Genomic DNA, 126630 nt, shown 5'->3' with positions numbered 1-126630 from the left:
ACCCTTTTGGCTCGGATTTCTGTTTGCCTCTTTTCCGATGCGCCCACTCGGTTGGGCGGTTTTCTTGCTTAGAGTGGCCCTGTGTGGACTTGAGTGGCATTACACACGGAATGCAAGCAGAGAACCAGAGACATTTGATTACTATTATTGTTATGAATAACTGACACCGCACTTTTAAAGGCACTTTTATATCGTAGCTTCATCCTGTCTCCCCTTGACAACCCTGTGAGGTAGGCTGTCAAGTATTCCACTTTTCAGGTGGGACAATGAAACAGAAGGGGGTGCCTTTGCCTAGGAGGAGAATGCTTTTAGTACAGTTTTATTCTATCACTTGGGTTAATAATATATATGAGCATAGCCGGGGCTTTTTTTCTGGGAAAAGAGGTGGTGGAACTCAGTGGTGGAACTCAGGACTGCACAATGACGTCACTTTGGGTCAGCTGGAACAAGGGGGGAGTTTTTTAAAGTTTAAATTGCCCTTGGCGAAAATGGTCACATGGCCGGTGGCCCCGCCCCCTGATCTTCAGACAGAGGGGAGTTGAGATCGCCCTCTGCGCCAGGTGGCGCGGAGGGCAATCTAAACTCCCCTCTGTCTGGAGATCAGGGGGCGGGGCCACCGGCCATGTGACCATTTTCAAGAGGTGCCGGAACTCCCTTCCACCATGTTCCCGCTGAAAAAAAGCTCTGAGCATAGCCAGCGCTGCACTGGACTAAGATCAAACCTTCCTGAGCCCTGAAGCTTGCGGGACGGCCTTGGGCCAGTCCTTCTGTGTATGCTTTGTGCACCTCACAAGGTTGTTGTGAAGACAGCCTTTCAAGTGTTCCAGGTGCTTTACTGGTCTTGTTGTAAAGCCTACAACTCCTGCCGCACCACAGAAGGGCTTTCAACAAAATTGGTTTAGGTGGGTAGCCATGTTGGTCTACCGTAGATCGACAAGATTTGAGTCCAATGACACCTTAAGAGACCAACCAGATTTTCAGGGTGTGAGCTTTCGAGAGTTACAGCTCCCTTCTTCAGACACCTAAAAGAGCAAAACTGGTCATTCCTATAGGGGTACGATATATCTGGTTCAAATTTTGAAGGAGTCCGTTCACACATGCAATTCATTAACTGGGGGTGGGGAGGTGGGTTTGCAAATATCCAGGGATGATCATGTATGTGTGAACCAGAGTTGGGTCAGGAGTTGGCAGATGGGGTTGCCAACCTCCAGGTGGTGCCTGGAGATTGCTTGGAATTACAACTGATCTCCAGTGATCAGTTCCCCTGGAGGAAATGGCAGCTGTGGAGGGGTCTGTTAGGGAGTTGCCCCTTTGTCTCTGAGTGTGAATTCGCCCAGCCTGACACAGTTTATGCTGCTAGAGACACACAAAGTAAAAGGTGTTTTTATTCTAGGAAATTCAAGAGGATTAACACACACACACACACACACACAAACTGGTGTTACCCGGTCAAGCTTTGCAAGCATCTACATAAAATAACAAATCCTTACTAAAAACTGAGTAGGGCTGAGAAGAGACACTTGAATGAGCTAACTAATAGTCCCCCAGCTGGGCCTGCCCAACAGAGCCCAAGGCAGGGTTAGCTGGTCTTGCAGGGTCCAAATCAAAATAATAGTCCAGCAGCGTCCATAGGAGGAAGAGCCACCTCCGTGGCTGGAAGCAGTCACACCTGAAGGCAAATCCAGCCAATCAAGGCAATACACCACTTAACAATTACTACCCTGAGAAACTTGTGAGAGGAGATAAGACGTGCTAACACACAAGTTCTGCCAAATTCACACAGGCGCAGGCAGTTTGCCTGCTGAAACCCCTCTCAGGCCTGTAGAGCTGACTCTACTCACAAGACAGCTCTTAAAGCTGACTCATGACAATATATTTTGGCCATTTCCACACGTCTTACCTTCTGCCAGAACATCGCGGAAGACAGCATCTTCCCGCGCGAATTTGCACCTGGAAGACACGATTTCGTGCAAAAATCCCGGATGGCAGCGTCTTCCTGGCGTGATTTCGCACGTGAAGACGCTGTCTTCCGCGATGTTCCGGCAGAAGGTAAGATGTGTGGAAACGGCCTTTCTCCGGCTTAAGTTCCTTTCCTGACAGGGTCTCTATGGCATTACACCCCACTGAGGTCCCTCCCTTTCCCAAACTCCACCCTCCTTCGGCTCCACCCTCAAAGCTCCATGAATTTCCCAAATGGGAGTTGGCAAGCTGTACAGTGCCCAGAAGGATTCTGAGTGAATGGGGAACAGGGCATTACGACTGCAGGCACCAAAGGGGTTCTGGGACACCCTTGCTTTGGGAACGGACCCCTGAAATCTGAAAGCCAAGCCAATTGGTATGAAAGTCTTTGGCCTCCCTTCCCTCAAAGTGCCTGCTAGGAAGCTGGGTCTCTGCGGGGGGGGGGGGGGGTGATGGGAGGTGGCTTCTTTCTTCTTTCCCTGCCAGTGGCTGCTGGTGCCCCAGGTGGCCAGCAGCTGCTCATCCGGAGACAAGAAGAGACCACAGTTAACACCGAGGCAGACGCCAGCAACAGGTAAGTGCCATTCTTCTCCACTCGTTCTTGCCATCCCGTTGAGCCCTGGGCTGTCCCAGTTTAGGAGGACTAGGGAAGGTGATCCACTCTGGATAGGGTAGCAAGAGGGTTGTCAGTTGTGGCTGTGAGTTGAATTTCATATCATCAGATTATTTGAAGACCATAAGGATTACCTTGCCAGAACAGACCCATCTCCCCCATGCTTCCTTTTTCCTGCAGGGGCCAGCCAGTTTGGGAAGTTTGCAAACTGGTTATGAAGGTCTTTGCCAGTTGTTATCTCATGCACCTGGTGTTATGAGGTAGATTGCCTCAAATGGGGGAGGTTCCATCTAGCCATTGCTAGACCTCGTTGAAAAGCTTGATATGGTTTCACCTGGAGAATTTCCATGTGTGTGTGTGTGTGTGTGTGTAAGAAACAGGAGGACAGGTCGACAACTGCTTTAATTTGACAGATATTAGTCACTGTTATTCTCTCCTTAGTAATTGCCCATCAGGAGGGAAGGTGGCATAGTATAGCGTGGATCTCATCAGATCTTGGAACCTGCAGGGCCAGCACTTGCCTGGGACCACTGAGGAAGACTCTGCAGAGGAAGGCACTGGCAAACCACCTCTGCGTCTCACTTGCCCTGAAAACCCCTCGTTGGAGTCGCCATAAGTCAGTTTGGACTTGATGGCACATACATAATCTAATCATCCATTCCTTTTAAATTCTGAAATATGGCTAAGGTCTTCATCTTTTACTGAAGGTCACTCTTAGGCTCATTTCACAGATAAGGAACCAAGATGGTGACTTGGCTGAGGTTTAAGGTTACTACAGATGCCCTACTTGAAAACTCTTTGATTTTGGGTATATATTGAATTGGCACCTCAGTGCTGCTGAAGGCTCAGTCAGACTGACAAAATATTCACCACTCAGCCGTGAGCTTCACCGAGTTGGGACAGCCATTCACTTTCAGCCGAACCTATCACAAGATCCAGAGGAGTGAGCCGTGTTAGCCTGTAGTTACAAAATAGTAAAGAGCCCAGTAGTACCTTTAAGACTAACCAACTTTATTATAGCATAAGCTTTCGAGAATCACAGCTCTCTTCATCAGATGACTCTTTACTACCTTACAAGGTAGTAAAGAGTCCAGTAGCACCTTTAAGGCTAACCGTTTGATGAAAGCTTATGGTACAATGCCTTACAAGGTTTCTGTGTAATGAAAACCTGGAGAGGGGAAAGCCGGCCCGTTTTCCTTGGAGAAAAGGTGGGATAAAAAGGTGATAGTCTTAATTAGGAAGCTGATCTTACCAGCTCGTTAAATGTGTGTCTTGGGAATGAGCTATTATGGGGCTACCTGCTCCACCCCCTGCAAAAAGCAATCACAGTAACTAACTGCTCTCATTTGCTATTTACCAAGTTAGAGCTGAGATCAGGGTCCCTTCGCCCCTTAGCAGCAGCTGGCAGTGCAGCGAACGCCGTGGGCACAGCTGGGAAGGGCTGGTACTTTGGAGATCTGGTGCCTCCATTGGGAGAAGTGGGGGCAGGGGCAACAAATTATCAGTGGGAAAACTCTGCAAAGCTTCTTTTGCCAGTGTGAGCTGGTGTGGTGTGATGGGTAGAGAGCATCAAACGGTGGGCAAGACCCGAGTTCAAATGCCAGCTCAGCCAGGAAGCTCAATGGGGAAGCCAATTGTACCTTCTCTCAGCTCAATTGACCTTGCAGCATAGTAGCGAGGAAGAACGGGGGAGAATCATGCATACTACCTTGATGTGTAGATACTCATTCAAAAATGCTTTCTGCGTGTGCTCAGAGGCCCTCAGTTATGACTTCATGTTCCATAGTGGGCCATAGGCTTTGACAACTGTTTTTTTAGCCAAGTGATGGTGGAATCTGCTATAAGGGGAGTCTGCTCTTCAGGTATGCCCTATCGTGGCTAAATGTTCCAGTCCCTGGGCTGGATTCCTTCAACTTTTCCACCATCAAGTGAGGAGGAGCTATTCTGAGAACTGTAGGACCTCTGTGGACAAAAGCTACTTGGGACAGTGTCTCCCCCAAGGAGAACTCGGCAAGATCCAGTGCACAAGCTGGTGGAATCAAACCTCTTGATGTCAGAGACATCCTTGCAAAATGGCCAAAATAATCAGAGCGCATCCTCGAACCCACATCCTCAAACCTTGAAGGCTTTGAGCCTTCAGTTCGAGTTACTCAAATAGTAAAGAGTCCAGTAGCACCTTTAAGACTAACCAACTTTATTGTAGCATAAGCTTTTGAGAACCACAGCTCTCTTTGTCAGATGCTACTGGACTCTCTTCTGACAAAGAGAGCTGTAGTTCTTGAAAGCTTATGCTACAATAAAGTTGGTTAGTCTTAAAGGTGCTAATGGACTCTTTACTATTTTGCAACTACAAACTAACACGGCTAACTCCTCTGGATCAGTTACTCAAATAGGCATTCTGTATAGGCTCAGAGGCACAGTCAACCTTTTATGCTTCAGGAGCTCAAGCTCTGACTCTTGGTATTCAAAGCAAGTCCTGATTTTTTGGGGGGGGGTTAATGTCCTTTTAGGCTGCTCCTCCTGCATCTCCCCTCCACTTTATACCCATAATGGGACCCCCTGCCAATGCACAGGCGTCTGTCCTCAGAGGGTGCAGTAACCTTTCCTTCTCCCTTGCAGAGAGGCTGCACAATTAGCGGACAGCTTTGAACATGGTTGATGAGGGCCGGGAGTGCTTGATGGCGGAAGGAGAGGGGGGCTAATTAGCTGTGTTTGCCCCCCCCAACTCTCTTTCTCCTCCTGCTGTGTAGCTAATTCCTCTTCCTCTTGGATCAAGGCGTAGCTTAGGAGAATCCAGCTGTGCCTGGGTCACACTCCAGCTGTTCGGATCCTCTTCATCTTGCCAAAGCCTCCCTTTAAACCGCTTAATCTGGACAGGTGGGTCTAGCTGTTTCGAGCAGGACTGGGGGAGAGGCTGGCTGAAGGCAGTATAAAGAACGGCATTATAAAACTAGGATGGAATGAACTGATTTTAAAGAGACCTTTGGATGGAAGTTATGGGGGGGGGCGGGTTCTGATGTAGATGGAAAAGCGGGAATTGTGCTTCTAGCACCTTCCTGATGGGTGAGTGGCAAATAACAATTAGTTGAGTGACCAGATATTGATTCTGTTAACTGGAGACCTCTGCATCTCTTCTCCTTTGTATCCAAGAAAAAGGTGGGACCAGGTTTGAGAAAACATGGCCAACACAGCTGAGGAATGCGAGCTTTGGGTTCTGTAGTACCTTAAAGACCAATCCGAATCATAGGGTGGGAAGGGACCTCTAGGGTCATCTAGTCCAACCCCCCGCACAATGTAGGAAATTCACAACTACCTTCCCCCTCACACACACCTCCAGTGACTCTTGCTCCATGCCTAGAAGACGGCAAAACACCATCAAGATCCCTGGCCTGAAGGAGGAAAATTGCTTCCTGACCCCAAAGTGGCGATCGGTATTACCCTGAGCCATGAGAACTAAGCCCTGATGTAACCCTTCCTGCCCTCCCCCTCATGATCTGCCCAGGTTCACAGAGTCAGCATTGCTGTCAGGTGGCCATTTAGCCTCTGCTTAAAAACCTCCAAAGAGGGAGAGCCCACCACCTCCCGAGGAAGCCCGTTCCACTGAGGGACCGCTCTAACTGTCAGGAAGTTCTTCCTAATGTTTATCCCAAAACTCTTTTGATTTAATTTCAAAAGAATCTTGCTCTTCGACTGCAGACCAACAAGCCTACCCACCCGAAACAGCTGAGAAATGTTGCTACGTAGCTCAGCAGAGCTTAATTTAATAATACATAGCATTTCTCATAGCCACCACATATATCATCTCAGCAATCCTTACAATACCCCTATAAGGTTGGCCAGTATTCTGAACCCCACATTTTGGAGGGGAGGATAGCTGATGAAATCACATCTTGCTAATGGCCACCGAGTGAGTTCATGCAAGAGGTGAGGTTTGAACTGAGGACGTCCAAGCTCACACACTTACTGACCCTTACACAAAAGGGGTGTGTATATGCTGGGGATTAATGCTACCACAAAACCCAAACTTCTTAGTAGACCCTCCATGCTTAGTGTCAGGATCTGAACACAAGATACCAGGCATAAATAATGGCAAGAGCTGTTGCCTTCCAGTAACGGGGGTTATTGGCCTGGGAAAGGGCTGTGGCCCAGTGGAACAGCATACACCAAGCATGTAGAAGGCTGCAGGGTCAGACCCCAGCATCTCCACCTAAAGGAAGGCTGGGAGTAGGGAGAACCCAAAGAGACAGAGGAGTCCTGCAAGACCAGACAGACCAGTGGTCCGACTAAGCAAAAGGGAGCTTCCTATTTCAATTCCAGGGGAAGAAGCATGCTTTGCAGGACAGCTCTTGCTTGGAATACCGAAAGCCCGGGGTTCAGTCCTCCAGCTGAAGTGTTTTTTAAAAAAATTTTATTTTAAAACATGACAAATACAAGGCTGCTATAAAATACAATATTGTGAATCAGCTTACATTAACACTAGTATAGTCTACAGGAGAAGAGATAATGTAACGAGATTATAATATCTAACAGCAGATGAAACATCAGTGATTCTAGTGCAACAGATTCTTTTAGTTTAAAGATACAAAGGAAAGGTGCCTGGGAGGATGAAAATCATTGCATGTTAAGTATTAAAAAACCAGGAACCATTTAGAGAAGAAAACTGTTTCTTTTGGGTAGTGTTGTGATTGATACATGTCGTCATAGATACTCTCTTGAATATAATGATCCCATACTTTCAGCATCCAGTTTTCAATTGTGGGGATTTTGGGGGGATTTCCAATTGGAAACTATTAATGATTTAGCTGCAGCTGAAGCATTTTGGGAGGCAGACTGGGAAATGCCTTGCTATCAGAGCAGACGATCCCAAGATAAACGGACTTGATATAAAAGAGCTTCGTATGTTTGTGAACTTCCAGGAGTCAGCTGGCCGGCCACGACTGGAAAAGGAACACTTGGGCTGGATAAAAGATTATGCTCCAAATATCTCTGTGTGTATGTTGCAGGGGTGGTTGTGGTTTGTTATTGCACAACTTAGTAACTGTTTTTGTGATCAAAGACGCTGTTACTGAGCATCTGTATTTTGGCAGTGGAGCTCGAGCCAAGGGTTAGTTGTTTCCATTGAACTAATTCTCCGTCTCTTGCTTTCTGGGTCCGCTGTCAGCAGGTTGGGCCTCTAGGCTGGTAAGGAATAATGTCTAACAACATGGCCAAAATTGCAGAGGCCCGCAAGACGGTGGAGCAGCTTAAACTGGAAGTGAACATTGACCGTATGAAGGTGAGATTCCCAAGCAACTTCTCTCCCCCCCCCCGCACCAATCCTGCACACACGTGCTGGCTTTTTTCTGTTACCAGGAAGCAATGATTACACAGCTTCCAAGGGCAGCCCAGGGCACTGTGCTTTGCAGTAGTCAAACCCAAAGCATCCAAAAGCGTGCCATCCTCCCCTCCCCAAATCTCTGACTTCGGGATCCTCTCTCCCTGGTAGGTGTCCAAGGCAGCAGCTGACCTACTGGCTTACTGTGAAGCCCATGCCAAGGAAGATCCACTGGTGACCCCGGTGCCCTCTGCGGAGAACCCTTTCCGTGAGAAACGTCTCTTTTGCATAGTGCTGTGAACCTGGGGATACAAGATCCGGGCCAAGATGAAGAGGGAAGGAAGGCAGGGGATTCCATTTTTATCTTCACTTGATAAGTTTGCAACTTGAACAGCTGGAGGAGAAATTTTGGGATGGGATGTTCTTTTGCAGGAAGAATCATTTCTACTCTCTAGGCTTGCCAACCTCCCGGTGGGGCCTGGAGATTCAGAATTACAATTGATCTGTAGACTACAGAGATTAGTTTCCCTGGAAGAAGTAGCTGCTCTGGAGGGTGGGCTCTGTGGCATTATACCCCCATTAAAAGCCTCCCCAAATCTCCAGGCATTTCCCAACTCGAGTTGGCAAGCCTTGTTCTCTCCTATGGGCTAATACCAATTTAAGGGTGGGCACAGGAAAACAGTGTGTGTGTGTGGGGGGGAAGTGTTAAAAGCCCCCAACAGATCCTCTGCTGTTGCTTTAAATGCAAACAAAGGAACAAACATGAGATCTGATCACAAATCGGCCGTGGGTAATCTGGTGTGTAATTTTGCCCCACAGATTTATTCTCCATTGAAAACACTTGCAAAATTTTAACTGTCAGGATGTTGCATGGCCCCTGTCTCGTTTGCACCCCTGCTCCCTCATTTGGCCCTAATTAATTACCTTCCCGGCTGGAGGGATGAGTGGAGGAGGTAACTTCCCGAAGTTTAACATTCTCTGCATTGCTGTCACAATAAATGCTAAGTGACTTTTCTTTCTGAAGTCCTGTTCTGTTTTCTTAGCTCTCCCCAGTTCTTCTCATCCTGTAGCCTATGGGACAGTCTACAACAGACAGTTATTCTTTCTCGGGGGTGGAAGAGGTTGTTCTAGTTTGGGTTTCTCTGGGACAGCAGATGGCCCCATAGCAGCATTGCCACTAGCTGTCTGTTACTGGAAAGATACGGATGAATCGCAGAGCTGAAGCTATCGCAGACACAATTTATGAACTGGGAAAGGGCTGTGGCTCGTTGGATATTCCCAAAGGCTCACCCTGCCCAGTTATCACCCCACAGCAGTTTCATGGCTGATTTGTTTTTTGGATTTTCCCCAGATTTCATTTCCCAGATAAGATATTTGCAAGAGGCTCATAAAAACTCAGCTGGCCAGAAGCTGCAGCCTCCCTTGGGTGCAGAGCCGGAAGGAAGACTGAGGCTTGGATTTACGGCTTCTGCATTGTTTATTTATTTGTTTGTATATTTTATTCGGCTTATATCTTGCCCTTTCTGCAAGCGGGCTCAGGGCGGCGTCCAACAAGAATATACAATTAAAACATACAATAAAACCGCATAATCATATAAATCAGATAACATGAAAAGAATCCAGGTGTCGCAAAACAATTAGCATACTGTAAAAAAAGCACCATAAGCCACGGGCACAGCCATGGCGTACATCCAGGTGGCTGCAGTGAGAAGGCAGGGCGGTCAGAAAGAGGGACAATGTGCTGGCTTCTAATCAAAGGTCCAGTGGAAGATCTCCGTCTTGCAGGCCCTGCAGAACAGTGAAAGGTTGGGTATAATGTCAGGGCCCAAATCTCCATTGGGAGAGCGTTCCACCAGGCTGGGGCCAAGGCAGAGAAAGCTCTAGCCCTAGTCGAAGCCAGCCAGATGTCCTTTGGGCTGGGACATTAGCCAATTGCATTGCGGCCATTTTCACACTGCTTACTGGCCATGGAATATCATGCCGAGCTCCCGGAACAACAGCATCTTCCTGGTGCGATTTTACCGTTATTGCGCGTAATTGCGCCAGGAAGGCGCTGTCGTTCCAGGAGCTTGGGATGATGTTCCGTGGCCGGTAAGCAGTGTGAAAACGGCCTGCTATTGTCCTCACATCTTTTGTCCAGACCTGATTTGTGGTTTTTTTTATTTTATACATTCTCTATAAACAAAATGAAACTGGAGTTCTAAGTTGTCCAGTATCTGCACAGAACACTATTGATGTTTCTCAGGGCTATGGCTACCTGTTTCTTTCTTTTTGCTTCTACCTTACATCATTGCTATTCTCTCCCTGATCAGCTACAATAGGGGTCCCCAACCTTATTCAACCTGTGAGTACTTTTTAAATGTGGAAATTGGGTCGCAGCTACCAATACAAAATGGCCACCGAGTAGGGTCAACCACAAAATGGCCACCAAGAGAACTGCGGTCAATCACAAAATGTTGGGAGGTTCCAAGCTGTTATCAAATGCAGACAGAAAGTCATGGCCTCTTCTGAAGCATCTCCTGTTCCACTATCGAGAACTAAGGTTACCAACCCTCCAAGGTGGTCTTGGAGTTCTCCAGGGATTACCACTGATCTCCAGACTATAGAGATCAATTCCCCTGGAGGAAATGGCAGCTTTGAAGGATGGACTCTATGGCATTATACCCTACAGAGGTCCCTCCCTGTAGTGTTGCTAGCTCCAGGTTGGGAAATTCCTGGATATTTGGGGGGTGGAGCCTGGGGAGGGCTGGGTTTGGAGAGGGGAGGGACCTCAACTGGGGTATAACGTCATAGAATCCACACTCCAAAAGCAGCCATTTTCTCCAGGGGAACTGATCTCCGTAGATTGGAGATCAGTTGTAATTATTTCCCAAGCCACAGCTGGCAACTTTAGACAGAGGAAAGCCAGGAGTGGTTTTCTGCTTTGGGGAAGAAGAAAGGGAGTGCCAGGAAGCACATCACTGGTCATCATGTTGGGGAATTTCACTGTCACAACAAATCTAACTTAAATTCGTTCAGCAATTTTCTTATCTGAACAGAGCTTTATTAGGGGAAGGCATAACAGAGCAGAAACAGGACAATATTTTTTTTAAAGAATGACAGTAGAAGGCTGCCCTCCCAGATCTTTGCTGACCCCTTCCCAACCCCAAGGAGGTGCAACTCCAAGACTCAATTCTTTTGTCTACCACAAAGGCCAATTAACTCTCTGCTCCTTCAATTAGACCCTGGACCATGCCACAAAATTGAGTTAATGACTGCTAATTGGTCATTTGTTTTGATCTTCAGGCCTGCAGCTGCATTGCTGGCTCCATCTAGGCCTTGAGGTTTCCTTCCAACGCTTCCGGTCTTCAGCAAAAGAGCATGTGCCGTCCAGTTGCTTTTTACTTTAGGGACCCCGCAACACTGGGAAAGGCAAAGTGTGACATCACTTCCTGTTTTCCTGCCACCCCCCCCCCCTGTACACCGTACTCCTGAAACAGAAGCCCTACCACACTTCTTGGCACTAGCTTTTAAAAAAAAACTTCATTAAGGCCAAAACTGAACGTACAGATTCACTCTTGGTGTAGGATTACCAGTGGTTAACTGGTTTTGAAGTCAGAACAGTCAATTCAGTGCTGTCTCCTCTATCGCTTTTCAGGGATTCTCAAGGAGAAAAAATGCTTTGCTGATTACTGCTACCAGAGGGTTTAAAAAAAAATAGGTTAAATTTTGGACCTAAAGGTGTGTAAAAGTTTTACTCTGAATAAGGCAGCTGTCATTTTTATAAAGTTCCTGAAGCTTTTCCCCATGCCAAAGTTCAGACTTCCATCATGTGACAGACAGGGTGCACCCTACCCAAAGAAAACAAAATTTGCACCTGCTAATTGACATTCATAGATGTAAATTGACACATCATCACTATAATTTAGAAATACAGCTCACGGTAGCACCAACTTGGTCACGGGCGGCAGGCAGAGTTCCGCTGCTTGAGTGACAGCTGTCAGTCACCCAAATGTTTACCCAAAGCTTCTTCAGCAAAGAAACAAAGGCAACCGAACTCTTCATCCTCTTCTATTGGACAGAAACAGAACACAGATATTTCGGGCCTCAATAAAAGGACACCTGGTGCAAAAGCACACACGTGCGTGCACCCCAGGGTGTATTTTGGGTTGGGAGGGAGAAGTAGGGTTACCAGCCTCCAGGTAGTGGCTGGAGATCTCCCAGAATTACAACTGGTCTCCAGGCCACAGAGATCAGTTCACCTGGAGAAAATGGCGACTTTTGGGAGTGGACTCTATGGAATTATGCCATGCCAAGGTCCTGTCCCTCCCCAAACCCCCCTTTCTCCAGGTTTCACCTCCTGGATCTCCAGGAATTTCCCAACTTGGAGCTGGCAACCCTAGGGAGAAGGCCAAAGACCTTCCCTCCCCCTGCACTGTGGTTCTAATCTGAATCGGGGAGTCCTCACAGCTGCTATCAGTCTACAAGGCCATGTGGCAATCACGTTTACACAGAGCATGTTGCCTTCTGAGGTGGCCTTGCCTCCCCCTTCCCTCTATCCAGGGCTTTTTTTCAGGGGGAACGCAGGGGAATGGAGTTCCGGAACCTCTTGAAAATGGTCACATGGCCGGTGGCCCCGCCCCCTGATCTCCAGACAGAGGGGAGTTGAGATTGCCCTCCTTCTCAACTCCCCTCTGTCTGGAGATCAGGGGGCGGGGCCACCAGCCATGTGACCATTTTCTCCAAGGGCAACCCACTGAGTTCCACCACCTCTTTTCCCAGAAAAAAAGCCCTGCCTCTATCCATAGGGTTGCCAGCTCCAGGATGGGAAATTCCTGGAGATTTGGGGGGGGGGGTAGAGCCTGGAGAGGCATAATGCCATACACTCCACCCTCCAAAACAGCCATTTTCTCCAGGAGAACTGATGTCTGTGGCCTGGAGATAAATTGTAATTCCAGGAGGTCACCAGCCACCACTTGGAGCTTGGTAACCCAATCTATCCATTAAATATCATTACCCTCCTGCAGTTGAGAGAAGAATCCTGCCACGATCTCCCATGATTGCCTGGCTGATCCATAGCATATTTTCTTGGTAAAAATGGTCCCTAAATAAGTCTCTAAAAAGGGATGAATTTAGGAGAAAATTGTATTTTCTCTGCCTGTTCTGTCATTAAACCATCCGACTCTTCTTTGAACAAAAGAGAATGGGGAATGCCCCAGAATTAGCAGGAAGGAGTCTTGGGAATCGATGTAAATATAAATATTTCATTATTCAGTTTGCTCTCCATTGGGCCCTGACCTTTGGAACTCCAGGCTACTGCGGCAGTGAGTTCATCACAACTGTGTCTACAGAAAAGGGAAGAAAACAGTTGGCAAGCGGCAAGAAATGGCTCACAAAGGCCTGTGAGGAGCTGGGAAAGAATTTGCATGAATCACAAAAGACAAATGGAAGCTATTACCAGCAGAAAAGTTCTCTCGCAGGGAATCAAACTGGTGAATATTTCCTCAGCAAAGGAAGGCGGCACACTGTAGGCAGCGAGATGCTTCATTCTCATCCACAAATGAAACTGCCTTGCTATCAAACCCTCACTCTCTCACACACACACTTATATTTAAGCAACCCGGCATTCCAGAAAAGCTTCACTGGCAGAATTTCTGCCTGTCACATAAGGGGGTTACAATCAACGAATGGCTGCTTCCTTAGAAATTGGCAAGAATGTTGGGACTAACCCACGGGAAGCTTAAGGGGGTTAGGCAGATTCATAGAGAAAAGGTCTATCAGCAGCTACCAGCCATGGTGCCTGGAGGGAACCTCCATTATTAGGGGCAGTCAACCTCTGAATCCCAGTGCAGACAACATCAGGGGACGGCCTCTATGACCGGTGTGTTGGCCCTCCAGGTTGGCCACTGTATGAAACAAGATGCTAACAACAACAACATTCCATTTATAGATCCAGAGGAGTTAGCCGTGTTAGTCTGTAGTATCAAAATTCTATTCAATTTATATATCACAACTTAATGCCCACTCAGAATGGTTTACAAAGTATGTTATTTTTATCCCAACAATCACCCTGTGAGGTGTGTGGGGCTGAGAGAACTCTGAGAAGCTGTGACTGACCCAAAGTCATCCAGACGGCTTCAAGTGGAGGAGGGGGGAATCAGACCTGCCTCTCCAGATTAGAGTCCTGCCGCTCTTAACCACTACACGAAACTGGCTCTCTGCTGGAGGCGATGGACCACAGGTCTGATCTGGCAAGACCCCTCGTTTGTTCTCATGAAAAATCTTTGCGGGCAGGAATATCCAGAACGGCAGAACCAGGCAAAGAATACTCCGGCTAGCAATGGGCTCTCAAGCGAGGAAAGGCCTTTCCTAATGCCCTGACCCTTTAACTGGAGACGCTGAGGATGGACTTCCTTGGACTTCCCGGAAGCCAGCCGGGTGCTTTCCCACCACATCATTAGTCTAGGCCAAGTCAAAGCATCGGCCCTTCTAGTGCAGTGTTGTCTGCTCTGGCAGGCAGCAGCTCTCTGGGTGCTCAGGCAGGGAAGGGCCTCCTTCCCGCCTGCCCTTTCCATCCTCTAATTGTCGAAACCAGAGATTGAAACCGAGACCCTCTGTAAGCCAAGCAGACACACTCCCACTGGACCACGGTCTCTCCCCTCAGTGCAATTAACTCTCTTTCCTTCAGTCCAATTAATTCTCCCCTAATGTAGTTTTATTTTAGCTTCCTTGCAGGGGTCGGGGGAGAAGGGACTTCTCTTGAAACAAACAGCCCACGATCCTGTCTGAAGCCTGCATCTTAAATGTGGAAACAGGGATTTAGGCATTAAGGGTTTTGAAGGATGACTTGCTTTCCAGTAGCAATGGCTTTTGGTTATAGCAATAAAAATTGTTGTCTGCAGTTCTGGCCTTTCATGCCATCGTTAAAGGCACAGTGCCCAGAAAAAAAGTGGTAAGCTTGGAGTTGGTTTGTCCCCCAAACAGGCAGTGGAGTCGTTACGGGTCTTTCTAATACTCCAGGCTTTGGTTTGCTTAAGTGGTAGAAGTAGGATTGTAACAGGGAGAACAGGGTAAGCCATTCCTCTCAGCCCCAGCTCCCCAGCTGTATTGTGGGGCTCAGGGATCATTTCGAGAGGGAACGTGCAGGAACGCAGTTCCGGCAGTTCCCCAAAGAGGTCACATGTCAGGTGGCCCCGCCCACCTGACTCTTGGCCATTTTGGGCCTGTTTCGGCCTGGATTGGGCCTCTGACAGGTAGTGGTGGATCACTCTCCTGTTCAGCAGCAGCCCGATCCTGACCATTTTGGGCCCCTTTTTGGCCGTTTTCAGCCCCTTTTTGCCATTTTGGGCCCAATTTTGGCCCGAATGGCCAGGATTGGGTCCAAAACAGCCAGGATAGGTGATGTCAGGGGGTGTGGCATATGCAAATCAGTTACGCTAATGACACATTTCCGGTGATATCAAGGGGTGTGGCATATGCTAATGAGTAATGCTAATGAGTTCCTCCAGCTCTTTTTCTACAAAATGACCCCTGGTGGGGATAATAATAACACTAACTTGTTTACCGCTCTGGATGGGGCACTAATCTGTCTTGAAGAGCCGTATATAAGAGCAGTTGTTGTTGTTGTTGTTGTTAAAAAGGAAGCAAAAGTCCTGCTTTGTTGCTCTGTCTGCACTTGTTCAAAACAGTAAGAATGATCAAAGAGGATCCAGAAATGGACTGAGGTCACCAAATGAATGGTACCCATTCTGCCATTTGGGCCCGAGCTTATGACTGTCTCATGTACTCCAGATGTTCCTGTTAAAAGTTGTTGTAACCTGCTCTGAGCCTGCGTGCAAGGAGGGTGGGCTATCAATCAAATAAATGAAATTAAAAAATTTTTCCTGGTGCCACCTCTAAAACTCAGCATTTGTGAGTCTGGTGTGGTAGCCGTGCTGGTCTTTTATGACATTTTATGCCCTAACAGAATTACTGGAAGGCTAAAATGATGCTTCAATAAATCAGTCCTTAAGTTACCACAAGATTTATTTTTTTCTTCCTTTTTCCTTTTGTGATGTTGATGGGTAAAAGGAGGATGTCCAGGTTGTCATTCCACTGAGAAGCCTTTTGGGATTAAAAAGACGATGATTGTTCATTGGAACCGGTAATTATGAGCTGTCTCCTTCTGGCCCACTAAACAGAATTTAATCTTTTAAAGTTTAAACTGAAATCTTCTTCTTCCTTTCCTTTTAAACGGTCCAGCCTGAGTCACTCGCTGCTCAGATAGTCTCTGCAATCGCAGATCTTTCCTTTGTCTGGGTTATTAAATTCACTGTTTGAAACTGTTGCAGCCATTCCATTTATTTACTTATGGCTGATTGTGCTGGGAAGCAATCGTAGCTATTCCCTTTCTTATGCAGTATATCCAGGATCTAAAGTGTAGAAGAAGCAGCCATATTCTGTAGGCCCCAGGGCTTTTTTCCACCTGGACCGTGGTGGAATGGAGTTCTGGCACCTCTTGAAAATGGTCACATGGCCGGTGGCCCCACCCCCTGATCTCCAGACAGAGGGGAGTTTAGATTGCCCTCCGCATCTAAACTCTCTTCTGTCTGGAGATCAGGGGCAGGGACACCAGCCATGTGACCTTTTCACCGAGGGCAATTTAAACTTTAAAAAACTCCCCCCTTGTTCCACTGACCCAGAGTGACGTCATTGTGCGGTCCTGGGAGTGTGCACGCACTTTGCGCATGCACATGTGGTACCAGGGGCAGTACCTCCCACCAAGAGTTGTCCCCTGTGCCAGCAACCCACTGAGTTCCACCACCTCTTTTCCCAGAAAAAAAGCCCTGGTAGGCCCTCATCCTCCCCCTCAAAAAGCAATAAGGCAAACAGAAGGCCAATGCCACCCCAGCCTTCCAAATCAACCTCGTGGCCAAGAGCAAGGGTGGGGTATTCTGTCTCACATGCTGGGAGGAACAATGCAGAAATAGCTTTCCAATGATCTCTCACTGCATTGTTCAGCTTGCCCTGAACAATGACGTCTCCTGCCACAAATGCTCTTGGACAAGAGGAAGACATGAATTCAGGAGAGCTAGACTGGAAGGAGATGGTCTAATCCCTGGAGTATGTCAGAAGGATGTCCAGCTCCTGTGAACGATGAGTAACGGTCTCTTTTTTAAATGTCAGGTGAACAATCGTAGACCATTTCAGAGCTTTTTAGGAAGCAAAATGGCTCAAGGAAAAGCAAATATTCTTCTGCGTTTGTTTGGAAAAAATCAGCAGGAGATACTCTTTTCTGAACTGCTTTGTGCCTCAGATACTATTTTTGTACAAAAATCAGTACACTCGGGCCTGGTTCAGACACCACACAGAACCCCGTCCTTGTAATAATTGTCTCCCCCCACCCCCAATTTTTTAAATGCCACCTGTGTTCCAATGGTTACCCGTATGGTATTATTAATGAACTGAACTATATTGTATCTGACGAACTGAGCTTTGACCCGTAAAAATCTTGTTGCTCTTTGAGGCGCTATTGGACTTGAGTTTTGGAAAATTGGCATGCATCTATAAATTATAATGCAGGGGTCCCCAACATTTTTGGAATTTTGAGAAAAGGTGATGAGTGCCACCTCAAAATGGAGGCAAAGCCAAACACGATACCTCCCTTCTTGCTTTGCAAAATAATTGCAGAAGTGGGATAAAAAGAAACAAAGGGAAGAGAGTAGGGGTAGAAAGAAAGCCTGATGGGTAAATGGGAATTACAATCCCAGATGTTTACCAGGCCTCCAGTGGCTGCAGTGGCTGTTTCACCCTTTCCTTTGCATGGTGACCGTCTTCCCTGGGTGCCAGGGGCGGCACTGGCAAGAACCGTCACACCCACGGGTGCTGCATTGAGGAACCCTGTTCCAATGAATCCAACGGCTCTGATTTTGGACTGATTGTTTGAGATGTGTTTGGGACACACATGAAGCTGGAAAGCAGGGAATTTATCAAAGGCCCAGAACAATTGCTGCAAATCACTCGGAACACGCAGCGCGCACTCTCCTTTTGCTGTTCACTGGCCATCTGCTGCCTTCCTCCCATTTCCAAAGAACATCCCACCACCCCCAGTACAAGCAACCAGCCAATCTCCTGAAGCTTATCTAACGAAACAAGATGGATTTCATCAGGCGTATGTTTCTTCTGAACTTTTCTGATGAACCCCTTTGGCACGGAGCCATTTGTTCTGCTGGGAAGACTGCTGAGAGCTAGGCCAAGCTAGAGGAAGGCTTTTTCTTTCTGCATGGTGGAAGTGTGTAATGAAGACGTTCCCCGTTGAATGTGGCTTATTGGGCAATCAACAGAGAATTGGGAGGGGTGTGCCAAGAAGAGCTGGCTCACAAAAACACCTTCTCCAGGGGTTTCTTTCCTTCACCCACCAGGCCAGAAACTGAATTTAGCTCCAGTACCTGTTGCCAGGTGGTCCGAATTTGACTGATGCCCATGGCTTTGGCATTTATAATACTGCCAACGATTATTTTAACTGTGCTTATATAACAACTGTGCTTATACTCTGGATTATTGCCCCATAGAGCAGATAACATAGTTATTAATAACATATTATTAATAATAACATAGTTTGTAAACTGCTCTGAGTGGCGTTAAGTTGTCCTGAAGGGCAATATATAAATCAAATGTTGTTGTTGTTATCCCCCCAATACTGCTGAGGAGGTGGGCTGGGAGGAAGGGCTTAGCCAAGGCCACCTGCTCAGTTCATGGCAGGAGTGGGAGTCGAACCAGCAGAGTGCTGATGCGCAGCCCAGCCACTTAACCCGACAGAGAGGTGCTGAAGATGCTCCTCTGCAACAAACAAGGACTGAAAGAGGTCAGTGGCTGAAGAGGGTCTGTATTCCTTTGGAGGAGAGGATTTGCTGAGTCTCTGTGGAAGGCAGAGGACTCTCCTTTTCCCTTTTCATTCGACATCATAGTATTGGAACTTCTTATGGGAGCTAGGCCGGAAGGTAAAATTCTTTCTCTACGAACTGTTTATCAAATTGCTACACATCTACTAAGCATTTTGTTTTCCCCTGGGATTTTAATTTCTAAAAAATTCACACACACCCAAAATTTGGACCCCAACTGGGCATTATGATCTTGTATGGCGAGACAGTGATCAGGGAGTGGAGCTGGATGAATGTCTGCCTATATGTGACAATCAAATGCATAGGTGTCCTGCTTAAAAAGGAAAAAAAAAAGAGTTGGGTGTGTAGAAGCCTTTTCTCAACGTGTTCTTTTGTGGATGGCTCCCACTCAGATGTGGATGGAACACCCTGTACAGGCTTTGGAGTTTACCTGTCCCCTTCTAGTTTACTTGGCTAAATGCAACAACTCACAGGCAGTCAGGCTCTGAAGATCAGGGATAGGAGGAGACATGCTGTCGGCAGCTGAAGATTTTATTGAACGCTGCCATTTTGTGTGGGCTTGCATTACTCTGGAAGGCCTGAAGTTTTGTAGGTTTGGCTGCCCTTTCAGAATGACATCTCTGTGTCTATTGACTCTGTTCCAATTTCCAAATCTGAGAGTGTGCAAAGAGCTTTGCTGTGTGTGACAGTTGCACCGACAATCTTTCAACAAAAAGGGATGTGTTCCCAACTTTTTGCGGACCAGCCAGTTGATTTTATTCCAATTCCAGCAATCAAAGGTGGCCAAGCAAACTAATTTTCTGTTTGGGAACTGGCATAGAATCAGGATATCGTACAATTGTAATAGTCCTTAAGGCTTCCTGGATGGGGCGCAGATGGATCTCGCTGTACATATCCGCCAAAGACATTGCCTAATCGCATTCCACATGCTGAACTGGCCCAGCGTCTCCAAGTAACTGAGGAAATGCTTTTCCATTTGGAGCCAGGTAACCCTTTGGTTTGTCCCTCAAAACTCTGTGCAGATAACTGATTTTTACCCGTCATGATTTACCAGAAAGTGGCCATGGCGATTCAGAAGAAACATGACAACACATCTCCACCCTTGATGTCTGGCTCGCCAGCATTATACTAATGCTGCTGTTTCACATGGGCTCAAAATAATCCAGCAACTTTGCAAAATGGATTTGAGTCCAGTGGCATCTTAAGAGACCAGAAAGATTTTCAGGGTAAAATAGTAAAGAGTCCAGTAGCACCTTTAAGACTAACCAACTTTACTGTAGCATAAGCTTTCGAGAACTCCAGTTCTCTTCGTCAGAGAACTGGGGTTCTCGAAAGCTTATGCCACTGGTTAGTCTTAAAGGTGCTACTGGATTCTACTATTTTGCTACTACAGACTAACATGGCTAACTCCTCTGGATCTATTTTCAGGGTATAAACTTTTAAGAGTTAAAAGTCCCTTCTTCAGACACAAGTAGGAATGGAGATCCCCGAGTCTTTATATCCCAGCCAAAGGCTCAGAGAATGCCAGGATTTGAGTCCAGTATTTGACCAGTTTGTATCATGCATCTGACGAAGAGAACTTGATTCTCGAAAGCTTATGCTACAATAAAATTGGTTAGTCTTAAAGGTGCTACTGGACTCTTTTTGATTTTGAGTCCAGTGGCACCTTGGAGACCAGCAAGATTTTCGGACTGTAAGCTTTCAAGAGTCAGAGCTCTCTTCTTGAGATACAAGTAGGAATGGAGAACCCTGAACCTTTATATCCCAGCCAAAAGGTGGGAGGGGTGTTCCAAGGAAGAGCGTCAGGATGCAAAGGGACAATGCAGCTTGATTAAAGCAGAAATTAGCCTCTGTAACAAGACAGCCTTGGGGGTCCCACTGTTCTGAACTAACAAATGAACTCAATTTCAGCCATCTTACGTCGTCATCTCCCCTCGAAGTTTCTCTTTGAGGACAGCCACTTTTAGGTCAGCAATGCAACGTCCTTGGCAGGTGCCATGGTGTCCACGGGCGCCACGATGGGGACCTCTTCTATACAAAATACGGACAAAAGGCTGTAATAGGAGGTATGGAAATGCTCCCCCCCCACCCCCCCGCCTTTAACACCCCAGCTAGATAAAGAGTTCTGGAGAACTTGAAAACTTGCACTGTTTTATGTAATTTTGGTTTGTCCTAATAAAATGCACTGCATTGTATCTACAAGGGACACCATATCCATTGCCCTCCAACATTCTGCCCGGAATAGTGGAAGTGCTGGCGGAATGCATCTCCCCCCACCATCTTGGGGACTCCCTTCTGAATCAAAATTCAACCAGGAATCTCCTATTTTGATAAGGAAAATGTTTCCAGTGTCTTGACCCGCTTGCTCTAGCCCAAGATTTCCACCTTCCCTTACTCTGATGTGAAATATATTAAGAACTGCACACAAATTTGACCAGTCTGTCACTGATGGTTCTGGGGCTCTGGGGGGGGGGGGGGAGTCATTTGTGGCTTCCTAAGGGGAACCAATCATTCTGATGATGCATCTGATGAAGAGAGCTGTGGCTCTTGAAAGCTTATGCTACAATAAAGTTGGTTAGTCTTAAAGGTGCTACTGGACGCTTTACTATTTTGGAGATTTGGGGACAGTGTCTGGAGAGGGTAGAGTTTGGGCTCAACAGGGATATTGGGGTGCTTCCCAAGCTGCCATTTCCTCCAGGGGACAGCTGCAATTCTGGGAGAACTCCAGGCCCCAGCTTAGGGTTGCCAACCTCCAGGTGGTAGCTGGAGATCTCTTGGAATTACAACTGATCTCCAGGCCACCGAGAGCAGTTCCCCTGGAGAAAATGGCTGCTTTGGAGGGTGGACTGTATGGCATTACTTCTCACTGAATTGCCATGGTCACATGGGCAGAGAAGGCCACACTGAGGAATGCTAAATGGAGGATAAAATGGGAGGCAGGACCTGAGCAATCAGGTGAAGTAAGCTTCTAAGCAAAGGAACAGCTGGGCCCACATTGTTCTCAAAGACAAACTGAGCCCTTCAGATGCTACCGTGTTCTGTTCCCCAATAAAATATATAATAATAGTAACAACAACAATATGCTTACATACTGCTCTTCTAGACAGATCAGCGCCCCACTTAGAGCAGTGAACAAAGTCAGTGTTGTTATTATCCCCACGATACAGCTGGGAGCTGGGCTGAGAAGAGGGTCTGAGTCAATGCTGCCTGCAGAGCTCATGGCGGTTGTGAGAGTCGCACCAGCAGAGTGCTGATTCACAACCCAACCACTTAACTATTATGCTTCAGCAGAAATGGGGCAAAGTGGTGTAGGTGTGTGTATGCTGTAATAATAATAACATCAACAGTATGCTTATATGCCGCCTTTCTGGACACATTAGTGCCCCTCACAGAGTGGTGAACAAATTTAGTGTTGTTATCCCCACCCCCATACAGCTGGTGAGCTGGGCTGAGTGGAGGGGCTGACCCAAGGCTGAGCTCATGGCAGTAGAGGGAGTCGAACAAGCAGAGTGCTGATTTGGAGCCAGCCACTTAACCACGATGCTCCAGCAACTCTAAAGTTGTGTTTCCGAGTTATTGTTATTAGCAATGTCTTTGTGATCCCAGAGGGATTTTTGCAGTTCTGAACCTTATGGTCTGCTGGGTGGTTACTGAAAGCTTTTGCTTTACTGAACATTTTAGATTTCTTTTTCCTCCCCAGAGGATGCATCTGCCTCTTTAGAAACTGAACCTCACTCACAGACACCCCAGGGAGTCTGTCATGAAGATGTTTCCCCCTCTCCCTCCCTCCTTTTCCGTGTTCTTCCCCCTGATCATTTCTAGTCATCGTTAAGGGATTCTTCCATTATGTTGCTTGCACTGATTATGACAACTGAATCATTCTGATGATGAGCAAACTGTGCTAAGCATTCCGTGTGCCTGCAAATGGCCTTCTTGCAAATTGAGTTCTTTCTTGCAGAGGGCCACAAATGACTGAGCCGGGGTAGTGACTTTTTGTGCTGTTTGAGACTCTTGCAGCTCAAGTCCCCGCATCCCCCTGTCCTGAGTCCTGTTTTCTGCTGCAGGCAGAGAGGCAGACACTGAGGAAAGTGCTTCAAGTTATCTTCACAACAACCCTGTAAGGTAAGATAGGCGGGGAGAGAACAACTGGCCCAAGGGCATCCAGTGAGCTTCACGGCGGAGTGAAGTTTCTCCAGTCTTAGTGGAACACCCTAACCAGTAAAGATACTTTCTCTCTCTCTTAATCCCTCAGACAAAAAAATGGACTTATCCACAGCATGGGGAGGGAAGGAAGGCTCAAACTGTTCTTCTAGTGACTGCTGCCTTGGACTTCTCCTGATGCCATAATTGGCCCCTTGGGGCCTTCGTTTGAAATCTGAAAAGTCACAGTCACTTATGTAGCTTGAGCCAAATCGGCTCCCTTCCCAAAAGCGCTCTGGGCTCTTCTGTGATGTTCTTCTTGGCTTGATTTCCCACGATTCCAAAGATATCTCAAGTCACTCGTAACTGCCTGATTCCTCTCAAGTCCTCCCTCGAACGGTGGCTTGGCTTCCCTCTTTCTGTGGCTTGGATTTCCTGGACACATGTGCTTCATCTCCCAACATTCCCAGTTATCCCATGACTTTTGCAACAGTGAATCAGCCCTTCAAGGCAGTTATGTGAGTGTTCCAACCTGGTCCCGTTTGAAGGAAATTTCCCAAATGTTGTCACATCAAATCTTCTACGTCAGATTCCTTAAGTCAAGATGAAAAACTATTTGCGTTTCCTCTGAGTGGGTGCCCCAAGAGTCTTGGCTGTTTTTAATATGCAACCACTTTATAATTAGGTTGGCATGCAACAGAAGTTGTTCTGAGTTAGCTTTTTTTCTGTGCTGGAAAAAAATTACTGTTAAACATGAGGTTTACCATAAATGTATAATAATTCTGTTGGATCTGGCGTATTGATGGTTCCTTCATTTGTAATTCTCATATTTGTAAAACCTTTTGCAAAAGAGGCAAGCAATCTTCTAGAAATTTGACTGCTGACGCCTTTTAACAATGGGCTCAGAGCCTACTGCTATGCCAAGCTCTTTTAATAGTGATCAACCTCAAACGATTGTTGTGAGGGGACACAAAATAAGCACTATGGATACTAGTACAAAAGATGACTCTTCTACATAGTCTTTGGTCACGGGTATAGGCTACTTGTGGTTACTTGGTAGTGTGACAGATGCATTCTGCACATAATAAAACAACATGACAAACTACAAAAGAGAATCTTAAGACATTCAGATGAGAATGGGCTGCCTGACCAGAAAACAGTCCTTGCCTACATGTGTGCCTTTGACAGAAAGCATCAACAGGAGAACTTCAGATACACACAGTAACACTGCTAATATCTGCACAGCAAACTGCTTGCAAAGACATTCCTACAGCGGCCAATTGAAAAGTAAGTCTCTCTAGAAACAAACAGCCATTTTTCTCCCAGACTAGGCAGGACTAAAGTTGCCAACGTTTTCTTTTATTGGGGACAGCAAGGGGTGCTGGAGGTAAACTGAAAAACAAATCTCGTGACTTTGGAGTGTGGCATTAGTTTAATGAGCCTTGGACAAAGCGGTTTCTGGCTGGTCATGCTTTGGCCAAAATGCGCCGCTTGTTAAGTCTTTAAATTGCCTTGATATTCTCTGATAGTTGCTGAGGATAATACAGCTGCTTCTTGCCATCTGAATGCCCAAGGTGGGGTAGTTATATAGATTAATCCTTCGGTCAGCCAGAAGAGGCTGCTAAATGATACAATCCAAAGGGCATTCTCAAAGAAAGGATGGAAGTTGCGAGGTGCAGTCCTTCATTCAGCTAGGAGAGGACATTAGAGGGCACAACGGCTCCAGATTGCTGGGCGGAAAAAAAAAACCAAGGCAATGGGCTGTTATTTCACGAGGATGCGAAGAGACTCAGCAGGGCCATGCAGGGAGGTCAATACTGTGTGTTTGGATCAGGAGCCATGGAGAACTGTCTAAGCATTGCAAGGGAGAAGGACTGCAGGCCCTCCAGTCATCCTGTGAGTGACGGCTCGACGTCCCGTAAAGCTCCCATCAGGTTTCCTAATATGTAAAGGGAGACCATCGGGACGATTGCAAAGGGGAAGGCGTATGAGATGAACTTCACAGTCTAGGTAGCTAGCAGGCTTTGCCAAGCATTCTTTTGGCAAGGGACGGGCAATCCATCATAAAATGGCTGTGCCAGGAAGAGGAGGGCTGGAGAATGGCCCAGCAAGACCCCGAGAACCCAAATGCTGCCTTCTCTCCCACAACCAACGAAGGGCCTTTTTTCCCCCTCTGGGCCACGAGGATCAGCATTCAGGCAGTGCCCATGTCTACACTAAAAACTTTCCACATTCTGCACGAAGCAGATTCTGAGAGTGTCAAGTGTCAGGTTCTTTATTTTCTGCAAATGGGCCTGACATTCTTAACCTCAGGGGAAGGACAAAGGCCTCTGGACCAGAACCAAAACTCCACTAGAGGTTTCCATACTCAGCCCTTTCAGTTACTGGATGCGCAGGGACGGGCCAAGCCTAACCTTCCTCATAGGTTTGTTGTAAGGAGAGGAGAATGATATAAGCTGCTTTGGGCCCCCATTGGGGATAATAGTGAGATAAAAATGAGGAAAATAAATAAATCTACAGGACCGTCTCTCCCCATGTATTCCCCGGAGGACACTCCGATCAGGGGACAAACAGCTGTTGGTGGTCTCTGGCCCCAAGGAGTCCTGCCTAGCCTCGACTAGAGCCAGGGCCTTTTCGGTCCTGGCTCCCACCCGGTGGAATGCTCTGTCTGCTGAGATCAGGGCCCGGCAGGACTTACTATCCTTCTGCCGAGCCTGCAAGACAGAGTTGTTCCACCAGGCATACGGCTGAGGCTGGGCCTCTGCCGGCCTGAAAAAAAAGGGGTGTATAAAATCTTAACCCTCCCAGTGAAGGCTGTCCACCATCCTGTTTTAAATGTGTATGGATTTTATAGTATTTTAATATGCTGTTTTTTATTGTATTTTGCATTTTAGTATGTTGTTATCCGCCCTGAACCTGCTCGTGGGGAGGGTGGAATAGAAATAAATAAATAAATAAATGCTGGTTTCCCCGGCTGCCTGGGCAGATCAGGCCGTTACAGCAGCCAAGCTCTGCCACGTGGGCACGGCAGGGCAGCTGCCCAGCAGGAATTTCTCCATTAAGTTCAGAGAGCCGATCTGCTCCTGCTGGCTACTTATCCTAGTACTGGGGGGGCGGGGGCGTACCCATGAAATTTCTAACGTCCCCCAATACCTCCTCTTTGGCCACTGGAAGTCTGACAGTGTCCCCTCCCCCCCATCAGCTTTTGAATCTGTGCATGGTCAGAGAACACTTTGCCTTCACTGAACAGATCCAGCCTAAGCCCCTTGCTGAGGAATAGCTAGCCTGCCTCATAGGGTCAATGTTGCAAATGAGTTATGGGAAGCAGCCGGCATGAAAAGGGTTGCTAAAGTAATAATGGGTTGCCCCCTGGGTAGGTCTGAGAGAGAGAGAGGGAGGGAGGGAGGGAGGGAGGGAGGGAGAGATTAGCTACTGCTGAATAATGAATGTTCTTTTCACATCCCAGTTGAAATTAAATGATCGGCTGGAAGCTAAATGCCTTGAAAGGGCAAGCCAATTAAACCTCCTCCAGCTCAAAGGGCTGGAAAGAGGTCCATCTTGACTGGGTTGGAAAGAGGGATCCAACCATGGGATCAGATTTCAAGTTTGTCCATTTGACCACTGAAAAAATTAAGCCAGGGAGGGTAGGTCCCTGCTAGACAAAAAGCCACATGGGCTAGGGATTGCTGCGAGGAGGAGAAGCAACAGAGACTGAGAAGAACTGATGGGAGGCAAACCAGTATGTCTGACTTTTGGGGATGCCTTGATAAATGTTGTAGGTGGGTAGCCACCTTGCTCTGCAGCTACAGTCGAAGAGCAACGGCCTAGTCCAATAGCACTCTAAAGGCCAATTAGATTTCCAAGGTATGAGTTTTCGATAGTCGATGCTCACTTCGTCAGATATGAGGAGGGGAAAAAGGAAGGAGTCTTTATAATCCAGGCAGAGGGTGAGTGGGGTTTTGGGAATTAGAGTTATTTATTATATTGTATTATATAATATAGAGTATTATAGCTAGCTTTCTATTTACTATACCCTCCCACCCTTTGCTTGGATTGTAAAGACTCCTTCCATTTTCCACTCCTTGCATCTGACGAAGGGAGCATTGACTCTCGAAATCTCATTATCTTGGAAATCTAGTTGGTCTTTAGGGTGCTATTGGACCCGGATCTTGCTCTCGATAAATGTTGCCAGTGGGACTTGCTAGGTTTGTCCTTCTTCAAGATTCACATCCCTCTTCAGGGTATCCAGCAGTTATACTTCTCAGTCAGGTGTTTGTGCGCAAGTGTGCCTCCTCTTCAGTGCACGAGCATGAATAATAAACTGTGAATACACACGGTGGCTATGTGACCGCAGCCTGAACGGTGTGTGCATACGGGCAAGCAGCTATGCTTTTCTGATAAGCATTTGACCAAATGCACGAACACTATCTTGACATTTCAAATCGGTGGAGGACTGGTGATGGCAGGGGAAAGGCACACAGCAGGTGACAGTGCACAAGGTGTGTGTGTGTGGGGGGGGTGAGGTACCTACCGGTGGCCTTTGATGTGAGGATGTTATGTGCCCATCCCTGAAAAATGTCTGGGATTCTGCCAAGAGCGGGGCGTTTGCCCTCCTGCCTCCTGCCGGCCTTTTTTCCGTTCCCCCCTTTTGCTTAACATTCCAACGCAGGCTTGCTCTGTGACTCTTCACTTGATCCCTGATATTTATCCTGGTGAGATTGCCTCCGTTACATTTCTTCCTGTTCTTAAAAAGCGTTTGAGTTGGAACTCTTTTATCAGGCTGGGTATTTCACAAGTCCCCCTCTGCAACTCCTCACCATATATTTAACTTAGAGAATTCTCTCCCGCAAGATTTAAGAGATGGCCACTAGATTCAAAAGAGGCTGAGACAAATTTATGGAGGAAAGATCAACCCACATCTATTCGCTACAAGGGCTAAATGGAACCTCCACGTTCAGAGGCAGTATATCTCTAGACCCCTGTTGCAGGGGGACCTTTTGGTCTCTGTGGCCCTGCTTGCTTCTGGAGGCATGTCGCTGGCCATTGTGGGAAAGAGGATGCTGGACTGAATAGATCTTTGGTCTGATCCAACAGGGCTGCTCTTATGTTCGCATACGAACTTTTCAGGGAAGGGGGGAACGGTGCCGAGCACAGCCTTCCAAAGCCTGCCTTTCAACCAAATCAGCAAGTATATGCATTTCTACCCCAGTTTCTTTCCAGGCACTCAGCTGGTTTTCATTGAGCAATCCAACTGGTTTAATGCTCACGGCTGAGCCAAAAGGAACTGTAGCAAAGAGGCCTGTCAAACATCATTTGTTTGCTTGTGCGCCTTGGACAGCAGCTGGGGCTGTGGGCATTCGGAGGAGAAGGTTCTTCTCTTCTAGTTACCAGAAGCTGCATCGGCTGGTTCCTGCAGCTGCTACAAAAGACATAAGGGTTGGATGGATCAGCCGTTAACCCCTGCTTAGAACCGCTATTCTGCGCAGGAATTAGGAGTAAGAGTGAACTTTCTTTGCTGCCACAAAGCTGCAGATACCAAGAATTCCACCTGCCAGATGAGATCATTCCCGTGCAATGTCCACCTGGGTTGAGATGAGCAAGCACCAGAGACAGGGCCTTTTGGGTTGTGGTGCCAAAGCTTTGTTTGCCTGGCACCGTACTGATGGATCTTCAGGCCCTAACAAAAGGCATTTCGAGCCTCTCAAGTGCCTGAGGATTCTTCTGTGGCTTCATGTGACGGTTTTAACTGAGCTTGCCGGTTTCCTGGCTAAGGACAGCCTGATTTTCTGAGCTTGAAGGGTTTTGTACCTCTTGGCTGCTGCTGCTGCTTTGGGGCTTCTGTTTTAAAGGCTGGGCCTCATTTACTGTTTATTGGCTTTAATGTTCTTCATTCACCTTTGGGTTTTTCATTACCCTTTTAAAACAACTATTGCTGCAAGCCAGCCCAGAAATGTTTTGCTGATGGAGTGGACTTTAAATATTTTAAATGGATAAATAAGTGAGGTCCATCAGAGGAAACCGCTGGAGCCACAGTGACCCCGGAGTGGTGCTGCCGCTACATGTTACCCAAACTCTCCAGCAGGTGGACCCAAAGTCTTTCCCCTCCACCTTTAATGCAAGCAGCTCTTCTGTTTGCACTGCAGGTGAAAAACAGCAACCTGAAGGAACGCATGGCAGAAAAAGAACCTGATTATTGAACTGGAATGAGGGGAAATGGCTGATACCTTCTGAAGAGTCGTGTGCTGTAAACCACAAGGGTCTGGGGTGTATGGATATGCTTTTAGCCCTTGAAAAAGTGGAATTTATGGAACAGGTTGAGTGAGTTGGCTTCCCTGTTGGGCTTGTTCAGGGGCCGGACCCCCGTGATGCAGTATCCAACCTGTAAAACAACACAGAGAAAGAACATTAGTAATCTATTTATTCACTGAAACTTCTGTACTTTCCAGACCTCCACAGGAGGGTGTTTATCACCTTAAGACCCCACCCAGGCAGCTGTTCAAAAGAGAGAGAAAATCCTGTTCATTACTGTATTGTACTGTAAAATAGTAGAGTCCAGTAGCACCTTTAAGACTAACCAACTTTATTGTACCATGAGCTTTTGAGAACCACAGCTCTCTTCATCAGATGCATTGTCAGCTTTCGAGAACTACAGCTCTCTTCGTCAGATGCATTCACATATTGCACTGGTCACTTTATAATCATATACGGTTAACACTGTGATTCATTGTATTTTCCTCCAGTTCAGGGAGGCTCCTGTTTGCAGTCACACGTTGCCTTGTAAACTTCACAACAGTGCTCTCTTCATCTGACAATGCATCTGACGAAGAGAGCTGTGGCTCTCAAAAGCTGACGATGCATCTGATGAAGAGAGCTGTGGTTCTCGAAAGTTGATGATGCATCTGACAAAGAGAGCTGTGGCTCTGGAAATCTTATGCTACAAATAAGTTGGCTAGTCTCAAAGGTGCTACTGGACTCTTTACTATTTTGCCACTACAGACTAACATGGCTAACTCCTCTGGAGCTATAGATTAGGATTATCATCCCCACAGGATAGAAAGTGGGGGGGGGATGACTGAGAGGCAGCAGCTTCCCTAATGCCACCTAATGAATTTGCAGCTATGAGCTGAACCTGGGACCTGCAGAAACATGGTCTGTTCTCATAACCACTTTGCCACCACCAGCTCATAGGATCTGTGTTGTCACCGTCTCTCCCCAGATTTCCAGTTCCTCCTTTCCAGACTTGGGAGAAGAAACAACCCCCCCCCCCAATCCAAAAAAAGCTTCCACGTTGTTTGCAGCTTTCACCCCATGCAAGTATGGCTGCCTCCTTCTCTAGCCACCCTTGCTCTTATGCTTTGAGTGGAATTCCAATGAGCAGAAATGAACTGGGTGAAGCTTTTACCCACCCTGTGCCAGGAAAAAGCTTCCGTTGCTACCTTTCTGGGAGTCCAGCAACATAATACAGGGGGCCAAGCCAATCAGAAAAGTTTCATGCAATGTTTCGTTCCCATACAGAGTAGGTCTGAGGCTTGTTATGGCCGGGGATGCTGTCTGCAGAATAGACGGGCCTGATCCTGGCCCCTATCTCCAGTTCCAAACGCAGGAGGGCTGCTTGCAGTTAAATGTGGCGAGTAACTATAACATTGTACCGCATGTTCCGCAGTGCGAGTGAACGCAGCTATAGACCTGAAGTGCAGGAGGGCCTGTGGGAGCCGGGAGCCATGTCTGTGCAGAAGGAGCCAGTCAAGCTGGCTGAGCCTGGCTTCCCTCCCGCTCCCCGTCATAGGAAGGAGAGAGTGTGAGAGCGTGGGAGTGAAAGCGGGCGGGCACTTTGCCACCCATTGGCCTGACAAAACCCCTCCCTGTTCCCGCCTTTCTGCTAAGTCTGAAAGCTGCTCTGTCCAGCTCATGACAGCTCAGAGAATCACCCACGCAAAGAAGAAAGCAGACACACACACAGATACATACCCGCACACTTCCCTCTTGAAAAAGGTCCGACACCTGGAGAGGAAGGAACACAGCACTGCCACGCCCTTGGAAGTCTGCACCTTCAGCTGAACAGCACCCCAGAGGGAAGTTGAACAACCTGCCGCTTACTCTTTTGTCTCTCTGACTTTACGGTTGCCTGAGAGGTGGGATTAGGATTCGGGAGTCCTGGCATTCTTTGTCCACCTCCCCGCAAGAGGAGACGACTCCCGCCCAACCTCGCCCGGGAGGGTTGTCTGCCACCCCCGCCCCAACTCCGAGCCACTTGATCTCAGTCTTTCGCACAGCCGTGGTTCCTGACTGGCTGCCCAGCCTTCTTGTAGCTGTTAGGAACAGGTCACCAACCTTCCCTGAGGAACCTGGGCCCAGGCCTCCTTACCACTCCTCGCTGAAACCCCTGGACCCTTCCTCACTGTTGCCCCCTGAATCCTGGCCGCCCTCCCTGTTCTTGTCCCCCCGAAGAACTCCGGCGTTCTGTTTGTTCCGGTACAAATGACTCCTCCCACCACGCTGACCCACAGGGGGTCCTCAGACTCCGGACCCCCAGACTCAAACTGCAGCGACATCACCTTCTTGCGGGAAGATGGAGACCCGGTGGTGAGCTCGCTGATGTTCACAGCGGGCGTGGTGGGCAACATGGTGGCCCTGGCCATCCTGGGGGTCCACCGGAAAGAGCTGCGCACCAAGACCTCCTCGTTCTGCATCCTGGTGACGGGGCTGGCCATCACGGACCTCTTGGGCACCTGCATCCTTAGCCCCGTGGTCTTCGTGGCCTACTCACGCAACGCCACCTTGCTGGGCATGGTGGGCGGCAGGCGCTGGCTGTGCGACCTCTTCGCCTTCGCCATGATGTACTTCAGCCTGGCCGCCATGATGGTCCTTTGTGCCATGGCGGTGGAGCGGTGCCTGGCCATCAGCTACCCCTACTTCTACTCGCAGCACAACATCCGCCGGTGGACCAAGTTCTCCCTGCTCTTCATCTACGCCTTCGGCACCTTCTTCTGCGCCTTGCCGTTCTTGAACGTTGGGAAATACAAGCAGTACTGCCCGGGGACTTGGTGCTTCGTCCACATGGATAAGCGTCACGACGCAGCCTTTTCTCTGTCCTACGCCACCTTCACGGCCCTCCTCATCCTCGCCATCTTCCTTTGCAATGCCTTCGTCAGCATCAGCTTGTGCCAGATGTACCTCAAGCAGAAGGCCCGCCGGCGCGGCTCCATCAACGTGGCCCAGCGCCGGCGCAAGAGCTGGTTCAGCCGAGGGGAGGAAGAGGTGGACCACCTGATCTTGTTAGCGCTCATGACCGTCATCTTCGTCATCTGCTCCTTGCCTCTCACGGTAAGTCACTGGCCACTTGCGGCTGCAGCAGCGCCTTCCTCTCTAGGCAGGGCTGCAATCTGTCCAGACAGGCACCCTCCACAGTCGATGTGCAGAGAGGAGGATGCCTTTTATTAACTGATTAAAATATGTGCACCCTGGCTTTCCTCTTGGCTCAGCATCATGGCTGCTGTCTGCTCTCTAGACAGACTGGCAAAGAAGGTTCATTCCCCCGAACAGAAGTTAGCGCTTCGCGGTGCTTGTAGTCATAGTAGCTAAAGGGGGGGGGGGGGAGTGGTTAGAGCATTGGACTAGGATCTGGCACTTGTGGGTTCCTATCCCCCCATAGCCATGAAGCACATTGGGTGTCCTTGAACTAGTCTGTCTCTTTCAGCTTTATCTGCCTAACAGGGCTGTTGTGAGGATAAACTGGATGAGAGGGAACCCTGAGATCCTCCGAGAATGTGGGAGATTTAAAAAAGAAACACAACGGGAATATTTTAACCAGAAATTCTCATCCTTTTGCATGGAAACTTGTCACATCCCAGATTAAAAGCCAGGTTTAAGACAGGGGGGCTGAAACTGTACCCGAGGGTGGTGATTCACCCAAGGGTCCCACCGTGGCTACAGGCACATGACCCACATGTGGCACATGGGCTGGATTTGATGTATGTCTCTGGCGGAGCCACAGTGGATGTTTCAGCTGAAAGGTTTAGTGGCAAACTGTGAGATCAGTAGGTCAGCCCACATCTCAGAAGACGAAATTCAGCGGAACACCAAGTGGCACAGGACTGTGGCTTAAACAGTTCTGGCTTGTGGCGTGGTGGCCACGTCACTCTTTTACCATGAATACATCCTGGAACTCAAAGGGTGTCATGCAGGAGGCACTGCTAGGAACGGCTTGTGTGGGCCAGCTCTCTGCTGCGTTCCTGGGCTGAGATGAACTTTGGGGGTGCTGCCCCCAGTGACACAAAGGGCGCTTCATTCCATGCCCTGCTACTGCATAAGACTGACAGCTGAGAGCTTTTGCTCGCTGCAGTTTCAAAGGGGGCCCCGAAGTTCCGTGGAGCCTTCCGTCAAGGCTCAGCTGAGCATCTGGGGCTGCTGCCGCCTCTACGCCCCAGCTGAGAATCCTGGGGAACGGTGGCCGGACTGCTCGTTGCTTGACTTCACAAAGAAACAGTTAGATGCATTTGTAGAGAAGGGGTCTATCCCAGGACACTGGCCATGGTGGTGTGGTGGTGAAGAGCGCGGGACTCTAATCTGGAGAGCCGGGTTTGGTTCCCCACTCCTCCACTTGAAGCCAGCCGGGTGACCTTGGGTCAGTCACAGCTTCTAGCTCTCTCAGCCCCACCCACCTCACAGGGAGTTTTGTAATAATAACATACTTTGTAAACCGCTCTGAGTGGGTGTTAAGTTGTCCTGAAGGGCGGTATATAAATTGAATGTTGTTGTTATTGTTATTATAAATAGAACTTCCTGCCTCAGAAGCTGGGGACAATCAGCGGGGGGGGGGGGGGGTTCTCCTTGGTGAGTAGCCAGAGGTATCTGTGGGAGCGAGAGAGAGCAGGTCAGTTCTGCTCAAGCTCTTCCCTCACTTCCCCCTTTAGGTAGTCACAGGCGGTTAGCATTATTGGTCTGTAGCGGAAGAGCAAAATTCAGGCCCTTAAGGACCAACTACATTCCCAGGGTGTGAGCTTTCGAGGGGCAAAGCTCCCTTCAAAGCTTCCTGGAAATCGAGTTGGTCTTTAAGGTGCCACTGGACCTGAATCTCGCTCTTCCCCCTTTAGGGAGACCACGGCTGTGACATACGGCAGCGTCTTTATTGTACTTGCCATGCCTGGTCCTGAGGACACCCCGTTTTAGGGTGCCTTGATAGTTTTGGGGGTGACAAGATTCTGACTGCCTCGAGAAGCCTCAGAACGGGTCAAGTGGCTGCCTGAAGAAGGGGGTGGGCAGGGCTGTTTCACCATCTCAGGAAACCTCCCATCTGAACTGGACAGCTGCGAGGGGCAGAAGACACAGGCCAGTGCCAGGAGAGGGAATGTCCAACCGATGCGAAGGAAACAAGGTTTTGACTCTTGAGCCAAGGCATAGATCCCCCTTTTCCATTTCATATCCCCTTTATTTCTTACGCGCATCCCATTTCTCTGCCTGCTGTTCCCTTTGCCTCTCCATTTCCTTTTATTTTTGCCAAACTAGATACCAGAAGTCTGTTCCAGGTTATTGGCTCATGATGCCTAAGTAGCTCTTCCAGATCCTGAAGCTAAAGACAATCCGCAGAAATATTTTAAATAAATGAGAAAAGGAAGAGATGCCCTCATAAAACATAGGTGGGGGTTGCCAACTGACCACCAAACACTGGACTGGCCGGCCCCTCTGCCTTTCAGAGCAGCTTGAAAACAGGAGACGAACCCTTTCTCTGCACAGAGATGACCCTTATCGCTTGCTTGCAGGTCGTGCTGTTATTATAGGCAGAGGAGCAGAGTGCAGGTTTAAAAGATGGCAACCTGAAAGACACACCAATATTAATACATGCCAAATTACAATCTACTCCAAATTCATCCGTGAATTAATCATTTGAACAGTTTGAACCAAAAGCTCTCCAGATCATTTTTTTAAAAAAAATATTGTCTCCAACAGGCCATCCCTTCCACAACGTTCTTTCCACCTTTTCTCTCCTTTGCCTCAATCCAAGTCCTCAGTCTTTCTGGTCTTCTCCAGAATTGCCCTGCACCAGAAGAGGGGGGCGGGGGGGTCTCCTGGTTTCCCGCTTCTCAAAATATTAGCAGGGAGAAGGCCAGACACAGACATGTGAATCAGTCCTTTGGAAGGCCCAGCCCTTGTTCCTAAAAACGAGCCGGAGCGGGCTGGGAAGGCGGAGGGATGGCGTGACTCTTCACGTTCCCTGGCGGCCAGGCGGCCACAGCAACGTGCTCTTAGAAGGGTTCTTTCATCACTGCTGTTCCCTGTAGAGTGGTCCACTAAAGGGTTGCCAACAGACCACGGGCTGGTGCTTTATTCTGTTCTGTCCTGGCCCACAAGAAACAGCGTCTTGTAGTTTTTTCATGGAATAGATATATTTCATCCATCTGTTATGGTTGTATCCCTCTTTTCAGACAAAGCTAACAATTAAAATGCTGGTGGCTGGAGATCTGCATAAATGAAAGGCAAGCACGGGCTTAGGGGCTGCCAACTCTGGGTTGAGATATTTCTGGAAATTTGGGGGTGGAGCTGGGAAAGGGAAAGGAACTCGGCTGGGGAATAATGCTATATAGTGCCCTCCAAAGCAGCCCTTTCTCCAGAGGAACTGATCTCTGTAGTCTATAAATCAGTTGTAATTCTGGGAGATCTCCAGGCCTATAAGACCCACCGTGCACACGTATCTCACCAGCTTTTAGAGAGGCGGGGCGCTCTGGCACCACTAACAAGGCTGGTGAACTATTAGGGAGAGAGGAAGCAGAAGTACAGCTGGCAAAGAGGAGTTCAACGCATCAACCCAGAGAATGCCAAAGTCCCTTGTGCCCCAGAATCTCTGGGTGGCACTCTTGGTGGGCTGAGAGGACGACAGCCTCCAATCGGATTTTGGCCAAGTGTTGGCCAAAACAGCGGCACCCGTTTGTGGTCAGTGTTCCCCTCCATTAGTCTGGACCTCAGCAAGTTCCCAACCTCACCATCCTACGCTATAGTTGTCCCAAACAGACAGTACAAATTAAGCGTGTGCCCCCCGACTCCCCCCGAATACTGGGAATTGTAGTCTTGTGAAGTAGCCAAGAGCTGAATGCTACAAAAACAGTTCTCGGGAAAAGAACCTTTCCGACTAAGTCACGATTCCCAGGGGTGCTTGAGCTAAATAAGGGTTGATGCCCATCTCCTTGGCAGGCAGCACAGAAATGGAGCTGGCGGAGCTTCTCCTAGCAGGGAACTGAAGAGCAGGAATTAAGATTTGCCAGCTTCTTTTCTGTGTAGGAGACTGGCACGAGAGCTGGGCCAGTGGGGGAAAAAAGTCAAAGCGGTGGTCCCAAGGGTATAGAACCAGCCCTCGATACAGGGGTGGACTGGAACATTAAGCCAGCAATTATTGCCAAACTCCCCCTGACGAAGCTGATTAGAGATTCCTTTCCTCTGCACCAATTTTCTCTTCATCTTTGTTTAACCCCCAGATGGGGCCTGGAGATCCCTCAGAATTATAACTGATCTTCAGACTTCACAGTTCAGTGGTACGGTAATTCTGGAGGGAATGGCAGCTTTGGAGGGTAGACACTCTGGCATCACTTGCCTGCAGATCTCCCTCGCTTCCCCAGACTCTGCCCTCCAGAAGCACTGCCTCAAACCTGCAGGAATTTCCCAAGCTAGAGTTGGCAGCCCTATGCTGAGCAAGGGGTTGTGTAGCTCAGCTTGTTCCCAGATAGCAGCCCATACCATGACCTTGCCCAGCACGTCAAAGGACCAGTCCATCACATGGACAGATGTTAGCAACTGCCAGGCCCAAGTGAATGAAAAGCAGGGCCAACGGGTGATACAGTGGGGGATATTTTTCTGTTGGGTTGGATAATATTTGCTTTCCCTGTCTTACAAACGCTCTTTGTCTGGTGGGGGAAAAGGAGAATGCTGGCTCACATCCTGGAAGAGGTTCACGTGTCTGGTTTTTGTAATATTGCCACCTTCAGTTTTCTTTTAGCAGGCTGTGTTCCTGCACCTGATAGGTGATAACGTTCAAGGCAACTCTTTCCCCACCCTGTATGACTGTGCCAGGAAAGAAACTTTCTCCCACAACCTTTTGGCGTGCCTGGCATCAGTCAGAGGTGTGGGAATAGAGACCTGGAGATACTGGGTTTAATGCCGCGGCCGCTGTAGACTCCTGCTGCTGTTTTTCAGTGCTGCAGGTAGCCAGCTTTTTAATGGACAGAAGGTAATGATGCTCACTGCCCCCATGCCTACAACAATACGGAAAAGAGTGCCTTGCCTCTGGGGTCTGCCCTCATCTTCAGAGGGCCATTGGCCAGGCGCCCCTCCCCGTCTCAGCGGAAAAGCAACAGCATAGAAAAGAGCTTGCTTCCCTTTCCCCCCCCCCAAAAAAAACTTTACTTCAAGGGCCAGTTGCCAGAAGGCGGGCACTATGGCTTCTGCCAGCAGCCCAGAGGGCACACATAGTCCTGGCAAAAACTGCCTGGTCCCAGCTGGGTGTAAATGTTGCCCATTAGCCACGGCTCCTCCACTCGTCCTCATTTTTTAGGGTTTTTTAAATTATTGATCCTCATTGAAGGGATCTCGCTCCCTGTCTTCCCAGCCCTGACCAGGCTCCATTCCAATTCTCCAAAAATTTCCCAACCGGGGGTGGCAATCCTACTTATCAGCCATAGACAGGCTTGAATTTGCCTCACCGGAAGAGGCTGTCTGACTCTCAACTCCACTTGGCTGAACTGATCACATTTTTTATAGCCAGCGCAGGGGTGGGCAGGGTGCCAGGTTAGCAGAGGTGTTCCGGATTCCATCTCCCCGGGAGGGAGCACGGGAGATCGTGACGATAGCAGGGTTTTCTCCCACAGCCTCACCCAGGAAGCAAGTGACCCAATACAACCGTATTCGTTTCTCAGGGAAAGGCTAGAGTTCAGTGGCAGAGCACGTTTTTGGCATGCTGACTGCCCCAGGGTCAGCTGCTGGCACCTCCCGTTTAAAAAATTAAAGCCCTAATCTATGCAGGAGAGGGGATGCCAGCCAGCCTGAACAATGCCAGCAAGGTTGGACAGTTGGATTTCTTCCCCGACCTTCGCCTGAATGCTGTGCAGGTGGCCTGGCGAGGTTCAGACACCTCCTTGCTGAGATTGCCATTTTTTTTGGTGGCTGCTGAGCCCTGGACAGCGATAGAGACATTCCTCAATTAAAGGGGGGAAGCTTAATTCACATCACCGTAATTTCCATGCCAGGAAAAGCAAAACATGGCAAGCTGTTTTGGGAGGCACAGGAGAGCAGGGGCCAGACAGAAGGCTGGCATCTCTACCCCGGCACTGAGTTCAGAGGGTTGTAGGGCAGATGTGCAGGACTTCCAGGTCAGCCAAGCCCACACGGAAGGCAGCATTCCCTGTAGACTCCTTTCCGACTGCACTGAAGTGGCGACTTGGGGCTCTTCAGTATACTGGGGTTGGCAGAGGCAGCTTTCTGGGGCAAGAGTGTGTGTGTGTGTGTCTGTGTACATTTGCACAGACGTTGCTGTGGCTCAGCTAGACAGCAAGCCTGCCTTTTCATGCTTGCAAGACAGGAGAGCAGGGAGTTGGGGTTGCATTCCTAGTGGCACCTTGGCTGACTGAGGAGGGGCCCAGATCCAAACCCTCGCCAAAGAGGGAGGCGCGTGCTTGCTGCTTTCAAGGGCGGATCCTGTTAGCTTTTCCACAGGGCATTTGGCAGGGGTTATGTAAATAAAAATTACTATATAAGGCTGGGGAAACAGGTGATTGATCGAGCCAGCCTTGAGTGTCAACCAGATGTTTCTGCTGACTGACACGAAACTCCGGTCCCTGATCTCTGTCTTTGCAAGGGCTAAATGAAACCCATTTTCAACCCGAACGTAAAAACTGCCTTGACAACTGAGACAGGCAGTTGTCAAGGCAGACAGCAGCAGCCTCTGACTGCAGCCAGTTGGGAGGGGTGGGGAGAGGCCTCAACTTCCATATTTTGAAAAACCGAAACTGTGTGCTCATGAGCAGCCATAGTGGTATCTGGGGAGTTTCCCTGACAACAGTATCTCTGACCATGTGAAGAGTTCTTAAGTGTGAGTCATCTCTCTCTCTCTCTTTCCCTCCTGCTTTTCTCTTGCTCTGGTGACACACAAGGCCCACAAGCAGAGGCAAAAGCCTTATACTCACCGAGTGACATGTGACGAAATGCACAAGGGGAAAGAATGAATCGCCTTTGGATCGGGCTGCCAACTCGTTGCAGGAAACGCCATACGCCCTGGGACGTGGCACAAAAAAGAGCAGATGCCACGAGTGTCTCTGTGTGTGCGCGCATGTGTGCGCCAAAACGAAGGAAGTGGGAAGGAGCACAGGGGCAGCACAACACAGGCTCAGTGGATGCTCAGATCAGAATCCGCCTGTCTCCGTTTACGCCGGAGTTCTGCTGCAATAACCTGGGTCTCCAGGGTTCCTCAGTTTCCCATCTGTAAGTAGGAATCACACCACAGCCATGCAAAGTGGCATGAAAGCAGGATCAAGAGGTGATCCGGGTCTCCACTGGAGTAAGAACAACTGACTCAGGGCCACGCCTGCTTTCAAAGCTCTGGCATCTTAATTGTGAAATTCTGCACTCTAAACTCTCCACCCTGACTGATAACAAGTTTCTAGTTCTCATGACTGGAGAAATAAACGTAAATCCATTGTGGCAATGCCTGTAGAGAATCTCAGGTGTCAGAGGGCTGTGTAGGCTGACATTTTCATCTGGTTCATGTAAAGAGGCTGCCAGTGCTGTTCATCATGCCCCCACCCCCAGGCAGGCAGAAGTAAAAAATAAATAAATAACCGAGTTGCTGAATTATTTTGGTGCAATGATGGGGGTGGGGTGGGGCATGCAGAGTATTTGCTGGACTGAGACATTACCTAGGAGACTGGATAAAGTGAGCCTGGGAAAACCCCAGGCAACTGGTTTCCCAAGCTGCAAGGCCTTTGATGCAACTTTCTAGACATGTTAAATACATTCTGACTTCTGTATTAGGCTAGCTTTTAAAAATGTGATTCTACTGGATTGTAAGAGTTTAAAATGGTTCCCCACCCACCCCCAGCTCTGCAATTCTCTGTTCCTTGATCTGAATATGGGATTTTCTCCAGAATCCCTCTTCTGCAGGACGGGGGGGGGGGGGGGGCGGGAAGCAACAGTAAAGAGGAGAGAGACTTTGAGCATATGCAGAGTGCTTTCCCCACAGGGTTGGCTGCCACAGCAGATGCACACACCTTCTGGAATCCACAAGGAAGCTTTCCGAGGGAGTCGAGTGCGAGACTCTCAAGCAGGGCTGAATTCTCCAGTCCCTCCCTTAAGGCAGTGGGGCGGTCCCCCGGAGGCACCCCACGCCAGGCAAACTGCAGAGTTCAAACCACCAACTGTAGGGCAGCAGCCCCAAGCAGTGTTTTCGAGGGCATGTTTTGCATTGCCCTGGCAACAGATGAGGGGGGAGATAAACAAAAGGCAATATTGAAACAGGTGAAACAGAGTGTGGAAAACCTCTCTGGGCGTGGAGGGTTGTGAAGTACCAAGACGATAAGGAAAGCGGATCAGGAACGCTGGAAGAGGCGGGCAGAGGGATCCTGCTTCTGATACCAGGGCGGTGGCGGCTTGCCAGAGGCTGCGGGAAAGCGGCTTAGGAACGGGGGTGGCGTGGGAGTGGGAACCTTCTCGTGAGCTGGGCTGAATTCTAGCAGGGTCTGACCCCCAAATCCTGTTTTTGACACCATCTTTCAGCAAGCCAAGGAATGGTCATCAAGAGACTACCTCAGAGCATGTGAAGAGTGCATATCCTCTTGCCCCTGGGCAGCCACAACCGGTTCCTCCCCATCCCTCTCCCAGCCACAACCATGAGCCCGAGAGGCTGAATTGCCATGCCATCATATTGCACCCGTGTGTTTGTATCATCTCATTTGAGGGTCTGCGTGGAGGCAGTTTCAGGAAGTGTGTGGGGAAGGGATTGAACAGGAAAGAAGTTTTGATGGGGGGAGACAGCAAGATTGATAGGGAGGGCTGCCAAGGGGCCTCCTTCTCCTGGAGGCTTAATGTATGGAAATGGACACCTGCAGCTTTTCATGGCATGGTGGAAAATATCCCTATAAAGGAACAGGGCCAGACCTGGCTATCCCAGGTGAGGGTGACCTCAACTGATCTCAGAAGCTAAGCAGGGTCAGACTTCATTAGTAATTGGATGGGAGACTCCAACAAAGACCAGGGTTGCAGAGGCAGGCAATGGCAAACCTCCTCTGTTAGCTTCTTGCCATGAAAACCCCACCAGGGGTCGCCATGAGTCAGTTATGGCTTGAAGGCACTCTCCACCACCAAGGGACAGGGCAGTTTGCGCCAGGCCAGCTGGCAACTCTATTAGGAAAGCTCAACAATAGGGCTGGTCAAACTTCAAGGCCGAATTGCAAAAAGGTGATCTTAAGAGCATTTTGGGGCCTGCTTGTGTAGAGTAGCGAGAGGTGTTTTGTGTGGTCTGAAAGATAGATGGGAGGAAACTGCCCTCTCTGCCTCCCTCAGCTGTGGCTGAAAACAGGGCAAAGAGTTAGTGTCAAACATTACTTGGAATCAGATTCATTTCCTGGCTTCTTCACATGAAGTTTTAAATATTTTTGCGCACACAAAAGAAACCATAGGGGAAGACAGAATAAGCAAGCCTTCAATGATGAAAGAGGAGGAAAGGAAGAGGTTTGTGCCCAATCAGCTTTAATTTTTTTTTTAATGCTGCTATAGCAGAAGAGGAAGGGAAGGACAGCCACCAAATTGAGGAACATTCATCTAAACCAAATGAAGAGCCACCCCAGCCAGAATAGCAAACTAGCCTCCTGCTTGGGGTGTTAACGGTAGCACTTTCTGAGAACTCTGCACACATTACCTTTGCAATCTTTACCATAACCCTGCAAAGCAGGCACAATGCAGTGGGGCGGGGCGGGGGGGGGGGCGTTAAGGCCACCTAGCAAGTCAACAGCAAGGGTAAGCTTTGAATGAAGGGCTTTCAAAGTCACTGCTCAGCAGGGGCGGTTCTCCAGCAAAGCCAACTGAGCAACTCTGTGAGAAGGAAAATCAAAAAGAGTCCAGTGGCACCTTTAAGACGAACCAATTTTATTGTAGCATAAGCTTTCGAGAATCAAGTTCTCTTCGTCAGATGCATGGTCCAGTTTCTGTACCATGCATCTGACGAAGAGAACTGTGGTTCTCGAAAGCTTATGCTACAATAAAACTGGTTCGTCTTAAAGGTGCCACTAGACTCTTTTTGATTTTGCTACTACAGACTAACACGGCTAACTCCTCTGGATCTGTGAGAAGGGTGCTGATGAGAGGCAAAGGCTTGGCCGGATCCCAGCCACCAGTGGCACCAGATGTGACCGGAGGAGGCCCTTCCCAGGCCTGAGCTGCTGCCGTCCTGGGCCCAGCCGCAATGGCCCATGCCCAGGAGGTGACGGGTGTGCATTGCTTGGAGTGACAAAATACCTTGAGTGCCCTGTTCAGTTGCTTAGCTGCCACACTAGAGGAGGCCCAGCTTGTGGGGCATGATCAGGGGCCTTCCAATCTCTACTGACCACCTGCATCCCAGTCGCAGGTGCAAATGGGAAGATGCAAAGACGTGAGAGCCGTTAAGAACGAAAATGGCACACTTCAGCCTGTCTTGGCCATGCCACGTGCAGCATCGAACCAAGACCTGAATGTTCATGGGGTGTGTGGGGGGGGGGAGTGCCCTCAAGTCATAGCTGACTTATGGTGACCCCTGGTGGGGATTTCATGGCAGGCGACTAACAGCCTTGGTCTGCCATTGCCTGCCTCTGCAACCCTGGTCTTTGTTGGAGGTCTCCCGTCCAATTACTAACCAAGGCTGACCCTGCTTAGCTTCTGAGATCTGATAAGATCAGGCTCGCCTGGGCCGTTTAGGTCAGGGTTGCCCATTTGGTACTTCTAGGATTTTAATAACTCCTCCCCCCCCCTCGCCCCGGCTGTTGTTTTGAACAATGCTTAGCCTTTTGGTTGTTTTCGTGGGGTTGCTTTTTTCATTCAACTGTGTCCATAAGCCACCACCAATACATTGGGTTGGACCCCTTGTGGATCCGTTTTGCTAAGAAGGCACAAGGAGATGTCAGCAGAAGGTACTATGTCACCCAATGAGTGGTTGTCTTGTGAAACTCACTGCTACCAGGTGTGGCAATGGCCTCTAGTTCAGATGAATTTAAAAGAACTGGGCAAATTTATGGAGGACAGATCTATTAGCCATGAGTGCCATACAGGGCCTTTGGTTCAGAACTGATCGTCAGATGCTAGGGGGCAGTTGGTGGTGTGTGGCGGGGGGGGGGGGGGGCTGTCGCCAGTGGGCCTTGCTTGTGGGCTTTCCTGTGTCCAGCCAATGTCACAAACTAGGCCACTGGTCTGAGCCATTCTTACTTTCTTAGCGAGACCCATCTGCAGGTTCCATCCCTTGGAGAAAATCCGCCTTTCTGTGTTTGCTCTTCTGTTAAAATAATCTCCAAAGCAGTTGCAGATTGAAAACAACATTAAGCCAGGGCACAGGGGAAAAAGCGGAGACCCCAAAGCAACCACCGAAATGCTTCTTCCACGTGGGTGGGGGGAATGTCTCTGTACGTCAATCACTCTGGAGGGATATGAGAGGGAGAGAGATGGAAGGCAGGCCTTTGGCTGGTTAAGGTGGCGAAGGGGACGCTAGAGTGGGGTGTTTTGTCTGGTCTGGCAAATGAGAGGTGCGCCTCTGAAACATCCTTCCTTTCCCCACATGACCATCTTGGTTCTGGGGCAATAAGTCAGTGGCAATGTAGTGGAGGAAGTTTCTAAGCAGCACCTCTCAAGGACAGCCCCTATCCATGCACCCTGTGCTATGTGCACATCACAGGTGCATTCGTAGACACATCCGTTGGGCACCTGAGCCATGAGCCAGCATTGTCTGAAGAGAGGCATCATGTTGCATAACCATTCTTACTTCCGAAGCTGAGTGTTTCTTCAGAACTTCTTGCCGCTCAGGCTAAATGCTGGGGGTAGGGGCTAACCTCTCTTTCAAACCCTTATGATAACGACTCTGATAGAGGTGTGGAATTCTTGTTAGCAGGCGGATCTCCTGACATCACTGAACAGGTGGCAGAATTCCTGGCAAATGTGCTGAGGCTGAGAGAAAAGGAAAAATTGGCAAAGGGGATAGGGAGAGGGAGGGGGGGAGCAAGAGGGAGAAGCTTGACGGTGATACCTGTGTTTTTTTGTTGGGTTCCTGGGGAGGAAGGTTTATTGTTGCTCTTTGTTTTTTTTTAATTTTTATTGGTGAGTTTAAATTTTTAAATTTAATACATACATTCCCTTCATATCTAATTAATTCTGTTCCCCACCCTTTTCCTCCCCCCTCCCTACTGACTTCCAACAGCTTTCCAACCCTTACCCCCTTTTATTGCTTAATACTATTTCACTTATGTTTTTCTTCAACACATAGATCATAATATCTCTTACTCTAAGCATATTCTAATTCTTTTATACAAATACTCTGTCAACTATACTATCAATATAGTATTTGCTGTATACTATACCATACAGCTCTTCGTTTTTATTCGTCGTTAGGGTTACAACCACCTGTAATTTATTCTGCCCTTATTTTGACAAATTATACTGTACTGCTATTGCCATTGCTTTCTCGATGCTTTTATTATGCCAGTAAAGGTTACTGGAACTGGAGCTGGGTAGGGGCTATGATGCTGGAGCATGTGTGTGTGCTCCAGCACCTTTCTTTTGTGGAGTTAAGCATTGGGCAAGTGCCAGTGGGATCGGTCCCTCTTCGCTATCACCAGTTTGGTTTTCAGGGGCCTCTACGTGCCAGCTGGTATTTTTATGCCCTATGTGCTTTTTATCCACGCTTTCCCTCTTTCGCCATCCACTCCACTGTTGCTTGCATTTCTATGATTCACATTTCCTTAAAAGAACCAAAAAATGAGGCAAAGATGAGGAAGCTAAAGGTTACCAGATAGATGAGCTAGGGCTTAATTTTTTTTTTTAAAAAAAACATCATATTATTACTGCTCTTGAAACATGCTGGACAGTCATGTTTTCAAAGCTGGACCTAATTCCATGTGTAGGTATGTTGGTTGCGGTAGTCAATGGTGAGGGGAAAACTCTCTTTGCATGTTCAAAGGTACTTTATTACTTCTCAGGTTCCAGTGGTTAGTTGACCCAACTGGTCAGTTTGAAAAAGTAGGCCACAGTTAGACAACACTTTAAAAAGATACGTGCATGCAAATGCTCGTAAATCTATGGGGATGTAAGTGCCGTCTTAGAAGAAGCATCCTCCTTCTCTTAAAAAAGATGGAAGGCCTCTTCCCTGATGGCATTGGCTGTGACACGGGTGGACGTCCTCATAGGACAAGTATTCTCTTCCTTTCACACAGACAGGCAGGCAGGAGTGCCTCTTCTAAGATGACTCCTGCTGTGGTATGTTCATGAATCATCTATAAAAGCGCATCTTCTTCTTCAGTAGTACTGTTCCATCTGCATGCATATTCAGTCAATCAATGGGTCAATTAACTGACCCATTAACTGACTGATAAGCAAAGAGATATATTAGTAATCAGTAAAGATGCCTTTGAACATGTGACAACCCTTTTCCAGGGGTTCAGCACCAAGTTGACGCAATAAAAAGGATGCCTGGAAACTTCTGAGGATGACGACAGCTGGGAATGATTCACCTAAAGAAAACAGGCAACAGAGGGTAATCTTCATTTGCAAATATTTAAAAGGATGTCCAAAGGAGAGGGAGTGTCACGCAGGGCAGGATGTCATGGATTAGGTTTAAACTTCAGCAAGGTAAATTGAGTCTAAACATTGAGAAGATCCTCCTAATTCTAAAAAAGTACAACTGCACGTAAACAAGTATCAGTTTTGTACCCACTGGTTAGTTGCACGCCTGACCTTTTAACCGGAGATGCTGAGGACTGAATCGGGGATAAATAACGTAAATAAATAAAAATGCATGCAAAGCAGATGCTCTAGCCCTGAGCCACAATCCTACCTTTTAAAAGAAGCCAACAACTTTTGTGACAGGTTCTGCTTTCAAAGCAATCCTTTTCTAGTTCCTTCAATGTAAAGAAGTTACCAACAGAGCTGGCACAAGCAAGAGGAAGAAACAACCCAACCCCAACTGCAGACCTACTCTTTAATTGTTTATTGTTTCCCGTCTCCTTGACGAAGGCCAGAATTTCTCCTTGGACACCTGCACAACTCAAAAGATGTAATCGAATGAATCTGCCTCTTTTGCACGTCTCACTAAATGCCGGTTTCTGGACCTTCTCTCGACAGCAACGCCGAGGCTCCTGTTTTCCAAGGCTGGAGCCATTGACCTCAAATGCGTGCCGAGAAATTATTATTTTGTCAGTAATTACCGTGCAATCTCATTAGCCTTCAAGTAATAAATCCACAGCAGGATGATTTCTAGTATGATTACGCCCATGGAACGTTTTCGGAGTTTCTTGAGGCTTTCTCAAGGCCTCCTGAGTATCTCAGTTCAGCTGTTCATATTATGCCCAGGAAGATCGGAAAAGAGGTGAACATTTTTTTTGGGGTGGTGGTGGTGGAGGTAACCACATTTTGGTCACCTCCACCATCTGTCCCCTACCCACCCCCTACAAACAGAGAGGAGCATAGGAACAGAAAGTCACATCCAGACTCATCTTTCTCACCGCTCCATATGGTTTCTGTTCCCTTGGAAGGACCAAACTTCCCCACTTGGTTCAAGCTCATTTGGGGCTGCCAGTTGACCCTGCCTGCACTTGGGTCTTTGTTGGTAGCTCGACCCGTACAAAAGACAGATGCAGCTTGCCTAGCCTGGAGAAGAACCAACTGATTAAAGTTGGGGTTTCTTTTTTTAGCAAAATGGACAGAGAAATTCTGGGAACCTTAAAGCCCTTAGTGGCCTTTATCTCTGCCAAAACAGTCTTCCTCTTGCTGCAAGGGACTGACACAGCTACTGCACTGGAAGGAATTTTAACTGATTCTCCTCTAAATCTGACCCATTAATCCACTACATTTAAATCAATTTGTGTATCAATCCTATCTCCAAAGACGACAGTTTTAGTTAGGTAGCCATCTGCAATAGAACAGCAGGATAAAGACCAAGGTTTTCAGTGTATAAGCTTTCGACAGTCAGAGCTCCCTTCTTTAGATATCTCCAAAGAAGAGCACTTTTGAGATAGAGAAGGTCGATCACTTGCAATTTATTTTGCATTCTTGTTACAAGGAAAGACTGTGGATAATAGTTTTCTTTTCCACTGCAGACACGGGTGCTCTTAATGCACTGCACCACTGATTCATATTTGCCCTCACCAGTTTGCTAATTTAATAATTTATATTCCACTCCCCACCGCTGCCCCGATGGGGACCCAAAGTGGCTTACATCATTCTTCTGTCCTCTGTTTTATCCTCACAACAAGCCTGCGGGGTAGGTTAGGCTAAGAGAGTGTGACTAGCCCAAGGTCACCCAGTAAGGTTCTGTGGCAGAGTGGGGAATTCGAACCTGGGTCTCCCAAACTGAATTCTGACACTCTAACCACTACACCAGTTGATCACCTAGCTCTACAGGCTGCCTAATTAGACCAATTAAAGTTTGATGCTCGACTATGTTCCTTGATTGCAAGCCCTCATGCTCTCCTGGCACCGAGTCAGAAAGGTGAAGTTTGGAGTCTGCCAACAGGAGGGTCTGCCAACAGGAGGGGCACACCTGCAATGCCAGTGCAAGAACCGTAGCAGCAAACACTTGCGGCGCATCTGAGCAGATGAGGAAGTCTTACTGCATTTCGGCTGGCTGGAAAAGGAAGAAACTTTTGAGTTTCGTTCACACATCCCTCTCGGCACAATTGCACAAGGCTGACTCAGGAGTTGACAAGCTTTGATTGAAAAACACAGCCCCCACACTTGGGTTGGCAGTCAGACGAGGAAGTCAGAAGGCAGCCAGGCCAATCCAAGGGCCTGAGGGAAGGAGAAAGGCGACAGGACGGAAAGCTTTCTCGGCCCCGGCTCCCGCCTGGTGGAACTCTCTCCTGTTTAGAGTTACCAGCTCCAAGTTGGAAAATTCCTGGAGATTTTGGGGATGGAGCCTGGAGAAAGCAGGGTATGGGAAGGGGAAGAACCTCAGGAAAATATGCCATTGAGTCCACCCTCCAAAACTGCCATTTTCTCCAGGCAAACTGACCTCTCTGGCCTGGAGATCAGTTGTAATTCCAGGAGATCTCAGGCTACCACCTGGAGTCTGGCAACCCTACTCCTGTTGGAGATTCAGGCCCTGCGGGATCTATTACAGTTCCCCAGGGACGGCAAGACAGAGATGTTCCACCGAGCCAATGGTTGAGACCTGATAGTGCCCCCCTCTGGCTGTTAGTGCCCCCACCGCACTGCCTGAGACTGATAATTTTCATCTTCTACGGTCTGCACTTCATGAGTTTAACATAGCTTTTGAAATATTTATTGACACCTATTTATGTACACTTGTATATATTGACTGGTTTTATCTCTTTTGATACTAACTAAATCTATATTTAAATGCTTGTTGTGAGCTGCCCTGAGCCTGCGTGCCGGGATGGCAGGATATAAATCTAATAATAAACATAAACACAAGCAGCTGATCTGGGGCATCACCTGAGAGGTGACAGGCTCATGGTGGGGAGCCAGGCATCATTCAGAGATGCAACATCACTACTAAAAATACGCACAATTAACGTTCATAACGTGCGCTGCCCATCACAGCTGGCTCCAACTCCCATTTTTGTGGCACTTTTAAGGCGGGGGGTGTCCTCCTACTGGGATTTCCACATTCAAACTGGAAACGAAGGGCTTGTGTTACCCTGGTAATTCCTTTTCCCTGCACATTCTCACACCTCGCATCCAGACCTTGTTTTGTATCTCTTGTAGCCTCCCAAAGAACTATGCATTCTTTTTTCTTTATTCATAATGCAGCCCAACGCTTTCTTGCTTAAACAGTTACCCTAACTACCAACTATATCAAAATGAAAAACACAAAATCTGGGACATGATAGTAATGGTTAAAATATCAAACCAAATAGTGTTAAATGACAATCCAAGCTTTCAAACCAACTTCTTAGAAAAATGGTTTCCTTATTTTGACTACATCTCAAAATTACGCATCATCAGAGATTTCCATACCGGAAAGGTACATGGATTTTGTATTCTATTAACATCTGTAATACATCTATCCCTGGAAACAGGAGTATTTTTTAACAATTATTAAATAATGTTTTAGTTGAAATGTTGAATGTTTAATTATGTTGTTGTATAAAAAATTAAGTTTTTTTTAAAAATAAAAAGTTAAAAAAACAAACAAACCACCCTACACCTCTGGACTTGAATGGCGCTTCAGACCCAGGAGTGGTTACTGAACGGAGTACGGCTATACAGACTGGATCAGTCGAATACACAACAGAGCCTGGCAGCGCAGTGATCCAGGCAGGGGCTGTAATGCTTTCACTGACCCCTGTGGCAACAGCCATGGATCTGCCTCGTATGCCACTGTGGCCCTGCTTCTTACTTTGCTGGACCAGGGCTCTTTGCGGTCTACGATACTGTGTTGTGTTTTTGTTTACTGTGTGCGGCCCCCAAGAAGAAAGATGCTTGAAAGACTTTTGAAGGAAAACTCAACTGGTGCCCTGGTACAATGGCACCGTGATCCAACTGGCCAAACTCATTCACCACTTGGCTGTGCTGCAGGCATTTCCTTTCCAGGCACGCCAAGGGGGATTTACTTATTTACAAATAATGCTTTCTGCTCTCATCACCAAGGGACACCAAGGTGACTAACAGAGGCCGTTTTCACACTGTTTACTGGCCACGGAACATTGTGCCAAGCTCTCGGAACAACAGCGTCTTCCATTTTGTGCGAGAACTACCATTCTCACGCGAAATCGCGCCAGGAAGCTGCTGCCATTCTGGGAGCTTGGCACGATGTTCCGTGGCTGGTAAGCAGTGTGAAAACGGCAGCATACCTAATAGAAGCACAAAAACCAAAGCAAAACTACATCCTTCAAACCAATGCTAACGTACACATACAAAAACATAAAAACAACAGTTAAAAGACAGTGCCAGAAGCGGGGGATCACTGAGGGGGGTCACCAGATGAAACAAAAAGGTTTTTCACTTGCTGGCAGAAGATGGCAACAGAAGGGGACAGGCGAGTCTCTCTGGGGGGAGTGTTCCGGCATTTCAGTGCCGCGGCTGAGGAAGGTTCTGCCTAACCTCAAAAGCAGAGCCTTGGAAGATGACCGTTGGGGCTGGACAGGTTCATAAGGGAATAGGTGAATTGGGCTGTGAGTTGGGAAAAGCTCTTCACCTTCCCTCTTTTCTCTTTCTTTTCCCACACAGATCCGAGCCTACATTGGTGGCATCTCCCCAGACGGTGACGAGAAGCAAGACATGCTCGCCTTCCGCCTCAGCGCCCTCAACCCTATTGTGGACCCCTGGCTATTCATCATTTTCCGTAACTCTGTCTTCCGAAGCATCCGAGACTTCTTCTGCTGCCGGCTGGGCTGGCTGTCTTTGCCCCGGACACGGAAGGCTTCGGACAAGGTTGGAATGCAAGACGGCCCCTCTTTCCAAGGCAACTGTGTCTGCTGAGAGCAGAAGTCTCCCTCAGTCACCAGGACGGTTTGGGCTGGGTTCCCTGCTCCGGAGTAGGGACCATGGATGAAGATGAGGAGGAGAAACGACATCCCTCCCTTGCACCATCTCAAGAAGACTGCCGAATTTGTTGGGCTGCTCCAACTTCTAAGGCACAGATCAGATCGGCTTGTGGTTGTAAGAGGTGGGAAGTCAATGAGAGCTCTTTGGCCACAAGGGGTCCTGGGGGCTTCTCCAGCAGGGAGGCCCTCTGCGGGAATGCACAGCTTGGTTTTTCATCTTCAGCCCCCCCTAAAGGGATGCTAGGAAAGGAGATGAGAAGCCAAGATTCAAAGGGCCCTCCGATTCCCCTGCAAAGGGGAGGGAGGGAAAGGGTGTGAATGCACGGGGATTAAGGTGCATTGGCTGCTGTGATTGGGACGGCCTGGCCCACCTGCATCTCAAACAGCCCCCACACCTGGTGCTATTGAGTGCATCCAGGTACCAAAAGGGGGAGCAGTTACAAAGGGTGTGTGACTCTTCCACTCTTTGGTGCCAATTGCTTTCAAAACACAGGATGTGAGTGATTTTTGAAGTGTTACTGTGAATCACTGAAATTGTAAAAATAAAGGACGAGTTTGGGGAGGGATGAGTCTGGACTCCCCCCACCCCCACTCCAAATATATGGATCCTCCTAGCCAAGGGTGTGTGTATTTTGCACCTTTCCTGACATTGTGCACTGCTGTGGCAAAACTGATGCAAGGAGCCAGCATGATGGAGCAGTTGACATGTCAGGATAGGACCAAGGAGATGTGGGTTCCAAACGCCACTCTGCCATGAAGTTCAATGCATAACCCTGAGCAAGTCACATCTTGGTTGAGCCTACCTTTTAGGGTTGTTGTGAGGATGACAGAGAGGAGATCCATATGCTCTGCTCTTTGGTGGAATTGGTGGGACAAAAATATGGCACAAGTATCCTGGAGATCTTAGGAGATAGTATGAAAGTGGACCAAAAGAGGTACATGTGTACACACACACGCACGCGCACGCACACACACACACACGCACACACCTCTTTTGTCTCATCACCTCTAGTCAAGCTCGGCAGGTTTTCAAAACAGGATAAAACCCCACCAATCTTATTTAGCCGGAGACAACACTAGAATGGGTGTGTCACAACCAAATGTTCCTCTGTAAAAACCCCACTTTAGTTATCTGAGGAAACTACTGCCTGACTCCAGCCTTAACTTCCATGCAAGAAAGGCTTCTTGTCCTTGTATGCATGCAGGTAAGCTTGAAAATGACCGGAACACGAGAAGGGAGAGGGTTTGAGGAAGACTGTCAAGCGGTGGGGCCCCAGAGCTCTTCTTCTGCCTGGATGCTGCTCCTAAACTCCCTTGTAAACCAACAGGAATCCATGTTACTTCATCTCCCCCCCCCATCCAAGCACCTGCAGCTCATGGCCTGCCCCCTCCCCTGCCCCAATATCCAAGCACCAGAAGCCCCGGAAGGTTGAAAACCCAGAATAAATATTTCCTTTGCTAACTGTACGCTTCTCCTGATTTCTCCGTCCCCCAGACCCCTCCCTCTGCCAAGGAATAATCCCCTGCTGTCTAAATATTTGGAGCTGCAGTTCCCAGCTGAAGGATCGGAACCCCTCCACTGCATGTTCTTCCCTTCCCACACACAGCTGCCACGGGAAAAGTGGGTGCTTTGGGACACTCATATTGCCTGGGAGGGAGGAAGCACAGCCAGCAACTCACACGCAGCTCAAATCTGCAGGGAGGCGAGTTCTCAAAGCCTCCGTTTTGCAAACTTTAAAGGTGAGCCTGAAGGGCTGGAACAAGGCTTAAATTCATAAACGCGATGCTGAATTGGCCAGGTTTCTCCATTATTAGGCACTCCCAAAGAATGCAGCACAAGAGATAAATTCAATCATCAAAGCTCCTAGGAACCTGAAGCTCATATCAGGAGGAGGCTAGCTACTGCATCTCTGCCTGAGTTGCTATTCTGGGCTTTCATCCTTCCAGCCAGGAACAGCAACTCACACAAGGGGCCAGGCTCCTCTGATGAGGGGTGTTCATTCTTTTTTTACCTCTAAACAGCAAACATTGAGAACTGGGTGCTTCCGTTTTTTCAAATTGAAAATAAAGGTGTGGCCTAAGTTAATTGTCAACACTGACAGAAAGACTCAAGATGAAGCAGAGGCAGCGGCTGCTTCAGATAATCCAGGCCACGTGTCTGAGCCGGAAATCTAGCACATGTTCAGTGCATTGCTTCCAATTCTCTTCTGCATTTGTGGGGCGGAGTCCAAAGGGAGACAATTTGTATCCTGTGTTGACTAAGCAAAACAATACCTATCAAGTATTTTGCAAATGAAATCCACATCACGCTCCAAAGGTGATTCGAATCTGGCGCTCAAAGCAAATGATGTTAATTTAAAAAAATAAAATAAAGCAGGATTCATTGTTTTGCATAAAATGACTTGATTTGCACACTTTATTTGCAATCTGATACATGGGGCCAGTGGGCACTCCCAGCATAGCCTGGGGCCCTGACTGAGCCAAACCTTAACTCTTTGGATGCTTCTAATGGCAGTTGCTGGATAACAGAGGTGTTCAGGCCCCAACAAGGCCCTAGAGGTTGCTTAGCAACAGCACTCTCTCTCTGCTGGGGCATCTGGGGAGGGTAACACACAGGCCACCTTGCAGTGTGTGTCCCTTTGATGGTAATAAGAAACAGGCGGCACTGAAGGAGACACAGGTGTGAGTGGCCAGTTGTGCTTTAAGAGTAAAAAACACTGCACCCTCTCTCCACTCCAAAGAGGTGCACCATCTTTTTATAGTTTCCGGTGGGTAGCCATGTTGGTCTGAAGTAGAAGAGCGAGATCCCAGTCCAGTAGCGCCTTAGAGACCAACTGGATTTCCAGGGTCGGAGCTTTCGAGAGTCAGAGCCTAAAGGAGCTCTAACTCAAAAGGTCCTATCCTGGAAATCTAGCTGGTCTTTAAGGTGCTACTGGACCTAAATCTCATTTTTATAGCTTTTATAAAAGCTCATTTTATAGCTTTTAAAAATATTAAAACTTTACACATGCTCTGAAGTAGCCTGTGCGCCAGTCCCTTTTCAAAATGTAAGCGCTCAGAAAAACAAGGAAACGCTACCCTGCCTGCGCTCAAAGGCCCGAGACGGGAACCGCTCAGCCTCAGCACTTGGTGAGCTCTTGCGTTCCCAAGCGATTCTGGAGCCATGCTACAACTCTGTTCCCTTCTTTGGAGGGATGCCTCCTCTGCAGACTCACTGCAACTCAAAGGGGAGACCACAAGCATTCCCTGCCACCTGCAGGAACGTGGGGGTCAAATATTGAGACGTTCTAAGGAAGTGCAATTTTGCCTGCTTGCAGTAACTTGGGACTCAGGTCATAGCTGCCGGAAATGGGCTCAGAGGGTGGGGAACTGTAGCAATCGCTCAAGAGGCCGTATCAGCACTGACTAATTTTTGCGCACTTTGCCCTAGGAAACAGTCAATTGTCCTCTTTTTCCCTGGTTCTAGTTCTCACTGCGAAGAAAAACATAATTTGAGAAGCCTCAAGGAAATTAGAGGTGGGACTGCTTGAAAAAGGGAAAACACATTCGTGGGCAGGACAAGTATTGTGGCTAATCATTGCTGAGCAGCTGGAACCTCCATGTCCAGATGCAATCTACCTCCCCATACAGGTGCTGGAGACAAATGATAAAGGAGGGGCTGCTTCTTTCCTGCCCTGCCCTTCATAGACTTCCTGGAGGCAGCCGGCTGAGCACTGGTGAATGCTGCGTTTGATCATTTGGGTTGCAAGAACTCTTGCACTGTTTTAATGTGGGTTTTTGCTCCCGTGCTAGGTAGCTTGAGAGGCTGTATGGATGCCCTCGCACAGCCTCAGCTAACACCAACATTGCACCTTGCAATGTAACACACTCCAGCTTCTCCTCAATTTGTAAGTGTGATGTAATTTGTAAGGACACCTTCCAAAATGGAAAGAAAACCCGAAGCAACATTTAATAATCTTGAAAGGTGCATGGAAATGCAATGTTTCAAGAAAGCCAGGCTTAAAATAAATGTGATCTCAATTGGCATGATTCTGTATGCTGAATTCCAGTAGGAGCATGGGGGGGGGGGGGGGGTTGCAGAATGCCAGGAGGCTCCCCCCCCCCCGTCATTACATCATGCTTCCAGATAACGCTAGACTTTCACAACGACTAAGACAAAAGTTGGAGCGCCTGGAAATTGTGATCACTTTGTTCTTTAATAAACAGCAAAAGCCGCAAGCCAGCTACACGGGCAAGGAAATGACATTGCAATGCTACAGTTCAGCCTTTGATGGCAAGTCAGACAGAGTGGGGAAGAGTTTGCATCTTGCTCGCCAACCCCTCCCCCACATCCTGTTTACTTCTTCGCAGCTCTGCGCAGGCTTTTTGCTTATGGATTAGCATTAATACATGGAACTACAAAGGACACGAGTGGCTCCGACCGATAAGGCGTAGCAATCCCACAGGCCTGTGCGGCCATAAAGCTGTTTCAGTTGCCAGTAGAAAAGCATTACCTTCATGGGCAAGAATCCATTAAGGGAGCCAGAACATGCCTGTAACTGTTGGTCACCAAATGAAGTCGGATGGCATTTGGGTGGGGACAGAGAAAAAAGCATTATTTCTGCATGTATAAGTAACAAATGTGGTTTAAAGGTAGGTAAAGGTGCAAGCACTGAGTCATTACTGACCCATGGGGGACGTCGCATCACAACGTTTTCATGGCAGATTTTTTGTTACAGGGTGGTTTGCCATTGCCTTCCCCAGTCATCTACACTTTGCCCCCAGGAAACTGGCTAGTCATTTTACCGACCTCGGAAGGATGGAAGGCTGAGTCACCCTTGAGCCGGCTACCTGAACTCAGGTCGTGAGCAGAGCTTTGGGCTGCAGTACTGCAGCTTTCCACTCTGCACCACGGGGCTCCTCTAACATATGTCTGTGGTTTACTGTCTGAAAAGACGGCTCCCCTGCCCAAGTGGTTTTTTAAAATTGCGCCTGGCCTAAGGCATGAACCTGTTAGCATGGGCAAGAGTGGAAGGGTTCTGGGCCCTCGGCTCAGAGCCTGTAGCCCTGAGGGAGCCGTCCTGGTGGATTGAGTCCCAGCCCAGGAATACCGGACATTTGGGGGCTCATGATTTTGTCAGTCTAAATTGCATTTTAGTGTTTCTTTGTAAACTGTTTTGGCTTCTCAGTGGGGAGACGAGAGAGAGAGAAATAACATGAAATAAATGCAATAAAACCACAGATTAGCTGCTTCAGTTTGCAGGCCCCTCCATGGATTTGGACAGGTCAAGAGAATCCACGCAGAACTTGGTGCAGGGAGCCAGGGGCCAGAGTGGCTGGGGGGGGGGGCTGCTGCTGGCCAGGCGTGAGTCAACCCAGGCACAGGAATATTGGCTGGCCCTGCGGCAAGCAAGCTGCCCCCACAGCTTTGCCAGAAACACTGGGGCACGGCTCAGGTTTGGCACTCCAGTTTGCACCCAGCACAGAGCCCGGCTGCAGGGTGCCTTATTCTGGAAGGCATTGCTAAGCCAAGCGGGCCTGCTTGAGCCCAGGCACCTGGCACAGTGGAAAAAATGTGCCCCCCAAACAAGGCATCAACCTGGCTGCCTTTGTATAAATAAATGAGAGGTCTGTCTCTGCATCTCATCAATTTCAAGGAGGAACGTCGATGCCTCCAGAAACCGTCCCACTTTCCTTTGTTTTCAATCGTTTGCTTTCCTTTCTCGCCCTTAAATGCCAGCAAGGCTGCATGGTGTCGGGGGGGGGCAGTGTCTGTTCACCATCCCTCAAATGCAAACACAGAGGGCTGCACTTGCAGGAGAACAGCCCCACACAATCCTGCAAAAGGAGGAAAGTATTCTTTTAAAGATTTCATTGCTTTTAAAAAAAACAAACCTGAGATGCTAGCTCTGGAGCAGTTTTTTTTATTTCAGGCAGAGATCACTCTTCTGCTGTGTTTTGAAGGAGAGCATTTGCACCACCAATCTAGCAGAGAACAGGCACACCGAACCCTTCCTTCAAATGGCAAATAAGTGGAAAGCACTTTTTCACCCGAGGGGCGCTTCTCAGTCATTCTATTTTTATTTCTTTGCCAAAGTCTGGTTTGAGAGCCCCATAGGGCCAGGAAAATGCCTCGTGCAGAACTGCAACAGGCACCCTCCACAGGATGAGTGACTGAATAAGCCAATCACACCATTGCTATGACAGAGCATCCCATCCCAGCAGAGGCTTCTTAAGAGAAGACAAGGGGAGAGCTGTGACTCATCCAGAGACAAAGCATACATCCTCACCAGTGAATGGGTACTTTTAACCTGAGACACATCACCATACGCTGCAGTGTAACCCCGTCAGTCGGTCAGTCGCTCTCCCTCTCTCTCTCTCTCTCTCTCTCACACACACACACACACACACACGAGCACTGTATAAATTTATTCACCTGTATCCTGCAGAAGCATTTGGGGAACATTTTCGACCACAAACTCCCTGATGTCCAAGCCGGCTTTCGCAGAGGCAGAGGAACCAGGGATCATATCGCCAACCTCAGGTGGATTATGGAGAAATCAAAAGAATATCACAAAGACCTCTATATTTGCTTTATCGACTATGCCAAAGCCTTCGATTGTGTCGATCATAGCAAGCTCTGGCTTGCATTGAAGCAGATTGGAGTACCAGCCCATATAATCAGACTGATCAGATCACTGTACACTGACCAAGAAGCGACAGTACGAACGAGATATGGAGACACAGATTGGTTTAAGATCAGAAAAGGCACCAGACAAGGCTGTGTTCTCTCCCCATTCCTCTTCAACTTATACGCAGAAGTCATCATGAGGAAGCTCAACCTGGATGAGATGAACATTGGGGTGAAGGTCGGTGGCAGAACAATCAGCAACCTGCGATATGCAGGTGACATTACACTGCTAGCAGAGAAGGCTAAAGATCTGAAGACTCTGATCATGAAACTCAAGACAACAAGTGAAGTAATGGGGCTTCAGCTGAACATCAAAAAAACAAAGATCATGACCAACACTAACAAACGAGTCCATATCAAGATAAACAATAATGAGATCGACGGGGTTGACACCTTTGTCTTCCTAGGTTCACAAATCAATAACAGGGGTGACTGGACACCTGAAGTAAAGCAGCGAATCACACTTGCACGCTCAGCAATGGTCAGCATGGATTCAATCTGGAAATGCAAAGATGACACAATAAGCACCAAGCGCCGACTGGTCACAGCCATTGTGTTTCCTATAACAACCTACAAATGTGAGACATGGACCTTAACAAAAATGGACAGGAGAAAAATTGACTCATTCGAACTGTGGTGTTGGAGACGACTCCCGAGGATCCCTTGGACAGCAAAAGTAACACACCAAGCTGTCTTGGAACGCATAAAACCTGACATGTCTCTGGAGGGGGAGATTACAAAGCAGAAGCTCAGCTATTTCGGGCATGTAATGCGGGCCAACTCACTAGAAACATCAATGATGCTAGGAATGGTGAGTGGAATGAGGAAGAAAGGAAGACCAAAAACCCACTGGCTGGATACCATCATGAAAGACACTGGACTGAACATGAAGGAATTGAAAGAAGCAGTTAGAGACAGAAAGGCCTGGAGGGATATGATCTACAGAGTAGCCAAGTATCGGACACGATTAAATGGCTAGCATTGGATTGATATCCTGCAATCACTTAGACAGTTGTGGAATAAAGAATAAAGCCTTTGAACACAGTGCCAAAGCTGGCAGAAGGGAACAAGCATCTCCCAGTGCATGAAGAGGTTCCCAGGCCACCACCAGCTCAATCTTAGCCACGGGTGGTAACGCCTAACAGGGCTTTTTTTCTGGGAAAAGAGGTGGTAGAACTCAGTGGGTTGCCCTTGGAGAAAACGGTCACATGGCTGGTGGCCCTGCCCCTGATCTCCAGACAGAGGGGAGTTTCGATTCCCCTCCGTGCCGCTCGGCGGGGCCACCAGCCATGCGACCATTTTCAAGGTTCCGGAACTCCATTCCAGCTGAAAAAAAGCCCTGCCTTTTAAAGTCCTAAATGGCTTGAGGCCGAGACATCCAAAACAGCCGTTCCCCCCGCCCCCCATCATAGCCAGCCCTTGTTACTAACATCTTCCCTGGGAGCCCTGTTGTGTAGGTCTCCACTTCCCAAGGCCGCATCAGAAGCTACCAGAGATGGCACCGGTGCACTGGTGGCTACTCGCTCCTAGCATCCCTGCCCCGCAGAGTTCTGCATTATTGGTGCCAAGGATGCTGACCTTCAAGCATCAGGTGAGAAAATCAGGCTTCAGCTATTAATTCATTTGTGAGCTTTATCAGCTATTTTTAAGTTTTTTAAAGTTTTTTTTTAAAGTTGGTTGCAAGCAATCTTGAGAAATGAGAAAGCAGAACAGGATAGAAATTTTAAACAAAACAAGCAGAGTCAAGTTAGAATGCCACTGAAACAGTGAGGCTTGACTAGGCCTCCAGTGGCAAGGAGTTCCAAAGGCTAAAATAGTTCCATACATGCTATTTCCTTGATTGCCATTCAGACTGCTGTGGGAAACACAGCAGGAAGCTATGAGCACAAAGACAGGTTTACACCCAGAACTCTCTTCAAAAGGCACCTGGTCATCTCGGTGCAGTGTTTACTGTCTAGCCAGTCCTCCTTCCACCTGGTCCGAACATGGCTTAGGAGAGCATTTTGATAAAGGCAATGGGATCGTAGTAAAGAGGAATGGTTCACATGGGGCCTTTTATAAACGGAATGGATTTGTAGTTGATTGCACTGGGCAATCAATGTGTATTTTGTAATCTTCCTTGAGTCTCAGTGAGAAAGGCGGGCTTATAACTATCAGTAATAACTTCACCCAGATTCACAAACTGAAAATAGATCCCAAAATTAAGCCCGTGACCTGTCAAAAACAGGAATTCAGTCTGGAATTGCTGCTAGCCAAAGGCCATACTAACTGGCCACCAGCTATATACCTTGCAAGAGCCTGGATATAGCTGCATTCTTAACTTTGATCAGCCTCTGCCCAGCCCAGTGGTAGAAGGAGGGGGGGAGACTGTCATCAAGATAAATCAAAGACAACCTGCAGAAATGAGCTACTTAAAGTTAACATGGGGCCAAACCCCGGCTTCTGCAAAGGGATGCACCCAGTTTATGAGGGTTTGGGGGTGCAGGCGCTCCAAAGACAAGAGGTTAGGTTTGCCACTTCCTGGAGCAGCACCCAGGTCTACAAAAATATCAACAGGGTTGTTGCATGCTGCAGAGAGAGAAGTGGTGGCCTTGCCATCATGTCTGGATTCTCTTTTTGCATACAACTTTTCCAGCTGTCGATTTGTTTCTTTTACCCTCTTAAAGAGGAACAAGAGGCAGACCACACCACCAGAGCACAGGGTGCTGCAGCTTTTACAGTTGAATGGATGCTCCAGTGCTTAGTAGACCCACCCTAGCCCTCAAGGAAATGATGCACGCATATCCAATATCTGCAAGACAGCCTTCAGCTTCCCTTCTATGCAGAGCGTTACCATTCATCCTGTGCTAGATGCTGAACAGAACACTTTCTGTCTCTACCAAGCACCCTTAGCTAGAAAAAGTGACCAAGGGTGACAATTATCAAGACTTGCTAGGTGACAGAGCAGGTAAGACTGCACATTTATCCAAAGCAAACTATTTTAAGAGCAACCAAAATCCACACGCTGGCATGCAAACTTTCAAGCTCTCCAGAACTCTTCATCCGGTTGTATGCCAAGATTTCAGGCCTATTTGCCTGCATGTTGAGTAAAGAAAATGGCACTTAGTCAAGCTGCTTTCAGGAGGCATCTTTGGCTTTCTAGGAAGAACAACTGAAAAATATAAAGTAGCTTCTCCTAAGCGAATGGGAGCTCCTTCTCTGGAAGGTGTGAATCCAAATCCTTTCCCTTGGTGTCTTGCTCCCTCTGCAGTTCTCAGGAGGGCAGTGCAGCTCCTCCTAGATTCTGTTCACTTTTCACTTTCCTGTTCCCATTGCTGCAGGCAAAGATGACAACTGCCCGGGAGGCAGTTTCTTCCATAGCCCGGCTACCTGACTACAGGGGCATAAATCTGGGCTGGCAGCTTTGGCCCCCAGGTAGAAGACATTTCAGAAGGGGGGTTGGAAGCACAAGCCTGAACTGCTGGAACTATTGTCTGGCTTCTAATACAGGAATACAAGAGGGAGTTAAACGTTTTTAGAAGTTTAAACTTCTGTTCAGAACGCTGTCAGCTCCCCCCCGCCTCAATTCTCCTCACTACAGCCGGCCTCATGAGACTTTTGACCATTATGAGTCCTACAATTCCTAGCATGTTCTTTTTGGCGTTGTAGGGGGGCTCCACCTCCATTTTGCCTACAGAAAAGCAAGTTCAAACACAAATTTGTCTCCAGGCATCAAGGTTGTCCAAGGTCACAACCAAGAAATCCACTGACTGTGAAAGCAGCATTTCTCAAACTGTGCTGTGAGAGAACTGCTAGGGTCCCACAAAAAGGCTGCCCGCTACATCATCTTTCCATTAGAAGGCACTCCCAGAACAGTGACTCATGCAGAAGCCCATCAGGCAGCCTCCTCAAAAGCCATTCTTCCTCTTACACCACAACCCTTTGTGAGTGCTGGAGAGCATCCCTGACATTAATGCAGAAGCCAGAAATTTGGGAACATACTTCCACCAACCCAACTACCTGGCTGCAGCTTTGCCCACCATTTCTTTGCAGCTCACTTGGAACTCAACAGTAGTGGGGGCAGAGGGAACACTGGATGAAATGTGCTGAAGTTGCTTCCTCTGCCATTTTGGCAATCTGAAGGTTGCAACCTACGTTGGAGTCTCATGCTCCAAGTGCATGGTGCATTTCAAAAAATAACAGCCACTTTGCATTCTGAAAATTAGCATAATCTCTTAAGAAAGGTGAACAGTAAAAGGTCTGCAGGCCAGTTCTCTCACTCCTTCAACAGTATGCTGTCCCAGTCAAAATAACTGAGATCAACCTTGCTCTAGGAGTAGAGACTGGCACAGCAGGCCCCTTTGGGCCTACTGGATTTAAGGCAGCCCTCCACCAAGGTTGCTGCTCCTGTCAGTCCTCTCAAAACATCTTCAAAATTAAACACTGGCAGCTGGCCCGTGAAGCAGAAAAACCTAGGAGGCAAGATATGGCCTTGGAGCAGTCCATTACTGATCTCTGCAGACCCAGAACACTGGAATCAAAATACTGGAAGCTGTCCTAAGAAAGGGAATACTGCATTTGTTTTCCCTTTGGCAGCTTGCAAGACTACATGCATTGCAAACCTGTAAGGTGGTGTGGAGTCTACAGCAGCTTCAGAATACAAAGTTGGATCCCACAGTTCCCCTGTGCTAGTAGTAGCTTTCATCTGGTGCAAAGAGCCCCCCTCCCCCCACAAAAAAAAAGGTTTGCCGGCCGAGAGCCAGTGTGAAGGAGTGTGAACACCTAGGTGTGAATCCCCACTGTGCCACGGAAACGTGTCGAGTTGGGCCAGTCATCCTCAGTCTAATGGGGCCATGAGGATAAAAGGGAGAACAGACTGATGATGTAAGCCGCTCTGGATCCCCATGGGGGAAGAAAAGCAGGATTCAAATATCCAAATAAACAGCTCTGCAGGATTCAACAGGGAGCATGCTGGCAACTCCAATACATGAGGGCCCAAACCCTTCTTAACCTTAAGTGGCATTTCCGTGAGCTCTTTTCCAAGGAGAGGACAACTATTCACTACAGAAGACTGTTGACTGTAAAGGAAGAACCAGGATGTGTGCTTCTGGAAAAGATGGCCCCTGGAGGACCAGCAGCCACGTGACCATTTAAATGTGGCCAGGATACACCGGCACCCTTTTTGAACAACTGCTGCTCATGCCAAGCCTGACTGGGTGGTGTCACTCAGTCCCCTCACCCTTGGTCCCCCCCCCTTCTCTCTCTCTCTCTCTCACACACACACACACACACGCACGCACGCACGCACACGCAGAGAGAGGGAGAGAGGGAGATTCAAAGGGGATTACGCACATCAGCTAAAATAGCAGAAAACCTTGGAGGGAGAGCCGCTCCATGTTAGTTTCCCAAAGGAAGTGCTCTGTCCAGGGGCAGATAGAGTAGAGGAGATACACATCTAAGGTGTAACAAGGAAGCAAGTCAGGAATCCTAGTAAAGGGAAAGCTGAGTTCAAAGTCACAACAGCCATTTCAGGTAGTCACTGCATTTTATTGGAAAACATTGATATAATTTTATTTTCACAGCTTGAACTGAACACAACACCACCTGCTTTCAAAGACACCCTCGTTCCAACCTGCCCCCACGCCCCTCTCCAAGCTCTTGGGCAAAGACCACTCCACCTCTGCTCACGCAAGGGGTGCAGAAGACCGGAAATAAAGGAGGCGTGGTCAAATCCATCCATGGACTGCGCGCAAAGCACTCTTCATTCACCCGGTTTCAGGGAAATTCCGCTGCTGGTTTCAGTTTCCCCTCCCAAACTTTTTGTTGTTGTTATTGATTAAAAAATAAATGTGAAAAAAGAGAAGCCAATTTGCGGCTCATGCCGTCTGCCGCAAGGAAAGGGAGGGGGGTGCGCAGGCGAAGGAAAGCAACATCAAGAGCACAGACATTCAAAGCCAAGCTGCAGCGGGACGAGCATTAATCAAGAGCCACTACAAAAAAAGCATCACACGAAGGGGGCTGGGGGGGGAGGAGTCCTGGCGCAGATTGCATTCACTCAGCAGTGGCTTCACTGTTTTATTGCGGCTCCATCCCCACACTTTACCCCCTTCCCCCCTCCCCCAGCTGCCAATCAAAGCATCCGCGGGCAACCCAAACAGGCCTGCAGAATTAGGTATTTACATAGCAGCTCCGATGTCTGGACAAAAACGCTTAGGAAACTGGAAGGACATTTACAATTTATACAGGGTTAAAGAGCAGAGACAAAAGTTGAAGTTGCGGGTGGTTTGTTGGTGGGGGGGGCACTTTTATTTTATTTGAAGAGCCAATTGTCAACCTCCCCCCCCCCTCAGCCTCTTCCCCCATCATGCTGATGGAGCTCTCTGGAATCCACTTTCAGCTACACGTTCCAAGTGTTTTGGATGGCTCCCCCCCTCCCAATTAAACTAAGGACCCCCCCCCCAGTTTCTTCCTTATACCCCTGGTGTTCTTTGGGGCAAGACCTTTGGTGGAGACCGCCAGGTCAACGCGCACAACCACAGTGCCAGACACATGCAACACGATTAAGAAGGGTTTGAGCTCTCTCCACCCCATCGTGTGGATTCTTGAAAGAAAGAAAGAATCGGCGCCCTAGAAGGGCCAGCACAGACCGCAGAACAGAAGACCCGATGGAAACAAAGACATCCACAAGGCTGGGGGTTCTCTGGGGTTTTAGGGGCTGCACTGGGAGGAAGAGGAGGAGGAAGGGAAAAGAGGAAGGAAGAGCAAGAAGAGGAAGAGGGGAGTGCTATCATGCAGCTTGGAAGATTTCTTTTTTTAATTGCTTGGTCAGATTTATTCCACAGCCGATTGTTTGCTTAGAGAACCAGGTTACTTAAGTAGAGAGAGTGTGTTGGAGAAAAAAGTATCGAAGGAGAATGGGCACTGCCAGCCGCCCGCTCTGCAGGCTTCACTTTGCGGTCATCATCTGCACAAATTCTGCAAGAGACACAGGCCAAGGAAGGGAAGTGAGTCAGGAAGCTCCACCCAGATGCCCACCCAATCACATAGTAAGGACACACTGGAGGTCATCAGTTCCCACCCCCAACCCCTCACCATTCATCCAAGTGATGCCCAAAGTCACTTCAGTTTAATACTAATTTGCCCTCCTCTCAGACAGAGTTCTAACAAGGAACGAGTAAGGAACACGGTCTCTTCTTGGAAGACTGCTCATTCATGTGAAGCCCACTCAGCTCCCACCCAGCTCCTACCCAAGAACTAGCAGATAGGGGAAACCCCCCACCGCCCTGAAGGAGCTGGGTCTCTGCAGGGGAGTGCACTCCACTACAAACACTGTAGGCACCTGTTGGTCCATGACAACAAATCCCAACACCTTAGCAGGGCAACACCTTCTCTTAAGACCAAGAAAATGCCAGATATTATACAACAAGCTTTACACATTCTTCAAAACCCTTGGTAAGGCAGATCCGGCCACAGCTGAGATATGTCCCCATAACAACCCACTGGACTACTGCAACATGCTCTATGTGGGGCTGATTTTGAAGGCAGTCTGAAAACTTCAATTGTTCAGAATGTTACTTCCAAAATGTTAATGGGAGACTAGAGCAAGTACATCACACCAGCTTTGGGCCAGCCACACGGGCTCCTAGAACTATCTCCATCTGTCCATATCCTCCCACACTGCAAAACTGTCTAAGGAGATACTGTTGTGGGATACCACACTGTCAGAAGTACACACCATGGAGAACCAAAGGCCTTCTCAGCAACAATTCTTGAACGTTGGAACTCTTTCCCCCAAGAGGGACAGCTGGCCTCCTCATTACAGGCCTTCAAGAATCATTTAAAGACTTAAAAAGAAAAACTTCAGAAGGCCCTATGAGCAAAATCATCCCTGCATTTAAATGTCTTGATCTTACAGCTTTAAACTGTATTGATATCTATGATTTTAACTTGCTTTTAGTTATTAAGATGGACTGGTATTTGATTCTGTCTTTGTTTATATTCTCACATGGATTGTCCCATCGTGAAGCACTGTGGGCACCTGAAGGGCAAAGGGAGCAAATCTCCCTAAAGATGTCTATCAGGTTTTTGAGTGGCTAGCGCTATACTTCAGCTCCATTTAGAAATTCTCCAGGAGGACTCTATTTACATTCTTTTCATTGACAGCCACTGTAGGCTTAGTATTATTGCTAAGTGGCTTATCAACATTCTTCAAGTAAGGCTGTAAGTGAAGCAAAAAGGGGGAGAGGGCAAAGGAAAGGTGATAGGCATGCTAGGACAGCCACTCTGCCAATTAAGTCCCGAGCCAAGAATACCCTTGAGAACACCACAACTGCAAATCACTTGGGTCGACTCTGCCAGTAAGCACTGAAACTTGGCCTGCCTTTTCAAAACCACCCCATTTAAAGACAACATCCAACAGGCTTGAAAGATATCAGAGAAAAGGCCCACTTCTGCCCCTCAATAAAGGAAATAGAAGGGTGTTATCAGGGTTTGGCTTTACTGAACATATCCAAGGCAGGGCAGCAGAGATGGCAAAAGAATGTAGACAGCTGCACAGATCCACAGCAAAATCCAACCAGGAGAATACATCATTGTACAAGCTTTCAAGTTCCAAGAACCCTTCCTCAGCCTAGATCAAAAGCAAGGGGAACTTTTCAGGCCATTATCTTAATGCCTGTCTTCACCCTGGACAGAATGCTCAACTGGCTCTGACAGCCACCAAGGAATTGTGTAACAAGTTGGAAGAAACAGGAAAAATCAGACACCCATAGGTGCAACCTGATACTAGCCAACCCCTGAACTGACCAAAGTTTCTTTTTTAAAATGTTAATATCCTGCCTGATACAGAGTTCTAGAAAACTCAAAAGCTTGCAAGCTGTGCTGTTTTAATTGGTTAATGCCATACAGTCTCAGCTTCAGCTTTGCTTGCTGACTCATGAGGGTATTTCCACATTAGCCAAGGGTGAAATTTGGTGCACCAGCAGCCCACGGCATCTCCTGCCTACAAAGCACGAGACTCAAAAGTCGCTCTCAAAATGCTGACAGCACTCGCTTGACGGTGAGAAACCTGAGGCTTGGTCCACGTGTGGTCCAAGCAGCACTACAGAGGGCCCAAGAGTTCTTTGGCCACGCTTTCTCTTCCGCGAGGCCTCAGGACTTTAGACCCAGTTGCAGTGTTGCACACAGAAGACAGACAACTTCCCCAGCTGCCATGCCCCACCCCCCAGCTCCTCACCTTCATAGTTGACCTGCCCATCCCCATCAATGTCTGCCTCCCGTATCATTTCATCCACCTCCTCATCCGTCAGCTTCTCCCCTAGGTTTGTCATCACGTGACGCAACTCGGCTGCACTGATATAGCCATTCCCGTCCTGAAAGCAGAAAGGGCTGTTTAAGGCAGTGATCTGTAGCGTGGCCACTGACATTTTTCATGGTACCTGTGTACTTCTTCTCCAAAGCAAAGAGCCATCTTGACATCCATCCACTTCACTGCAGGCACCAAGGGGGCATCACCTCTAGGAAGCCATCTCCATTACAGAAGGTGGCTTGGCTTGGAACCTCCTAATGCTCTCTGGCTGGTCCCACCCACCCCACAGGTGCCAGTTTGTCCACTGTGTGTTCTCACCACAGGCTGACAGCGGTGGGGGGACCAGAAAGCAACTCCAGGTCTGCTCCTTTCAAGGGAGTTCCCTTCTCAACTCTGTGTGCCCTTGAAAGGATGTCTGAAACAGCAAATGGCCTCCACATCCTCACCTTATCGAACACCCTGAAAGCCTCCCGGATTTCCTCCTCACTGTCTGTGTCCTTCATCTTCCTTGCCATCATGGTCAAAAACTCTGGGAAGTCAATGGTGCCATTCCCTGAAAAGAGTAATCAGCATCCATGAGACAGAGCTAGTAGATGGTCTACCTGGGCTGGAGATTCCACAATGGTCAGCCCTGGGGACAAAGCAAGTCTTAGCCCATTTGAAGGAGATTTAATCTTCATGATCTTATTGGCTGATGAAGACCCTGAGACTTGTCATGTCAACAGGAAGAGAACCGGAAGGATGATTTGAGCATGGATGCCCTACTTAAGCCTCCACTCATCTTAGATGACCTCCAATTAACATGCTACTACAGTTTAAGCTAGACTGGGTGCGCACCACCTTGAATGACCAAATCAGGCCGGGAACACCTCAGAAGTCAAGTGCAGATATGCCGTATTTTGCACGACCCTAGGAGACTGGGCGAGGAACTCACAGCTCCCAGGACACTCCTGACTCTTGCTTTCCAGCATTCAGTTGAACCCCAACCTCGTCTATCATTCCCATCATGTTCATTAACCCGGTTGCATCAAATGTGCTAGTATTGCATTCCCTTCCTCCTCCTAAGGAAAAGGCTGTGCAGGAAAGGGGTCTTGGCACGACCATTCTCTCCTGCTGATCTGCTCCTCAAATGACACAAATCAAATTCAAATGAATTCACTTGTATCAAACTTTTGTTTAAATCCATGCACTGGCTGTGTTGATCCCACATCTGGCTCTCTGTGGTGTCAAACTGGAGAGTTCCCCCCAAGTACAGCCACTCACCATCAGCGTCCACCTCATTGATCATGTCTTGCAGTTCAGCCTCAGTCGGGTTCTGCCCCAGAGATCTCATCACAGTGCCAAGCTCCTTAGTAGTGATGGTCCCGTCCCCATCCTTGTCGAAGAGGGAGAAGGCCTCCTTGAATTCTGGAGGGAAGCCGGGAGTGAGGGGAGGGAGTCGGGAGTCCAGGTAAGGACCAGATACCTGCCACCAACTATAACTGACATTTATACAGATTTCTAGCCCATTCTGAAGTTTTAGGAGAGAGGAAAACTAACAATTCTATTTGCTCTTGAATACTACTTCACTCAGTGAGGCTTAAAAGTTCCCTGAAATAGAAAAAATTAAACTTCACAATGCTTTAAATTTTGATGCTGGCACCTTCAGCAGGTCGACATTTTCTCACCCCAATTGTCTGAGTGCCTAGGGATGGGCTTCTGCAGCTCTGTCCACCCACGTCTATGCCAGCAGCTGGGGAAACAACCTATTTTGTAAAAATAAGATAAAGGCTACCAAGCAAGCCCTTTCTTACTCTCGCTCTGGGGAAATCAGTAGCTGCCTCCTTCCCTTCTCTATACATGCTTTAGCAGCGACCTCACTGAGAACCAAGAGCAACCTCCAGGAGAAGACCAGCTACCCACCCTCTGTCAAAAATGTGGGGACTTACCTGCAATTTGCTCTTCAGTAAGCTGGTCAGCCTAAAAGAGAAAAGCAGAGTCAGCATCACTCCCTGGATCAGACTTCAAGATCTTTCACTAAGCCCTGCGAGTTACACCAGCTCTCAGGAAGAAACATCCCATGCTATTCTCTGAATCTCCTTTAAGCCTCACCAACTTGAAACGGGGGCTGGCCAACAGACATGCCTGCAGATCTCCCAGGGGCTTGCTAGCCTCCTGTGCTTGGTTCCCACAATGGCAAAAGCAGACAGACTGCTGGGATGCATTTTCAGAGGTGGGTCACAGGCTATGCAAGCCAAAGTTCTTCATCTGCAAAGACCTGGCTTTAGACCCTGCTACATTCTATAGGCCAGTCACACCCTCTCAGACTAACCTCCCCTCATGCAACTGGTTGTGATGATAAAATGTCCGAAAGAAGACCAATGCCAGTCACCTTTGAGTCTCAACTGGGGAGAGACAGGGTAGAGATGATGTAAATAAAGTATTCTCAAGAGCAGGAAGAGCTTTCAGAACACCACTTCCTCTGTCTCAGGTATGGTCGAAAGAGAGGAGGATATCACTCCAGGTGCTCACAAAGAGCTTCAAGCTACACGCACTCATCAATCCATCCTCAGAATAAGAAGTCAGAATGGAACTACTGCTGCACAGCCTGCCTGCACCATCTGGTCAAGCCACCCGCAAACACATGTCTAACTCCCACTGGATCTCATCATTCCACAGGTGAAGGGCTGTTAAAGGGGCAGGAGTTCCACCCTCATGTTAAATGATCTTATTTGGCACGATGACGCAAAATAAAATGGGCATTTAACACTCCAGGCAAAACCACTCAGCTTTGCTCCTGCTTTTACAAGATGTGCACAAAGAGCCTTGGAACAGCACGATCACCATCAACTTGGGAGCCAAAGCAGAGCCTGTGCATACGTAGGGGGGATCCAGCTACACAACACAGGGACTGTAAAAAGCCCGGGGTCACTACCCAACATGAAATGGGGGAAATCTCCTCCCAGTCTAAAATACAAACCCATCAATCACATCACTCCAAAGAATCCCCATCCTTCAGTTATAAGGTATCTAAGCCTCATACATAATTATGGTTTCATGATGTCCCAGAAGAAGGGTGAAGATGAGGAAAATCCAAGATCAAGGCCTACCAGTCACATTTCTGAATTCCTTAGGAATGTCCTCAAACTGTGTCATGTGACGCTTACAGCAATACTCCCTTCTCCTCCTTAAATGCAGAAAAGAGGCAAAACCATACTGCTGACTCATTTCGACTGGGATGCCACAGTCTTCAGAGGAATCTGACCCCAACCACAGTCTTCCTCCCTTGTACTCCATCCTGCCAAACCTGAGAGATTCTAGGGGCCATGACCTGTCACCTTGTCCTGTGCAAAGCGCCATGCATGGCAGTGATGTGCTCCAAATTTAGCAAGGTTTCAGAACCCAGTAATTCCAATGCAGTTTCCTGGATTCAATGTTTAATTCTAACGCAGAAGAGACACACTGTGGTGTAATGGTTAGTATGTGAGACCCAGGCTCAAACCCTCACACTTTATTTGTGAAAACTTACTGGGTGACCCCGAACCAGCCACTAACTCTCAATGATAAAATGCATTATAAAGATGAAAGCCCATTCCTTATCCAGCTGCGATACCGCCTGAAGGGACTTCTGGGCATCCCATGAGGGACAGCAGCAGATCTGCTGCATCCTCCCTTGCCTGGCCCCACTGGGGTTGCCTGCACCATTTCTTCATGTTTGTACACTGACCAGGAGTGTGAAATGCAGCCAGCACCCATTACAGTGTGCTTGTTTTAACATTCCACTTCAGTGCTCTTGAAGAGAAAACTTGCCACACAGGGATGGCTTGGCCTCCAGCCGCCAGCCTCCCCTGCAGTCCTGGCTATTCAACACTGCAGCACAGCAAGAGCCAGAGCAGAAGGCATTCAGCACACCCGATACTATTGAAGAGCTGCTCCTTGGGAAATGCAGACAGCCCTGGGGACTGCCAAGGCTGCAGCACTTAGAATGGTGCAACCTTGAGAGGAGGGAGGGAAAGAAGCCCCTTCCCTGAGAAGAAAAGCAAATGCATTTATACAAATTCCTCCTCCCACATTCTAGAAATATCCATTTTTGGCTCCAGCCAAAGGGACTTCTACAGGTAAATGTGTGCTGGGGGAGAAGTGAGCTCAGCAGAGCAGATTGCAGGGGAGACATTAGCCCTTTCGCTGTCAGCAAAAAAAGCCAGGATGATCAAGCAGTTGGGGCCAGTTATTTCACTGCACCATAAAAGGGTCACACCAATGAAGTGAGGAGAGCCAGTGTTCAAGATGGACCAGCTATTCCCAAACTGCCTCATCTATCTTTTCAGCTTGGGGTGGGGGAGTCTCGCATGTACCACCTGAGGCAATGGTGGGGGGGGGGGGGAGAGAGGCAGCAGAGAAATAACCGAATTTTCATCTTGGCTAAAAGCTCTCTTTAGAGTAAGGGCTTTAATTCTGACTGAGCATGGCTGATGTCATCCAGAGCAGGGTCCGCTAGATGGGAGGGGGGGAAAGCAACAAGAATGGACTGTCCGATGTAATGCACTGCAAGCTGGCATGAAGCAGACATCTATTTTAATAGGCAGCCCAGGTAGCCCCCACCCCACCCCAGCTTCACTTTTACTTTTACAAGATCCACACTTTCCCACACTCAACAGCTGGGAAAGCGAGAGATGGCTGCCCTTTAGGACCTTTCTAAATGGCTTGAGAGAAAGATGTTCTGAGAAGTAGGTTAGCGTGGCGACAGCAGCTAGCCAGCAAATATTAATCCATGGGCTTGGATTATCTACCAAAAACTGACAAAGGAAAATGCAGATCCAAACAGGAAACATTCCCTCTCATTTTGAAATGGGCAGAGTGAGGCCTGAGCACTGGAAGGAAGGAATCAGCATGTCATTCATGAGCTGGAAACTGCAGCTGAGGCTAGGATCCAGGGGCTCCAAACAGGTGACAATTATTCTTCATCCCACAGTTCTCCCTTCCCAGCCTGAGACCAGGCACCCAGCCTAGTGCTCCAATCCAAACTTTGGAAGAGGGTGGGGAGAACCATCCATGAAACGCTGGAATTACCAAACCAAAAATGCATCCACCGGGCCTTCTTGCCTCTCCAGAAGTCAGCCAGTTTTGAGTCACACTTCCAAGCTGCTCCACATATCTTCCATAACCTCACAGAAACACAGAGCTGGAAGGGACCCCAAGGACCATCTATTCCAACCCCCTCCACAACGCACGGACTTCACAGCTACCGCCCCACGCAAATCCCAAAGGGACCAGCGTTACCTTTCCTAAGGCTCATGACGCTACAACCGCCTCTTACAACCACCCCGCCGTGTGGCCCCACTTTCCAATTCTTCGCAGCTGAAGGCGTCCCCGTTGCAACTTCCAAGGAGGCGGTGCCGGCTGCAGAACTGGCCGAAGGAACCGCCAGCGGCTCTGGCCGCCGCCACGTTTCCCCCAGGGTCCCACGACAGAAGGCCCGGCAATCGCTTCTCAAGCCAAGCAACGACCGAACACCTCCGTCGCCACCCCACGAACGGGCACCCGGAGAGACGTGGCGCCAGCATCCCACCGTGAGGCCTGGCAATTCGCGGGGCTGCGGCGCTTCGTGGCCAAGCAGGGGCCGAACTCATCCCTCACCTGAAGGGGCGGCGGCTGCGAGGGCGGGGGGGGGGGGGAGCGGACGGCACCCCCCACGAACAGGCACCAGCCGGGCGCGGCTCCCCCGCCTTCCCCAAGCCTGACCCCCTCCCAGCCCAAGCTGCCTCCTCTCGGGGGTCTCTCCCACGCCCCCACCCCACCGCCGAGCCAGGCCTCCCCCCGGCCCGGGCATGCGAGCCAGCCGCCCCCACGCAGCCCAGGCCCGGGCCGCCCCCGGCTCTCCCCCCGCCGCCTGCAGCGCTCGAGGCGGACGGGGGGGGGCACGTGCAGGCCGCCGCCCCCAGGGCCTGCCTGCCTTTCCCGCCCCCTCGCAGCACCGCCCACGTGACAGCACCTCGATAACCCCCCCCCCCCTGGAAGCGGCCTCCCCACTCAGGTAGCGTCTCTTCAGGCGCTGCCACGACCCCCCCCCCCCACACACACACAGCGGCCGAGCGCCGCCGCCACCCCCCCTCGCCCCTCGCAGCCCCCGGGCCGCCCCCTCACCATGGCGAGCGACAAGCAGCGGCTGAAGCGTCCGGAGGCTTCGAGGAGCGACGACGGCGGCGTCGGGAGAGGAGGCAGAAGCCACAGCCGGAACCCACTTAACCGCCTCTCAGCCGCACTCCGCGCGCGCAGGATCCCTCCGCCAACTGCCGCCCCTGGCCACGCCCCCTTCGCCGCGCGGGGCGGGGAGGAGGCAGGGAGAGAGCGCCGCCCGCCCGTTCTCCGCCGAGCTCTCTCTCCCCCGGCCAGGCTCCGCCCCTCGCCGCTCCTTCGGACGGAGATTGGGGACTCCTTTTTTTTGCGGAAGGGCACTACAACTGTGAGAGAATTCTTGTGTCGCGCACCGCCATTGGCTAAGAAGCGCGGCGCAGGATAAGAGTCCGGCGACGATTGGTCGCCTCTCACCTGCAATGCGTCAAAATTGGAGCGGGCCATATTGAGGAGGGGAAGGGGGAGGGCGAATAGAGGAGGGAGGTACCAAGTGGAGGGAAGGGACTCCTGGAGGAAGCGATGGTTGGATGGGTTTTTTGTTAAAGGAAAGAGGCGAAGGCGTCCACCTTCCCTTAAAATGGTACAGTCCAGCCTTCCCCCCCCCAGCACGAATAGATCAAGCTAGAAAAGGGGAGGGGACTACAGTACTACCTTGCAGCCGGAAGCCCCGCCCCTTTCTCACAGCTACGCGCCCTTTACAATCGAATGGGCCACGCCCACGGAACTGTGGCCACGCCCTCTCCACGGTGACCCTGCCCCCTCTACCTCCCTGCCTCTCCTTTGTTGATGGTATTTTTTCCGCTGAAGTAGTTTCCGCGGTATTTTTTAATTCTTATTTTTTTTCTTTTCCCTCCATAACAGCTGCATGCCAAAAATAAATGCAACAAGGCAGCCCTGATAGGTGGGGGCTTCATTAGTTGAATAACTGCCTGCCATGCATCTCTTAAAGGTAGGCTTCTACCAGTGGCAAAAGTGGCAGCAGGCCAGAAACCTTAATATTTTCCATATCCAAACTATGTCACAGTTATCTGTACAACATCCCTGCCAGGCAGGCCACTATAGCACAGATAATGAGCTTACGGCGATATGGAGGCTTTCTAGGGGCAGTGGATTGAGTTAGAATAGTTATAGATCTACTTAACTCCCAAACAGCCCATGTTGGGTTACAAAATAAACCCAATGGGGAGGAATCAATGAAAACAAACTATCCCGAGAGTCAATAAAACACGCACACAGGGCTGCCAACCTTCAAGTGAGGCCTGGAGATCTCCCAGAATTACAATTTATCTCCAGACAAGATAATTTCTCCTGGAGAAAAATGGAGGATAGAATCTATGGCATTATGCCCTACTGTGGTCCCTCTTCTCCCTAAACTCCATCCTCTGCAAGCTCCACCCACAAATCTCCAGGAATTTCCCAGTCTCAGACGGCAATCCTACATACACAACCCCAGTACATTCATCTTCCCCAAAGTCCCATGGCTATGGAGTCCAAAAGTCTTCAACCGCAAGGGACTCTGAAAACCCTCTTTTAAAAGTTCACACTTACAAACCTTGTGGAATTGCCGTGAAGCTGAGCACTTCCTAAGACCCTCTGGCCCACTCTTGCAAAAGACCAGGCGGCTGCAGAGAAGGCCCGTGGAACATGCAGCAGTGGATTGGACCCTTGAGGAGGTGGGACAGCCCATAAATAGAGCTGGGCTGAAAGAGGTCCTCTTCCCCTGCCACCCCCTCACCTTGGGGGAAAAAACTGCGTTTTTCCAGGCAGCCACCTGCCTTTCTGATGCTGCCCCTGCTGATTGCGCTCTGTGCACATGCGCACACGCACATCTGGCCTGGGGCCCATCAGGTATTCTGATCACCCAGCTCCGAGATTAACGATTTAATAAGTGGCTCCAGGCCACGGCTCCTGTAATGGAGACCTCTACTTGGGCAGACCTCTTCTGCCTTTCATGGGCTGTAATGGACTTGGAGTGTTCTTTAACAGGAGGATAAGGTTTCCTAGTTGTCTCCCAGTGGCGCGGAGGCCGCAAGCTGGAAGACAAATCGCGAACTCTGGCTTTCTGCCATTGCTGCCTTGAAAACCAAAAGTGACCTTTGCAGGTTTACACGCCTGCTTGGAAGGCAACACGGCCCCGGTTCTTGCAGCGGCTTCAGCCGCAGCTGTGGTCTGGTCATAGACCACGTAAGGTGCCACTGTCAGTTAGGAACTTGAGAAGTTTCACTGCAACGTTTAGGAACGTGATTGAGGCAGAACGGGAGCATGGATGATCAGTGAGGACAGTATGGGAGCGCTACCATGTGTACCAGAGGGGAAAAGTCTGGCTCCTTTCTTCTGAGGATGTGGAGACAGGCTGCCATCGTTCAGAAAAAAGACACAAATTGCAGCTAAGGACTGCAAGGCCAAACCTAGCCCCTTCAAGAGCATCAATTCCTCCACCCCAAGATGGTTTGATGTGGCAGAAACAAAGGCTGTGGCAAAAGGACTTTTTGACGGTGCACAGTGGGAGACGTAGCATACCCTGAGTCAATACCTCACCCTCCAGTCTTCTATAAGGTTAACAGTGCAGGTTGAAATTCTATTTATTATGTACTTCTGGGATCTTAGGCCAGGCTTCCTCCAATTAATTTTGCACAAGGTCTCTTGCTCCAAGCATCTAGAAAATGATTGCCAAAGCCAGCCATCATCAGCGTCCTTGGGTTCTGGAAACATGTTCTTTCAAAACAGAGAATCTTAAAGGTTAATTTTCAGTTTAAACCAGAGTTCTATTTGTTGGAGTTATGGACAATAAATTGGAAAAAGAGCATGGTATTTTAATTTTAGATATGGTAACAGCGGCACGGCTCTTATATGCTCAAAAATGGAAGTGCAAGGAGCTACCTGTATTGGAAGATTGGACTGGAAAGATGATGGACTTAGCTGAGATAGCCAAACTTACAGCATTAATTAGAGATAAAACACTCTCTATATTCATGGCAAATTGGAAACCCATTATGTGCGAGAGACAAAGAAAAATGAATTAATGATTTGTGGCTTTGATTTTTAAGAATAAGGCTCTGAGATATCAAGAAGAGACACAGAAAAAAAGGTATTAATGAGACCACAAGCTGATAGATAATAAAGAGGGAAGTGTTCCTTACTGTTTTTACTTTGTAGATGGATTAGTAGGCCATTCTTGGCCCTTTGTAGTTGTCTTCTTGTTATGTTTCGCTTTCTTTGTCTTGTCCTGTCTTTTAACTTTTCTATAATAAAAATTAAAAATAAAATTTAAAAAAATCCCACAGTGAAAGCTGAAGTCGGAAGGGCGCAAAAGCCATCCGTTTCTGCACTCCACGTTCTGAAGTGGAAGCAACGCCATTCCCAGCCCACTGAGGATTTCTTCACCTGCCTCTCCCACGCCCTTCCATAGCCACTGGGCTTGACAGCTGGTGCGGTGGGCAAAGCGTGATTGTTTGCAAACAACGTGCTTTGCCCGTACAGGTTGCCAGCAGAGATGCCGCCTCCGCCCCGAACCCCTGCCATGTTCTCAGAAGCCAAGAGCCATGGGCAAGATTGGGCAGGCCGCAGCCTGCTCCCAATCGCTACCATCTGAACAAGAGAGCCGCTCTGCCTTTTGGCTGGTCACCAGTTCATCCTCCAGCTATCTCAGGGAAGGGGGAAGAGGGAAGCAGAACAGGTCAGGGGTGAGGAACGGGTGCCAAGGGAGCTGATCCCAGAACCACAAAAACCGGCGTCCACAACCACCGTCCCCTGAAGGGGTTTCGCTCGCTGTCTTCCTGGGAAAATTAAAGATGATTCCATCGGCCTGGATTCGTCAGAGGCTGGGGATGTGGGGACTGTCACTCTCAACCGCTCTGTAGGGAGGGTGTGTCCCAACCGAGCCTGCCATATTGAGGATTCTGGTTCGCACGCACTCAACTCCTAGGTATGCACAGAGATCGCTCTTAACAATGGGTCGCACAAGAGTTAAGGATGCTGCTGGAACTGTGCCTGACATTCTCCCTCTCCACGTACACCCCTCGCCCATTTCAGTGGCATGCACAAGAGAGATCACCTGCTTAAGCCGTCATACGACCAACTTGTATGGATAGCAGCTGGGTGAGAAAGCTCATTTGCAAACCCAAAGAGAGGGCACAATTAGACATGCTTAGCAGACGCACTTCCAGTGTCTGACCTGATGGTTTCCCCTTCCAGACAAGGTCAGGAGGCTAGATATAAACCCTAAACAGAGGGGCTGTGCTATAAAATACTCCTAGGAGAGGGAGAGGCCTGTGATATTTTTCTCCATGTGTTACCCTGGAAAGTGTTATGCAGATTGATATATTTGCTACCCAATAATGATCTCACAGTGTGGGTGGGTAGTGGGCACAACAGTTTGAGGGGTCAAAACATTCCCAAAGGGAAGCACTCTTAAGGACGCAAGGGCTGCACAGCCAGCAAGGTGCCAGGAATCTCCAACCAAAGACCCAATGGTGGAATCCTGGGCGTGGTGCCCTCTTGTTTGTTGGCGCCTAATCTTCGTCTGCTCTTCAGCACCACCACGGTGAGTGTCCAGAGGTGGTACTGCAGCTACTGGATCAACAGAGGTCATGTGACAGAAGAGGCCAATAAGGTTCTACCTGGCCTCTGGCCACGTTTTGAACAATGTCTAATTTTGGCTCAAACTGAACTACCCTCTGATGGTTCCTGCCAGCATCAAATGACGCATCACAGTCACAACTGAGGCAAACAAAATATTTACTCGTGGTTCATCAACCGCACCCTGATACAAAAGATTAGTAATAATCAAAAGGTATCCAGAAATCAAACGCTATGAAGAAAACTTTACAGTATATTACAATTTAAATACATTCCATTTGGTATCCTTGCCCTTTGCTTATCCTTCCCCACTCTTCCAAAACTGTTCTCAGATCCAATTAAGATTTGTGGAATAAATTTCCTTTGGAGTGATTTGTGAACAATCAAGAGCGCCGGGTATAAGATTAAGCCTGGAGTCAGAATTGACAATGGGCAGGCAGCCCGTTTGCGAAAACAGTCTGCCCCCCGTAAGAGGTCCAGTTTGTCCTCTGTTCGCCCACCCAGAATTAGAGAACGGCTTGGACAAAGGACCATTTGCAGCAGTGGGAGTTGCCAGTAGGCCTCTTTGGAGCAAGGAAACCGAAGGTCCTGCCTCTCCAAGTCGCCTTTTTCAAGCACCTTTTCCCCACGTCTCCTTTGAAACCGAACCGATGGTGGGGACAGGACCAGAGAGAATTGCAGAGTCGCTCTGATACATATTCAGGTGGCGAGGGAAGTTGATACACTTCACACCTGTTGCGGCAAGTGGTCCGAAACGGGGCCAAGCGAGGGCAGAGGGCGTACTGCCTTTCCCCTCTTGCAGTCACCCCTGGCGGTCCTGGATTGCCCATTCGGCAACAGAAACGCAGTCCGCTATTCCAAACACCCACAATCTGGAACATCGAAGCATCCCCGAGAAACGACTGGGCCTCCCTTCCCACCTTTGCACCTTTTTTCATTTCCCACACTTGCCCGTTAGCTGCTTCCTGCGCAGCTGGTGTGTTATCTGGGCGTGGCTTTCTGCTGCCGGGACAGCCCCCTTTTGCACAAAAGGGGCCGTTCGGATTCAAGAGCCAGCAGACCACCACAGTGGCTTGGGGGGTCAGGCCAAGCTTGAGAAGCCCCGTCCGAGTGTCACACAGACACTGTTCTTGCCCATTTAGTTTTATTCATTTTATGCTCTCAAGGATAGCCGTTGGAAAACGATTTGACCGTTGGCTGACAAGGGGCAAAGGCAGCCCCCTCTGCCCCCTCTATTGTCAATCTCCACTGCTAGAGATGCTGCTATTCTGCATCCCACCTTTGCCTTTAGGGTTGGCAATGAGCAGACAGCTCCGTTCCAGGAGTTGGCTTTGGCAGACCCAAATGAATGAAAGAGGCCTAACGGTGACGGTTAGTGATGGCACTTTTAAAATGGAACTTCCATGTCCAGAGGCACGATACCTCCAATTGCTAGATGCTGGGGAAGAAGATTGGGGGACAGCCCCAATTGATATTACCCTTCATGTGAGCTTTTGTGGGTGATCAGCCTGTCCTCTCTTGGAGACAGAGAAGCGGCCCAGATGGCTGCAACACAATTGTTGCCTTATTTGGCACACTGCGAGGCGTTCACTGCCTCTCTCCACAATACCTCCCTCCCTACTGCCGTGCAACATATTTGGGATTCAACATTCAATATTCTCCCCTTCTTTTTCTGGAAGCTGAAACCCATCTCTGGTCCTCCAGCCACTCAGTCCTGAGAAGGAAGTGGGGAAGGGGGGTTCAGTTCTTCCCAGCTTCCACAGTGCTTTACCAATCCACATTCAGAAGTCAGAAAGGGGCTCCCCACGCCCACAGAAACCATTTCCTCAATTGTCCATCAGAGATCACTCAACAACCTGGCCTGTTGAACTTCGGCCTGGCCATGCATGACACTCCACAGATCCGGGTCAGCGCTACCCTAAGGGGGCAATTTCAGAAGCTAGCCATCCCCTTTGGATCAGAACCACAATCGATAACTCTGCAGACATTGAGAGAGAGACCTTGTTATAAAAGGCTTGACAGGCCAGTAAGGTGCATTGGGGGGGCTCAGCCCTTACATCGCTGGGGCACGCTGCGCTCCAAAGGCCCCAATCCCAGTGCTGAAGGAGAAGCTTCCCATGCCCCCTTTTCAGACGCTCTACCGTCCTCCTCGCTGGGTCAGAGCAATGGCTGTGGCAAGTCTGGGGGGACGTTCAGCCGGTTCAGTTTGGCCCTCTCCTCATTGGAGAGGTCTGTCTTTGGGACGCCGCAAGAGGGACGTACGGCTGGGGGCAGCCCTGCTTTGGCCACCGTCCCAGGCTCCCTCGGCCCCATCTCGGCATCGCCGTGGGTGATGTTGCGGATGAGATGAACGGCGTCAGGCTGCAGACTGTTGTTGGCGGCAGGATCCTGTGGCACCGCAGGGGCCTGTCGGGATTTGCGGTGGATCCACAGCGTGAGGAGTGCTGAGACGGGAATCACCAAGACGAGGAGCAGAGCCAATGGCAACACGGTATACAAGAGGATCATGTTCGTGCCCCCTGGAAGAGAGATGTGCGAGCATGAAAGACCACAGACCAATCCCTCTGCCCCCGAAATGCTTCACGGCCAGACTACGGCACGCTGTAGAAGCTGCCACGTCCTCTCCTTCACCCTTCTCCTCTCAGCTGATCCCCCTCCTCCTGCCAACACCCCATCCCTCTGGGCTAGAAGCCCCACCTAGGTAGCTTTTCCCTCCAATCACTCAACATGTATTAACTTCTGAAAACGGAATCGTAACAACAAAGAAGAATCAATTCATGAAACAGCTAGGGTGGCATTTGCGTTTTCCTGCTCAGATAATGGAAGGAAGAGCCCACACTTCTTACAAAAACCAGGGCTGTTTCTTCAGGGGAAATGCCCGGGAATGGAGTTACGGCAACTCTTTATTGAGTTTCAGCAGCACCTCTTGAGCATCATTTGGACATCACGAGTTATGGCACCTCTTTCTTTAGGCAAAAAAAAGCACCGACAAAACCCCAAAGCAATACTTCACAGAGAACTTCAGACCTTGGTGTGAGATGTGGCGAGGTGCTCTGAGCCCATTTGTGGGGAGGGCGGGGCATAAATCAAATCAAATCAACCAATGAATAAATAAGTCCATCTTCTGGTTCTATTTAGGACAGCGGAATGCGCTCTGTAGTTCACAGTGAGCCACATTCTCAATTACCTTCAACTACAAGAGGCGCATTTAATTCTATCCCTGGCAGAATTCTGCATCTCAAGGCAGCATGCAGCTCGCCCATTCCTCTGGCAGTGCCTGTTTCAAGATGGGAACCAGCCACCGACCACAAGCCCCATTGGACAAGGGCCTGGTCCACTTTCCTGAAACATGAGGCAGGTGCTACACTGGAGACCAGTGGCGAAAAGAACCACGTGTGGCTCCTGAGCCACTGAGAAAGTTTCAGTGGTGTTTGAGCACCTGGATTAAGGGGGCTTTAAGAGTTTCATCACTTATCTGAGCACTGGGCTTTCCAGTGCTACAGAGCTCTGACCTATGGATACCGGGAGACAGCTCATTTCCTAACTACCACATACAAAGAGAAGGGAGCACAAGGCATCTGAAAGAATTTAATGCTTCCGGGGCTATCGGCGTGGCTGCTGTTGGGCACAGCAGCCATCAGGTTTCAGCAGATGAGAGCCATAAATGAAAATCAGGGCTGTCAGGAGCACAGTGAGATTCAATTCAGAGCCAGGAACACAAGAGAAGCTATTCCAAGGAACCTGTTGCAACAGCAGCCTCAGACACGGCCTCCCGACTGAGTTACCTTAGGCCCAACACAGGCTCCATCCAACTGATGGTACCCACCTGGACACACCCCTTCCGGGCAAGGGTCCTGAAATTTCTGGCACGTGGCGCCCTCTGGGCAGGTACAGATATAGCTGCCTTTTCCACCCAGGCAGGAAGCACCTTCAGGGCAAGGGTTTGGGGAGCAGAAATCCACAGAGACCTGCTAAATCAAAAAGGAGAGACACAGATGGACGTCAGGTGGGGCAGAAATATTGCCGGTTGCCAGAAGATGTTCACCAGACGTCATCATAAGCAGAAAGGACAGATTGCGTAACGCAGGAAGTTTTTGGTCCTCGGCTCTCCTCTGTTCCCTAAAGGCAGGGCTGTGCGCACATTAAAAATACCCTTCAGCTTGTAAAACGTTGCGCAAGACAAGCACCTTTGCATGCATAAGCGCAATTTGCTCGGTTTCAGCTGGGAAGGGGCAAAGGCCTGGCACTGAAGACCCACCCAGTGTCTGCAGGCGACTGAACCCAATCACACACACAGCTGCCAAGATTTTAGCATCACCAGTACTTTCAACCTCTTGAGGACCAGAAACTTGCATGCAAGAATAAGCACACAACGGGACAGAAAATGGTGAAATATACACACAGCATTGCCTAGCATTCCCTTGGACTTGTCGGGAATTCAGGAGGTGCTTTGATCTAGCTACCCTTCAGAATAGATGATTCATGACCAAGGGGATAGTTACCTCACAGCGGTCGCCACTGTGGCCTGGAGAGCAAGTGCATTGGAAGGTCATGTTTCCCTTCTCCTGGCATTGTCCTCCATGCAAGCAGGGGGCGCTGGCACAGGCGCCCAGCTCTGTCTCGCACTCCACACCTGTGTACCCTGCCAGGCAAGAGCAACTGTGCCTGCCATTTTTCACCTGTTGGGGAAGAGAGAGATGAGAACAGAGATTGCGCAGAGTTAAAAATGGGAGGATATTTTGGAAGGAAGGGCTTCAGTGGGCAAAGGGACTGGCAAAGACGCAGCTCAGTATACCGGTGTAGTGTACAGACAGGATCCCGAGGCTGCCACAAAGTCAACAAGGCCTGGCAGCACCCTGAAAATCTGGGTTGGCACCAAGCCTGTGATAACAATCTCAGATTCCCGATTCTGTAGACAAGCCAATGCACAAATCTACCTGGCAAGTGCCTCCATTCTGGCATCCTCTCTGGCACGTGTGGTCTCCTATCGAGGAGGGAGGAGGAGAAAAGAAAGCAGGAGAGTTACCCTCAGAGTCTTAAAGTGGGTGGTATCACTAATCGTAGTAACTGTGTTGTGAAGGGCAGCAAGTTACTGAACTGCTTGAAGAAGAGCTCTGCGCAACTCTAAAGCTTGCAAAATTTTAGAGACACGATGAGTAGCTTTATGCCAAGTCTGAACACGGGACTGTTCTAAGCCAGCACTGACTATTCTGACTGGAAGAAGAGCTCCCCAGTCCCACTGAGTGCGACCCTTAACTTCTGTGCCACTATGCTGATATTTATAATTTATAATTGTATTTTAATTGTGTAAATGAGATGTTTTTAGAATCGTTAATTATAATAATTGTTTTATATATTTTAACCTTTATGCATCTTGTAATCCGCCCTGAGCCTGCTGGAAATGTGGGGAGGGCGGAATAAAAATCGAAAATAAATAAATAAATAAATAAATAAATAAATAAATAAATAAATAAATAAATACATACAGAAGTCACTGATTAAACTGTGGAGTTTCAGTGACCAAAGCCTTCACCTATCTGTGTCAACTTCAGATTTACCCCCCAACCATTGAATGCATACCACAACCCAAACAGGGTCCACCCTCTTACTGATTTTGCAGTTTGGTCCGCTCCAGCCTTCCAGGCAATCACAGAAATAGCCCCCGATGAGGTTTTTACACCCCCGGGCATGAAGGCAGGGCCTCGCCTGGCATTCGTTCACATCTGAAAATCAGAAGAGAAGCAGCAACTGGTCAGATCAGGTCAAAGGTGCGGTCCAACGCTTGTAGGCAGCGTGCAAGAAAAGACCCTTCAATCCTATCCCCGTGACTTGGTGCTTTGAGATAAACTGCCTCTGAATATAGAGATTCCATTTTACCTACCTGAGTGGACAGGCAGTGTGAGCTAGTGGTCAGAGTGTCCGACCCGGCTCTGGGAGAATGGGGTGCAAAGCCTTATTCTGTCATGAAACTCACTGGGAGACCTTTGGCCAGGCCTGTCTCACACACACTTCACCCAACCGCTTCACAGGGTTATTGTGACGATAAAATTGAAAGGGATCGCTCTGTGCACCCACCCAGAGCTCCTTGGACAAAGGGCAGAACAGACATGTAACCAATCAATAATCTCAGCAAATCCCCCGTTTACCTATTATCTGCAATTTCCTGTTTCTAAAACCACCTCCAACAGTGGCTGTTGCCACATCTCGAGGCAATGGAGAATTCCATCCGGCAGTCACTGGTGTACTCAAGAGAGAACACAGAATCTGAATTTTGCCAGAAACCCCACGCAGACTCTAGCCAGCTTGGGAAAGCCTAGAAAATCTAATCATTATAGTCACTCAGAAAATCCTTACCCAACACCAAACACAAACATAGCTACGGGGATCTAAAAAGTGTTTTGCCTACAAGCTTCCCTTCCGAGCACTGGTGGATCTGGAGGTAATAGAATGAGCAAAAACATTCTAGCAGCTGCGTCATCCTGAAAATGCTAGGAAACAGGACGGAGAGAGCATGAGAGTAAGAAACTGGAGGGAAAATCAGACCCGGGGACTGGAGGGTGTCCCAGGCCACAAAACGGCATGCACAAAAGGCAGATGTCTCACCGATCTGGCAAGTCTTCCCTGTCCACTGGGGCGGGCAGTGGCACCTGAAGTCTCCTGAAATACTCTGGCAAATCCCACCATGACTGCAGGGCTCCGAAAGACAGCCGGTTACCTCTAGGGGGCAGCAGAAGATGGGTTGTGCTTAGAACTTGGTTCAGCAATGGGGAGAGGGGTTTTTAAAAAGAGTATTTTCAAGAGATTTGCGTGGCTGATACTTCTGACATCAATGTCAACCACTTTCCTCCCTGGTGTGTCTTTTAGAGTCTCCCCCCCCCCCCGAAAGAGTTTGAGAATTTCCAAAGACCCCCCCCCCCCCGTTTCAGCACACTTTCTGTATCACCTGGGCCGATTCCGATGGGGAAAACGCGAAACATTGCGTTTTTTTACACGAGTTTAGCGCGACGTCGCGCCAAACTCGCGTGAGAAAACGCGATATTTCGCGTTTTCCCCGTCGCGATCCGGAACATGGCGGCGTGCAGCGCCTTCCGGTTAGTCGTCTGGAATTGGCCCTGTGCCACCCTTTGAAAGCCAACAAAACTCAACAAGATTTGAAACTCAAGTCCTGATACCTGAAACCTTGGCATTTAAGCCTGCCCCACCCCATTTTTGGATGGAACTTAAACGTTTCAGTGTTTGAATCTGGATTGGAGCCTTTTCTAACCATCCTTCCTCTGAACACGCTTTGAAACCCTAGAGGAAAACTCATCCTACTGTTTAAATGTCACAATTTCAAATTCTGCCAACTGGATTGCTTGTGCACCCCCCTTCCCCGGTAGCCTCACACAATATTCCCCTTCCCCCATACCTGTCCATGTTGGAACACCTTTAATTCATTTCCCAAACCAATCAGAGTGCTAACATCCCCATGTCTTCCCCCAGGCTTGGAGCATATACAAAATTTAAGTTTTTCGCAAGGTATGATGTTTTATATTTGTAACATGGAAAGCAAATGGAAAACTCTCTCATTTGCGGAAGATGCCTGAAGTGCAGCCAGTTCTCAGGTCAAGTATTTCAGGCTGAGGTCTTAGTCCGCTTGGGAAGGCTCCATGTCTGACGGCAACTCTTTCCATTTCGAGCGCCTCTGGAGTCTAACACGGAGCCTTCCCAGACCAGGTCAAGTCCCAGATGTGGCCATTCTGCTGCTTTTAACAGCCCTCGAGTGCTTAACAATCTTTCGGGAGCAGAACCCCGCTAGCTGAAGCTGCTGTCCTTCATGCTAATGCCCTGCACTGTTACACCACTGGAGGGCCGGATGAAAACCTTCCCCGAGTCCAATAGCACCTTAGAGATCAACTAGATTTCCAGGATATGAGCTTTTGAGAGTCAAAGTTCCCTTCCTCAGATACTCTCAAAAGCTCATACTTTGGAAATTGAGTTGATCTTTCAGGTGCTACTGGACCCCAAATCTTGCACTTCTACGGCAGACCAACTCGGCTACACACCTGGAACTAACCTCCCCAAGTTCTAATTCCGCCACTTCTGCTTCCAAAATAACACAATTGTGGGGAAGCCTCCAAAGAGCAGGAGAACCACACACATTTCCCCCTTTCTCCCCCCCCCGCCCCCCCATCCGGAGCACTCTCGAGCTGGAAACCTCTTACCATCCTGACATGTCTCTCCGCTCCATCCTGGGGGACAGACACAGTGGAAGCCAGATGGACTTTGGAGGCATGTCCCACCGTTTGAACATAGCTCTGAAGGGCAGATGAATTCAGCTACAGGTAGCGGAAGGAGAGCTGGAGCCAGGCGATACCAAAACGAAAGGATGTGTGTGTTAGCCTTGCAAAAAGTTGTCCACAGAAGTCAGAGGCCCCAAAAGATGCTCGCTAACCTGTTGGCCCCAAAGAGCTTTGTTTGGCCATCTGCAGGGGACTTAATATTCAGGGGCAAACAACTAGGTGGGTGGTTCTTTCCAAATCTGTTTTTAGATGACTCTAAGAACATCACTCAGTCTCTTTTTAATTACGAAACCTGCCTCTTCTTCCCAAGTTGAGAAAAGCAGCCAGGTTATACCACCCAGTTCCCCCCCCTCCAAATACTCCACCCCTCTTCCTGACCAGAGCTGGAAAGAGAACCCGGGCGGCCTGCCTTCGTCCGCACCTCATTCTCCCCATGACCCACTTCCCCTCCTACAGCAGGGCCTGGACTCTTTCTGCCTCCTCTCCCAACAGAGCAACGCCTCATTTCCAGTCACCCACATCGCACAGCTGAGAAAACAGTTTGGCAGAGCGGAGGAAAGAGAGAGGCTTCTCTTTCAAAGGACGAAAGTTCACAGATACACTGGAGATGGAAAGGGGGTGGTGGTGGTGGGGTGGAATCTGGGCAGCTTCTGGTTTCCAAACCCAAGATTCACTCCTGTAAAATGCAACTGGTCTCTTCAGTAGCCGAGGCGGCTCCAATGCACAAGCAGAGCAAACCCCTTGCGGCCATTATTTTCAGGGTTCCCATGGAAATATTCTGGAAACTCTTCCCATTTTATTCTTTCTTCCTTTGTGCCCTGCTCTTCTGCAAAAAGGTGGCTTATGAGGTAGGATGGGGGGGGCGTTGCCTTATTTACTTACTTCCTCCTTTTTTGGAGGCTTTTAAGCAGAGGCTTAGATGGCCACCTGACAGCAATGCTGATTGTGTGAACCTGGGCAGATCATGAGAGAGAGGGCAGGAAGGGTTACATCAGGGCTTAGTTCTCGAGGCCCCTTCTTACATGCCCAGGGTAAGGCCAAGCGCCACCTTGGGGACAGGTAGCAATTTTCCCCAGACCAGTTTGGCTAGGGATCCTGACAGAGTTTTGCCATCTTCTGGGCATGGAGTAAGGGTCATCGTGGGTGGGTGGGGGGAGGTATTTGGGAATTTCCTGCATTTTGCAGGGGGTTGGACTAGATGACCCTAGAGTTCCCTTCCAACCCTGTGATTTTATGATTCTATGATTTATCCTCAAAAACCACTCTGCATGGAAGGCTGGGCTGAGAGCTGGTAGCCAGTTAAGTTCACTGAGTGCAGTTCACAACCAAGCCAGAAATTAAGCCCCGGTTTCTGTGGTCTAACGCTGGCATTCAATCCACTACGCTCTTGGAAATCTGCCACCTGCCACCTTCTGCAACAGCAGGTGGTATTCCCGGTGAGAGAGGGACACGACTTACTTTATGCAGCATACCGGGACAGAACAGTCCTCTCTCCGGCCAGCGCCCTTTGCTTACCGTTCTCGCAGTTCCGGCCATGGAACCCCTCTGGACAGAGACATTCGTATTCATCTGGCTCCTTGTTGGCGCACGTGCCCCCGTTTTTGCACGGCCGGTGGGAACCACAATAATTCAGATCTGGGAGAGAAAGCACAATGTTTCCTCCGCTCTCGGCAGCCCCCATGGCCAACAAATCAGGGGGGTTCATGTTTTTTGGGAGGCAGCAGCCAGGGAAACTCTAGATCAGCCAGTTCCCCCAGGCTGCAAAGCTGCGTTCTTTTGAGCATGCTCCACGCAGGGAACTCACTTTTGTCGCACAAGAGGCCCCCCCAGTTGGTTTCACAATCGCATTTCCAGGGTTCGGTGCAGCTCCCATGGACACAGCCCGGGAAGAGGATGCATTCATCACAGAGAGGGCCTGTCCACCCGTAATGGCACCTGGGACGGGGAGGAAGAGCTCAGTGCTGATGCAGCAGAAAGGTTAGGAGCAGGAGCTATGAGCCCCCAACGCCAATGCCCCCTCATTCTAATTAGAGATAATGTAAGAATTAGGAATATTGATCAACGTAAAGTGTTAGGGGCTGTACATCAAGCTCACAGTCTAATACAGCAGTTAAGAAACTGTGTTGGAAGAAACTAACTAAATAATTTAAGGCTCCAGCGAGCTCACATAACCCTTGCATAGAGGTGGCTGCCTGTTATGTCTCTGCATGATTCCCTGGTTGGGTCTTGCCTCCATTCTATCAGCCTCCACTAGGGTTGGGCCATTCTGGGCAAGACAGAAATGACTGAGAGAACCAATCCAAATCTGCAGGATAATTACTCGCCTTCCGGAGGAGGCTGCCTGCTGCATCTCTGCATGTATCACTTTTCCAGTCAGACAGCAGATTAGTGATCCATGCAGAACAACATGGAGGTTAATTTTCTGGAGAGTTAAGGTGCATAATTCTTTTTTCTCCTACAACCTCTTTGGGGAGTGGCCTGAGTTTTAATTCCAGACCCTGATCAGATGCCCACAGCTAGGAATGCAAGCCTGACCTACCAGTGCCTCTGAACGGGCCACAGGACATGGGGGCTCCTTTCTCCTCCAGGCCTATTTCGCATCGCTGGGATTTCTGAGTCCCAACCCTATCCAGGTCTCTGACCCTTGCCAGGCTATCCTCCAACCACACCTGGGCAGCCTCATAACCCCATTTCCTCACTCGCCCTCTGTACTGGCCCAGGGATCTGGCAGTGACTTCATTGCCCTGGCTGGCAGCCGAACCCTCCCCTCAACTCCCAGCTGGGCTGGGCTCATCCTTTACTGCAGCTGAGAAAAGCTGATGGGCTGCCACTTGTCAGGATCTGCCCCAAGAGTGGTTTCTCTGCGGGGGGGAAAACAAGAAAGCAAGAAATAATGCAATTTCAGTAATCTAGTAGTGTGTCTGCGCGTGCGCACTCACACGGGTTCTGGACTCCTTTCCCCCTTTACACAGAGACCACTGTAGATGCAATATACCTTGGGAACATCAAAGGAGGAACGTTACAGCCTTCAAGTAACGCAGTGACCTTTCCTGCAATCCACATACTAGTAGCCACCGGCTAACAATGCTCATTAAAAAAAAAAAAACATCTTCTGGCCACAACCATCAAGCATAGCGGTGACCTTTCCCCTAACCTTTGGCTGAGCTGAATAGCTACAGATGCTTCCTCAGAAGGCACTGGAGGGGAAGGCAAGACCGAAACAGTTTGGCGTTTTTGAACAGAGCATGCCACGGAGCCAGCAAATTCCGAAGCTGGCTGCTCCATGAGGGTGCTGTAAATCTGGCGCTACTGTGAAAAGTAGCATCGTCTGTCTGGTTGCTCTCCTGTTTCCCTTGCTCAATACGCGCATAGGGGGAAAAGCAGATTACACGACACGAATACCAAAAAAGAATCTCCAAAAAAGAAAGGAGGGCCAGCTTCAAAAACTCAGGGATTTTTTTTTTGCCACCTTCTGGGCATGGAGCATGTGGGGAAGGGGAGGTAGTTGTGAATTGCCTGCATTGTGCAGGGGGGGTTGGGCTAGATGACCTTGGAGGTCCCTTCCAACCCTATGATTATTCTAAATGAGGAGAAGGGCAAATACTCAATTGCAACCTGTGCCTGACCTACAATCTTTCCCGCTCCCTTACCTGCTGTGTACCATCACTTTCGCGGCACTGTCTGCCCTCTCAGATTCTATCCTTGCTAGACATATTTATGCTGCCCTCTTTATCGCAATGCATTTGCTTAAATCCATTTCCTGCTTCTGATTTGAAGACCTTTTGTGTTCCGTCCTGTTTTTACTCAGCTGATGCTGATGTGCTGGTTTTTAGGATGTCGTGATTGGGCATTGCCTATTTTCATAGCTTTTGTTTTGTTCAGTCTCCGCAGCCAAAAGAGCGGGCTTGGCCGGGCGCAAGAGGCCGAGAGGACAAAGATAAACAAACAGCAGTTCCCAGTTTGGTTATACAGCTGTGACGAACAACGAAAACGCGGCTGCTACTGCCTCTTTATCGCTCCCGTATACAGAGGACAAGCCGAGCGAGATGCCGCATGATGCACAGGCATGATGTGGACTCTGCCAGAGAGCTTGCAAGCCCACCTTATCCACAGCTATGGGGTCCCTCCCTGCCACACCCAGCCCCTCTTACCTGCATTCGTTGGGCTCCTCGCAAAACCCATGCGTTTCGTGACACCCTTGGCTGCAAATAGCTACAAGAAACCGTCAAGAAGAGTCCACGTGAGTCCATTACCTTTGGATCAGTGAAGGGGGCTCAGAAGTCGCGCTTCCCTAACGGGCTCTTCCTTCCCCTTCTCTGCCACTGCTCTGTTGCCAGTTCCAAAGGGAGTCAGAAAAGAGGCAGGAGTATAAAGAGAGGAGCCCTGGATTCTATTTCGAGCACCCAGGTGGAGGTTACGTGCATGAGAGCAGAGCATTCGGGGCAGCGCCAACTCCAGCTTGCAGGGGCTCTTGCCAAGATGCCATCAAGAGGGTCTGCCCCCTCCCAACTCCAGCAGCACCCTTCTCCACCCCACCCAGAGCAAATGGGTGTAGTAAGAGGAGCCACCTCCCAGGAGGCCACCCTAAAAGAGATGAAGCAGGTGAGCAGAGGGCTGCAAGTATTCACCTGGGTGCGCAGGCAACAAGAGAAATCGGGCTGCAGCCACTGGTGGGAGGCAGCATGGTGCAGCTGAGGCTGTGGAGTGAATGGCAGGGCTCCTGGGTTTTGTTCCCCTCCCCCAGAGCAGCCCCTCCTTCCTCAACCCGTGCCATCCAGATACCCCAGGACATACCCTGTGTGCACTTGTCTCCCGTCCAGCCGTCCAGGCAGACTTTGCTGCCGGCGGAGTCGCAGCTGTGATGCCCAAAGAAATCGTCACGGGGCCGGCACAGGAGGTTGCAAGCCGGCCCATAGTAGTGGTCCCGGCAGCGCACTCGCACGCGGTACTCCAGCAAGGTGCTGTGGCCGTGGTGCTTCAAGTCTTCCCAGCCCTCCCCAGGATTCAACATGCCCGAACGAGTCACCCTCTCCATCAACTGCCCGGCTCCTGCAAATGGAGAGTGCAAAGGCAGGCAACGGTTATGCACAACGTCAGCCGGCAGGGTTCTAACTAGAGAGGCGCAGGGGCTGAAGCCAACTTCAATGCCGCGTGCTCGGACCAGCCTTGCAAAGAAGCCGATGCGAGGGACTAGACAAGTTGGTGGGCCGGGCATAAGACAGCAGTTATGTATCAGCAACCAAAGCTTTCCACTCTGCTCCCGTAGAAGCATGGGCAAAAGGACAAGACACTCTGCACATGCTTATAAGCTCTCTTTCTTACTCCAGTTTTATAGCCCTAGTCCTTAGCTAGGTCTGTCAGAAGGCCACTTTGGGAAAGCAGAGGGGCCGCAGCCCACAGGCAGCTCGGTGGCTTTCCCTACCGAAGGTTCCAGCCTCAATCTCCCAGATGTGGGGGAAGGCCTTTCTCTCTCTGGGAGCAGACAGAGCTGAAGTGGGGCAGGCCAGGGGGAGGCAGATAGCGCAAGGCAGCTTTCTATATTCATGACTGTAGAGATAGGAACCCAAGAATATTTGCAGGAGCTCCAAATGCAACCCCTGCCCCACAAAAAGACATTTTTCTTAACTCTCAAGCACGAGATGGAAAAACCACAAACCAGGCATGGGGGGGACTGGAATTGCCCTTGAGAAAACATCCTCCCCCCCTCCCCTCACTCTTCCACAAACCTCTCTCTCTCTCTCTCTCTCTCTCTCTCTCTCTCTCTCTCTCTCTCTCTCTCTCTCTCACACACACACACACACACACACACCCAACCCGAGGTCCAGGCCTGAGCACCTGCAAGAATTCCCCAGCTTGAAGAGATGCAACCACCATAAGCAATAGACGAAAGGCGTAGAAACAGCAAAGTTAACCAAGACTCTGTCAGAGCATACTAGCAAATGCATGGTCAATATCGAATCCAGCGCCAGTCCTAAACTAGACACACCCCGGGATAATCTTCTCCCCTTTCAGAGGCAGTGCATGATTATATTGAGCATGATGAGGTGAGCATGAAGCCCTATGCCCACCCCCCGGATACGATTAAAGTTAGGAATTAGGCCTTTAGCAGGGCAGACTCTGGCAACACTAGAGTATCGAATCAGATTCAAGGTTTTGGTACTAAATTATGAAGCCCTATGTGGACTGGGACCAGCGTATCTGCAGGACCGGCTTTCCCCATATGTGCCCCAGAGGATGCTCTGATCAGGTGATAAACAACCAGGGCTTTTTTTCAGCTGGAACGTGGTGGAACGGAGTTCCGGAACCTCTTGAAAATGGACACATGGCTGGTGGCCATGCCCCCTGGAGCTCAGGGGGCGGGGCCACCAGCCATGTGATTATTTCACCGAGGGCGATTTAAACTTTTAAAAACTCTCCCCTTGTTCCAGCTGACCCAAAGTGACATCATTGTGCGGTCCTGGGAGCGTGTGCGCACTTTGCACGTGCGCATGTGGTACCAGCGGCAACACCTCCCGCCAAGAGTTGCCCCCTGTGCTGGCAACCCACTGAGTTCCACCACCTCTTTTCCCAGAAAAAAAGCCCTGTGAACAACTATTGGTGATCTCTGGTCCCAGGGAGGCCCACCTGGCACTAACCAGAATCAAGGCCTTTTCGGTCCTGGCTCCAACCTGGTGGAACACTCTGTCTAATGAGACCAGGGCCCGGCAGGACCTACTTTCCTTCCACCAGGCCTTAAAACAGAGATGTTCCGCCAAGCGTATGGTTGAGGCTGAGCCGGGCCTCCACCAGCCGAACAGAGATCGGGTCCCTCCCTACTAGAGGCGTCCACCATCTAGTTTTCAAAGTGATGGTTGGGTGGCAGAATGACAGCCTCTTGCTGCTATCTTGCATCTTTTTAAATATTTGTATTACACTGTTTTTATTATTCCTGTTTTAAATGGTTAAAATGTAAGTTTTATTGTAGTGTTTTTTTATTGAACGTAATCCGCCCTGAGCCTGCTGAAAAGCGGGGAGGGCAGAATAAAAATCGAAATAAATAATAAATAAATAAGCACAGGCTGCAGGGAAATAAATGGTTCTTGCAAACTTGCAAACCTATTGCAATGGAAGATGGGCAGAGATTGTTCTCTGGGCCAGTCCATGCCAATGGTGTGAGTGGACAGGGCTGGAAAACCTCACTGCCCCCCAGGTTTTCATAGATGTCTCGAAATGTGAAGACCCTAGAAAGTCCCTCAGATTTAAAGGAGAAAGGAAAACTGTCTCTTCATTGCAACATTAACTGTTGCATTAAATGCACTGAAATCTCCTCTGAGACCTCCCAGGACAGGAATGGTGTCCCCCCCTCATCCTGTTCCCCCAAAGTGGACCCTTGGAGAAAGCACGGCATCTCTCTAACCCCCTTCTTTGGGGTGGGAATCCATTACACAAGCTTCTCCATAATGCCTTGCTCATGCGCTCAGCCCCATATCTATGAACCTGACCTTTCATCTCAGGCGCATTGCTGCCATTCAAGGTTTGTCCTCTAACGGGGTACCTTTTCGGAGAAGACACGAAACCCTATACAAGTTCCCATCAAAACAAAAGTCACTTGCAGCAAGAGAAAGAGAGGAAGGAACACACAGAGGGCGAAGAAGAAGAAAGGCCTGAGCCAGTGGGAGTTGAAAGAAATGAAGAAGCGATGGAAGAATGTGTTCTTTGCAGGGCCTGGCACGTCATGAAGCTTTTCTGGGAGCCCGGTTTGACACCCTGTTGTACGGGAATAAGCACTGACTCGTCCAACGGAAGTCCATGCGCTAGCTGGCTTGGTAGCAAACAGCATTCCTCCACACCCCTCCATTGCTCCTGGATTGGCAACCGGATTTGGCCCAAGGGCTTCCATCACCTGACCTCACCGAACATGTTCCAGAAGTACACAACGCTCACTTTGCCCAAGCCTGGGGTTTTTCCATGGCTCCGGCAGAGGATAGATCCTTACCTTGGCTGGTGATGTCAGAGATGTTGGCCGCGTCCCAGGCTTCCAGAACCAGTGAGTAGGAGCGCTAGGAGAAAGGAGGCAGAAGGTGAGAGAGAAGACCGTTTTCAGGCCAGAACGGGCAGCAAGCCCCAGAGGCTGAGGACAAAGACGCAGCAGTGAAGGGAACAGGCTCCTGTCAAGCTTCGAATCCAGTAGCACCTTAAAGACCAACTAGATCTCCAGCGTATGAGCTTTCGAGAGTCAAAGCTCTCGCTCATACGCTAGAAATCTAGTTGATCTTTAAGGTGCTACTGAACCCGAATCTTGCCCTTCTACTACAGACCAACACAGTCACCCAGCTGAAAAGCTCTGGTCAGCAGATGGGCTGGGGAACTGGGGTGAGAAGCTGAGCTGCTCAGATTGGGGAGGGGGGAGACACAATCGCATCCCATTTACAGAGGGAAACCGAGGCACGTGAAGTGGAAGGCAGGATTCGGGAGCAGAGGACTGCCCCTCCCCCAGTGCCCTCATTCACAACAATACAGAGATTCTTGCAGGAACAAAAGTAAAGCGTTTCACTCCATTTAAAAAGAAAATACAGCACAATATAAATCTTTTTAAAACCAGTCAATTCTTAACAGTTATTTAAATAACCCAGTGGCAGCTCCAACCGCAGTTAAAACTCCTGTCGACAACCCCTGTAACCATTGCCCCACAAAAAAACTGTCGGTAAAAAATCTTAGAGAATAGAAATATTTCAGCCCAGCTCCTGAAAACTGGCAAGGCTTGGTGCCAGGCAAGTATCTAGCGAGCAGGGGGCCGGTGCAGAAGTGCCTTTCCCCCTTATGGCCGCTGCATCGTATTGCAGAAGGTGTGGGGCACAAAGAGACCGGCCTGCCCGGAAGATCTTCATGGCTACTTTGAATCGCTGCAACAAAACCAACTTTATTGAGGCATAAGCTTTTGAGAACCACAGCTCTCTTCGTCAGATGCATCGTCAGAAGAGAGCTGTGGTTCTCGAAAGCTTATGCCTCAATAAAGCTGGTTGGTCTTTAAGGTGCTACTGAACTTTTTACTATTCTGCAACTACAGACTAACATGGCTAGCTCCTCCGGATCTGCAACGAAACCATTACTCTTAAGTATGACCCAACAACAAGCCAGGAGAGCTGGGATTCATCCACAACTTTCCGGGCTTCCAGATGCCACTTCCCCCCCAGAGGCTGGGAAGAGTACCTAGCAATTCTCACAAATTCCTGCTTCCCACACAAAGATCCGACTTTGGCAGTAGAGAAACAAAGGAAAGCCAGAGGCAACCTCGCCCCACGCTTCCCCCCCCCCACCTCTCCCTGGAAGACCAGCTTGTAGAGAAATCCTGCAGACGCCTCTACCCTTTGCTTGTTTACAGAAAAGTTCATATCTGAACTGGATCGGACCTACAGGGGTGGCGTTCACCATGGGTTCCAATGAGCAAGAGAAGCCGATCTGAAAGCCAGCCTGAACCTCCAAATGCAAACCTATCTTGGGGATCCCTTCCCCACTTTGGAGAATCCTATACATGCAAACGGCCCCAAGGAAATCGGCTACTCCAAAGTGTTGGCTTAAGAATAACCGCTCTGGGCGACGAGCAAAAGTAGTATAGAAATGCAGCAAAGAAAGAAAACACATCAGTCTTTCGTCTTTCCAGGGGCTCTTACTGAGGGTTTGATGGAATGTGGCTGGTTTTTAAGGCGTCACCTCCCTTTCTGCTCATAATGATTTTACTGCTGTTCCCTTTGATTTTAGGCTGCTGGTTTTTAGTGTGGTTTCCACTGAATGCTCAGAATACTAATTTAACCTTCAGAGCCCTAACTAGCATAAGCCCAAAACATTTGCGCTGCTTTTGCCCGTATGGGCTGCCCAACCATCCAGATCGAGGGGCGGGGTGTTTCTGCAAAAACCGGCCCTGCAGCGGGGCCTTCTCTGCAACTGCCCCCACATCGTGCAATTCCCTCCACCCAGAAGGGAGCTATCCTATCAGCTCTCCTCTTTTGACTGCCTTGATTTGACCCATGTTTTATGATGGATTGGGTTGCAGATTTTTTTTTACTGTTTGTTGTTTATACCTTTGGACAGTAAATCACATCAGATGCCCTCAGGGGAGCAAGAAAGCTATCTAGAAGTCAAAGTTGTTTTCACAACTGTTGTCAGCTACCTTGGAGATGTTTTGAGTGTGTGGCATTCAACTAATTTAGAATAAACGCATAACCATCGTAACTAAGAGCCAAATGATTCCCAGGAAGCCCGTGGTTCAAATTCTTCCTCTGTACTCCATGTATGCCTTGAGAACATCATTCTCTCCCACAACCTCAGTTCTACCACCTGTGAAATGGGACAAACAGTTACCTGCCTCACAGGAGAATTTGGAAAGCACACACACACACATTTAATAAAACACTTTGCAAATTAACACGGTGCTCTATGAATGACACACAAAAGAGGTAAAATAGTCGAGACTTTACAAAGCAAAACAACATTTTCTGTATGGCCAATTGTACTGCAATATAAACCCAAAGCCTGAAAGCTCTCCCACACCAACAAAATCAGTTCAGGAAATTATTGTTTCAGCAGCTCTGCCAGTCCCTTGTGTAGCGTCGATGCAAGTCAACCAACCAGGGAGGGCCAGCTTGTGTATCGAGGAGGACATTTTATTCTCCCCAGATGCTGGTTGAGGAGTCTGAATAGCCCAACCCTTTCCAAGATGGCCAGGTTGGCACCCCCAATCAGGTTCCACCCATCAGGTACCATGACTTGATTTAAAGCTTGGCAGGACCCACCCAGTGTTTAATAATATAAATATATCACGTGCATTTTAATTCTTGCCACAAACCGCCTGTGCTTGAGCCTAACAGGACTTGCAGAAATTCTCGCACATTTCAAACACAGAAAGAGGATTTCCCTACTTCCAAATTACCGGCCCAATCCCTGAAACGGCAGACCAGACTCCAAACCATGTAGCGGGCTCTGCTGACGTTTAAATTGGAGGGAGGGAGGGGTTCAGTTGTGGAAACAACTCACAGGAAGTGCACAAAGGGTAAAACCTCCTTTCCCACAGTTGTGGCCGTGACGGAGGCGCCCCCCTCGCCGCGCCGAGTTTCTTATTGGAGCCAAATTACACGTCTGACATCTGGGTTGCGAAATTCAATCAACACGGGCAGGTCAGCCCTCAAACAGAGAGAACTGCTTCTCAGAATCAGAGCCAGATCTGCCCCGGAGCAGCGACAGAGGAGCAACATTTTCCTGCTTCTCTCTTGTACGGCAGGCCGAGGGCTGGCCCCAGGAACCGGCCTCGTTAATGGGCAGGTGTTGAACATGCCCCTGGAGCGGGGAGAAAGGACAGACAGCGTGATGGAGTGGGACTGATGTGAGAGAGCCAGGATGGGTCAGTCGCTCTTTTGGAGCCCAGCATACCTTGCAGGGTTGTTGTGAGAATAAAACAGCACAGCCCTGAAAACCTTGCTGGAACGGAGAGACAGAACGTAGGAGAGAAAGAGAATGGGTGGAGGGCTCCCTTGCAACACGCTATGTTTCCTGGAAGACCCCTACCCCTGTGTGCTTCTCATTTGAGAAGGGTAACCGCTTGCGTGCATGTGTGCGCAATGCGGGGACTCGGATCTGGAATACATAAGCATGGGAAGAGTATGGGAACCACAGCACTAACTGGCTACTGGTTTGAGAGGGGTACCTGAAAAGTTCACTCCCGGAGGCAGTGGGAGAAGGGTGCGCGGAGGTGATCAGTACGCATTCCCGCCCCCCCCCCCGCCCTGCTACAAAAGATTAAGATGTTCCCTGCCTCCGCGATGTGGGGAGGAAAGAGCAGCAATCTGCAGAGAGGAAAGTGACTGTGCCTCAATTAAGGAGAGAGACCTTTAATTAAGTGATTTATCTGCCGATCTCACTTCTGGCTTGCCCCACCCCCCTGGAGGGATGGGCTGAGTTAACACAGAGAGCTGGGGGGAGGAGGGAACAAGAAGAGTGGCAGCCCAGCCCTGCCCTCCTTGCGCTGGAAATCCCCAGAGAGAGACGGGCGCATCATGTACGGGCCCTAGACATGCTCACTTTTCCACTGCTCACAGGATCAGCTTCACAAACCAAGGAAATTTCCAGGCCCCCTCCCCCGCAACATATACAGCCCTTGAGATCGCAGAGGGAGGAGAGGCAGCTATGCAGGGGGACGTGGCACTCTTCACATGCACTGCGGCACACAGGATGTTGCCAAGCCCCATATTTGACAGGGCTCATCCATACAACCAACTCCTTGATACCAGCTGGCTTCTCCAGCCCCAAGAATCCTGTGAGTTTTAGTCTGGGCAAGATGTCTTGTTTCTCTTACACAGGGCTTTTTTTCTGGCAGGGCCGGATCTACGGTTGCCAGCGCCCAGGGCAACCATAGTCAGGCTGTACGCGTGTGCGCTCCTGGCGCTGTGTGATGATGTCACTCCCATGACATCATCATGCTGGGGCATCCCCCCGCCCACACAGCAAGCCGGCTGTCCCAGCGTGCCACGGAGCTGGCGGCAGCGCAAGTGGCTCGGAGGCTGCCCGTGCCATTCACCTGCCCCGCAGGACAAGGGGCAGCTGGCTTGCCGCGCGCCCCTTGTCCTGGGGAAAGGCGAACAGCGCGGGCGGCCTCCCAGCCACCTGCGCTGCCTTTTGCCTTTCCCGCAAGCCAGCCGCCCCTTGTCCTGCGGGAAAGGCAAAAGGCAGCGCAGGTGGCTGGGAGGCCGCCCGCGCTGTTCGCCTTTCTCCAGGCGCGCTCCCGGGGCTGGCAGCGCGCTCTTGGGGCTGGCAACTGCGCCTGGCACCCCCTCTTTGGCAGCACCGGGGGCAGACTACCCCCCCCCCCCGTCGATCCAGCCCTGTTTTCTGGGAAAAGAGGTGGTGGAACTCAGGACCGCACAATGACATCACTTTGGGTCTGCTGGAACAAGGGGGGAGTTTTTTAAAGTTTAAATAGTCCTAGGCAAAAATGGTCACATGGCAACCTAAACTCACCTCTGTCTGGAGATCACGGGGGCCACCAGCCATGTGACCACTTTCAAGAGGTGCCGGGACTCCGTTCCTCCGCGTTCCAGCTGAAAAAAAGCCCTTTTCTTACAGCTTTACCCAGGGGAATGAACTTGCTATCAAACCAGTTGGAGTCTATGGAGTAAGCATGCCTGTGCAGCCAGCATGGAGCTTTCCTAGGTTGGACATTCCCAAAACAACGTCTTCCAAGATGACACAGAAGAAACTAGGGACAGCCTCCTCACGCCCCTCTTCATACCACAAGTGACTTCCCCAAGGTTTGCCCCAGTTACAAATTCCTGAACGCTCTGCTCCATGGGCTGCATTCGGCATGCTTTCCATCTGCCGCAGGCTCCCTTGCAAGCTGAGAGAGACACTCAGAAATTGCAGCTGTCCTACAGCCACCCAATGCTTCAAAATGAGCCTTGCCAGCACATGAAACGGTTGCCCATGTGCGACCTGGTGAGTTAACGTGCATGCATGAGTTAATGTGCATGCATGAGTTAACGTGCATGCATGAGTTAATGTGCATGCATTCTGTCTCATGTGTATGAGATGGAGGAAGGATCTAGCATTCTCCACTCAGATATGAAACTCCCAGAGAATCTGGAGAGGGAGAGGAGCCCTGAAGAGAAACAAAATTATAACAAGGCATCCCCAAAGGCAAAACTCTGAACAAAACAAAGGCAGTGACTTACTGGGGCGGGGACCAGAAGATAAGGACCTTCCTCAGCCAGTAGCAGCAGCGGCACCCTAAGCAATGGTATGCCTCTGCTCGTCCCCAACTGGAGGGGAAAAGGTGAGTCCAGGCAAACAAGGACAGCACTGCCCACCACACGCCCGACAACGAAGCCCACTGCAAGCCACGACGGCCGGCTGCAACAGGCCTTCCTCCCTGGGTGTGCTCCAGGGGCAGAGAAACGGATAGCAGTACCATGCCAGCTACCAGTTCCAAAGCGGGCAAAATCCAGGCAGGTTTATTGCAAACCTCAGCAGACAAGAATCAGGGCCTGTCTGAAGAGATCTGATGTCTGGGCGTGTCTGTTCGAACCAAATCACCCCCCGGCTGGGAAGCTCTACAGCTGATCGTGCCTACAGGACTGGGAAGCGAGAGTGAATTCTGCCAGCCCAGCAAACAGAAAGTACCGGCTATACTACACAGGCGATGCACTTCATCTGTTAAGCAGAGGCAGGGGAGATTGTGGCCCGCAGCAGAGGGGCTATGAAAGGACCAAGACCGCCCCCGTGTACCACCCCCTGCGGAAACTGGGGAATTAATTCAAGTCAGGAGGCGCTGGATGAAAAACCCAGGACCCAATCCCGAGAGCAGAACTCTACAGCAAAAGTCATTGAACTTAAAGAAGAGTGCTTCTGAGCACATGCAAAGTGCCCACCCTTAATATGGCGTGCCAGAGTTTTGGTATTCCTTTCGTCTGGAAATTAAGCACACACGTATAAAAAGGGGGAGAGAGGTTTAAACGGGACGCGTCAATTAGAGCTACTGAGGGACAGAGCCAACCCATATTCCGCCCCTTGCAAAAACCTGAAAGGGCAAAAAGTGGGGAGAGAGAAAAGATGGAAGGATTTTGCTCCCCCCCCCCGCCCCCAGCAGCTGCAAGAACAAGAGTGGCTAGACGCGTTGCCTGGAAGAGTTCCTTCGTGGTGCTGTCATCGTGTACGAGGGCCAGGCGCAAGTCTCTCCTTCGCGCAACACTGGAAGGAGTAAGAGGCTTACGCTCGGGACCTGAAAACCAGCTCGCTGCTTTCCACCTCCTGCAAATGTGAAGGTGGGGGGGGGAGGCAAAGAGGGGTTCTCTCCTGCAGTTCCCCATCTGAGACCCTGCCATCACACATCCAATTAATTAGAATCAGAGAAGCACACACAAACAGACGCCCGCCTCTGTCTCTCTGGCCCGGGAGGGAGGGGTGCCTGGATCCAAGGGACAGAGATCAATAAATCATTAAACAGTCGGTTAGTGCAGGAGCCCAGTTTATAGACAGGGCAAGATTTCACAGCTGCCTCAGCTCCCCTGGGGGGAAGAGACCGTAAGCAAAGTCCAGCTGGTTCCCACCTCATTCCGCCCCCCCCACACAAGAGCACCTGGGGCTCTCTCAGGAGAGAAATGCCCTCTCCGATTTCAGACGACTGCCTCCCTCGCAGTGCCGTCACCACCCCCAAGAGTAGGTCAGCGGCTTTGGAGAGAAAACGGATTTTAATCTGTGGCAGAATGATGCAAACTTTCAGGTTTCCCTGAAAGCTTCCTCAGGCATTACGCAGCATCAGAAAACATCTTGCAAAGCGTGGAAGCTTGCATAAAGCCGTTGATTCAAGCCTAAAACTTATATCGAGTTGGACAACTGATGCCTCTTGCTCTACATTGTCTATTCTCTGACGAAGAGAACTGTGATTCTCGAAAGCTTATGCGACAGTAAAGTTGGTTAGTCTTAAAGGTGCTACTGGACTCTTTTCGATTGTCTGTTCTGACTCGCAGAGGATTTCTAAGGTCTCAGAAAGAGAAACCACTTCTTCAGCACTAGGACGCCAAGATCCTTTTAATGAGAACCCCAAGGCCTGCTGTGACTGTGTATCCCGGAACAGAGTAGGAGGTCAGACTAGACAACCTCCTTCTGCACTCAAGTGAAGCGCTTTGCCGGTAAACTGTGGCCCCTCCCTGTGCCTCTGGGCATGTGCAGGGTGCCCAAGTCAGAGAGTGCAATTCCCTGGCTAGAAATTTCCTGACCCTGCTGCCCACCCCCCACTCGCCAAGGCGAGAACCCAGTGGGCCTTACCGGCCAGGCAAAATCAAAACGAATCACCATCTCGTTGGCAGAGTCCAAGCCTTTCCTGTGACTGGTTGAGAAGTCATTGCCGCCGAGAACCGGTGTCGTGGCAGTGCCAAGCACACAGGGTCCTCCAGGGAGTGCCCGCAGTTGATATTCCTTGAGGCAGACCCGGAAGAAGGTCCGGCATTGGTCCGTCACAGGGCATGGCGGCTCCAGGCCTCCCCGGCAGCACCGACCGTCCGCCAGCAACCCTTTCTCGTTGCGGACCAAACGGATCTGAAGCTCAAAGGTGCCCGCTGCTTCCAAGCCCTGGAGAGAGACAGAAGTCAGAGGGGAGAGCATGGCACAGAGCCTGAGAAATGCTCCCTGAAAGCCCAGCCAGGCTCTGCCTCTCCCCAGGAGGACAGTATGAAATTCCCCTGCTGGATCGGGCCCAGCACAGCCGGCTCTCCATCCAAGCCACCCAAGAGGCTGCTCCGGGCAGCAGAAGCATTCCCGGCTGGTCCCGCGTCATAGAGATGCAGAAGGAGGTCATGGGAGTCCCTGCCTCGGGGCAACCAAATATCCGGAACCAGCCCTGCCCCACCCACTCACTCCAATATCTTCTGTCGGTCACTGGAAGCACACACGCTCACAAATGTACATATTTGAAGATTGTTTCAGGTGGGCAGCCGTGTTGGTCTGCAGCCAAAGAGCAAGATCCGAGTCCGATAGCTCCTAAAAGGCCAACTAGATTCCCAAGGCACGAGCTTTCAAGGGTCAAAGTGTTATCTGACAAAGGGAGCTTTGACTCTCTGTAGCTCATACCTTGGGAATCTCATTGGTCTTTTAGATGCTATTGGACCCAGCAGACATTTATTTGAAGCTTCTACTTTTTTTCACGTTGATCTTTCTGAATTCGAACCTGGGACCGTACACAACAGAAGTTAAAATCATGTCCTATGCCTGGCTATTGACTAATCCGAATGAACTTTGGCCCAGAATCTGCGCTGCATAGTAGGGCTCAAATAACATCTATGCATGTCGAGTTCCTCAAGAGGGCCTCTGACCTTGCGCAGAGTGCATGTGCCAATCAGAGTAACCAATGTACACCTGACAAGAGAGGGAAGGGCTCTGAAGTCAGAAGGTGCTGACTTGAGCCTACACACACAGTCACACACACACACATTTCTGTGTTGTGTTTTTGTGTCTCTGAACATCCTTCGCCAGTGCAGGGCTCCAGCACAAACCATGCAAGTTTCATGTCTTGCAGCTGGCACGTCTTGCAGTTGCAGTTTCCAGAGCCCCCAAACCCTTGGGGGCAAAAAGGGAGTGCAAGACAAATAGATGCACAGCACAGGCGTGGAGGAGTGGATTTTCCTCACCTCCCCCCCCCCCCATTTTGGGAAGCGGGCTTGGCTACCCCCACCCCACCCCAGGAAATCCACCTTCCCCAAGGGATCCAGGGCGTTCCTGGGATGATCTAATGCAGGGTTTCACCTCTGCTCCGCTGTTCGCCTGGCGCTTGCCAGTTCTCAGGGAGTTCTGGCCGCTTTCCCTCTGGCCAGATGTGAGGCTTCCCGGGGCATCCCTGCCAAGTCTCCGGTCCGAAGAGGGTCCCGGCCCCCCTCCCTGGCAGGGCCGCCCCCCTCCCGCCTCTGCAATCCCCACGCGGCGGGGGGGGGGGGCGACGCTTTGCAGGGAGGCTCCAAAGACGCCCCCCCCAGCCAGTCCCCTTCGCTCCGTGCCCCAAAGCGGGAAGCGCCGGGCAAGGGACAACAAAGGCCGGGCACGGGCACTGGGGGCAATTCTGGGCAGCCCCCCGCCCGCCCTGCCCCGGGGCCCAAGCTACCGGGAAGCCCTGCTGCGCCTCGGCGGCTCCGCTGCCACCTCCCTCCCGGGGCAGAAGGCGGATCGGGGCCCCCCGCAGCCCCTCGTGCTCTCTCCCGGGGCTCCCCAGTCCCCTCCCGAGCGGGGCTGCTGCTCGCCCGCTGCCCTGAGGAGACCCAGCCCTCGGCCGAGGCCCCCGGCCGGCCGGGAAGGCGCCTCCGCCACGGGCGCGCGGAGCTGCAGCTGCCGCCGGGGAGCCGCCGGGGAGCGCCCCGCAGCCTGCGCCGGCCCCGCCGGCCCGCCCCGCCAAGCCCGGGCCCCCGATCCCGCCCGCCCGCAGCGCGCAGCCCCCGATCCCGCCCGGGAAGCCGCCCGGCCCGGCCGGGGAGCAGCGGGCAGCGGGACTCACCTGGGGCCGCGCCAGGAGCAGCAGCAGCAGCGGCGGCGGCAGCAGGAGGCCGAGGGCGCCCCCCGAGCCCGGCCTCATTGTCTCGCCCGCCCGCCGGCCGGCCGGCCACCTGCCCAGCCCGGCCCCGCGCGCCTCCTCCGGCCTGGCGGCGCCTCCCGAGCGCGGCGCCCGCAGCCCCTCGCCTGGCCCGGCCGGCCTCGCCTCCTGCGCGCCGGGGGAGTGGCCAGCCCCAGCCCGCGCCCCGCCACCTGGCCCCGCGAATGAGCCGGCGAGGCGGCCGCGGCCCTCCGGGGCTGGGCGGGCGGAGGCGGCGCGCTCGGCAGAGGCCGCCCAGTGGCCGCGCGTTCCGCCGGCTGCCCGCCACGCCGCCCCCCTGCGCCAGGGCGCGCCCCTCCTGTTCCTTGCGCAGGTGCCGGGCGCGGCGTTTGGGCTCCAAACGAGGAGTGCTGCCTTCACGTCCAAGAGCTCTGTGCGACCCGAAAACTCGCGCCGCTTTTCCAGGCTTAGCCATAAGCGGTCGAACCAGAGCGATGGGGAACTGCAGCGAAAATAGTGTGCCATGCATAGTTTTAGGTGGGTGGGCTGCAGTAGAACAGCGGGGTCTGAGTCCAGGGGCACCTTCGAGACCAGCAAGATTTTCTGCGTGTGAGCTTTCGACAGTCATGGCTCACTTCTTCAGACTGGAGGAGTCTTGTGATACCTGAAAGACTGACACTTCTACAGAAGCTGGAGCATGGGGGAGAGGAGAGACAGCATGGTGTAGTGGTCGGAGACGGACGGACTAGAATCTGGGACACCCGGGTTCGAATCCCTGCTCTGCCATGGAAGCTGAGTGTCCTGACGCCAGTCACAGGCTCTCAGCCTAACCTACCTCACAGGGCTGTTGTGAGGATAAATGTAAGGGAGGAGAATGGTGTAAACCACTTTGGGAGAAAAAAGTGGGGTATAAATGAAGTTTTGAAAAATCTCTGCGTTTCAGCTGCATGTAAAGAAGGTAACTTGACTGAGCCCTTGCTCAAGCAGGCTGCCGTCCCCAAAAGCTAGGACAAAATGCACTTCACGGTACCCCGAGAGCTCTCTTTATTGCGGCCTCAACGGAAGGCGCCCCCTTCTCTGTCTCTCCCACCGCAGCTCTTTTACTGGGCTTATAACAGCGTGTGAACGCTCTGCCATCATTACGGGGCGGATTTCTCACGCGTGCAGGTGGAGACAGGGCGCAGGCTCCCTCTGCTGGCCACCGACGGTAAGGCCGGCACCTTTCCCAACAGCCGGTTGTACCTTTGCGAAGCTCAAGCCCCATCTGTGACTCTGGGGAGGTGACAAGGCCCTTGGCTGTTCCGCCGCAGCAAGCGGGACTATGACCTAGAAGCCACTCCTATGAATTCAGCGTGACCTGCACAGCACTTATCTGTTCGTATGATGGTGGGGGAGCTTACCTGTTGGATGTCTCCTGCATTGTAACTTGGCTGTACCGACTATATTGCTTTATTCATCTGTTGGTCGCTTTTTTGTTTGACAATTACTGTTCATATGACTTCATATATTGTGGTTGATACATTTTGACTTTGTGGAGTAGTCTTGCTTTATACGCATAGGAATATATTTTCATTGGTCTTTTGTGTTATTGTTATTTGGTATTTTTACTCTTGTGTTTGTTTCCCCAGATCTTCAGGTAGGGGCCTTTCATTTCACCTAACACTTGATCCTTTAACTGGGATTGAGTCCTTCTGCATGCTATCCAAATTTCTTGCAACTGAGCGGCAGCCCCTCACTGTAGGGATGGGCAAAGTTTTCAGCTAGGGCACTGAAAAACAGGAAGAGCCAGCATCTAACGTGGAGCCCTCCAAGGCAGGCCCACAGTCAGTTATGGGCCTGTGCCCCTCTCAGCTGCTCTTCATGCCCCACAAGCTTGTTTAACATTTTTTCCTAGGCCATGCTATCTCCAGCAGGTTGATACTCCCACCAGACTGATAAACCACTTGAGAACTGAAAGAAAAACCCCTGCAGTGCAGAGAATGGGCCACTCCGGGCATTTTCATCAGGACAAAAAGGATTATTCCAGGTGGAGTATGAAGTTGAAATGCGTTCCGTCCTTCAATGCACATATACAGTTTCGTAGATCCAGAGGAGTTAGCCATGTTAGGCTGTAGTTGCAAAATAGTAAAGAGTCCAATAGCACCTTTAAGACTAACCAACTTTATCGTAGCATAAGCTTTCGAGAACCACAGTTCTGCAGCTGACAAAGAGAGCTGTGGTTCTCGAAAGCTTATGCTATGATAAAGTTGGTTAAGCTTAAAGGTGCTACTGGACTCTTTACTATATACAATTTCATGCATCTTAAAACAAACATTTCCAAATTGTCTTAAGTGGGCTGTCACAAGCCAGGCCCTTGGTCATGTGTGGTCCTTCTCCCCCTGATTTTCTCCCCCAAGGATTCTTTCTGCTTTTAAATTGGTCTACAATGCAAATGTAAACCTAGTAATACTTTGTGTGCATCATTCTCCTTTTATTCCTGACGGTATGTGTCGCTCTCCTTTTATTCCTGACCGTTCACAGGAGGCAGCCACTGGAGGTCAAAGGTGCTCAACAGTTTTGGGTGTGAATGCCTTTTTTTGTAATGACATGTTTCTGTTTTCTAGTTCACATGAGGGAAGTGCTTGCCGGGGCTCACATGAGAATATCTCACAGAGAGAAAGTGAATTGGTGCCTATCTTTCCAACCTTCTCATGCATTAAATATATTAAAAACTAGATGCTGGAGTTCAATTCTCAGTCTGCCATCCTGAGAACCAAGCATTTTCTTGAGGAAGAAATATTTAGGGCAGTTCTCGAAATCTTATGCTACAATAAAGTGGTTAGTCTTAAAGGTGCTACTGGACTCTTTGCTACGTTTCAGTGTGTGATGCTGCTTGGGGTCAGGTTAAGTAACCAAACATTTGCAGACCCTGTCAAGCCAGAAATCTGGAATGGATGGAGAGAGGCCACCAAATTACCCTTTTAATCTCACACCTATGAGCATGTACGGAGTGCCTTTCTCTCATGAGGAAAAAAAGAAGCAAAGAGCAAACTGCGCAGCAGGACACAGCCATTTAAGCAATCGGCAGTAAAAGCAGAATTCCCCCCATGCTCTGAGAAGGCTACCAACTTGTACTGTGGAGCACTTTTAAAAGAAGAACCATCTTAGGGAATGCAGGAAAAGACAATGCCACATGCACAAACTTATGCCCCCCCCTGCCCCCGCCTTGGGTCTGCATCCTTCTGGGAGGTGGGTCAGGACTGCAGGAGGAAATGGCCGTCTATTGGAGCCGAGCTTATTTGGAGGGAGGGAGGGATGCGTTGCCCCCACTTAAGGCATAAACAGAGGCGACCCCACTGACACCTCTACTCCGGCCTCACCAGGCCCACACAAAGCCTCCTTTGTCTCCTCAGAGAAAGGGGTGGGCAAAAGTAAATAGACTTTGTGGCTGGGAAAAGGGAAGCCTCCCCCCAGATTGAACAAAAGGGCCGGGGCCTCTCTCAGGTCTCCTGCCTCCCCCACAATTAATTCACAGCTCACCCGCAGGCAGCACGGAAGGGCAGCTGAAAGGTTGCCTGGAAGCACAACCCGCTAGGCAGAAAACGCTCAGAGGCCAGAGGGGAAGGGCCCCTGGCGGCTCCCTACTGGTCAGGGAAGGGTACTTTGCACATGCTCAGAGTCACTCATAACATTAAAAAGGGCTGAGCTGTCTGTGCGCAAGAGAGACGTGGCCAACAGGGATAAAACCCACCCATGCATTCTTTCCTACATCCAAAAATCGGATATGCAAAATGCCTTTTTAGAAAAGGTTGAGGAGCGGCCTTGGCGAGCCAAAGTTTACATGGGGGGGGTTGGGGGGGAGGCGAGGCTGGCTGGAAAAAAACAGTTGGGAAGAGAATGCAGCTGGTAAAGGAGGCAGGAGGCTGCCTCCTTGGCAAAGGTACTGCAAACACCCACAGGGAAGCCTGCGTGTGCAAACCCAGCCTACCCTTTTCCTGTGCTCTTAAGGTAAGCTTGGCCCTCCGATGCCATCAGACAAAGGCTCCTGTTCAGCTTGGGGGAGCTTGCCTGCCTGATAGCTGCAGATCCTGCTGTAATTAAGAGACGCAGAGGCTAGGCATAAAAAAGCTTGCAACTCTTGCTATTTCTCCCCTCTTCTTTTTGCCTTATGCGGCCCTCTCCCCAGTTTTTGTTGTCTGTCAGGCTGGTGGAGGAAGAAGCAGCTGAATTACGTTGAGGTGCTGAAAATTCCCCAACTCTTCCCTCCATTCCCAAGACCTTTTGGAGGAAAGGAAGAAAAACGTCCCCTGTCCTCCTACACCCGATGAATTGACAACAGAAATAAAGAAGAGGGACATAAAAATCGGCCTCCTGTGTCCGTGAAGCGTGAAGACGTAACAGGCTGGAAGGCAGACTACGGTCCAGGCCGCGGGTCTTTCAATAGTTACTTTATTTTAACATCTTTTAATTACAGACAGTAAAATAGCTCAGTAATGGGGGAGGGTGAACAGGAAGGGAATCCTGGATGTATAAAAAACCTCCATGGTCAGCAGTGGGGAAACATCCAAAGTGCTGGGGGGGGGCAGGAATCTGCTGGTTTTTCTTTTCTGGCTAAAGAGAAGAAATATCATTTCGGTTTGGAAAAGCTGAAATGAATATTCCTTGCCAGAGCAGGAGTGAGAACAGGCGGTCCGAAGGTTTGGGGAGGGCACAAAGAGAAGTAAGGGGGGGGGCCTTTAAAAGCTGCAACAGTTGTACTGCCTGGTTCTGCAGCCCCTCAAAACTGGGGGACCCCTCCCCCCCCTCAATTTCTGCTGTAAGAGGGCTGGGGGAGGATCTAGAAAGTCATTCTCTCCCTATCAAGAGCAGTATGGTTTGAAGACCACGGCATACGATCCTCCCCACAAGACACTCACAGAAGCAAATCCTGCACCCAAATTGTTGCCCTCCCAAGACAGCTTGCAGAAATAGTTTTTTCTTCCCAGAGCACCTCAAATTCTGAATTCTGCAGCAAAGATCCCTCAAAGCACTCCCCCCCCCCCACACACACTCTTCCAGGCTGGAATGATGAGGTCCTAAAAGCCAAAGAACGGCCCTGTGTTTTTCCTCACTCCACCACCTGAGCACCCGCCCCCCCATGCACGCTCTCCAGTGGAAGAAGAGCTTGGATCTATCCACTATTACAAGTTGACCAACTGCTGGTGAAAGAAAGAGCTGTTGGCCAGGAATGAGTAAAAGCAAGCCCATGGACTAATTGCCTCCTGTTCACCCAGACTTCCCCTGCACAGATGGGGTGTGGTGGGGTGGGGGGGAGGAGAGATTCGTAGCCATGTTTCCCACAGCTTCCCTGACCCACCCCAGGACAGATTACCATACCAGCCTGGAACTTTCAGGCTTGGTCACCTAAGGGGGGGTGGGGTGGACAGTAAACATGTATCAGAGGGGAAAGAGCCGGCAGGCCACCTAAGTTGAAGTCCAGAGGCCCAAGAGTCTTCCCTTCCTTGCTGCCAACAGACCCTACCCCCCACAAAGCTTTGCTGCACATGAGCAAAGCTCCTTGGGGGAAAAGACGTGGGCTTCCCTTGACACGAGCTGCCCACTGGGGCCTGCCCCCCCCCGCCAACCTTCTTTCTCTGCCAGTACAACCCCCTTTGTTTGCTGTGACAAAGGGGCACAGAGTATTTGGGACACAGGTGTGTGGAGCTTTGGCACCCCAAACACCACCACACTTTGCAGCACCCAGAAAATGGCATCCGGGAGGGAACGGAGGCAAGAGGCATCACGTCAGCTGACAGAAGCCCCTTCCCTTCGCCCTCCCTTCCCCCTAGACTGCACACGCGGGAGGGAGAGTCTAACCAAATTGGAAGGAGACTGAGGAAGAAAGAAGGGGGGAGCGGGGGGGGGGGAGTCTGAGAACACAGGGAATAAATACAATCTTCCAATATATTAAAAAAAATCAGTCATTTCTAACACTCTGGCTGCCTTTCTTCTCATCTGTGCGATGTCAGCACGTAAAAGAGAGGGTCAGGGATGCGTTACTTATGCAATCCTTAGCAAACCCTCCCCCCTAGAAGATGCTCGGGCTTATCCTCCCCCTCCCTTCCCGCAAGTCCCCTGCCAAAAACAACCCCTGCTTTATAGTGAAGGCTGATGTTGGAAGAAATCATTAAAAAAACCCCCAAAAAATAAAACCAAAAAAGTCGTTTGCCTAGCAGGTCGGTCTCCAGGCAGGAAGGAGAAGATGTGGGGAGAGGGGGAGGGGGTCCCAGTCGGGCGGTCCGTGCTGAAGGGAGGCGAAGGGCAGCTTACATCATCCCCAACTGTAGCAGCGAATTGGCATACATCATTGGCTTGACATTTGGATGAGGCTGTGAAAGAAGGAGACACCTGGTCCATAAAGGCACCTGATCTTCAATGACCACCTTGCCCAGGTGGGAAGGCAGTAGCAGAGAGAGGGGAAGCTGCAGCAATGCAGGGTGGGGGGGGCACTCAGGGGACCACTCATGCCCGTGGGGATAACCAACTCACCACTGCTGTGAACTGGTGAAATTCTGGCCGCAAGTCTGAGCCTTTCAAGTGGATGTAGGAACCTTTATTGCCCATCTGATCGCTGGAAAGAGAATTCCAAAGAGGAAGGAAAGAGGTGGTTAGAGCGTTTCTCAAGCACGGAGGAGGAGCAGGGAGGCAAACCACAAGAAGGGGTCTTGGGACGAACGGCATAAATAGGGTTGCTGAGTTCGCAAACTGATCTCCACTTTTTAGGACTCGCTCTCAGAGTAACCCCTGCTATCTTTCTGCCTCCTCCTCCAACATTACGGATGTGAGATTCTCATCTTTTGACACTGAACCTATTTAGAGTTTTCAAGTTTGCCACTGGGCCACCCAACGCCTGTTCTCCCACTTCACTGTGCCCTCCCTCCTGGTCTCGTGGTCGATCCACGGGTGAGAGGTCACAGCCCCCCCCGCTTTTGAAATAAATGTTGGTGTGAGAATCCCATGCATTCCTTACAGTGTGTCAAAGCCGTCGTTTTCAAGAATGGGAAGGCCGTTTACACCAACAACAGTCTCTGACTAGCAGCTGCCAGACACAAACAAGAATTCTGTGAGATTCTGGAGGGAGGAGACATCTTTCAGACGAGGCCCCGTAGAAGGCAGAAAACCTGCACCTGGCCTGTACCCCTCCAAAGTACACAAACGAAGGCCTACGTTCCCTGCACGGAGAGAACTAGCACGTTAGGCTGGAGGTCTAAGCCTCACCTTTTCCTTCGATAGGATAGTTTTCCACATGAAAGGAATTTGTACGTGTGTGCACAGAGGAGAGTTTGTTCACAAGTGGAACTATACCTAGACTCCAAGTAGACACTGCCAGGGAAAGAGCCCCCTTAGCGTGGCCACGTCCGCCCAGGAATGACCAGAAACTAAAAAGAGACACCAACCGCCATCTCCAACCGTACTGGTCAGCCCTCTTGGATGAAACAGGCCTTTTCCAAAGCAGAGCTCCAGGCCCTCCTTCCCTGGTCAGCTCTCAACACCCAGGCGGGACACAACCTTGCAGAGCACATGCGCTCACCAGTAGTTGGGGGCTGAGAAGACGGTGATGCACTTGCCGTCGTGGGCCACCTCATACCCCTCCGGTTTGACCTCGTGGCTGCGGATGATGTAGTCTAACTGGTTACGCTCCAGGAAGCTTTTGGTGACATCCGGCCCGAACTGGCAGCTCACGCCACGCTTGCTGACAGACCGGCCGTTCTGGATGAGGAAAAGGAGGAGCACAACTTCTTGTCAAAGACTGTCTGTGTTATCAGCATTTGGGACAGGAATCGGCTTGCCTTGTCCTTGTATACGACAGCCTTGACTCCGGCGGCATTTTCAGCGCCAGCATCCCTCTCTTGAAGGACTATTGGGTGGGAAAGCGGGAAGAGACACGGGACTTCCGGGCTGAACGTAAGAAGCAACCTCGCGGGTTCCTGCCTGCATCTCCCCCTAAAAAAACTCCCAAGGATACGAGCACACTGGCACCCGAGTTTGTATTTTGGCGATCCACATCAGGATGTGGTCAAGCTAATCTGCAAGAGTCAACTGGGAACTATTTTCCCATGTAAGTGATTTCTTATTGAGTGTCTGTTCTGATGACAACGCAGTATGGCCGAGATTACACAGGTGGGTTGGGAGTGGACGTTTCCTCCAGGGACAGTCAGATTTTTACGGTCAAGAGGTGAGCTACAGCAGTCTTAGAATTAAAAAAAAATCTGTCTTAGGAAAGTATATGTGCCAAAGGAGGGAAGGAAGGAAGTAAGGAAGGGAGTGCCCAGAATACAACTAACACCAAGCAGCTGACCCAAAACTTTTTTAGCAGGCAGGACACTGCAACAAGACGCACCTGGGGCTGAGGATCCGACCAGAGTAAGTCGCACATCGGCCCTGCCAATGGAAGGAGAAATGTTATCTGAAAAGGGGAAGGGGGCTGGTGCTGTGTACACCCCCTGCCCCTCCCCTTAATATTGGCATCCTGCTTTCAAGAGGCTTAAATGTTCAGCGTTAACATCCAGGCCTCCTGCCCACACCAGCGTGCGCTTTTTTCTACAGGCTCCGTTCCTCCGTCTTCGACACACAGATATTTAACATACAAAACTGGGACAAGATTCCCCAGTCACCTCGCTGTGCTCCCGGTACAGCAGCACAGCCCTACTGGGAACACACCCTGCCAACCCGCACCCAGCCAGCAGCTCTGGAAGCCCCCCCCCCCACCTCCCATACACACACCTGAATCTGGAGGCTGCCGATTCCTTTCAATCTTCCTGATATCATCTAGCGTCACCCCGTCTTCGCTGAAGAGCCCTCCGTGCATTATCTGTTGGGAAGGGAAAGAGCACAGGAGAGGGTCACCCAGGGCAAAACCCCCACGTGTGCGTATGTCCGCAGCTAGCTCACTCGTTCCCGTCCTCCCCAAATGCCACGCCCTTACCAATATTTTGCCGTTGATGCACTGGGCTAGAGGAAGCCACTCAAACACCTCGCTGAACAGCTCGAACATCTGGGCTGTATATTTGGCTTTGACTTCCCCCTCGAACCCGTAGATCTGATTCATATTGTCTGTTTCATGGTTCCCTGGAGGGCAGGAAGGAAGACACGGGCAGGAGAAACATTTTCAGGGGTGCCACTGAACACATGCCCATGTCCCTTGCAAAAGCACAGAGGAGCCCCACGTTTCTAGGCTGTGTGACGCAGCTGCCTTGGGGGGACATGTCCCTGAACTGTGCCAGCACTTGGCTCCCAAGCAGTAAGAGGAAAACATGCCAAAACGTGCTCCACATTGAGCCCGACCGTGAGCACAGCGGTGCTCAAACTTCTTTAAAGGGGGCAGCTTCTAAAGCTATTCTGCTCTGCAGGACCCACTCGCAAAGTAAACCCACGCGACTGCCTTCCTTCCCAACGTAAAATGCAGGAATCTCATCATTGGTTGACGAGAACCAGTCTCTCTTTTCTTTCGCCCGTTTAGCACTGAGAAATACAGAGCTCGACAGAGCATGCCTCAGCCATTTGGCCGCTGATGCGGCAGGAAAGCCACGTACAAGGTATTGGTTATTGCTCAGTTCAAGGTATTGGTACAAAGCTCTTCACGGCCTTGGTCCAGCATACCTATGGGACCGCCTCCCTCCCTATGTTCCTCCACGGCAGCTTTGCTCATCCTAACAGGGTCTCCTGCAGGTGCTACCCTGCACATGGGCGAAATCAACAGCAGCCCGTACATGGGCTTTCTCTGTGGTGGCCCCTACCTGATGGAACGGCCTGCCTGAGGAGGTCAGCAGAGCCGCTACTCTCCTAGCTTCCCACAAACAATGCAAAACAAGAATTATTCAAAAAGGCTTTTGCATTGTAGGGAGGGGGGGGGGTCTCAGATACTTCACTAATGAGTTAGGGACCATAGACTTCACCACTATGTTGCCTTACGTACTATCTGTTGCTTTAAATATGTGTTCCTATGAGCTACCTGTGCTTCACGTGGTCTAGTGTCAGTCCTAGAATTGTTTATGTTCTGTTTCAGCATGTTTTCAACTCTGTATGGGATTCCTGCTAACGCTGTGTCTTTGTAAACGTGTATTTATTTGCCCTATGGCATTGTCCTTGATACTGACTCCTTGAAACGTCCTTGATACTGACTCTACTAACCTCACACTGTGTAATCCACCTTGAGTCTCAGTGAGGAAGGCGGACTATAAATAACATCAATAAATAAAATAAAAGTTTGCCATCTACCCTCCCCACGCCTTGCTTCCTTTCCTTTCCTGGCCTGCCTCCTTCCTCCTCCCCACTCCTTGCTTTGAAGCCCACCTGGGAAGGGAATTGTGGGGGGAATGCTTAAGGACTATTGCAACAGTTCACTGATCCCGAGATCCTTCAGGCTGTTCAGGGAAGGGGGCACTTACCACGCAGTAGGTGGAAATGGTCCGGATATAGCAGCTTAAAACCAAAGAGCGTTAATATTACTTCCACGGAGAAGGAGCCACGGTCCACAAAGTCCCCGTTAAATATCTGCAGAAGGGATGTCTGGGCTCAGGAAAAAAGAGGCAGGCTGGACTGCTGCTATTCGGCATGACCGGAGAGAGTCCCCACCCCCTGTAATAACCTGAAATTTCAGTTGTTTTTAAAAAGGAAAGATTGTATGTATCGAGGTGCTGTTCCTCGGGGTCGTGGCCTGTCAAGTTAACACCAGGGCTCAGCCAACCATGAGGTTCTGAGTGCAACTTCGGACCACCAGGAATGGAATTTCTTCATCTTGCCCACTTCACTCAGACAAACAAGAGCCAACCGCTGCCCACACGGGAGACCCCCAGTTCCTTGCCTCTGGCCTCAGCTAGCCGGCCTCCTGGGCCCGAGCTTCAAGGCAAAGGGAGCAAATGATGTACCTTGGGAGCGGATCCATCAATACATCAGCCACAGCTGCTCTTTCTGTCCCAGGGCCACCTCCTTTTCCCCTTAAAAGGGGCTTATCGGAATTCCCCTTCCATCCAAGAGACAGAGCAACAGAGGCCACAGCACCCTAAAATGATGCGCTGAGAAAGGATACGTATGGATTTGTGTCCGACGGCAGCCCGTTCAACTCAAATATGTTCAGGAGATCGTAGTACTGGCCGTGAGTGTCTCCGCATACAGTTACTTTCTCTGTCTGGAACGAAGAAGGAGCAGAAGAGAGACAGATGGCAGAAAGAGACTGAGGAAGGGGAAGGCAAAACGCTATGCCACTGACACTTAATACTCCCCCCAGAAACGCAGGGAAAGGGGCCGGACAACAGGCGAAGGCTCAGAATCACCCAGAAAGCTGCACATCTGGGATACTGGAGAGGGGGCAAGAGGACAGAAGCAACTTTAACAGCTGCCACTTTAACAGTTGTGGCAGTTCCCCCAGGGAACGGTTTCTTCCGAGAGGGTGCTAAAAAGGGGCCAAAGTAACAGCTCCAAGACAGAGCACCAGCTTTGCATGCAGAACGTCTTGGTATCACCACGCAGCATCTCCAGTTAAAGGCACCTGGAAAGACCTCTCTCTGGAAGAGACTCTGGAGGGCTGCGGCCAGTCAGAGAAGACAACGCAGAGCTGTGAGTCTGGCTGGCTGGCGGGATAAAGTCTGCATTATACATTCACGTGCATGCAGAGAGGGAGCCTTCCCTTGCTCATAAAATTTGCATCCTGAGTGTTGCTGAGAAACCATGACGGTTAAAAGATACACTGAACAGGCAAGCTCGTGCTGCTGACACGGCTCATGGAAAAAGCAGTGGGTCACCATAAAGTATGCGCTTTTGTGGGGGGAGGGGGGCACCACTTGGCACCAGACAGAAGAGAAAGAACAGGAAGACCTGAAGTTTGCCATTTTCACACCTTAGGAAGACTTCGGTTCTATGGTGCAGGCAAACACCTTTAAAACACAAGCCACGTTCGGGGAGAGATGGGAAGGGAGTGCCCCACCTGCCTCATCCCCAAACTCAAAGGCTGAGCACAAAGAGAGAAGTGTACCTCTTTTAATGTAGTTTCTACTAAGGTAGGGAGTTTCGATAGCACCTCTTTCACCTGCACCAAGATCTGCGAGAAATTAGAGTGGGGGGGGGGAATTAAACACAGAAAACCAGCAGAAATTCTAGCAGTTGGATCAACTTAAGATTCTCGAAGGCATTTACAAGCCTCTATTTCAGTAACGTTTTAAAAGAAAAATTTATAGTATTCGTGATCTCAGATCATAAGAAAGAAAAGAAGTCCCAAAAGACAGACAGACAGGTTCGAATTGTGCTTTATAGCTTAGAAACCATGGAGGTCCCAAGGTGCAGGTCCCCAGGGGCAGGAAACCTCCAGAGATCCTTCTCTGCTCCCATGGCTCTCGGCCCTGACCGCGCTGCTGGGATATGCAATCTCCATCAGATGCAACTTTAATTACAGATCAGACGCAACATTAGCTGCCTTTTGCTTAAATTATTTAAGACAGCTCCAAAGGCCTCGGCCAATTTTAGATCACAGCCCGGGAGTCGATTTGTGTCCTTAGCCCTGTCTGCAGCGCAGGTGAGACAGGCAGGCTAAGGCGGCACTGATTCTGCGTCGACTCCTTGCCCCACTCTACTGCTGTAGCTCTGAGGGCCGTTCGCAGGGCTTGGGGAGGGTTACCTGATAGGCACATTTCCTATGCAGCTTCTTCTGGTCCTTGTACCACTGCATCAACTCCTTCATGAATGCAAGCGTCACCTTCCCGTCCTCCAGCTTCGGGCCGCTGTACTCGTCTTCAATGGCTGCAAAGAGCAGGAAGAGGAAGAGGAGGTTTAACATTAGGCAAGGGTGGATTGAGGCCCAGGAGCACGCCAAGTTCATCGGCTCCCGTGGCAGTGCCAGGACCGATGAGGCTCGGCTCAGCTCTCTTTTGCAAAGCACCACCAAGAGCTTCCCCAGAAAGTTAAATGGCCAATCTACCCTCAGTGGTGGGCGGGCTCAACAAGCAGCATACATCTGACAGAGGCGAAGCCAGCCTCCGTTCTAAGGTCCCACCATTTGACAGGCAAACAGCTGCCCAGGTAATGACCAAAGAGGGAGAGTTACGGCCAAACACCGTAGTGACAAAAAAGAAAAACACCACCGTAACAATCTAACTGCTTGCACTCTTTACTCTCGGTTCCACTTTTTAAACAAACCAATAGAATATATAGCCACTTGTCAAATGCCTCTTCATATGCAAGTTGGGTAACAACACTCTTCCAGATACGCAGTCATAAGAGGATCACCCGTATTATAATCCTTAAGTAGATACAATTCTATTAATTTATTTTTGGAATGATGAATTTCTCCTATATGAAAAATAAATTACTGGACTCTTGCAAGTGGATAACTTGAATTGCTGCTATATGCCAATAAAGGCTAACTTGAACTCGAATTACTGGACTGATTAAAAGAATTATATTCTATTGGTTTGTTTAAAAAGTGGAGCCGAGAGAAAAGATTGCAAGCAGTTTGACTGTTACGGCGGTTTTTCTTTTTTTCACTAGACAGGTGATGACCACAGCAGGAAGGAAGGTGGTCCCTCGCCAGTCCCGGCCTTTGCATTTCCGAGGAGAGTTGAGCACATTAATGCCCTCTTTCCATTGACTTCAGGAGAGGATGAGACCGAGGTCGGATTACATCCAAAAAGTATGCTCTTAAATATCCTACCAATTAATGTGAGAAAAGAACAGGGAGATCTTTTCCATTTACATGGTGACGGCAGCAAGGGTATTATAAGCAGCAAAATGGAAAACAGATTATCTGTCCTGATGTGTTAGAGTGGAGAGATAAGATTTATGAATACGCATCAATGGCTAAACTGACTACCTATCTACGTAACAGACCGATGGCTGGATTTTGGGGGAAATGGAAGGACTTCTTTGATTACTTAGGCAGAAATTAACTGATATAGAAGTTTGCATAACTAAAACTAACCAAGAAGAGGGAAGGAGAATTATGATGCATCTGGGTTAGGTATGATAAACTTAGAATGTTTTTGTTTACTAGGTCAATGTAAGTTTCAATGTACCATTTGTTTAACTCTCAAAACTATTCTACATATATTGTTTATATAGGAGTGTATAAGTCTCAACAATTTCCAATCTAGTACCTATATAATCTTTTATTACGCACTTATTTTCATATTTCTTTTTTAAATGAAATCTTTTTAAAAAGAGAGACCGAGGCTCAAGCCCTTCCTCCTCAAATAAATGAGCCTCGCCCTTCTACTCCAATACAAAGAAGGAAAAGGAATCTTCCCTGCAGTGATCTACTGAACTTTCCAAGCGCCTTTGAGAAGTACGATCCAAATCAACTCACCCACATCAAAAGGGCCTCGTCGTTAATTTATCTGAACTGAGAACACGCCCTGTGACAACACAATGGTTGCAAGTTTTGGGGCAGGCACCGCATCAAACAAGCAGGCTTTTAGGGGAGTTTGTCTCCTATTACCAAACCCCGATAACTCCCACGGCATCCCAGAACAGAAGTCTACTAAAATAGAATGGACAAATCTTTTCTTGGGGGAGACAGCACATATTATTATTGTATTATTTATCATTATTAATTTATTTATAGCCTGGCCTTTCTCACTGAGACTCAAGGTGCAAGGGAAATACAATATAATCAACAGCTCAGACGTTCACTGAGCAAACTACAGACGTGAAAGAGAGGCAACAGGGAACGGTAGCAGAAAATCTGAAACAAATATAAAGCTGAGGATAGAGATGAAATCTTTCTGAAACAAAGCATAACTCGTTAACACGGCATGTTTAGCAACGTGGAACCTCCCTAGTAGGAGCATATCTACATCAGCAGACATTACCCAATGGCATAGCCTACAATCCTGTATTAACTACAGGACCGGACTGTTCTTACAAAGAGTTTGGGAGCCCTGCCAGGACACTGTTCCCATCACTGCAGAGCTCGCAGCTGCCTTCTGTTAATTTGAACCGCCGGCCTGGAGGCACAGCCATTCCCTCCCCTGCCTCCTCTCTGCTGCTTTATTTGAGCATGTCGTGGCTGCAGTGAGGCAAAGGGGAGCTGTTTGCAGAAATTTTAAATACAGAATTCATGGCTTCCCTGGGCCGCAGGTTGCAAATGTCTAGCTGCTCAGCCAGGACACTGGGATTAAAGGCCTTGCCCGTTCCAGCAGCTGGCCCCATTGTTAACACCGGTCTATTTATTTTTACTGATGAAGCCTCTCCACGCCAGGATCTATTTATGATCTGAGATCCTGATCTATTTTTGGCCACGGCAGGAAACCTTGGTGCAGCCGCTTGCGCGTAACGGCACGAGTCACAGGGCCAAGGGTGGCGGGGCTCCCTGGCAAGGGAAGGATGCTGCGCTGGGCCGCAGGTGCCACCCGAACAAGGCCTCCCAGCCCATGCCGGGGGCAGCCCCAAGTGACGCAAGGCCGCCTGAGCTTGAAGCAGCCACCTTAACCCAGGGAGGTTCATGTCCCACAGAAGCAGGAGGCCTCTCCTCCTTGGCTTTGTCGCTTCATTTACAGCTCCCCGAGTGCCCCTTGTTTCTGGGCATTTTTCCTATTCCCTATTTTTTAAAAATGATTTACTAAACTCACACCAGACCCTTAACAAGGGGCTTGCAGCCCAGGTCTGATCAGAGCCACACCTGAGCTTCAGCAACACTCTGACATCAAGTGCACCCAAACCACTCCATGCAACCCCCCTCCCCTTTGTTTTTGATTCAGAGGGCTCAAATCTCATGTTCCAGAGCCAGAGGGGGGGGGTCCCCCAGAAGCTTAACAGGGGTTCCTCAATGCAACAATCTGCAACATCAGGGAAATATTCCGGAAAGGTGTCTTGCGCACTCCAGCTTAAACTCCCAAGCACCAATAGCAGTCAAGGGAGCATGGAATATGTTCTGTAGCACATGCTCAGTTTCTGCAGGTGGCACTGAGGCCCAGTGCCCTGTGAGCTTGAATTCGTGCCCTAGAATAAGCCCCGGGATCCTCTGCAGCAGGGAGGAGTTCCACAGAGGGCAATTCCTTTCGCAGACAAGCCAGCATGGAAAGGCTTCCCTGAAACAGAGGATGTTTTGATGCACTATTCTGAAGTGCATGCGCTACAAGAGTGCCAATCTGAGCCAATCGAGAATCTCACACAAAGCTGAATTTGCAGCTCCTGTCACAGTCTCAGGCACAGGCCCTGCCCCCACCCCCAGCACAGGCACAGGCCCTGCCCCCCCCCACCCCTGGCACATTCCCTGCCCCCACCTCACCCCTGGCCCAGGCCCTGCCCCCACTCACTCATGCTTTCTATGTCCAAGGAGTCGACCACAGACCGCTTGTGCTCCTCACTGGCAATGGCCCGCTCAAATGCCTTCTGCTTCACAATCTTGTTGCACTCCTGGTATTTCATCTTGGCATCCTTATCGTTAGGCTTCACCTTGACAACCTGGGCAGAGGGGGAAAGGGAAGCACGGCCCTTGAGAAGTCGCACTCTGTAGCCCAGTAGCACCTTTAAGACTAACCAGCTTTATCATAGCATAAGCTTTCGAGAGCCGCAGCTCTCTTCGTCAGATGCATCGTCAGCTTTCGAGAACCACAGACGCATCTGACGAAGAGAGCTGCGGCTCTCTAATGCTGTCGATGCATCTGACGAAGAGAGCTGTGGCTCTCAATAGCTTATGCTATAATAAAGTTGGTTAGTCCTAAAGGTGCTACTGGACTCTTACTATGTTGCAACTACATACTAACATGGCTAACGCCTCTGGATCTATGACTCTGCAGCCCGTTGCTCTGATTTTTTTTTTTAAGGCGGGGAGTAAATAAACAAAAAAAACCCTCCTTTCTTGCAAAACAACATGTTCTATCCTCTAGCTTGGTGCTCTTTTCATCTCTCTCTGACTGCAACCAGTGCTCTACAAACATCACCAATGACAATTTCCCCACAATTCCCAGCCCATGTATTGCTCTTCTGAATTAAGGGGTCCTTCCGCAATTTCATTGTGGTTTTGAGAGTGCAAGAAAAAGCAAAAGTCCCTTGAACTGCTCCGAAGAGCCTCCTGCTGTTTGCCTCCTAAAAAGCCCAGTGCAAAGGAAAAAAACGCCCCGCACTTGGCACAAAAATCCGTTATACAAACAAGAGGGAGTGGCATGCACAGCAGCTACAGTTAATGGCGGGGGGGGGGGGGGCGTTATGCGAAGCCTAACGCATACACTTCTCCAAGGAGAGATCTAAAGGTGAATTTCTTCTTTGCTATTTAACGAAGCACCTGGGGACAGCCCCCTCCCAACAAAAACCCCTCTCTGCTGCCCTTCCCCACTTGCCGTCTCATAGTCCCGCAAGGCTGCCTTGAACTTCCCCAGAGCCATGTTGCTGGTGGCCCGTCTGTAATAGCCTTTGATGTACTTCTTGTCCAACTCGATGGCCTTGGTGGCATCGGCCAAGGCGTAGCCGTAGCATTCCGTCCGCAGATAGGCCAGGCTCCGGTTGCCATAATAGATGGCGTTGGTGGGATTGAGTTCGATAGCCTGGGTGTAATACTTCACTGCGTTCTCATAGTCCTTTCCTAGGGGTGGGAGGGAAGAGAAGGGCTTTTATTAAGGAGCGAAAGCAGCGAATCAACACATGAAAATAGCCCACAGTTGTAATTAAACAGAAGCTGTGTTCACACAAGATAAGCAGGGCTCTTTTTCAGCTGGAATGCAGCGGAACGGAGTTCCGGCACCTCTTGAAAATGGTCACATGGCCAGTGGCCCCGCCCCCTGATCTCCAGACAGAAGGGTGTTTAGATTGCCCTCCGCGCCACCTGGCGCGGAGGGCAATCTAAACTCCTCTCTGTCTGGAGATCAGGGGGCGGGGCCACTGGCCATGTGACCATTTTCGCTGAGGGCAATTTAAACTTTTAAAAAACTCCCCCCTTGTTCCAGCTGGCCCAAAGTGACGTCATTGTGCGGTCCTTCTAAGTTCCACCACCTCTTTTCCTAGAAAAAAAGCCCTGAAGATAATCATCGCAAGGTCCTCCAACAGAAGGTGTTCTAATGCTTACCCAGAGAAGTTCCTCCCCTAAGGTCCCTGGCAGGGCCTCTGGCAATCGCCTCTGCCTCCAGTTCAGATGAATCAGCCTTGCTCTGAGGCCATGTCAGTCTTCCAAAACTACTTTTAAAGCGGTTTTCGAGGTCCACCAGACCAGGAAAAAAATTAGCTGCGTCCTCCTGCCAGGCAGCCACAAAACAGCAGCTCTTTCCCGTACTTTTAATGGCCGCTTATGCATGAAGTGGGAATTCTGATTCACCCAGGGAATTTAAACAAGGACCCCTGGCAGCAAATCGAGAGCAATTAGCAGAAAGTACAAGTTGTGAGTTTACATACGTAGCATCAGTGAGGGACAGAAGCTAAGAGCGCATGAAGGGGCTGCTCGACGGAAACGACTGTTTATGCGAGCATGACGCAAATCACCTCAGATCATATACAGAAGTGGAAACAGATGCAGCTTCTCAGGAACAGAAAAATGCACTTTTTGTATATGCAAGATTCCTCTCCTCACCCCATAATGAGTCCATAAGATCAAGGATTAAGTGCAATCTTCTAAGAGGCTGTAAACCCTCCTGAGTCAGGGCCACAAGCCAACATTGCCAGGCATTACAGGACAGAAGCGCTCTGGGAGCTGACAGCAGCGCTTCCAAAGGCAGCAGAGAGTCCGAGGCCTGAACTCTTTAATTATAGACTTCGTTGTAACATGGCCTGAGGGCACGACTAAAAGGTAAGCCTGGTAATTGCACAAAGGCCTCCCAGAGCCACCTGAAAACACTCGCTTTCAAGGGTGATGCTGGAGAAGATTTTGAAGGCCATCTTTCAGCTACCTGGCCCGGGTAGGTAAGCCAATGAGTCATATGTCCCAAGGACCAGAGCTGCCCGGGGCCTACTTGGAAGGAACCCGTAACACAGAAAAAGGCGGCAAAGCAACAAAACTTCACTTATCAGGCATTGCTCAAGAACACAGGCCGCTGCCTTATCCAGAGACAGGCCATTGATCTATCAAGATCAGCATAGTATATACTCTGCCTGCCAGCAATTCTTCAGACAGAGGAAGATCTTTCTCATCACCTGTTACCTGGTCCTTTTTTAAGTGGAGGCACCAAGGACTGAACACGGGACCCTTGAAACATAGATTCCCTGACACTAAGTCAGAGTCTCTTCTTCAAGGCAGCTGGCATTTCCTGGACTTCTTAGAAGGGGTATACAAATGATCTGCGTACAATTGTTTCCAATTTTATTTAGCCCTCTTAAGAAAGCAACTGAAAAGGAACTCTGTGAAATCAGCCACTAAGACTCCAGGCACCAAGAAATTGCAGCAGATTTGACACATAATAAGTTCTGGAAGCCTGCCGCTTGCAGCGACAGGGACAGACAGCCTGCATAGTATACCACACCTAGAGTGTTGGACATGTACCAAAGATACCCAGGTTCAAATCCTCACTCTGCCAGGGAACGGAGTGGCCAACTACTCTCTCGCAAGGGAGAGGATAAAATGGGAGGCAAAAACTGACAGCACAATCCTAAACTGTTTTACACCCTCCTAAGTCTATTGAAACCAATGGGCTTAGAAGAGAGTAACTCTGCTTAGGACTGCGCTGCAAGTTTCCAAAGTTCATTAAAGAAAGAGCAGGATGAAAAAGTATAGCTAGGCAGGTTATAGTCACACCACCGCCAGGCATTACAATCCGTTTGAATAACACACCAGCAAACAGTCAGCACTCTCCACTTCCCCAGAATTTTGTGCGGATGACACAGAGCTAGCTGCAGGCTGAATGGACACGTGTCCCAAGGTGGGAGTCTAGCTGAGCGCACTGAACAAGTCAAGGAAGCACCTGCGGGGCCCTAAAGCAACAGCTGACCTCCAGCTCATTCAGAGTTTCCCACCCAGCCAAGCCCCTGAGCATCACTTATACCAAGCAGTCAGAATCATGGATCTTATACCATAGATCTTCAGCCAACATGGGGCAAAGGCGCTGTGGTGGGTCACAACACAGAGCCCCAAAGGGTCAGGAGGCCGGGCCCTCTAGAGTAGCTTCTTGGAGGGACCTGCTATTAGCACACATGGTCAGAGAGCATGCCCCCAGCTGCTCCTTGCCTGCATACCGGCAAAGGCTCCAACTTCTGGCTTGGTGCTCACTAAAGTACCTTGACTTGCACCTCCAGGCCCTCCTGGTTTGTTGGAGGGCACGGGTCCTCTTCCTGTCCTCGAGATATCACATACTTGCAGGTGAGAGGGCCCCAAGCTGCTGACCCCCCAGCGTTAAAGGTGGGCCTGAAAAGCCTTTAGAGGGCCCTGCCTGCCTTAGAACCCCCACCCCCAGAGAAAGGTGTGCATGCTCTTCCCAGGTAACCTTTCCCAGGGCGCTGCAATCAGGAGGCTACGCCTTCCTAGCAAGCCCCCTTTGCCCATTGGCTGCATTCTTCCCACCAATAAGACACTTCCTCACTGGCTCTTCCACTGGGGTCTCTCCTCTCCCCAATTCTACACTTCTTCATCAGCAACTGAAGCCCTCTCTTCAAGCAGGACCCCTCCTCCTCAGGTTGCCAACCTCCAGGTGGTGGCTGGAGACCTCCCAGAAATGCAACTGATCTCCCGGCCACAGAGAACAGTTCCCCTGGAGAAAATGGATGACTGGGAGGGTGGATTGTATGGCATCATACCCCACTGAGGTCCTTCTCCCGTCCAAACTCTCCCCAGGGAGTACCCCCCCTAAATCTCCAGGAATTTCCTAACCTGGAGCTGGCAACCTCCCCCTTCCTCCTCCACCCCTTTGGGGCCCAGAAGACCAACTTTCTCCCCCCCCCCCTCCTTGCCCCAACACAGAAGCCCCTCCCTCAAGAAGCCCCTTCTTCCTCCCCATTGGCTGCCTCCGGGGGCGCCCCCTCCTCATTGGCCCCTCCCGGGGAAGCCCCTCCTCCTCGCTTGGCCCCGCCCCTCCCGCCTCTGCCTCAGGTTCTACCTTTGAAGAAGTCGTTCGCCTGCGTCTTGAGAGCCTCGGCGCGGTCCAGCGACCCCGACTCGCCCTCCTGCGGCGGCCGCCCGGGGCTTCCGCTGCTCTCCGCCCGCTCTCCCTCCGCCATTGCCGCCGGGCCGTAAAGCGAGCTGCCCTGACGAGCAGCGAAGGGGGGACCGCAAAGGAAAGGGGGGATCCAGGAGCCGTCGAGCGCGGACGTCGCAAAGGCCACCTAGCGGGAAAAAGCGGGGGGGCGGAGTCAGTGGAGGAGGAGGGTTAAAAAAGGGCTCGCGCCGCTGCGCATGTGCAGTAGAGACGCCGAGTGGCATCTTGGTGGTTCCCCTACGCAAGTGGGGGAGGCGGGGCCAAAAGAGAGGCTCCGGCCAATCAGCGGAGAAGGGGATTCCTCTTGGGAGGCAAAATCAAAAAGAGTCCAGTAGCACCTTTAAGACTAACCAATTATAAAATTGGTTAGTCTTAAAGGTGCTACTGGACTCTTTTTGATTTTGCTACTACAGACTAACACGGCTAACTCCTCAGGATCTATGCTCTTGGGAGGCGGAGAGGAGCGGCCCTCGAGGGGGCGAAACCTTCACTGTGGACTTTGTGCGATTGGCCAAAACGGGCTCGAGGAAATGCGATTGGCTGCTTTAGGATGTGCCGGCGCGCGGAGAGAGGGTGAAATCTGATTGGTCCTGCGCCGGGCAGGGAGGTGATTGGTCCAGGCTTATTCGCGGGTTGTGGCGTAGCAGCTGTGGTGGCGGGATCCTCTGCGGTGCTCATTTGCATAGAATGCAATTAAAGATCGTGGTCGCCTGGCAACGTGCATGGATGCGTGCATTTCTGGATACTCTTTTTGTAATATTACATCCATTAATAATTATATATTCTCTCCTTTAGGATACTCAGTTCTTAATAAAACAATAGTAAATTAATATGCACCATCTTTAATCCTTTCTGTGTTACTGTATATGATATACTGACAATGATTATTTGTGTTATTTATAGTCTGCTTTTGTGTTATTTATAGTCTGCTTTGTGATGATTTGTGTTATTTATAGTCTGCTTTTCTTACTGAGACTCAAGGCAGATTGCAGCTGGTGAGTCAGTACAGTCAATTTCAAGCATATTTCAATAAACAATGTGATAGAGTATATAAGTGCACATTCTGCAAAGCTTTACAACTAGCAAGTCTCTTCATATACAGTTGAAGAAATGCTAAAACAGCATAAGCAATTCTGACATATTAAACAACTGATAAACTATCCAGTAGTAGAAAAGAACAAGAGTCCAGTAGCACCTAGAAGACTAACAAAATTTGTGGTTGGGGTATGAGCTTTCATGAGCTACAGCTCACTTCTTCAGATACAGCTAGACTGTGAGTCCATCTGTCCGTTTATCTTCCAGAGAGAAGTGATTTCAGATGCCAAATGACAATAGCAAGTAAATTACAATAGTTGATGAATGATGATAGCAGGCATGATTGGATTAGGTGGGATATGCAGAGGGGTAGTAAGTGTGGGGAAACCAGCATTCGTAATGAGACAGGAAGCCTAGATCTTAATTCAATCCAGGTGGATGCATTGTCTTGAACTTTGTTATCAATTGCAATTCAGCAGTCTCTCTGATCTCATTTTGAAATTCCTCTGCAGAATAACTGCTACTTTTAGGTCAGCAACTGAATGTCCTGGAAGGTTAAAATGTTACCCCACTGGTCTTTGAATGTTTTGGTTTCTGATGTCAGACTTATGTCCATTAATTCTTTGACAAAGGGACTGGCCAGTTTGTAGAGGGTGGAAGGGCATTGCTGACAGGTGATGGCATAAATCACATCCAGTAGGATCATCTGTACAGCAACAGACAGTACACAGTAGTAAAGTCTGTGGTCTCTATCCCTTTACTGATGCATTCCTTTGAGACCACTTCTTTACAGTGCAGGCCTCCTATCTGGATAAAAAGCCCGCTGGAATAATTCGGTTCTGCATCGTTTGCAGATATCCAGGAGAGTGGGAGCTTTCCTGACATCTTCAAGTAGACCATTCCTTAGAGTGGAGGCCACCACAGAGAATGCTCATGAATGGGCAGCTGTTGTCTTTGCCCATGTGCAAGGTGGC

The 126630-nt window shown here is 49.7% G+C and overlaps 5 protein-coding genes across 8 annotated transcripts; 2 read left to right on the top strand and 3 right to left on the bottom strand.

The window, feature by feature from the left end:
- Window positions 1–7730: 7730 nt before the first annotated feature.
- On the top strand, window positions 7731–8269 carry GNG8 (G protein subunit gamma 8). Its single transcript, XM_054999678.1, has 2 exons — window positions 7731–7847; window positions 8058–8269. The coding sequence occupies exons 1-2, from the start codon at window positions 7764–7766 to the stop codon at window positions 8184–8186; spliced, it is 213 nt and encodes a 70-aa protein (XP_054855653.1). The 5' UTR covers window positions 7731–7763; the 3' UTR covers window positions 8187–8269.
- A 23091-nt stretch (window positions 8270–31360) lies between these two features.
- Window positions 31361–51586, top strand: PTGIR (prostaglandin I2 receptor). The gene is made up of 2 exons (XM_054998728.1): window positions 31361–32209; window positions 50282–51586. Exons 1-2 carry the CDS (start codon window positions 31364–31366, stop codon window positions 50531–50533), a joined length of 1098 nt encoding a protein of 365 aa, XP_054854703.1. The 5' UTR covers window positions 31361–31363; the 3' UTR covers window positions 50534–51586.
- Window positions 45464–72849, bottom strand: CALM3 (calmodulin 3). Of its 3 annotated transcripts, none has more exons than XM_054998729.1 (6): window positions 72678–72816; window positions 68483–68513; window positions 67818–67961; window positions 67001–67107; window positions 66483–66618; window positions 45464–45603 (listed from the first exon to the last, which is right to left on the bottom strand). In XM_054998729.1, the coding sequence occupies exons 1-6, from the start codon at window positions 72678–72680 to the stop codon at window positions 45479–45481; spliced, it is 546 nt and encodes a 181-aa protein (XP_054854704.1). In that variant the 5' UTR covers window positions 72681–72816; the 3' UTR covers window positions 45464–45478. The 3 variants fall into 3 exon arrangements, with proteins under 3 accessions (XP_054854704.1, XP_054854706.1, XP_054854705.1); XM_054998731.1 differs by lacking the exon at window positions 45464–45603 and adding an exon at window positions 57543–57766 and having other exon boundaries at window positions 72678–72849; XM_054998730.1 differs by lacking the exon at window positions 45464–45603 and adding an exon at window positions 62774–64222 and having other exon boundaries at window positions 72678–72849.
- A 4539-nt stretch (window positions 72850–77388) lies between these two features.
- LOC129343614 (protein jagged-1-like) lies at window positions 77389–103704 on the bottom strand. Of its 2 annotated transcripts, none has more exons than XM_054999923.1 (14): window positions 103530–103704; window positions 101318–101620; window positions 93504–93567; window positions 90323–90577; window positions 89680–89740; window positions 87333–87463; window positions 87044–87163; window positions 85451–85585; window positions 83850–83963; window positions 82856–82969; window positions 82184–82230; window positions 81749–81925; window positions 81073–81217; window positions 77389–79765 (listed from the first exon to the last, which is right to left on the bottom strand). In XM_054999923.1, exons 1-14 carry the CDS (start codon window positions 103605–103607, stop codon window positions 79404–79406), a joined length of 2106 nt encoding a protein of 701 aa, XP_054855898.1. In that variant the 5' UTR covers window positions 103608–103704; the 3' UTR covers window positions 77389–79403. The 2 variants fall into 2 exon arrangements, with proteins under 2 accessions (XP_054855898.1, XP_054855899.1); XM_054999924.1 differs by having other exon boundaries at window positions 81073–81214.
- A 4280-nt stretch (window positions 103705–107984) lies between these two features.
- PPP5C (protein phosphatase 5 catalytic subunit) lies at window positions 107985–124719 on the bottom strand. Its single transcript, XM_054999794.1, has 13 exons — window positions 124523–124719; window positions 120851–121092; window positions 119828–119975; window positions 116194–116315; window positions 115555–115620; window positions 114613–114711; window positions 113972–114077; window positions 112510–112652; window positions 112308–112395; window positions 111925–111965; window positions 111115–111293; window positions 110073–110154; window positions 107985–109912 (listed from the first exon to the last, which is right to left on the bottom strand). The coding sequence occupies exons 1-13, from the start codon at window positions 124641–124643 to the stop codon at window positions 109850–109852; spliced, it is 1500 nt and encodes a 499-aa protein (XP_054855769.1). The 5' UTR covers window positions 124644–124719; the 3' UTR covers window positions 107985–109849.
- Window positions 124720–126630: the final 1911 nt, after the last annotated feature.

Source organism: Eublepharis macularius, chromosome 15 (assembly GCF_028583425.1).
Source record: "Eublepharis macularius isolate TG4126 chromosome 15, MPM_Emac_v1.0, whole genome shotgun sequence".
In the NCBI taxonomy this organism is placed as follows: domain Eukaryota; kingdom Metazoa; phylum Chordata; class Lepidosauria; order Squamata; family Eublepharidae; genus Eublepharis; species Eublepharis macularius.
This window is presented reverse-complemented; position numbering and strand designations above follow the sequence as displayed.

Coding starts and splice junctions, on each gene's coding strand:
- PTGIR (XM_054998728.1), top strand. CDS start 31,364: ATGACTCCTCCCACCACGCTGACCCACAGGGGGTCCTCAGACTCCGGA. Junction 32,210..50,281: donor TCTGCTCCTTGCCTCTCACG/GTAAGTCACTGG, acceptor TTTCCCACACAG/ATCCGAGCCTACATTGGTGG.
- PPP5C (XM_054999794.1), bottom strand. CDS start 124,643: ATGGCGGAGGGAGAGCGGGCGGAGAGCAGCGGAAGCCCCGGGCGGCCG. Junction 116,316..119,827: donor CTTGGACATAGAAAGCATGA/GTGAGTGGGGGC, acceptor TGCTCTTTGCAG/CCATTGAAGACGAGTACAGC. Junction 112,653..113,971: donor CCATTTCCACCTACTGCGTG/GTAAGTGCCCCC, acceptor CCTGCCCTCCAG/GGAACCATGAAACAGACAAT.
- LOC129343614 (XM_054999923.1), bottom strand. CDS start 103,607: ATGAGGCCGGGCTCGGGGGGCGCCCTCGGCCTCCTGCTGCCGCCGCCG. Junction 82,970..83,849: donor AGGGAAGACTTGCCAGATCG/GTGAGACATCTG, acceptor TCTGATTTTCAG/ATGTGAACGAATGCCAGGCG. Junction 79,766..81,072: donor CCCGGAAGGGGTGTGTCCAG/GTGGGTACCATC, acceptor TCTCTCTTCCAG/GGGGCACGAACATGATCCTC.
- GNG8 (XM_054999678.1), top strand. CDS start 7,764: ATGTCTAACAACATGGCCAAAATTGCAGAGGCCCGCAAGACGGTGGAG. Junction 7,848..8,057: donor TGAACATTGACCGTATGAAG/GTGAGATTCCCA, acceptor TCTCCCTGGTAG/GTGTCCAAGGCAGCAGCTGA.
- CALM3 (XM_054998729.1), bottom strand. Junction 67,962..68,482: donor TACTGAAGAGCAAATTGCAG/GTAAGTCCCCAC, acceptor GCTTCCCTCCAG/AATTCAAGGAGGCCTTCTCC. Junction 67,108..67,817: donor CAATGAGGTGGACGCTGATG/GTGAGTGGCTGT, acceptor TACTCTTTTCAG/GGAATGGCACCATTGACTTC.